At 41.0% G+C, this 121896-nt stretch overlaps 1 protein-coding gene across 5 annotated transcripts; it reads left to right on the forward strand.

Moving 5' to 3' along the window:
- The first annotated feature begins 64215 nt into the window (after nt 1-64215).
- On the forward strand, nt 64216-120763 carry MOCS2 (molybdenum cofactor synthesis 2). 5 transcript variants are annotated; one of them, XM_060400439.1, is made up of 6 exons: nt 64216-64480; nt 111148-111269; nt 115696-115823; nt 116416-116566; nt 117683-117806; nt 119610-120763. In XM_060400439.1, exons 3-6 carry the CDS (start codon nt 115703-115705, stop codon nt 119676-119678), a joined length of 465 nt encoding a protein of 154 aa, XP_060256422.1. In that variant the 5' UTR covers nt 64216-64480; nt 111148-111269; nt 115696-115702; the 3' UTR covers nt 119679-120763. The 5 variants fall into 5 exon arrangements, with proteins under 5 accessions (XP_060256422.1, XP_011952333.2, XP_004017048.2 ...); XM_012096943.4 differs by lacking the exon at nt 64216-64480 and adding an exon at nt 109863-110552; XM_004016999.5 differs by lacking the exon at nt 64216-64480 and adding an exon at nt 109863-109935.
- Nucleotides 120764-121896: the final 1133 nt, after the last annotated feature.

A 121896-nucleotide genomic window follows, 5' to 3' on the forward strand; every position in this document is an offset into this window, starting at 1 on the left:
ACGATAGAATGGGAAAACAAGAGAGCTCTTCAAGAAAATTAGAGATGCCTAGAGAACATTCCATACAAACAAGGAAACAAAAAAGGACAGAAATGGCATGAATCTAACAGAAGCAGAAGATATTAAGAAGAGGTGGCAAGAATACACAGAAGAACTATACAAAAAAGATCTTCATGACCCAGATAACCACAATGGTGTGATCACTCACATAGAGCCAGACATCCTGGAATGCAAAGTCAACTGGGCCTTAGAATGATTCACTACGAATAAAGCTAGTGGAGGTGATGGAATTCCAGTTGAGCTATTTCAAATCCTAAAAGATGATGCTGTTAAAAATGCTGCACTCAATATTCCAGTAAATTTGGAAAACTCAGCAGTGGCCACAGGACTGAAAAAGGTCAGTTTTCATTCCATTCTCAAAGAAAGGCAATGCCAAAGAATGTTTAAACTACCACACAATTGCACTTATCTCATATATTAGCTAGCAAAATAATGCTCAAAGTTCTCCAAACTAGGCTTCAACAGTACATGAACCAAGAACTTCCAGATGTTCAGGTTGGATTTAGAAAAGGCAGATAAACCAGAGATCAAATTCCAACATCCACTGGATCATAGAAAAAGCAAGAGAGTTCCAGAAAAACATCTACTTCTGCTTTATTGACTACTCTAAAGCCTTTGACTGTGTGGATCACAATAAACTGTGGAAAATTCTTCAAGAGATGGTAATACCAGACCACCTTACCTGCCTCCTGAGAAATCTGTATGCAGGTTAAGAACCAACAGTTATAACTGGACATGGTTCCAAATTTGGGAAGGAGTACATCAAGGCTGTATATTGTCACCCTGCTTATTTAACATATGAAGAGTACATCATGCAAAATGCTAGGCTGGATGAAGAACAAGCTGGAATCAAGATTGCTGGGAGAAATATCAATAACCTCAGATACACTGATGATACTTCCCTTACGGCAGAAAGTGAAGAGAACTAAAGAGCCTTTTGGTGAAAGAGGAGAGTGAAAAAAGTTGGGTTAAAACTCAACATTCGAAAAACTAAGATCATGGCTTCTGGTCCCATCACTTCTTGGCAAATAGGGAAACAATGGAAAGAGTGAGAGATTTTATTTTGGGGGGCTCCAGAATCACTGCAGATGGTGACTGCAGCCATGAAATTTAAAGATGCTTGTTCCTTGCAAGAAAAGCTATTACCAACCTAGACAGCATATTAAAAAGCAGAGACATTACTTTATTGAGAGAGGTGTGTCTAGTCAGTTTAGTTCAGTTCAGTTGCTGAGTCGTGTCTGACTCTTTGATACCCCATGGACTGCAGCAAGCCAGGTCTCCCGGTCCATCACCAGCTCTGGAGTTTTCTCAAACCCATGTCCATCGAGTCAGTGATGTCATCCAACCATCTCATCCTCTATTGTCTGCTTCTCCTGCTTTCAGTCTTTCCCAGCATTAGGGTCTTTTCCAGTGAGTCAGCTCTTTGCATCAGGTGGCCAAAGCATTGGAGTTTCAGCTTCAACATCAGTCCTTCCAATGAACACCCAGGACCGATCTCTTTTAGAATGGACTGGTTGGATCTCCTTGCTGTCCAAGGGACTCTCAAGAGTCTTCTCCAACACCACAGTTCAAAAGCATCAATTCTTTGGTGCTCAGCTTTCTTTATGGTCCAACTTTCACATCCATACATGACTACTGGAAAAACCATAGCCTTGACTAGATGGACCTTTGTTGGCAAAGTAATGTCTCTGCTTTTTAATATGCTGTCTAGGTTGGTCATAACGTTTCTTCCAAGGAGTAAGCATCTTTGCCCTGCTTTATTTTGTACTCCAAGGCCAAACTTAATATGTAAAATAACTTTAAAAAAATCCTTAGGAAATGTCAAGGTAAATAATTTTTTTCTTTCTGTGCTTCATTTGAAGTGATTTATACAAAATCTTCTTCTGTAGTAATCTTCATGACGTTTCAGAGACTGAGATACTTGTTTTGGTTTCAAAATAGTCTCACTATCTTTTCCTTTATAACCATGCTTGGTGTCTTCACAAATATCACAAATATCAAGACTTTTACATAGGCTTTCCCTTAATTTATTAAATAGTAAACAGATATTGATGAATAAAATCTTTACCTAACATTTTGAAGTATTAGTAAGATTTCTAAAACTCTATTTCAAACATACTTTGGACATTAGTCGGTTCATTATGCATGTAGTCATTCAAAATAGCACCTGAAACACACTTATAACTAAATTCAAGTCTGCCAAAATCACAGTATAAACTTGGAATATAAATTTAAGCCAGATAATCGAATTTTTGCACCTTCTTTGCAGCAGTTTTTGCTCTGAATCATTTTTTTCACTTTATTTCTTTAGATGTGGACTTTGCGTGTCTTTGTTTTTAGCCCAAATGCCTCTGATATTTAAGAAGAAATCATCTTCAGTAGGAAAAACTGTTCTGTTTCTCCAAAATTTACATTTTAGACAACTAGTTCCTTTGTATAGCTGTTACCACTGCATTCCAGACTACTGATAAGCTTTCATTAATCAGCCGTCTGTTCTTAGTTAAAATATTTCAGAATTTAAAAATAATAAATCAGTTTTGAGTGTACATTCCTCTTGGTGCTTGAAACTTCCCCAAATACTGACAAGGTAGACTTAATGACAGCTTTTTCTACTATAAACTTATTCATCTTACAGTGCATGTAGTTATGATAGTCATAAATGTGGCAAGACAGATACAATAAGAAGATAATGTTGATTAAATAGAGATAAAAAATCCCAATAAACACTTGTTTGCCATAGGACACTTGAAGGGGATTTTTACTTAATTATTTTACTTGGATCTGCTAGTGGACTGAATTGTAATGGAAGCAGGTACCTTAAAGAGCATGGGAAGGTTGTTAGGGATATAAGGGTTAGCTTATATGTTGCAGATGTGAGGTGCATAATGAAGCATTTCATATTATTGCACATTTTTAATTTGCTTTTTTCATAAAAACCTGAATGCTTTTTCTCTGTCCTCTGTGCATTAGAGTTGAGTAAAAAAATCCACTACTTAAAAAAAAATTTATTTTTAATTGGAGAATATTACCTTACAATATTATGATGGTTCCTGCCATACATCAACATGAATCAGCCATACATCAATATATGTATGTCCCCTCCGTCTTAAACCACCTCCCTCCTCATCCCTACTAGTTTGAGAGTGGAGAAATTGAATGACAAACAGAAATCACTTACTAAGTTTTCTTTTCATGTGTAAAAGGCAACACTTAAAAAAGTGTGACTTTTATTACATCTGCTAAGTTAGAGTAGTATTTTTCTACTTGAGGTCATGGTACCATATGTATGTCACTCCCTTTTTTCACATGCAGTGAAATTCCAGATAAGCTGAGGGAAATGAACTTCCTCCTCTCCATAACCAATGTTCATGGAGGGAAGAGGAAAGAAAAGATTGACTTAATCAGTGAGAAAAAGTTCATTTCCAGGGACACTAACATTGAGAGAGCAAGCTCAGGTAGTGCTGATGACTCAGTGTTGACAGGAAAGCCAACAAAGGCTTTTCTAAAGTGAATAATTTGGTAATGTCATGTTAGGTGGCAAAGCACTTAATTACCCTTAATAATTTATAATTCTAGTGGTCAGATTATATGTTGCAGATGTGAGATGCATAAAAACACATCTCATATTATTACACATTTTTAGTTTGCTCTTTTCATAAAAACCTGAATGCTTTTTAAAGTCATCTGTGTATTAGAGTGGAGTAAAAAAAAATCCACTACTTTTTTTTTAATTGGAGGATAATTCCTTTACTATATTGTGATGGTTTCTGCCATACATCAACCTGAATCAGCCATAGGTATACATATGTCCCCTCCCCCTTAAACCGCCTTCCCACCTCCCTTCCCATCCCTGCTTTTATAGCACTGTGTCTTCAGTTCCTGCCTTAGTCTGTTCAGGCTGCTACAACAAAAATACCATAAACTGTGTGGCTTAAAAAGAGCCATTTATTTTCCTTAATTCTGGAGGCTGGAAAGTCCAAGATGCCAGCAGATTCCTTGTTTGATGAGAGTCTGCTTCCTGGTTCACAGATGATCGTCTTCTTGCTGTGTCCTCACAAGGGAGCTCTCTGGGGTCTCTGCTATAAAAGCACTAATCCCATTCATAGGAGCTCCAATTTCAGGACCTAATCACCTACCATAGGTTCGTTCTACCTCCAAATGCCACTCTGGAGATTAATTCTCAACATGTGACTTTTGGGGGGTAGGGGACACACAAACATTTATTCTATATCAGCTTTCTATACATCCACTTTTTTTTCTCTTCACCAGAAAATATTTCAAGAAATAAATTGTGATTGTTATTTTTTGAAGTACTTTCTGCAGTTGCCCCCTCCCCTGCAGTTTGTGTTTGGAATTGTATCAGCTGCTGTGAAAAATGTAGTAGAATTAAAACATGTGTTTCCTATTGGGGCTGCCCATAGCCTATAAAGAGTCTGTGTGTAAATTTGAAAAAGATGCCCCTTTCCCTGGCAGTCACAGCCCCGAACCAGGGTCCAAGACTGGAGGGTAGAACACTGGCCAGACTTCAGCCCCTGCTCACGCCTCATCTGGCTGTCTGTGTGGGACAACCCAACCAGCAAGACACGGGGCCTTGTTCCTAGCTTCCCCTCTGGAGTCTTCACTGAAGCTGGGGAGAGTGGTAGATAGGCAGCAACTAGAACACCCCGTGGTATGTAACTAAATGTGGGATTATGTGGTTTGGACTGAGAGTGGAGACATGGAGAAAATGAAAACAGTGGAGAGGAAGAGTTTCTGCTCTGTGTAAGCATTTTGATTTCATTTCAAAACATGGAAGTTCATCTGGGTCTTGCTCAGCTTGGTGCAAATTTACCCTGACTAGCATTTGCGGAGAAGCAAAGGCCCCTCTCTAAAATGTATGAGCTCCCGAGGTTCATGTACTTTCCAAGGAAGAAAGAAGGGACGTTCCAAATGACTGATATTGGATTTTCCACCACATTTTGGCAGATGGAGGTTCAAGCTGGTTCTAATTAAATCTGAGAAAATCAAGAAATGTGCCAGGCATTATGATAAGTATTGAACACACATTTGAACTTACAGATGATCCGCAAAACACTCTCTTGAGGATACTGCTTTTCATGGCAGCTGCATTTTACAGATGAGAAAACTGAAGCTTAAAAGAGTTTAGTAACTTGTCACCAGCTGGTAAATGGCAGTGCCCTCATTCAAACTGGGCAGCACCCAAAGGTATCACTACGTGGCCACACTGCCTGGCTCTACCAGGGCTGATTCCACAAGCAGACAGGTTCAGCAGGCAACTTTATGAACTAGTAGTTCTGGCAGAAACTGAAGGACTTTTGTTAAAATATTGGTATTGTGACTAGAGGAAAAATAGGAATAGCACATGACCAATATCCATATTCCTTGAGGTCCACATAGACTAAACTGGGTATGGTGTATATGCTCAGTCATATGTCCAACTCTGCGAGCCCACGGGCTGCAGCCTGCCAGGCTTCTCTGTCCATGGAATTTCCCACGCAAGAATATTGCAGTGAGTTGCCATTTCCTTCTCCCAAACTGGGTGTAGTTATGACATATCATGTAAGGTAAGCCTATATACATATGACATGTGGAGCATGTCTTCTACATATGCTAATATTGACATACATAAAAACAGCTCAGGTGATTTTCAAAGCCCTTAAAGACTTCCTGGATCCTACTTGTTAATTGTCAATATTTAACTTACTATTTTGACTTTATTTATGCCTTTCCCCACATATATTTTCCATTCACATCTCCATTACTGAGCAAGAAGAAGGCATGGGTGTAGGCGTATGGGCAAGAATTAGGTATTAAGCCTGAAGGCTGGGGAATCTGCACAAGAGCCAGTGGGAGGTGATACTGAGCCAGGCTAAAGGATCTTGCTGGCCTGCATGGAGAGCTTGAGGGGGGCTCTGAGGCGTAAACCCCTGAAGTTCTAATACTGTCCAAGGCAGGAGGAGGGGGCTCTCTGTTGACAGATCCAGGTTCACATTCAAATTGGTTCTAATTAAATCTGAGAGAAGGAAAATGAAGGAAGGTGAAATTACCCCCATCCTAAATGTCATAGAAAAGGAGACAACAGAACTTATCTTCCAAGCTGAGACCTTTTAGAGGGTGAAAGGGGATTACTGTAGGTATGAGATATGTTAGTCCCCAGAAAACTGGAAAATAAGGCTTACATATCCCATATCTCTAGTTATTTTTCTTTGTATAGTATTTTAGAGCTTAGCAAGGTACCCATTTCTGTATTTAGGATATACTAAGCATCAACCACCATAGGCTCAATTGAATGATTTATTTTATTCTTCCTGAGATAGCCTTTTTTTTTAAGAGAAAATATTTCCATTTGAAGTTTATCAAGAATGCTATACTTCACTCATATGTACTTTAGTCTCTTTTATGAATTGGGTTACCCAAGACTTGGATCAGGAAGTCAAAGGTGAGAGGAAGAAATAATCAGGGAAGTCAAGTGGGATGTCCCCAGGTGAATTCCTTAAATGCATACTTGCCAGATTGGTCTTCAAAGCCTTAGATAATACATACTGTCAATCTTCCTTCTTATCTGCTCTCTCCACTCCTCTGCTCAACCACCCCTACCTCACATACCTTCATCTGCCTTCAGTTCAGTTGCTCAGTCATGTCCAACTCTTTGCGACCCCATGGACTGCAGCACGCCAGGCCTCCCTGTCCATTACCAACTCCCGGAGCTTGCTCAAACTCATGTCCATCGAGTCAGCAATGCCATCTTCTCCTCCTGCCTTCAATCTTTCCCAGCTGCTGCTGCTAAGTCGCTGTAGTCATGTCTGACTCTGTGTGACCCCATAGATGGCAGCCCACCAGGCTCCGCCATCCCTGGGATTCTCCAAGCAAGAAAACTGAAGTGGGTTGCCATTTCCTTCTCCAATGCATGGAAGTGAAAAGTGAAAGTGAAGTTGCTCAGTCGTGCCCGACTCTTAGCGACCCCGTGGACGGCAGCCCACCAGGCTCCTCCGTCCATGGCATTTTCCAGGCAAGAGTACTGGAGTGGGTTGCCATTGCCTTCTCCGTCTTTCCCAGCATCAGGGTCTTTTTCAGTGAGTCAGCTCTTCACATCAGGTGACCAAAGCATTGGAGTTTCAACTTCAGCATCAGTCTTTCCAATGAAAACCCAGGGCTGATCTCCTTTAGAATGGACTGGTTGGGTCTCCTTGCTGTCCAAGGGACTCTCAAGAGTCTTCTCCAACACCACACTTCAAAAGCATCAATTCTTTGGTGCTCAGCTTTCTTTATGGTCCAACTCACACATCCATACATGACTACTGGAAAAACCATATCTTTGACTAGACGGACCTTTGTTGGCAAAGTAATGTCTCTGCTTTTTAATCTGCTGTCTAAGTTGGTCATAGTGCTCCTTCTAAGGAGCAAGCGTCTTTTAATTTCATGGCTACAGTCACCGCCTGCAGTGATTTTGGAACACCAAAATAGCTTCTCACTGTTTCCCCATCTATTGGCCATTAAGTGATGGAACTGGATGCTGTGGTCTTAGATTTTTGAATGCTGAGTTTTAAGCCAACTTTTTCACTCTCCTCTTTCACTTTCATCAAGAGGCTCTTTAGTTCTTCTCTTTCTGCCATAAAGGTGGTGTCATCTGTGTATCTGAGGTTATTGATATTTCTCCCAAGAATCTTGATTCCAGTTTGTACTTCATCCAGCCTGGCATTTTGCATGATGTACTCTGCATCTAAGTTAAATAAGCTTTAACTTATTTAAAGTTCATGACATTGTACAGGAGGCAGTAATCAAGACCATCCCCAAGAAGAAGAAATGCAAAAAAGGCAAAATGGTTGTCTGAGGAGCACTCACAAATTCCTGCGAAAAGAGAAGCTAAAGGCAAATGAGAAAAGGAAAGATATACCCATCTGAATGCAGAGTTCCAAAGAATAGCAAGGAGAGATAAGAAAGCCTTCCTCAGTGATCAATGCAGAGAAATAGAGGAAAACAATAGAATGGGAAAGACAAGAGATCTCTTCAAAAAAATTAGAGATACCAAGGGAACATTTCATGCAAAGATGGGCTCAATAAAGGACAGACATTTTATGGACCTAACAGAAGCAGTAGATATTAAGAAGAGGTGGCAAGAATACACAGAAGAACTATACAAAAGATCTTCATGACCAAGATAATCACAATGGTATGATCACTCACCTAGAGCCAGACATCCTGGAATGTGAAGTCAAGTGGGCCTTAGAAAGCGTCACTATGAACAAAGCTAGCCGAAGTGATGGAATTCCAGCTGAGCTATTTCAAATCCTAAAAGATGATGCTGTGAAAGTGCTGCACTCAATATTCCAGTAAATTTGGGAAACTCAGCAGTGGCCACAGGACTGGAAAAGGTCAGTTTTCATTCCAATCACAAAGAAAGGCAATGCCAAAGAATATTCAAACTAATGCACAATTGCACTCACACCCTAGCTCGCAAAGTAATGCTCAAAATTCTCCAAGCTAGGCTTCAACAGTACATGAACCATGAACTTCCAGATGTTCAAGCTGGATTTAGAAAAGGCAGAGGAATAAGAGATCAAGTTGCCAACACCCACTGAACCATAGAAAAAGCAAGAGAGTTCCATAAAAACATCTATTTCTGCTTTATTGGCTACGCCAAAGCCTTTGACTGTGTAGATCACAACAAACTGTGGAAAATTCTTCAAGAAATGGGAATACCAAACCACCTGACCTGCCTCCTGAGAAATCTGTATGCAAGTCAATAAGCAACAGTTAGAACTGGGCATGGAACAATGGACTAGTTCCAAACGGGAAAGGAATACATCAAGGCTGTTTATTGTCATCTGCCTACTAGTCTCCAAAATGTCCTACTCACTGGTACCTTGGATCTTTGCTCAGACTCAGAACTCAAATGCACTTCACCCTAAAACCTTACCTGCTCCACTATCTCCCTAGCAGAACACTCTATTTTCTTTTAGTTTCACTTCCAATAATCAAATTCTGTTAATAGGGTTATTTTAAATCTCCTCAATACCATATATATCCCTATACTATTTATCATACCTTCTCTCTTATAGCATAACCATGTAATTCATCATCCAGTCCAGTATATTTCTGAAAGTGAAAGGATGTGCTATAGATAAGTAACAGGTGTTAACTAATATGTGACAAGTTTGAGAAAGTGAGATGTGTCATCAACAAACTGGAATTTTTGAGATGTGTGATTATTTTCTCTTGCTATTATGTGAGCTTCAGAAAGGCAAGTGTATTGGTCAAGATATGTTAGGTTGATGCTTCAGTAACTAAATATTCCAAAATTTCAGTGGCTTAATTAGAAAAAAGAGAAAGATTATGTATCACACTATCTGTCTAGCATGTGGACATCTGGACAGTTGCTCAGAATTCCACCTGATAATGGCTCTATCATTGTGGAACTGCACCATCTAGAGAAGCCTTCTTGGTTGTCAAGGAAGGGGAAGAAGACAGGGAAAGTAATGAGCTAGCTCTTCTATGCTTTGACCTCCCTTCTGCTGACAGGTCTTTGGCAGCACTGACCATCTTGTCTTGCCCACCCCCACAGAGGCTGATAAACGCAGCAGAGCAGATCAAATGTTTGGTGGACGCTGTTTTCTCTGTTAAAGGGAAGATTCTTGAGGCCTCTATTTTTGTATATTTATATCCCCAAGCATAGTGATGCATACATGGAAAACAGTCAATAATTATTTGTCATCTTAAATGTGTTGAGCTAAGTAGTTTGCCTTGCCCTGCTTTCCACTGTATACTATTTGCCTACTTTAAGAGGAAACTTGACTTTTGGAAAGCCAGGTTTATGTCTGAATAACCTACCCTCTCTATATCAGAAACAAATGCTTTAAAACTGAAAACAAAACTAAGGAAAGGGTGGGAGCTCATTCTCACCATGAGATACTGTCACTCATAAACATATGGAGGTGCCTCTCATTGCCAAAACATCTGTTTGCTGTTGTGTAGACATGGCCTCTCTGATGTGATCTACATTTAAAAGTATGTTATTACATATAGATCTATGACTGAAGATTACACGTGGAATCTTGTGAAATTTACTGATGGCTTTAACACTGGGAGCTGGAGTGTAAAATCCATTCAAGTAACCCTCAAGCTGAATCTTTGAGATTGCACGCAAAGAACTGGAGAAAGATGCACAATTTGTTCTTTGCACATGGGCAGAAGTATCTCATGTGGGGGGCAGGGCTTCTGGTGCACCACACTGTGAGAGGGCCTCATCTGTGCCCAGGCTGGATGGGATGGTCATGGAACTGTAAAGAATTGGGGAAGACATAATCTTTGATACTGTTGACAGCCCTTTATCCTTTGGTCTTTATTCTTTTTCTTTTCTTTTTCCTTCTGTGACCTTCCTTCTTCCTGTTTCTCCTCTCTATTTTCTCTCTTTTTTTCTTCCCTAGCTCCTCTTCCTCTAGCTGCACATTTAATATAGTTCCCAGAGTTTGATCCCTGGTTCGGGAAGATCCCCTGGAGTTGGAAATGGCAATCGACACCAGTATTCTTGCCTGCAGAATTCCATGGACAGAAGAACCTGGTGGGATACAGTCCATGAGGTCGTAAAGAGTCAGACACGACTGAGCACGCAGCAGCACAGAGGAAGTTTATCAGCTTGCATGGTTCTATGTGTCACCTTTCTGCAATAGACCCAGTCTATACGTGCAAACAATAAATGAAGAATTCCTGTTTCCCAGTGCTCAGTGTCTTGGAAATATCAGCCTAAGTTTCAGAAGGGGAAAGTCTCGCTCTGGTCCTAGCATTATCTTCCAGTGTAACCTTGGGGCAGATTATTTAATATCTCTGAATATTGATTTCCTTTCATGTAAAATGAAAATAAAATTTGTTCTGCTTACCCTTGCAGACCTGTAGCATGAGTAAAATGTGAAAATGGTGAGGATATTCTGTGTTTAATGTACAGAACTATTAAAAACATCACTCTAAATGTTACCGTGGAAAACAGATCTGAAGCTGTAGTCCCAACTACTCTCCTTACCATCAGTTCTGAAGTTTTAGCTACTTGCTGGACACTGACTGCCATGTGATTGTCTTCCAGGCACTTCAAATTCAACATTTTCAGAAGCAAGTGGTGTTTTCCCTTCCCATGGGGCTTCCCTTCCCCTGTCTTCTGGCTCCTGCATTTCCTCTATTAGTTCATGGCCATTTTTCTCAACTGGGAGCCTTGGGGTCATCTCAAACTCTGTGCTGAAACTTCATACTTGCCTCATCCAGTCAGATTATACATCTTGTTGAGTCTTCCTCTAAAATGTCTCTAGAATCTACCCCACCATTCCAGTTAGGCCGCTGCTTATCTTCTGCCCTGTTCAGATCCTGATCATTTTTCTTCTTCCAATATATGGACTTCCATACCAGTTATGGCTCATTATGGGAGAGGGTCAGTAAATGTTCCTGGGCCCTTCCCTTTGGCAGAGCCTGATACAACTTTGGGATATAACTTAGACCAGGTATTTCAGTCCTTTCTAATGTGACCATCTGCCTCAGCATCTTTACTTAGGATATATTTCAGCCAACCAAAGAAATTCCCTTAAGTAAAATACAGAGGCATCTGCAAGGCCCTTGACCTGGGATTTTGGTGCATAGTGAGGGAAGAAATGGGCTGTAGTGAACCAACTGTGAACCAACCAACTACAACCAAGGATGATAATTATGGGATAGCAACAAAGGTGCAAAACTATACCGGTATTCCTTGTTTCCAAATCACTAATATCTGTGAATTACAATGGGGGTTTTGGTTACTTAAGTTTAGACAACAGTTTCTGTATCCTATGTTTTAAGCCATGCATGTTTGTGCCCTGAAATGTGTTTTTTACAAGAGAAACCTTATGTTTACTTTGTGAGACAAGCAACAAATGAAGAGAAAACCAGCCTCAGAACTTTTTAGTGTGTTTATTCTTTCATCTGTATGTCTTGTGAAAGGCATTGTTTTTTACTTATTATATAAAAACTTGTGAATCAATTGAAAACAACGTCAGGTCTCACACATTCCAACAGAAGATTTATTCTCTCTTCTCCACATGTTTCAAATTAGTCCAATTTGTTCATCAGTGAAAAGTAGAGCAGTAGATTGAGTTCCTGGCAGAGGAAAATCCAGGAATATCAAAGGATTGAAAGAATAATACAATATTAGGATTCAGAGTTAGTAAATTTCTTTTCCTAGGCATTTCACTTGAGATTTTCCATAATGATATATAACAGTATTTCTGAAATGCTATTTTCCCCTTTCAGTTTAAGTGAGAGACTATAAAGGCACTAACCTTTCCAGTTTTATCTTACTGCTAATGTTGTGCTAAAGTATTTATCTGAGTTAAATTTGTCATCTTGAGATTGGTCTGTTTTCTGCCAGATCACAAAATTATAAAAATTAATTGTAGCTCTAAAACTTCTCAGATAATTTATTCATTACTTTCCTGGAAAAAGTCTTATCTCTTTACGAACAAGAAAGAGTTGAGAAAATTTATAAATAGAGAATACATTGTTCTGATACTGTATCAGTTGTTGTTCTAAGCCTTTTACATATGAACTCATTTAATAGTCACACTAACCCTATAAAGTAGATTATACCCACTTACCTATGAGGAAACTGAGGTAGTATAAAGAAATGGAAAAATGATGACTCTTCATCTTGTATCTCACCTTACTTGAACATGAAACTCCAAAGACTCTCACTGTCATTAATGTAAGCTTATTTATGCTTTTGTTTATTTAGGAGCTAATGTGACATAATTGATTCATTCTACAAATATTCCTAAGCACAGACACTTGCTCTACACTAGGCAGAGCTTGAGATCAAAGATAAAGGCATAGACTCTGTCATAGGAGAGGTTGTAGTCTAGCGAGGAGAGAGACAAGCCAAAAGACGAGAGTATGAGTGAGGCCAGAGTAAAAGAGCGTGTAAATGGAGCCCTCAAGCTTCAGGTGTGGGGGAGGGGGTCAGGACCATGACCTCTGACCTAGAGGTCATATATGAGAGGACATCTGTGTAGGGAGCACAACACAGTAGGGAGATGAGGAAAGGTGTCTCAGTTATGTGGCTGGCATACAGAATGTGAGAAAGAGCTTCAGCTTTGAAGTTCAACTGAACTTGACTTTTTCTACCCACTTATGTGTCAGGAGGGCTTCCCTGGCTCAGATGGTAAAGAATCTGCCTGTAATTTGGGAGACCCGGGTTTAATACCTGGGTTGGAAAGATCCCCTGGAGAAGCAAATGGAAACCCACTCCAGTATTCTTGCCTGGAGAATCCCATGGACAGAGGAGCCTGGTGGGGCCACAGCCCATGACGTTGCAAAGAGTCAGACGTGACTGAGCGACCAACACTCTCACCTTCTATGTATCAGGTGACTTCAGACACTTATTCTGACTCTCAGTTTGCTCATCAAGAAAATAGGATGATAGCTCCATGAAAAAGTCATGAGGATTAAATGCAATAACGTGTGTATTTGTGTCCTATGGCTGTTATCAAAAGTAACCACAAGTTTGGTGGCTTAGAACAACAGAAACTTACCTCGTATAGTTTGGGGGGCCAGCAGTCTAACATCACCACCAACTGGGCTGCATTCTGAGTGTCAGCAGAGCGGCCTTCCCTCTGGAGGGTCTGGAGGGAATCCACTCCTTTGTCTCTTCTGGCTCCTGGGGAGGCCAGTTTTCCTTGGCTTGGGGCTACCTCACTCCAGTTTCTACTCCCAGAGCCACATTTTCTCCTCATCTTTATCATGCCCCTTTACTGTCTATGGAGCCCAAAATTCCAAGGCACATTCTCCATGAATTCTCAGCTGGATTTAGAGAGGATTGAACCCCATTTGCCCACAGTAGTAGCCAGCTTGATGACAACTCTTGGACTGGCTTTTCTTCAATTCCAATTTTAACTTTCTCTGCCTCTCTCTTATGGAGACACTTAGGATTGCATTTCGGCTTCCCTGGTAGCTCAGCTGGTAAAAAATCCACCTGCAATGCAGGAGACCCCTGTTCAATTCCTGGGTCATGAAGATCACCTGGACAAAGGATAGGCTGCCAACTCCAATGTTCTTGGGCTTCTCTGGTGGCTTAGATAATAAAGAATCCACCTGCAATGAGGGAGACATGGGTTCAATCCCTGGTTTGGGAAGATCCCCTGGAGGAGGGCATGGAAACCGACTCCAGTATTCTTGCCTGGAGAATCCCCATGGACAGAGGAGTCTGGCGGGCTACTGTCCATGGGGTCATAAAGAGTCAGACATGACTGAGCGACTAAGCACAGCACAGCACAGGATTGCATTTAGGGCCAACCTGGATTAATCCAGGATAATCTTCCCATCTCAGAATCCTTAATCTAGTTCCATTGGCAGAGACTCCTTTTCCACAGAAGGTAATACAGGTTCCAGGGATTAGGATGTGATATCTTTAGGGAGCTATTATTCACCTTACTCCCAATACATAAAGGATATTGGCAAATCAGAGCTCCTCCATACATGCAAATTCCTACCCTCTTACAATTATGTGTCTCCTAGACTATGGACAGGCCTTAATCTCAATGGTCAGACTTTGCACCTGCTGGCCTTTTTATTTCTAAGCAAGGTTTTGTTAGCTTAGTCTAGACAAACCTGGTCACTATACAAGTAAAACAAAACAAAGATGAATAACTTTGTGTTAACATGGGAAATAATTTTGTTTATTTTATTAATGCAGGTTAAACCCTTAAGATTATTGTGTTGAGGACCCGATGGTACATTTCAGAGAGGGCTTCCCTTTCATGTTGCCTTTTGCCAGGTATGGCCATGGGTTTTGTATAAAAATTTAGTTATATGGTGACCTTTTTCCCTCTGAGCATTACTCATTCTCCTTCGCCCATCAATGTAGGGAAAGAATAATCACTGCAGAGGTCAAGTAGCACTTAGGAGCAATTTAAGAGTCATAGCCCTTGGCTATGAACTTTGGGATTGCTCAACTTTATAGACTCATCAGCACTTAACGTTCATTTTGACAAAGAGACAAATATTTTCATAACTCACTAATCCTAAGTCAAGAGGGAAAATCTTAAGGATTTAAGATAAAATATTCATTGCCCTGAAAAAGTAAAAATTTGAATCCACTTACAAAATTACTGTTAATGGACTAACAAGCAATTGGTTATCCGGAATGAATAATGACTCACAGGATATATAATGTCAAGGACATGAGCCATTCTATGTTCCAGTGGTTGGCAGACTTGATATTCTTTTCCTTTGGCTACTGGGCCTAACTTCCCACATTAGCGCCTTAATAGTCGTCTGTTTACTTGGAACGTTGCCATTCATCTGCTTATGTACTTGTCCCACTTTGATGGTCATCCTGCTCCTTTTGTCCTTTCACTCAGATTATATAGATAGATATATATTGGGTACTCTCATGTACTAGAGATGTTGAGTTTGCTTCTTAGCCTGATTTCCCCTGAAAGTAGAAACAGGCATAGACAGGAGGACAAGTGGTTTATTTGGACAGTTGATCTCAGGGAACAGGAATGGGGCATTGAGAATTTAAAGCAGAAACTGAGGGAAAGGCAGTTCAAGAGTTGTGATCAAGTTGGTTACTACTGTGGGCACCTGGGGCTCAGTCTTCTTTAAAATCAGCTGAGATGTAGAATGTGCGGTGGGATTTTTGGCTCAGGAGACAGTAAAGGGGAATATTTATCTGTTGGCTGCTCTTCCCTGTTGGTTGAGGAATGCTTACACTTCAAGATGGCTGAGTGGGTCCCTGCAGCAAGGATCCAGAGTGAGCATGCCTGAAGGGCCATGAGGCAGAAAGTGAGTTAGTCCATTTAGCTGAGACGGACGAGGTCCTGCCAGGTTATACTGGTCATAGCTGATGGCCGCACCAGTTCCTGGTCTAAAGGATAGACGTGAGAAGATGAAGCTGGGCCCAATACCCAAAACCTCCATGGAAAGCTGAGAGTGCAGAGTATAAACTATAATTTATGATGGATAGGATGTCATAGGCTGAAGGAATGATATGGCCAAAGGGGTGATAGAGATGGTAAGTATATTTGGGAGTTCACTGTAGAAGCCTTCAGGACTTCAGCATGTTCAGAAAAGTTTAACTGGAAAGGATGGGTTTCGATCCCGGTCTTGAAGTAAGGGTCATGTAGTGAACATCAATTGTGTTTGCCACTCTGCTTCCATCTGCCCTTTTCTGGTAATTCAGTAAAAATTTCTCTCAAAAATGACTTCTCTCCCCTCAACCCAGGTGCTTCAGCTTCCCCTTGCTCAGAGGTGGAGCAAGTGACCTGAGCCTATGCAACCTGGAGCAGGGTGCTTCCTGGCCACTGGGATTGGCTTGTGACTTTGGAAATGAGACTTTTGCTGAAATTACTGGGCAAGAGACTTGCTCTCATTTGCTGAATTGAAAGCAGAAATGATGCAAAGTGTAGACTTGTTAAAGTTATCCTGCTCCTTTAAGGTGTAGGCTGCCAGAGGAGGTGGAGTCGAGAAATGGAAACAGAGAACCCAAGACATAGAGATGATGATGTTTGAGCGCTGGCATCAAGCACTATTCAAAGCCAGAAGTTCCTCTGAAATTTTCAAGTCTATGAATTTCTCCTTAATATTTAAGCCAGATTTTCAGTTGCCTCCAACAACAAAAACAGCAACAGATCTTATAACTTAGGTAGTTTTTAGGCAATTTTGTCTTCTCTATAATTTATTCGATTTTTCTTACTTTACTTATAATGATGCCAGTATTTTCTTCCCTGACTTTTTCCACTGGAGAATGAATAAAGCAAGGAGAATGACTGTAACACAAAGAACCAAACCAGGGTAGGGGTAGTAAAGTGTGACTTGGAAGTTTGATGGTTTGAATTTGGTAGATAGGTCTGTGTGTGTGTCATACTTGTACCGTGTCTTGAAGCTTTATTATATAAGACCACGTTGCTCCATACGCATTGCCCTTACAAATCTGTTGTTGGCTTTATATGAAAACTGTATCAGTATCAGTATGAAAACTGGTTACAGTATGAACCAAAAGTTAAAACCAGACTGTCTCTGAAGGACCTACAGTTCCAAATAGGACACAAAGAAAGTGAAGATGAATTTGCAAAAAAGAAAATTTAGCCTGGATGCCAGGAAATCTTCTAGACAACGAGATGGTTATTACTTATTTATCATATTTACTGGACTTGCCTATCACTTAATAACTCATAGGCACAATTGTGTACCAAAAATCGAAAAGGTTGAATGTCCACGTCAGACGTTATAGCTCATAGTCTACAGTACACATCAAAGGTAAATTCAAGATTCAAACAAACTTTTGCATTTCCACGGTGGCATCAGGATGGCTGAGTGGGTCCTGGCAGCATTTCAAATAAAGCCAAGCAGAGCCAAAGTCCTCAAGAAGGAAATTGGCAATGACGATGCTGATTTAGGATGCTAAGTGGAAGGCAGCCTGGTCAGGCTCACCTTTGCTGTAATTTCAGATTTTTAACATGAACTGTAAATGCAGCTACTTTTGTATTCAGACATTATTTTTTCATGAGACTTGTCCAAACACTTTATGGGCCATAACCATTCTACATAATCCTGTCCTTTGGCCTCCGTAGCGGAGTTTGCTTCTAATATAAATGATTGAAAACCACATGAACTGCCACTTGTGCTGATCACATTTATAACCTTTGTCTTGCAGAAAACATATATTGCATGGTCAGGTCGTTATTTTTGCCCAGTCATATTTTAAGCAGGACTATACCATGCAAATATCTACAGTTCAGTTCAGTTCTGTTGCTCAGTCATGTCTGACTCTTTGCAACCCCATGAATCGCAGCACGCCAGGCTTCCCTGTCCATCACCAACTCCCAGAGTTCACACAGACTCATGTTCATTGAGTCAGTGATGCCATCCAGCCATCTCATCCTCTGTCGTCCCCTTCTCCTCCTGCCCCTAATCCATCCCAGCATCAAGGTCTTTTCCAATGAGTCAACTCTTCACATGAAGTGGCCAAAGAACTGGAGTTTCAGCTTTAGCATCATTCCTTCCAAAGAAATACCGGGGCTGATCTCCTTCAGAATGGACTGGTTGGATCTCCTTGCAGTCCAAGGGACTCTCAAGAGTCTTCTCCAACACCACAGTTCAAAAGCATCAATTCTTTGGTGCTCAGCTTTCTTCACAGTCCAACTCTCACAACCATACACAACCACAGGAAAAACCATAGCCTTGACTAGATGGACCCTTGTTGACAAAGTAATGTCTCTGCTTTTCAATATGCTATCTAGGTTGGTCATAACTTTCCTTCCAAGGAGTAAGTGTCTTTTAATTTCATGGCTGCAGTCACCATCTGCACTGATTTTGGAGCTCCCCAAAATAAAGTCTGACACTGTTTCCACTGTTTCCCCATCTATCCACCATAAAGTGATGGGACCAGATGCCATGATCTTCGTTTTCTGAATGTTGAGCTTTAAGCCAACTTTTTCACTCTCCTCTTTCACTTTCATCAAGAGGCTTTTTAGTTCCTCTTCACTTTCTGCCATAAGGGTGGTGTCATCTGCATATCTGAGGTTATTGATATTTCTCCCAGCAATCTTGATTCCAGCTTGTGCTTCTTCCAGTCCAGCATTTCTCATGATGTACTCTGCATAGAAGTTAAATAAGCAGGGTGACAATATACATACTCCTTTTCCTATTTGGAACCAGTCTGTTGTTCGATGTCCTGTTCTAACTGTTGCTTCCTGACCTGCATACAGATTTCTCAAGAGGCAGGTCAGGTGGTCTAGTATTCCCATCTCTTTCAGAATTTTCCATAGTTTCTTGTGATCCACACAGTCAAAGGCTTTGGCATAGTCAACAAAGCAGAAGTAGATGCTTTTCTGGAACTCTCTTGCTGTTTCCATGATCCAGTGGATGTTGGCAATTTGATCTCTGGTTCCTCTGCCTTTTCTAAAACCAGTTGAACATCTGGAAGTTCACGGTTCACGTATTCAGTTAAATTAGAAGATTGGGACTATTATCTTGGATCTACAGTCTTTGGTGTGAAAGTTTAAACTGTCCAAATTAATCTCTACCCATCTTTTCTTTATGCATCATATCTTTGCACATACTTAAAACTCAATTTCTTAAGTAGCTTAATGGTATGAAAGGTGACTCTTCTTTCAGTAGTCAAAATTGATATTGCGTTCAAAACTTGAATAACAGCATTGTTTTTTGTTGAAGTATATTTAAGCTACAATATTATATAAGTTACAGATGTACAATATGGTGATTCACAATTTTAAAGATCATGCTCCATTTATAGTCTTTATAAAATATTGGCTATATTCCCAGTACTGTACAATGTATCCTTGTGGTTTTTTAATACCTAATAGGTTGTGCCTCTTAATCTCATACCCTTATATTGCACCTCCCCCTTCCCTCTCCCCACTGGTAGCCACTAGTTTGTTCTCTGTATCTGTGAGTCTGTGTCTTTTCTGTTATATGCACTATTTTGTTGTATTTTTTAGATTTATTCCACATATAGGTGCTATCACACACTATTTGTCTTCTCTATTTATTTCATCTAGCATAATATAGTCTTAAGTCCATGCATGTTGTTTAAATAGTAACATTTCATTCTTTTTTACAGCTAGGTAGCATTCCATTGTATATACATATGTATATATGTATACACACACACACACACACACACACACACACATATATATATATATATATATATATATATATATACACCACATCTTTTTTATCATCTGTTGATGGACACTCAGGTTACTTCCATATCTTGACAGTTGTAAATAATGATGCTTTGAACACCGAGGTGAATGTGTTTTTTCAAATTAGTGTTTTTGTTTGGGTTTGTTTCAGCATACATTGCCAGGAGTGGAATTGCTGGGTCATATGGTAGTTTTCCCCTTCATGGATCACAGCCTTGTCATGGCAAAGGGGTTTGCATAACTCAGTGAAGCGATGAACCATGCTGTGTAGGGCCATCCAAGATGGATGGGTCATAGTGCAGAGTTCTGACAAAATGTGGTCCACTGGGGGAGGGAATGGCAAACCCCTCTAATATTCTTGCCTTGAGAACCCCATGAACAGTATGAAAAGGCAGAAAGATATGACACCAGAAGTTGAGCTCTCCCAGGTCAGAAGGTGTCTACCATGCTACTGGGGAAGAGTGGAGTGCGATTACTAATGGCTCCATAAGGAATGAAGTGGCTGGGCCAAAGTGGAAATGATGCTTAGTTGTGGATATGGCTGGTGGTAAAAGTAAAGTCTGATGCTGTAAAGAACAATATTGCATAGGAACCTGGAAAGTTAGGTCCATGAATCAAGGTAAATTGGAAGTGATCAAGCAGGAGATGGTAAGAGTAAACATTGACATCTTAGGAATCAGTGAACTAAAATGGGTGGGAATGGGAGAATGTAATTCAAATGACCAATATATCCACTACTATGGGCAAGAATCCCTTAGAAGAAATGGTGCAGTCCTCATAGTCAGTGAAAGAGTCCAAAACACAGTATTTGGGTGCAATCTCAAAAACAACAGAATGATCTTGGTTCATTTCCAAGGCAAACCATTCAACATCACAACAATCCAAGTCTATGCCCCAATTACTGATGGCCAAAGAAACTAAACGGACCAGTTCTATGAAGACCTACTGTGTTTATGAGCCATAACTTTTCCAACAAAGGTCCGTCTAGTCAAGGCTATGGTTTTTCCAGTGGTCATGTATGGATGTGAGAGTTGGACTGTGAAGAAAGCTGAGCACCGAAGAATTGATGCTTTTGAACTGTGGTGTTGGAGAAGACTCTTGGGAGTCCCTTGGACTGCAAGGAGATCCAACCAGTCCATTCTGAAGGAGATCAGCCCCGGGATTTCTTTGGAAGGAATGATGCTAAAGCTGAAACTCCAGTACTTTGGCCACCTCATGCGAAGAGTTGACTCATTGGAGAAGACTTTGATGCTGGGAGGGACTGGGGGCAGGAGAAAGGGACGACTGAGGATGAGATGGCTGGATGGCATCACTGACTCGATGGACGTGAGTCTGAGTGAACTCTGGGAGTTGGTGATGGACAGGGAAGCCTGGCGTGCTGCGATTCATGAGGTTGCAAAGAGTCGGACACGACTGAGCAACTGCACTGAACTGATGAAGACCTACAAGACCTTCTAGAAATAACACCAAAAAAGATGTCTTTTCATCATAGAGAACTGGAATGCAAAAGTAAAAAGTCAAGAGATACCCGGAATAGCAGGCAAGATTGGCCTTGGAGTACAAAAATGAAACAGGGCAAAGGCTAACAGAGGTTTGTCACGGGAGCACACTGGTCATAGCAAACATCCTCTTTCAACAACACAGAGATGACTTTACACATGGCCATCACCAAATGGTCAATACCAAAATCAGATTTATTGTATTATTTGCAGCCAAAGATAGAAAATCTCTATACAGTCAACAAAAACAAGACTGGGAGCTGACTGTGGCTCAGATCACGAGTTCCTTAATTGCAAAATTCAGGCTTAAATTGAAGAAAATAGAGAAGCACTAGGCCGTTCAGGTATGACTTAAATCAGATTCCTTATGATTATGAGGTAGAGGCGATGAATAGATTCAGAGGATTAGATCTGCTAGACATAGTGCCTGAAGAACTGCGGACAGAGATTCATAACACTGTACAGGAAGCAGGAACCAAAACCATCCTCAAGAAAAAGAAATGCAAGAAGGCAAAGTGGTTGTCTGAGGAGGCATTACAAATAGCTGAGAAAAAAAGAGAAGCAAAAACCAAGGGAGAAAGGGAAAGATTTACCAACTGAGTGCAGACTTCCAAATAATAGCAAGGAGAGATAAGAAGGCCTTTTTCAATGAACAATGCAAAGAAGTAAAGGAAAATAATAAAATGGGAAACTAGAGATTCCTTCAAGAAAATTGGAGATTTCAAGGGAACATTTCACACAGGAATGGGCATAAGGATAAAGGACAAAAACAGAAAGGACCTAACAGAGGCAGAAGAGATTGAGGAGAGAACTATACAAAAAAGGGCTTAATTACTGGGATAACTGCGATGGTATGATCACTCACCTAGAGCCAGATATCCTGGAGTGTGAAGTCAAGTGGCCATAGGAAGCATGGCTGTTGTTCAGTCGCCCAGTCATATCTGACTCTTTGCAACTCCATGGACTGCAGCATGACAGGCCTCCCTGTCCCTTCCAGTTCCAGTCTAGTCGCTCAGTCGTGTCCGACTCTTTGCAACCTCATGAATCGCAGCACGCCAGGCCTCCTTGTCCATCACCAACTCCCGGAGTTCACTCAGACTCACGTCCATCGAGTCCGTGATACCATCCAGTCATCTCATCCTCTGTCGTCCCCTTCTCCTCCTGCCCCCAATCCCTCCCAGCATCACGGTCTTTTCCAATGAGTCAACTCTTCACATGAGGTGGCCAAAGTATTGGAGTTTCAGCTTTAGCATCAGTCCTTCCAATGAACACCCAGGACTGATCCCCTTTAGAATGGACTAGCTGGATCTCCTTGCAGTCCAAGGGATTCTCAAGAGTCTTCTCCAACACCACAGTTCAAAAGCATCAATTCTTCAGTGCTCAGCCTTCTTCGCAGTCCAACTCTCATATCCATACATGACGACTGGAAAAACCATAGCCTTGACTAGACAGGCCTTTGTTGGAAAAGTAATGTCTCTGCTTTTCAATGTCCTATCTAGGTTGGTCATAACTTTCCTTCCAAGGAGTAAGTGTCTTTCAATTTCATGGCTGCAGTCACCATCTGCAGTGATTTTTGGGCCCCCCAAAATAAAAATCTGACACTGTTTCCACTGTTTCCCCATCTATCCACCATAAAGTGATGGGACCAGATGCCATGATCTTCGTTTTCTGAATGTTGAGCTTTAAGCCAACTTTTTCACTCTCCTTTTTTACTTTCATCAAGAGGCTTTTTAGTTTCTCTTCAATTTCTGCCATAAGGGTGGTGTCATCTGCATATCTGAGGTGATTGATATTTCTCCCAGCAATCTTGATTCCAGCTTGTGCTTCTTCCAGCCTAGCGTTTCTCATGATGTACTCTGCATAGAAGTTAAATAATCAGGGTGACAATATACAGCCTTGACGTACTCCTTTTCCTATTTGGAACCAGCCTGTTGTTCGATGTCCTGTCCTAACTGTTGCTTCCTGACCTGCATATAGGTTTCTCAAGAGGCAGGTCAGGTGGTCTGGTATTCCCATCTCTTTCAGAATTTTCCACAGTTTCTTGTGATCCACACAGTCAAAGGCTTGGCATAGTCAACAAAGCAGAAGTAGGTGTTTTTCTGGAAGTCTCTTGCTTTTTCGATGATCCAGTGGATGTTGGCAATTTGATCTCTGGTTCCTCTGCCTTTCCTAAAACCAGTTGAACATCAGGAAGTTCATGGTTCACGTATTGCTGAAGCCTGGCTTGGAGAATTTTGAACATTACTTTACTAGCATGTGAGATGCGTGCAATTGTGTGGTCCCTGTCCCTTACCATCTCCCAAAGTTTGCCCAATTTCATGAGCATGGTATGGGTGATACCATCCAGACATCTCATCCTCTGATGCCCTCTTCTCCTTCTGCCCTCAGTCTATCTTGGCATCAGGGTCTTTTTCATTAAGCTGGCTGTTCCCATCGGGTCACCAAAATACTGAAGCTTCAGTTTCAGCATCAGACTTTCCAATAAGTATTCAGGGTTGATTTCCTTTAAGATTGACTGGTTTGATCTCCTTGTATCCAAGGACTCTCTGGAGTCTTCTCCACACCGCAGTTCGAAGGCATCAATTCTTTGGCGCTCTGCCTTCTTTATGGTCCAGCTCTTACAACCATATATGACCACTGGGAAGACCATAGCCTTGAGTATATGGTAAGAAGCATTACTACAAACAAAGCTAGTGGAGATGATGGAATGCCAGCTGAGCTATTTCAAATCCTAGAAGGTGATGCTATTAAATTTTTGCACTTTACATGTCAGCAAATTTTGAAAACTCAGCAGTGGCCACAGGACTGGAAAAGGTCAGTTTTCATTGCAATCCCAAAGAAGGGCAGTGCCAAAGAATGTTCAAACTACTAGATAATTGCACTCATTTTGCATGCTAGTAAGATTATGCTCAAAATCCTTCAAGCTAGACTTCAGCAGTACGTGAGCAGAGAACTTCCAGATGTATGAACTGGGTTTAGAAAAGGAAGAGGAACCAGATAACAAATTGCTGACATTTGGTGGATCATAGAAAATGCAAGGGAATTCCAGAAAAACATCTGCTTCATTGTGTGTGTTTGTGCTCAGTCGGTCACTCATATCTAACTCTTTGAGACCCCATGGACTGTAGCCCACCAGGCTTCTCTGCCCATGGGATTATCGCAGCAAGAATTTTAGAGTGGGTTACCATTTCTTCCTCCAGGAGATCTTCCTGACCCAGAAATTGAACCCTCATCTCCTGCATCTCCTCCATTGGCAGGTGGATTCTTTACTAACTGAGCCACCTGGGAAGGGCTTCCTTGATGGCTTGGATGGTAAAGAATCTGCCTGCAATGCAGAAGACCTGGGTTTGATCCCTGGGTTGGGAAGAGTCCCTGGAGAAGGGAATGGCTACCCACTCCAGTATTCTGGCCTGCAGAATTCCATGGACAGAGGCCTGGTGGGCTACAGTCTTTGGGGTTGCAAAGAGTCAGACATGACTAAGCGACTTTCACTTTCTGCTTCATTGACTACACTAAAGCCTTTGACTGTGTAGATCACAACAAACTATAGGAAATCCTTTAATAGATGGGAATACCAGACCACCTTACCTGTCTTCTGAGAAACCTGTATCCAGGTCAAGAAGCAACAGTTAGAACCTTACATGGAACAACTCACTGGTTCTAAATTAGGAAAGGAGTATGACAAGGCTGTATATTGTCACACAGTTTATTTAACTTCTACACAGAGTACATCATGCAAAATGCCAGGCTGGATAGATGAATCACAAGCTGGAATCAAAATTGCTGGGAGCAATATCAACAACCTCAGATATGCATATGGTACCGCACTAAGGGCAGAAAGTGAAGAGAAACTAAAGAGCCTCTTTTAAAAAATTAATTTATTTTAATTGGAGGATAATTTCTTTACAGTATTGTGGTGGTTTTTGCCATATATCAACATGAATCACCCATGGGTGTACATATGTCTCCCCATCCTGAACCCCCCCCAGCTTCATTCCCACCCCATCCCTCTTGATGAAATTGAAAGACGAGAGTGAAAAGCTGGCTTAAAATTCAACATTCAAAAAACTAAGATCATGACATCCAGTCCCATTACTTCATGGCAAATAGAAGGGGGAAAAGTGGAAGCAGTGACACATTTTATTTTCTTGGGCTCCAGAGTCATTGTGGATAGGAACTGCAACCATGCTAGACAGCGTATTAGAAATCCAAGGTAACACTTTGCTGACAATGGTCTGTATAGCAAAGTTATGGTTTTTCCAGTAGTCAGTGTGGTTGTGAGAGTTGGGCAGTAAAGAAGGATGAGTGCTGAAAAACTGATGCTTTCAAATTGTGGTGCTGGAGAAGACTCTTGAGAGTCTCTTGGACAGCAGGGAGATCAAACCAGTCAATCCTAAAGGAAATGAACCCTGAATATTCATTGGAAGGACTGATGCTGAAGGACCAATATTTTGGCCACATGATGTGAAAAGCCAACTCATTGGAAAAGACCCTGATACTGGGAAAGATAGAAAGCAGAGGGAAAAGCGGCAACGGGATGAGATGGTTAGTTAGCATCACCGTTTTAATGGACATGAATCTGAACAAACTTTGGGAGATAGTGAACACAGGGAAGCCTTGTGTGCTGCATTTCATGGAGTTGCAAAAAGATGGATATGAATTAGTGACTGAACAATAGCAACAACAATGATAGTTTTCTTTTACTTTTGGGAAATCTCCATACTGTTTTCCACCATGGCTGAACCAGTTTATATTCCCAAGAGTGCAGGAGGGTTCCCTTTTCTCCACATCTTTGCTAACCTTTTTTATTTGTGATCTTTTTTTGATGATAGCCATTCTGACCAGTGGTTTTAATTTGCATTGTTTTGTATTCTCATTGTGATTTAAATTTGCATTTTCCTGATGATTAGCTACATTCAGCATCTTTTCATGTGCCTGTTGGCCATCTGCATGTCCTCTTTGGAAAAGTGTCTATTCGGGTCTTCTGTTCATTTTTTAATCAAGATTTTTTTGTTGTTGTTATTGTATGAACTGTTTATATATATTATATATTATTTGGATATATATATATTTATATATATTTGGATATTAACCCCAAGTGGTTACTAAAGCTGAAGCCCCAGCACTTTGGCCACCTCATGCAAAGAGTTGACTCATTGGAAAAGACTCTGATGCTGGGAGGGATTGGGGGCAGGAGAAGGGGACGACCCAGGATGAGATGGCTGGATGGCATCACGGACTCGATGGACGTGAGTCTGAGTGAACTCCGGGAGATGGTGATGGACAGGGAGGCCTGGTGTGCTGCAATTCATGGGGTCGCAAAGAGTCGGACACAACTGAGCGACTGAACTGAACTGAACCCCAAGTGGTGCTAGTGGTAAAGAACCTGCTTGCCAATGCAGGAAAGGTAAGAGACATGGGTTCAGTCCCTGGGTCAGGAAGATCCCCTGGAGGAAGGTGTGGTAACCCATTCCAGTATCCTTGTCTGGAGAATCCCCTGCACAGAGGAGCCTGATGGGCTACAGTCCATAGGGTCGCAAAGAGTCAGACACGACTGAAGTGACTTAGCATGTGGTCATATCATTAGCAAATATTTTGCTCCCATTTTATAGGTTGTCTTTTTGTTTTGTTTATGATTTTGTTTGCTATGCAAATGCTTTTAAGTTCAATTACGTTTCATTTGTTTGCTCATGCTTTTATTTCATTTGCTTTAGGAGACAGATCCAAAAAAACTGCTAGGATCTATGTCAAAGAGTGTTCTGTACATGTTTTCCTCTAGGAGATTTTGGTTTCTGGTCTTACATTTAGGTTAATCTGCTTTGAATTTATTTTTGTATATAGTGTGAGGGAATGTTCTAATTTTATTCTTTTACATGTAGCTGTCTAATTTTCCCAGCACCACTTATTGAAGAGACTGTATTTTTTTTTCTATTGTATATTCTTGCCTCCTTTGTCATAGATTGTTTGACCCCTTAGAGTTTGGGTTTATTTCTAGGTTCTCTAGTCCATTCCATTGATCTATATGTCTCTTGTACCACACAACATTTTGTTTCTGTTTTGTCTTAAAGTTAGATTTAGAAAGCTATTTTAGAGATAATATTGTCAATATTCAAATCTGATAGAATGTCATCTGATGCATCTCTAATTATTCCAATATGAAGCAAGAAATACCTAAAAATGATTTCCAAATCAGAGTAAAATTTCAGTTTTTAAAAAGGAATGCCATGCAATATTTGAGATAAAAGTAGAAGAAGGTCACAAAATCAAATAGCATACTTCCCTCTTAGAGAGCAAAGAATCATTGCCCTGAACTAATGAGGAGGTAACTTGGTTAAACAAAAATATTTGGGTTTATTTTGGCTTGATTTAGGGCCTCAAAAATACCATGTGCATGTTAACATGGGAATCATCTTGAACATGATTTGGGTATTTAAAATCACTCACTGAATGACTTTAATCCCTTCTGATGGGAGACTTCACTACATCTGAGACCAGTTTGATTTTGTTAAACTTCTAAGTCCCACGTTTGGCCACATTAGCCTGCGAGCATGATTAGAGTTAGAAAAGCGACTCTGTGGAAGATGTCACCTTCCTACTGAACCATATCTGCAGCTCCCCATGTGTCTCTGGATCACATCTGTTTACTGACAGTGGGCCAGCCAATGTCCTCATTCACTCACATGCAACATCAATGAGGGCTGCGTGCATGTTCTGACAGTACATGTTGACCCCAAACACAAGTTGTTCTACTGTTAGCCGTGAAGTTCATACAGAAGTCACCTGGATTCCATCTACTCACCTTTGTACATCATCAAGACAACATCCATCCAAGTTCTTACCCCTGAAGCTTTACCTTCATGACAGTAGGAAAAACAAATATTGCAGTACATTTGATTTTCAGATTTCAAGGAGGCCTGTTTTAAGCTGGCTGAAATAAGAAAGCTTATATTTCTAGCAAATTAAGGTACTTTGGCACAGAGTTAAAATTTACTGGTTAGAATTAAAAGTATTTCTTTCCTCAAAATATAGAAAGGTACATTTACTTTTTTCCCCGCCAATCCTTGACATCCACACATAGATTAAAAAAAAAAATTTTATAAAGAAGAGTTTTTAGAGTTAAAAAAAGCTAGTGTGAGATATTGCCTCACGTAATCTCAGCATGTTTTATAGAGAAAGGATATAGAAGTGTTTGAATAATAATAGATATAAAATCCTATTCTTATCATCAAATGAGTAGTTTGTTTAGTGTGTTTTTCTTTGTGAAAGCCAAAAATAAGATTAGGCCTTTTCCTTATAAGACTGGCACCAATTTTCTCTCCTTTGCTAACTTCTCCTAATTTTAAAAGTTAGCTTTTCAGGAATAATACCGAAGCATGACTAGATAACTAACTTTTTATACTTTATTTGCAGAGCAGCAATGGATACACAGTGGTTAATAGTGTATTACAGTCAGTGACCCAGTTTGAGCCAGATTTGTTCTTTTTTGCTTATCGGGAAGAGAGGTCTGCAAATCACCACAGACTCATGGGCAGCAAATAGAAGTAGGAGTCAAATGAGAGCTGTGACTAGAGGCACAGACACTGGTCACACACCAATCTTTGTAAACACATTTATTTCTGTGGGACATGGAATAGACAGAAGTATCTTTTTTCAACATAATATTTCCAAGTTAGAAATAATATGCTGCATAAGTAGTAAATATATTGAAGAGTAAATTCAGGAATTGAAGTTTGTTAGATGATTGACCAATTTTACTTTTTTGTTTATATATGTTGGTTTCTCAAAAATGTATGACTTTCTTAAGGGTTGGTACCATGTTGACTCACCATTTAGAGTGCAGATTACTAGTTAGGGGTTTACAGTCCATTCATATATTCAATATTTTTTTTATTTAGTACCTATTATGTGCCAGGCAAATATGTTAAGTGGTGGATATAGAGCACTGAATGAAGGGAATGAGGAAGAAGAAATGCCTACCCCAGGTGATTAGGTTGTACTCTGATTTATAAATTTAGAAGAAAAAGTCAGGCATTTCTAGCTCAATGTCTTCTTCCATCTGGGGTTGTCTATTGGCAGAGAGCATGTTCTATGGTCTGTCTTTTGTCATGAGATAATAGGGACTTTCACCTACAGGAGGAGGCCTGAAGTTGCCCACCACTGACTAGTGAGATTCCCAATTTCAGCAACAAAGTATTAACCTGCCCACTTGGTCTTCTGCTTAAGATTAGTTTTCCCCAAACATTCTCATCATTAATAAAGTTAGCACTGTACCTGCATGACTCATAGGTTTCTCTCCCACTCGATGGTAAATCAGTGGATAAGAGGAGGGTAATAATATTAAAACACCAATATAGGGGCTTCCCCAGTGGCACAGTGGTAAACAATCTGCCTGCCAAAGTAGGGGACACAGGTTCAATCCCTGGTCCAGGAAGATCCCACATGCCAAGAAACAACTAAGCCCATGTACCACAACTACTGAACCTGTGCTCCAGAGCCCAGGAGCTGTGACTACTGAACCCACATGCCCTGGTGCTCCCCAGCAAGAGCAGCCTCTGCAGTGAGAAGCCAGCATGCCGCAACTAGAGAAAAGACCACACACCAGTGAAGACCCAGCACAGCCAAAAACAGAAAAGAAATCAAATTTTAAAAAACCACCAAGATAAGCTGACCTCATTAACCAGCAGGAAGACCTATAGAAAATTACTTAACCTCTGAGTTTCTTTATCTATTAAGTAAGACTAGGAAGTGATTTCTAAATTCCCTGGTTGCTCAAATATTCTGTGACTCTATGCTTGTTTCTAGCAGAAACTTTTTAGAACTTTGATAGATTGAGACTATTTTTTATTATTGAGAGTTTAGAACGTTTCTAGCTTCAAAACTTCAACACCAAATTGCTTTTGGTTATGCGATGCAAGAGTTTAAGACCATGGTCAAATCTAGGAAAATACCTATCAAGTTTCTTTCACATACGAAGTATTACTACTGGTGCATCCTAACAGACACAGGAATTCTGATGTTTTGTTTTATATGATTTTAAAGTACGGTACATTTATCATTGTATTAATTGTATTACTAAATATGTTCCTAAAGGAAAGAACTTCCCTTCTGATAAAGCATCAGTGAGAACCAAACCTTTTCCTTCCACACTTCCATGTATAATGATTAGATGAATTTTCCACAGACTAGCTTCTAGGTTCTCTTGTATTGTCCAGATACTTCCAACTGCCATTAGAAATATGTGAAATTGACCTTCTTGTGAGTAGTACACAGTGAGTGACTATGAACTTCATAAATTTATACCACTAAATCCTAACTAAACATATCCCCCTATTGGGCTCACTTCAGCTAGATCTCAGCAATGCCCAGGACCCCTCCTGCTCCATGTAACACAAGGATCCATGTGACAGAAGGTTTAATGGACTGAATCATGTCTCCCCCAAATTCATATGCTGAAGCCCTAAATCCAACACGACTGCATTTGAAAAGAAGGCCTGTAAGGAAGTAGTTAAGGTTAAATAGGTCCTAATGGTAGGGCGCTAGTCCGATAGAACTAATGCCCTTATAAGAAGAGTAGAGAGAACAGTGATTCTTGTGTGCGTGCTGAAGAAAGACTTGCTCAGCAAGTTAGGAAGTGAGGACTCAGGAGAAACCAAACCTATCGACACCTTGAGTGTGTGGATTTCCAGCTTCCAGACTGTGAGAGAATAACTTTCTGCTATTTAAGCATTCAGTTAGTAGTATTTTACTGTAGCAGCCCTAGCAAATTAAGTAATACAGTGGGGAAAATAAGGTGACAAGAGTCAGGGGGTCTTATCTGATTTTGATTAAAATGTCTTAATGCTGCAACTTTTACAAAAATATATGAGTCGAGGTTTTGCTTTCACTTGGGATGTAAGAGGATGAAGGAGAACATTGATCTCAACCTAGCAACAGGTGAAATCTATATAATTGAAATACTCACAACTTCTCTGGAGCATATCAGAGAGTGAGATTGGAAGACAATCAGATGGACTGAATTCCGAAGAGTGATCAGGTCCTTTCATAAAATACAGACACAAGAACTATTTCACCTTTGATAGAGCACTGGAGGAAGAGTCAGGTACCATAAAAAAGGATAAGAAAATTCTGAATTCATGTTAGAGTCCAGACTAACATGACAGTATACTTAAGCACAGGGGTTCAGTTCAGTTCAGTTCAGTTGCTCAGTCATGTCTGACTCCCTGTGACCCCATGGACTGCAGCACACCAGGCTTCCCTGTCCACCACCAACTCCTGAATCTTGCTCAAACTCGTGTCCATCGAGTCAGTGGTGCTATCCAACCATCTCATCCTTTGTCGTCCCCTTCTCCTCCTGCCTTCAATCTTTCCCAGCATCAGGGTCATCAGCTCTTCACATCAGGTGGCCAAAGTACTGGAGTTTCAGCTTCAGCATCAGTCCTTCCAATGAACAAGCACAGGGGTTAGCAAACGTCAACTCATGAGCTAAATCCAACTTTCTGCCTTTTAAAATATATTGTATCATTGGGAAAAATTTAAGAAACAGTATATCATGACACATGGAAATTATATGACATTCAAATTGCAGTGTCTCTAAAGTTTTGGGGGATACAGCCATCATCATTGCTTATGTTTTGTCTGTATCCGCTTTTGCACTGCAGTGATGGAATTGAATAGTTGCAATAGGCATATGGCCTGCAGAGCCTAAAGTATTTACTATCTGGCCCTTTACAAAAAAGTTTTTGTCCCCTGGTTTAGAGCCTTGTGACACCTAGACACAGGGAAGTTGCCCTTACCTGGCAGCTGTCATGCCAGGTCTCTACCATGTTCCCACGAGAAAGGTTGAGGGCAGGAGAGGAGAGCTGAATTCCTTGGCAGTTGCTGTTCAGTCACTCAGTCATGTCCAACTCTTTGTGACCCCATGGACTGCAGCACACCAGACCTCCCTGTCCATCACCAACACCCAGAGGATACTCAGACTCATGTCCATTGAGTCGGTGATGCCATCCACCCATCTCATCCTCTGTCATCCCCTTCTCCTCCTGCCTTCACTCTTTCCCAGCATCAGGGTCTTTTCTAATAAGTCAGTTCTTTGCATCAGGTGGCCAAAGTGTTGGCACTTCAGCTTCAGCATCAGTCCTTCCAATGAATATTCAGGACTAACTTCCTCTAGGATACTTACAGTCCAAGGGATTCTCAGGAGTCTTCTCCAACACCTTGGCAGTACTCTGACATAAAGCTACTTCTTCTTCCCCAGAACTTTCTCTCATACAAAGCAAGAGCTGCATGCCACCGTAGGAGTGCAAGGAAATCCTTCTACACACATCTTTTCCTTTCCTAGGCCAGGAAAAGATCCAACATCTGAGGGGAAGGATAGGAGTAAAACCCACAGGACGGTATGGAGAGGCAGGAAATTCTTCTATATCCCTAATCTCCCTGCTGAGGAAGAGACAGAAGTGTGTGTACCTTGGAAGGAACTAAATCAAGAGCAAACCCAAACTCAGTTCAAGTACTGAGTAGACTGACTCAACTCTCTACACTAACAGCTTTCAGAAGAAGCAATGTTTCCTTTTCCAGGTAGAAATGCTATTGACCTCAGTTTCTATTGCTTCCCCGCCCCCACCCACCCCCCAAATAACCAACAGAGTACCAAAAAACAAAAACAAAAACAACTATCAGACATATAAGAAGAAGCAAGGAAAAGAAAACCTGACCTACTGTCAACAGAAAATCTCAATAGAACCAGATGAAGAGATGACTTACGTGTTAGAATTATCAAACAAAGGCTATAAAATAAATATAATTCACATGTCAAAGGTCTGGTGGAAAAGATAGACAAAATGCATGAACATATAGTATATTACAATAGACAGATGGAAACTGTTTTTAAAAGTTAAATGGAAATCCTAGGAATAGTTAGAATATTAGAGTTGAATAATTTCTTTGACAGGTTAAGTAGCAGGCCAGACACAGCTGAAAAAAATCAGGGGGAGATAGTCAATAGAAATTATACAAATTGAAATACAAAGAGGAAAAAAAAACAGGGAGGGTAGAACAGTGCCCACCAACAAATGTAACTGTTTTGTAACTGGAGGCTCAGAAGGAGAAAAGAGAGAGAGAATGGGGTAGAAGAAATATTAAATTAAAAGAGTTAATGGGAAGGACTTACATTATCAATAACATGAATATTAATAATGAAAGAGAAGTCACTGGTATAGGCCCCACAGACATTAAAAGGGCAATAAGGGACTATCTTTTACCTTCTCCATTTCTCCTACTTCGTGTACATAAATCTGACACCTTGATGAAAAGCGTAAATCCACTTAACGGCACAAATTCTCATAGCTCTTTCAACAAAAATATATATCTGAATAGAGCTGTAGCTATTAAATAAAGTTGATTCATATTTTTAAAACTCTTTCATTTTGTGGATTTTTTAAAGTTAAGGTTTCACCACATGAAACTGGAGAGGGGGGCATAATTCAGTCCGCATCAGGTATTGGGACGGGCACTCTGTACAGGTGGCCTCTAAAGATCAGAGGGTTGAGGCGGAGCCAACCATGAAGAATGAGGACAAGAGCCTCATGGGTGGGGAGAACTGTGGACATAGGACACCTTCAAGTATTGGAGTTTGGGGTTATCAAGAGAAAAAAGAAATCCAGCTATTTCCAGTCCAGTCAGAAGTGAGACTTTACAATCAAACCTCTCATCTTCAGATTTCTATTCAAAAGTCGCCACGCCAGCAATTGAAACTGGCAGTGGAACAAGGTCAGAAAGCATACAAAGAGAAGAGACTAATTATGGGCAGATGGGAATAGCAGCTTGATTTCCAACTCCAACCAACACTACTCACTGAAACCGGTTCACTTAAAAGCCACCTCGTGAAGGATGACTTCTTGGGGTGTCTCATTAAGACTTCAGTGACTAGAAGCCTGCTCCATTGATGGTGATTTTAAAGCATTGCCCAATTCTAGTGGGAAGGAAGATGCCTCAGAAAGTTCTAAAGGTCTCATTGGCTAATGTTTACAGAGATTCTTAATCTCAGTCTTTCTAAGTCAACTGAAAAATATTTGACATCACATGTCAGCAAAGACTTCTTATGGGCGCTGGTTGAAGTCTGCGGCTGTAGTTTTCCGCTGTTTACGGAGCAGCACTGCCCAGCAGATTATGGTTGAGACGTGCTCCAGGCAGGAACGGGGAATGTGAAACACAGAAATCCTTCCACATCTATTCAACCACACCCCATTTTTATTATCTCCACACAGGGAGGTGAACAGAGAGAACTACCAAAGACAACAATGAGCATGGTTTATGCTTGATTCACTGTTTGCTCCCTCTGACGGCGTAATTAGCAGCAGCAGCATCCCGGCGCTATGAACAAGCATCCATCTTGCCGAGTTCAGGCCGGGGAAATGTTCCTTTGAAGAGAAGCCTTTAAAGACTTGAAGTCTTAGCTTAATTCATTCAGACTCTTCATGTAACTTTGTGGTGTTACTTTTTAGTTATCCTCTAATGAAGAATTGTATTTTTTTGAAAAAAAATTAGCTGTCTTTACCGTGCATAAGATTCTGTTGTTAAAAAGAAATATACAGTATGGCACAAGGAACTATATTCAATATTTATAATAACCTATAATGGAAAATAACCTAAAATATGTGTGTTTATATGTATAAAACTATCACTTTGCTATACACCTGAAACTAACATAATATTGTAAATCAATTATAATAGAAAAATGAGAAATACACAAATATAATGCCAAGGGCTTCCTAGGTGACTCAGTGGTAAAGAATCCGCCTGCCAGCCAGGAGACCCAGGTTCTACCACTGGGTCTGGAAGATTCCCTGCAAAGGAAATGAGAACCCACTCCAGTGTTCTTGCTAGGGAAATCCATGGACAGAGGAGCCTGGTGGGCTACAGTCCGTGGGGTCACAAAAGAGTCAGATAGGACTTCAGTTCAGTTCAGTCGCTCAGTCATGTCCGACTCCTTGAGACCCCATGAATCGCAGCACGCCAGGCCTCCCTGTCCATCAACAACTCCTGGAGTTCACTCAGACTCACGTCCATCGAGTCAGTGATGCCATCCAGCCATCATTCTCTGTTGTCCCCTTTTCCTCCTGCCCCCAATCCCTCCCAGCATCAGAGTCTTTTCCAATGAGTCAACTCTTCGCATGAGGTGGCCAAAGTATTGGAGTTTCAGCTTTGGCATCATTCCTTCCAAAGAAATACCAGGGTTGATCTCCTTTAGAATGGACTGTTTGGATCTCCTTGCAGTCCAAGGGACTCTCAAGAGTCTTCTCCAACACCACAGTTCAAAAGCATCACTTCTTTGGTGCTCAGCTTTCTTCACAGTCTGACTCTCACATCCATACATGACCACTGGAAAAACCATAGCCTTGACTAGACGGACCTTTGTTGGCAAAGTAATGTCTCTGCTTTTCAATATGCTATTTAGGTTGCTCATAACTTTTCTTCCAAGGAGTAAGCATCTTTTAATTCCATGGCTGCAATCACCATCTGCAGTGATTTTGGAGCCCAAAAAAATAAAGTCTGACATTGTTTTCACTGTTTCCCCAACTAGTTCTCATGAAGTGATGGGACCAGATGGATAGGACTTAGTGACTAAACAACAACAACAAACAACAATAAAATACACACTATATGCTTTGCCATCAATGGGTAAATATATTCTTGTTTGATAGATTCTAGAAGTCATACTCCTTTGATATCCAGAAAACTGGTTGATTTAAGTAATGGCCAAGGAAAATTAAAATTTAGCTTTTTTATATTGCATTTTGTACTTACATAAATGATAAATAGAATAATTGCTTATCTAGTTTTCTATGGTTTAATTTGATCTTAAATGGGCAGAATTGGAAGAAACTTTTAAAAGTACTTCTGAAAATCTGATTGTAACTATTATAATCGAACAGAGTCTTACATTGTCCATCATGAGATATATTAAAATATCTACTTATACATGAACACAAACCTTTGAAATTTGAGTATGTATGCTATAATGTATACATTTATTTAAATCCAGCTTCTTTTTAATGAGCTATGATTTTTCTTTCTATTAAAATCACTCAAGCAGTTATTTAGTAAGATACATTACCTTAAAACTACTACTGTAGATTGATCAACTTTAAATGACAGTTACTTAGTTGACAAATCTAATTGCTGCAAAGATTGTCAACAAAACCTGTATATTCTTGCTTTTCTTGAAGGGCCAATTTGAGGATCTTTTTCTGTTTTTGGTTTGTACTAATAATCTTTTCTTCTTACAAATAATTCCAAGTTTACTTTATTACAGATGGTATTTGTCTATGGCCAAAAACAGTTTCCAAAATGCACCCCAGCTCAATAAACTAGTTTAAAAAGCATCTTTAATAAAAATAAACAGTCAAGAGAGAGATTAACAAGAATCAAAACTCCTCAAAGCATCATAAATGGCCCTTTTCACCTCACTAGTCCTGTTTTTTTTTAAATCTAAAATACACACATATAAGAAACAGAAAATTGCGTGACCATATACGTGATTTAATGGGACACAGTCACTTTAACAGCAGCCACGTGTACTGTTTTCAAAGCAGGATATTGTACATCTCTCTAAACTGTGCCAGATAAGAATAGTCACTGAATTTAGTAACATTTAGATGGTTTGGGCTGAAACCCTGGACAGTTGGTTGAATAGACAGGAATATTAAGTTTTCTGAACTTTTCTGACCTCTGAATTTAGATTTTTAACTTGGCAGGAAGTTATGTTTTTAATAAAACATCTGAATGCCTACTACTTGCCAGGCACGGAGGTATATATCCATAAACAGAAATATACTTGGTCTCAGCCATCATTAATTAAATAATTATAAACATCTGAAAGATAGTTCTATTCCCTATCATCTTTTATCAATTACATTGCCAATCAATGGCCTTTATAAAGAGATTGTTATTAGAATTTAAGAAAATGAAATGCAAGTTCCATCTCAAAAGTAACGTGTTAAAACCAGCAGTGTTAGGTTGTTCTGAACATGTACTGCCACCCAATGGAAGTGTGCCCCAATGGCACTGGTCTGTAGGTCTGGAGACCGTACATCCTTCTGGAGAAGTAACGGTGGTGGTTTAATTGCTCAGTCGTGTCTGGCTCTTGCGACCCTGTAGACTGTAGCCCACCAGGCTCCTCTGTTCGTGGGATTTCCCAGGCAAGAATACCAGAGTGGGTTACCATTTCCTTCTGCAGAAGTAACACTATTATGCAAACCATTCAGTATGGTAGATGTTTTGCCCAGAATGAACTGATTGTCCTAGGAGAGTGGCATGGGGCATGGAACTTTAACTAAAAATATTTTCCTCTTTATCCCAGCAAAAAAAAAAAAAAAATCCTTTTCCAAGATTTGATCTGAGGTTACCATAGTGAAATAGTGAACCTGTCTATAAATGTCTTGAGTGATATCAAGTAACAGTAGCCATTTCATAGAAACACTGCCAACATGCTGCAGGTTACATTTCATCATATGTACAAGTTGTATAGGGAAGGAATTAGGCTGGAAATAAACGATGGAATAGACCACAGTTTTTTATGGTTTGCAGGACTCAAAATCTCAGCCTTAATTTTGTTTTAATTTTTGTAGAATCAGCCTGATTCTTATGTATTAAGGGTAATTTGTTAGGGGTCCTGACAAACTCAGGAGGAATGGATTAGAATGTTCCTCAGTATCCCTTCCACCCTCATGATCACATTATTGATGTAATTGTTTAAGCCTCTAACAAAAAGTATTTAAAGGGAGGGAATTTGTAACTACCTCAAGAATTCTTAAAATCATTTATTATGTTAGGTATTTTTGAAAAGATAATAAATAGGCATATTCACATTTTTATTGATAAAGAAATTGAGATAGGCAGTATATTGTCCCTTGGCATGTTTTTAAATAAGAAGATATTTTGGTGTCAAAGACTTGGGTTATGAAGGGAATTTATCATTCTGAAGGAGCTAAGGTTATTTCTAGTACAGTAAAAATGTTGCTGTGAAGGCGCTTTATGCCCCAGAATGCTACTTCTCCTTTTCCCCTAGGGAGTTAACAAAAGGAAACTGATTGGGACCCCAGTGCATAGGAACTAGAGCTCCCTTTTTAAATTTAGTTGTTAAGAAGGTGTGAGCATCATAATATCCTGCTGGGCATGCTAAAAATTTTTCCAGGGCAGCAGTTGCCTTACTAAATTTATCATTTGACTACCTTAACACCCCAGTCTCCAAAGGGATTAATTACCTAACAATGTATCATGTGACTATTTATGTTATATTATGAAATGTGACAAGAGAGATTAAGTTGGTTTAATGAAGAATGTTATGGTAAATTTCTAGTATAGATTTTCTGACTAGGTGATTAAAGCCAGGCTTCATGGAGGCTTTGCAGAGTTTTTCTGCTTAATGAAGTGTCAGAAGTGATAAACATCATTTAGTCATTCAACAAACATCGATTGCATACTTATTATGTGCTCTGTTGTGGATACCTTGCTGTACATGTGGATATCAAGATAAGTAACAAGACAGAATCTTTGCCTAGTCAAGGAGGAATACTACTGTGGCTTGACCAGAATGTGCTGACTGATGGTCTAAGACAGAATTAGTTCAAAATGTGAATCCCAACTACTGAATGCAGGAGTGTTGGCACATTTACATTAACTGATCATCATGTTAATTAATACATGTTACTATAATTAGAAGCTACTCTGTTCCATTAAAAAATACCTATTAAATTTTTAACAGAAATTGTACCAAAGATAGTATCTTTTAGTCAGAAGAAAGTTTCTGTAATCGAACCAGATTACTTTGATAAAAAGTACTCTACTAAAAAAGTTACAAATGTTGTATGTATGTAAGATACATTGTGATACTCTACTGATAAGTTAAACACATGAGAATACAATTGCTCTGCTGGGACCTCATGAATAGATTTGTCTTAAAGGAAGTTGCTAGAGGGCTACAGGCCTTGTCAGGAGGCAGTGTCTTCTGTCTCACTTGTAATTCATTGGGACTGGGAATCACTAGAGAACTACATGTAAATTGCAACCCTCCTGTTGACTTGCACGAGTCACAAAAGGATCTGTCTTCCTCCCCATTTGTCTTAATCGTGACCAAATTCTCCAAGTACAGAAGCGACTTCCATCTTAATTCTGACAAGCTCCTCAGGGTACCAGTTAGCAAATTCACTCTTTAACTGATAGCTCTCAAATGACCTTAAAGTTGACAGCTTTCTAAAATTGCCCAACTGAGTCCCAGGGAATAACTTATGAACAGAAAGTTACTGGTTTTGATCTGTGTGTTGGCTTACTGTATACATTAGAAGGTGAGTGGACTAGTAAGTATCTTCATAGGCTATTCATGTTTGAATCTTGATTTTCGTGATTAGAGTTACTTTAATTGCCCAACTTTATTCCATTATATTTAACTTTATCATCCATCATTAATAACATCAACTGTTTGTAGAACCCTCTGTTATCCTTCTAGTTTTCTAACTCCTTTTAAGGGAGATATTTTGTTTTCTTTTGACAGAATTTATATCTGTTCTTCTCCCTTCCAGTGGGCTGAGGGAAACAAACTGTTCTGTGGGGGAGTTATGTTTAATGTGAAAAGATTTCTATTCTACGACCTCATCTGGACTTTCTAATTTAGACAGTATACAATAAAACTTGATTATTTTGGAAGATAAAAGCAATGTCTTTGGATTGATTTCATCAGTAATAGATTGGTGCTTTATGAATGGGCAAACCCCTCAACTAGTTAATTAAGGAATATAATAAGCAGTTCAGAAGCCATGTTGTACTTCATATAGGCCTTTGGTGACAAAATGAAAACGTTTTGAGTATTTGTGATTTCTCCAGAGCCACCCCCATCCTCCCACTTGCAGACATCACCTTGTCCTTTCTTTGAATTCTGAGGCGTTTTCTGTATCTTTAAGACCATGCAGTGTTTCTTGTTTGTCTGTTCCTTCCCATGGTCATTGCCCAATGACACCAGGTCCAGCCAACTTCTATCCACAAGGATCTGAGTTTGCCCACAGCTATGTCTCCTGATTGTCCCTGATTTCTGTTCTCAGTTCTGTGCTCTGTTCTCAGCTGCTGCTTGTCCCTGGAACTAGTCCCGGTCTTAGAAACTAGCCAGAAGAAGCTGACCTACAAGAGGAATAAAAGAGAGATTTTCTCGGCCCTCTCCAACTCTGTGAACCTGTGGGGCTGTGGTGGTAGCTGGTCGGTGGCTGTCAGTTTCCAGCAATGCCCTTCCATTCTCATTATGGGCATTAGTCCCTCGAACCTTCTCAACAACCCCAGAAAGTAGATAATCCCTTTATAGACAAGGAAACAGATTTCGGGAGGTTCAATCACAGGTCTTCACTGGCATAGCTAGTAACAATCAGAGCCAGGATTTGAACCTGACACTGGGGATCATGCTGTTAATTATTACAGGTCAGATACCATACCATGTAAACAGTGCCTATGCCATTTGGATTTACCAGCTAAAATAAGTGAAATGTAATACAGATGACCTAATCAGTTATGTTTTATTTGATATATTTGGACTTTAGAACCTCTTGAATTCATATACGAATTTATGGTAGCTAATAGTTTTGAGCAGATATGTGCTGGACCCCAGAGCTTTACATATATTTTCTCACTTAAATCTTACAATTACAATGTAGAAAGGCAGGCACTAATATCTTTTTAATAAACATTTTACTGAAGTAACACATATGGAAAAATGTACAGAATCTTAGATGTATAATTCAATAAACTTTTACAAATTGAAAGAACTGTGCAGGTCAAAAAAATGAACATTACTGCCATCCAAGGAGAACTCCTCATTCTCTCTCCCAGTCACTATCCCCTGACCCCGGTTGTAGACACTATTGTTCTTTGCACGTAAAATAATTGAAAACAGATGCACAGCATGCTTAAATAACTTGCTCCAAATCAGAGATCTGGGAAGAACTGAGGGTTGAAGTAGGTGTTTCTTCTTCATTGTACTTTATCCCTTCTGATAGAATTTTATGGTTCCATTGTAAGTGCTTGCTATGAGTAGGTATTAGGCAAAGAGTTGTTTACTCATAATGTATTGAGTCCTCAAATTATCCCAAAGGGTTAATACTATAGTCCACCTCTTACCACTGAAGAAATCAAGGATAAGAGAATTTCAGTGATGCCTTGATAGAAAGTAGTAGAACTAGGATGTGAGCCTAAACCCGATTTATTCAGAGTTGATGCTTATGGGAAATAATCTGAAAAATAAATAATGCCCCCCGAATAACATTTCTGAAGAGGAGGTTTCAAAAGAGCTCCTTCCATTTTCTTGCAGGTTTTTGTATCTCAGGTTCCACTTGAGGCCTCCACATCGCTTTTGTCCTTGAGCACCATCACATGTACCATATAAAACAACACTTATTGGACCGAATTCTGCCTCTTGGTCATAGTTATACAGTTGTAGCATTAGCGTGCTATTTTTACCTGCTAACTAACGGGTTATATTATCTATTTTTTGTATGCTTGCCTGGGAGATCCCATGGACAGAGGAGCCTGGTAGGCTACAGTCCATGGGGTCACAATTGTTGGACACCACTTAGCGACTAAACCACCACCACCACTGTTATCTGTCTGGGGCTTCCCTGGTGGCTCAGATGGTAAAGAACCTGGCTGCAGTGTGGGAGACCGGGGTTTGCTCACTGGGTCATTAATCCTTTGACTCTGAATTGCACATAGATTGACTACCATATGCAGAACATTAAGATGCCTGTCATTTGCCACCTATTCCATGTTCCCGGAGTCCAAAAACCTTTCTACTGTGAGTGGTTTGCAGTCACTTGAGGCTCTCAAATAGATCTGCCAACGCAGTACTCCTGGCTTTTCTGAAAGTGCTACCAGCTCATTCTGTGTTGCTATTAGAGTTGGCTCACATGGCCCTTGACCTGAGGTGTCCCTCTGTGTTCTTGTTGCAACCCTCTCAGCTACATACCCTGGTTCATATAATATTTGCAAATAGGTAATGTTTTTGAAAGTATCAGACCCTATTTGGGAGTGAATAGTACTGTGATTTTCGTTACTTGCTCTTTTTTTTTCTCCCTTCAGATCAGATTTTGGACAGTTTCTCTGTTTCATATTATAATTCCCAGTTGTATCGGCATTCATATTTCCAAGTTGAATCTCATTTCACGACTTTCTGCCATATTTCCAGCCTCTTTTTTTCCATGCTATGTTACATCGTCTATTATAACAATTTCAAACAACTGCCAACTTGACACATTTATCAAGCTAGCAGAGGATACACTGTAACCCCACCCTCTACCAAACAACTAATAAAGATATTAAATTAACCTGATTTCACTCCAGTACTATAGAGGCCTTACTGGACACCTTCCCTTTGTCTGGGGATGGCCATTTATCACTGTTTTTGGATATCATACTCTGGCTTATTTTCAGCCCATGAGACAGGGCTTCCATACAAATAAACCTACCTCAAGGGAGACTTTTGTCTTGTAATATATTAGCTGTGATATTAAAGATCAGTTCTATTAGGTCTACTGAATTCTTTCCTTTACACTAATTTTGGTAATTCATTCAAAAGAGGGATTAAGTGTGCCTGGCATTAGGCACACTGTATTTTGTTTAGAATTCCATTATTCCAGATGTTCAGAATAAGCAGCTGTGGGCATTTCAGAGGAGAAAATTAAAATATTTCCAGGTACCCCATTATGTGGATAAATGCTGGAAACAGTTGATCATACACACACACACACATATATGAGTCTCTATGTGTGTATTCACGGATGTGCCTGCATGAGAGATCACATGGTGGTGGGTGAAGCAGAACCACAAAAGGGAGAAAGCACTGAACAGCTCTCTCGTCTACTCCAGGCTCTGACACTGATTGAACCAGGTTAAGACAACTGACCTTATAAAGTCTCAGTTTCTTCATAAGTAAAATGTCTACATCAAAATTATTTCTACTATCCAATGTGGCATGTGAATGTATTTTTTTCTTTTTCCCTTTTAATATTTGATTTTTAAATCAGAACAAGCAACATTCCTTTAAGATACCTGAGCAAACTTGTATATTATATGACTCTTTTTTGAGCACTATGTCAGGGGATTCAGGCTTTCTTGGTACCTAAGCAGAAAATATTTGATTCTGGAACCAAACTTTAGGGAGGAAGTGGAGGATTTGCCAATACTGTTATTTGCAGAACAAGAGGGAGCTATATCACATACCCTGCACTGGAAAATTTACCCTTAAGTTTGTTCCTGAGTGTTTCTAACAATAAAATGGAAACTTCCTTGCCTCTGTAGAGCTTCTGCTTTAGAGATGCACAGAATTTTAGATCTGGGAAGATGTATGAAGGTCAACTATTCAGTCCCTCATTTTAGAAGACCTAACTGCCCTTAACTTTCTTCTGCATGCAAAATAGAGAGAGTCACAAGTTCATAGCAAAAGCATGGTCCTGACTTTAAATTACACTTGCAGCAGAAGCCAGGACCTGCCTGCCACAAATGAGTAAACAAGAGGCACAAAGAAATGTGTCAGACACCATCCATGCTTCTAGGGAGTGGGTAAGGAAGGCAAGGCCAACCAACCTGCTTCCAAAGCCAGAGGAGGAGACTTTGTCCCTGGATTTTCATCAGGTTTTAATTCACAATTTGAATGTAAGACAAGTGGTCATGAGCTTCCACCTTGGTTTACCTCTCAGAGCTTAGAGTGAAAGTACAGGTGAGGCAAACAGTGAGGGGACCTGTTGCACCCCCGCTTCCCCAAAGCATAAGAGAGTTGCAAAGTTGTTTATTCACAAAAGCAGTAAAACCAAAGAAAAGCCTGTACTTTAATCAAATGCATGTCATTTGAAAGCCAAGTTTCCTAGAGTAAATTACGTCCATTTCTATTACCAGTGAAATATCTCTATCCTTTAATTAAGTGATCTGCAACACATGAAGTAATGAGATGCTGCATGTTTCAAAAATTATACAAATACTTTGCAATCACTGGATTCTAAAAACAGTTTCATAAACTATCAAATGTGCAAACTGGAAAAAGAGAAATAATCTCTTATTTTCATAAAAAATGTGTAATTGCGTAGATGGGTGAGTAGAAGAATGCCCACCAAAACATAGAATATTTATCTCAAGGTTGTAAGATTTAGGATAATTTCCCTTTTCTCTTTAAACTTTTCATGTATGGCTTAAACAGTCTAAGTAAAAAATTCTTTTGTACTCTAAAACACCCAAACTTGCTATATTTACAAAAGTATAGAGCTAGCTTTTGGTTATCTCCAGAACACTTGAGCTTACTGTTTGTGGCATGTACTTCCATGTGTCATGTCGTCCATTCAGTCTCTTCTTAAACCTCCATTATCTGTTCCTCTTCAGCCTCACTCTGATGGAATGCTCTTTTGAATCTTACTAATAATGTGTCCTTTTAAAAGGCCTGATGCTGTTTTTCTTAACTTTTTCAGTTTTCTATAGTCCAGACACCAACTGGCTCTATATTCCTTGAATATCTCTTCCCATAATTTTCAATGATGCTGAAATTTTCTCTTCCTCCTTCATCCTATGTGTGCATTCCTTCTCCATGCTACCACTGAAATGAGCTGGGCTCCCCTTGCATCCCTTCTCCTCATTCACTTCTTTTGTACACCCAACCAGTTCCATGATTCTAACCACTCAGGATTCTACCACATAGAAAGTGAGAGCCTCTGGACGCCAGGCATTGTGCCAGGTGGTAAGGATCCAATCCCCAAGAAGACACGTTGTCTTTAAGGAACTTACAAAGAATGGACAATGTTAGGTTATTCAGCTTGCTGAACTGAAAGTTAGAATCACACTGAGAAATGCAAGGAAGGAAACCTATCCTAGCCTGGAAAGTGAGGTAAGACTTCGTTAAAGAAATGATCAGTCATTTCAGAAATAGAGCACAGTGCAGACAAAGGCACAAAGACATGAGAAGGCACAATAGACAGTGGGAGCTATAAGCAGCCTGTGTTGCTGAGCCTGCAAGACAGGGATGCCCACAGAAGGCGGATAACAGAGTGCCTCGTGTGATATGCTACTGCTATGGACTGCCTTGTGTCTCCCCCAAATTCATATATTGAAGCCTTAACCCATAATGTGACTGTATTTGGGGACAGGGTCTCATGGGAGTCTGAGCCAGCAGGGAAGCTCTTTACGGAAGTAATTAAGGTTAAATGAAATCATAAGGGCAGGTCCCTGATCCAATAGGATTAGTGCCCTTATAACAGGGCCACCAAAGGGAATTGCCCTCAGTCTCTTTCCACCATGTGAGGGCACAGTGAGAAGGCAGCCTTCTGTGAGCCAGGGAGCGTGTACTTGCAGAACTGCTGACACCCTGATCTTAGCCTTCTAGCCTCTAGAGCTGTGGTTAAGCCAACTAGTCTGGTATTTTGTTATGGCAGCCTGAGCTGACTAAGGCAGTGAGGGAGTCTGGACTTCATCCTGCAGAGCAGGGATTCTTCACAGGGAAGTACTGCTGCCAGGGGTATTTTGGAAATTTGAGAGGGAGGTTTTGTGTGTGTGTGTGTGTGTGTGACTGTCATAGCGATTGCCAGGTGCTATTGGCATTTACTGGGTGAAGGCCAAGGGTTCAGATGTTTTCCGCTTCGTGGAGCATTCTCATGCAGTGAAGAAATATCTGACACCTACCAGACATTTATGTAGGTGAAAAACATGTTTATCCTTTCTGGGTCCAGAACCAATCTTCACTTTACACAAAAATACCGAGTATTTCAATATAATTTAATATACATTGAACTTTTCCAGGAGTGTCACTATCTGTAAATAGAGGAAAAAGTATTTTTAAATGTTTTAACATTGTTCAGAATTTCATGAAATCGAGTTGCTACAATTAAAGTGACTCTTGGTGTTCATGTTTTGAACGTGTATGCCAGTATCAGTTGGTACGGATTATTGTCACATGTGGTGTTTCAACATATAGATGTAAACATCTGTCTACTTTATCATGCCTTTTAATATTTTGTGTCTGGGCATTGACTATTGAAATATAAGTACTTTATGTTTTTCCTTTATAATACAATTAGAAAGAATTCTAGTTTTCTGCATTGTTTTGTAGTAAATATGTACAGGAAGGTTCTACTTCTCTGTAGATTTTATTTTAGGATAATGAAAAGGATATTGTTATAAAAATAGGAGGATTAAGAACTGCTGCTATGGAAGACTGGGACCTTGTGGAGAATTTTAAGGCAATTATTATTATTATTATTTTGGATGTATCTTAATCTCTTCAGAGCCCTTAACTTTTTCCTCTTTTCCCAAGGGTTCAGAGGTGGGTAGGACATAAAAGTCCTTCTTCCTACCTCCCTCTCACTGGAGGGTACTGTTGCATGGAAAATCTGTCCAAGCTCCCTCTTTGAAAGTCACTGAATTAAGGCCTTGGGCTTGACTGTAGAGGCATAAAATGAATTTAAGGAGAGGAAACCACCCATTTCAATACTGTGTTAGCCAGCCTCATCAAAACCCTGCTCCCCACTACTGTCAGTCTCAAGAACTGTGGTAACCTGAAGAATCTCTGTCCCTTTCCCTGCTGCTGCTGCTGCTAAGTTGCTTCAGTCGTGTCCGACTCTGTGCGACCCCATAGACGGCAGCTCACCAGGCTCCCCTGTTCCTGGGATTCTCCAGGCAAGAACACTGGAGTGGGTTGCCATTTCCTTCTCCAATGCATGAAAGTGAAAAGTGAAAGTGAAATCGTTCAGGCATGTCTGACTCTTTGTGACCCCGTGGACTGCAGCCCACCACGCTCCTCTGTCCATGGGATTTTCCAGGCAAGAGTACTAGAGTGGGGTGCCATTGCCTTCTCCGTCCCTTTCCCTGAGGTTGTACTTGTTTCAGGATGAATGAAGTTCTGGGCTTATGGGAGCCAGGAGGGTATGTGGCCATGTTGGTTTTGTGTTTGGCAAGGATAACAAAATGATCAAGGTGTCTTTCCACCACACTAAGTCACACAGCAATAGCTCTGTGAGTTGGTTACCAATACTACCTGAGGGTTACCAGTACTCCCAGCCATACCCAACCCAGCTTCTTTGCCCAAACCTAGCTCTGTGACTGCTGCTCTAGCCTTCCATGGTAAAGCTCTGAAAACCCCATTTCTACAGGCTGGTGAACTTTGCCTTGATGTCACATATGAGACTGGCAGAAGGATCATAGGCCTCTCTTATCTGGACCAAGCAGAAGAAGATGCCTTGATGCTGGGGATTCTGGCCCACCACTCCCTCCCCTCTCATCAGTGCTGCGGCTGGAGCCACCTGTGTTGCAGACTAGCCCTTAGTTCCTTGAAGGAGGGGTTACAATTCCAGTGGATTCCCAGGAGATGGGGGTTTGCTCCAGGTTATGACAATGGATTCATTGGCCTGGGCTGAGCTTTGATTGCTAGACCAGGCTGATTCAGCATTTCAGATATACTTTGCTCATGGTTGGGTTAGTGACCCAGGAGACCACATCCATTAAGAGAGGTCTGAGGGAAATCCTGAGATGCTAGGACCATTGATTACGTGCTTCCTACACCATACTTCAGGCTTCACCTACCTGGCTAGAGGTCCATGACTTTACCTTCTTGTAAATGAGCTACCCCTTTTCTTCTTTTCAGACTTCAGCTAGCATGAGCTAGGTTCTCCCACAAAGCTCCATGCCACCTCTGTGCCATTGGTTGTGAAGAACCATGCCGCTTATGAGGAAGCATATTCCCCAGTGCTGGTCTCCTTGCCCTTATTTGCATCACAAATAAAACTGTGATTGACTTAGAGTTCATCTTCAAGGCAAGAAGATAGACAAACTCTTTTAGGATTCACAAGTGCATTGACACAGATTTAATAGAATTTTATTGGGCTCCCAACCACTTTGGAGAGAACCATAGTGTTCTGTGTGAAGACCAAGTTTGTGCAGCTCTGCTTCTGGAAATAGATGATGGCCTAAATATGTCTTTTAACTGGTGTCAATTTCCCTAATTCCTGAGCTCCTGGATTGGCTCTTGGGATGCCCTCCAGAGATGTTTCAACCTCATCTAATTTTGGAAAGGTGATAAATAGAAGGTCTTACAGACACGCCTTGTCTAGTGTGAGTATACCCTAACACTATGTGTGGAGGTTGTGGTGCCCTCCCCCACCCCCCAACAGGTTCCCTTTCAGGAAAGAAGGATCTGTTACCTTAACTGTTGGATGTGCTATCAAAAATACTCTAGGGCTGTTAGTCTCCTTCAGCTTTGCCTTGGCTGAAGAAATCACCATTGCTCGGTGCCATATTCCATTCCTAGCGTGGTCAGCATTCAGTGTGAAGCAATAAAGGCCTTGCCCTTTCTAACCAATGTAGTATGGCTAAGGGAGGATCCTATCTTCAGAGTAACCTAGCAGATCAGCTGAGGCTTCTGTTAAGACTGTATCGCAGATGAGCTTCTCTGTCTGACTCATCTTGCTCCTTTCCACAGGCCTTGATCCCAAGAGCACTACCTAATAACATCCCGTTTGTCATTCTTAGCCCCAGAGTCAGACATGAGTCGGTCGCTAAGAGTTGGACATGACTGAGTGACTTCCCTTTCACTTTTCACTTTCATGCATTGGAGAAGGAAATGACAACCCACTCCAGTTCTTCCCTGGAGAATCCCAGGGACAGGGGAGCCTGATGGGCTGCCATCTATGGGGTCACACAGAGTCAGACATGACTGATGCACTGAGGTGCTGGAGAAAGTCCCTGGGACAGCAAGGAGATCAAACCAGTCAATCCTAAAGGAAATCAAACCTGAATATTCATTGGAAGGACTGAGGCTGAAGCAGAAGTTCCAATACTTTGGCCATCTGATGCAATGTACTGATTCATTGGAAAAGACCCTGATGCTGGGAAAGATTGAAGGCAGGAGGAGAAGGGGGTGACAGAGGATGAGATAGTTGGATGGCATCACCAGTTTAGTGAACATGAGTTTGAGCAAGCTCTGAGAGATAGTGAAGGACAGGGAAGCCTGGCGTGCTGCGGTCCATGGGACTGCAAAGAATCAGACATGACTGAACAACTGAGAGACAACAACAACTTGAAAGGTTGTTGACGAGCCACGAAAGACACCGGGATTCTTGGCCTCCAGAGGAGAAGAATTCAATCCAGGGCCAGTGACGAGGCTTGATCCCTCAAAGCTTTTGTTTAATAAAGTTTTATTAAAGTATAAAAGAGATAGAGAAAACTTCTGATATAGACATCAGAAGGGGGCAGAAAGAATGCCCCCTGACAGTTTTTAGCTGGATATTATATAGCTACTCAGTTCAGTTCAGTCACTCAGTTGTGTCCAACTCTTTGCGACCCCATGGACTGCAGCATGCCAGGCCTCCCTGTCCATCACCAACACCCAGAGGATACTCAAACTCATGTCCATTGAGTTGGTGATGCCATTCAACCATCTCATTCTCTGTTGTCCCCTTCTCCTACTGCCTTCAATCTTTCCCAGCATCAGGGTCTTTTCAAATGAGTCACTTCTTTGCATCAGGTGGCCAAAGTACTGGAGTTTCAGCTTCAGTATTAGTCCTTCCAATGAACACCCAGGACTGATCTCCTTTAGGATGGACTGGTTGGATCTCCTTGCAGTCCAAGGGACTCTCAAGAGTCTTCTCCAACACCACAGTTCGAAAGCATCAATTCTTCAGCCCTCAGCTTTCTTCACAGTCCAACTCTCACATCCATACATGACCACTGGACTAACCATAGCCTTAACTAAATGGATCTTTGTTGGCAAAGTAATCTCTCTGCTATCTAGGTTGGTCATAACTTTCCTTCCAAGGAGTAAGTGTCTTTTAATTTCATGGCTTCAATCACCATCTGCAGTGATTTTGGAGCCCCCCAAAATAAAGTCTGCCACTGTTTCCACTGTTTCCCCATCTATTTGCCATGAAGTGATGGGACCAGATGTCATGATCTTTGTTTTCTGAATGTTGAGTTTTAAGCCAACTTTTTCACTCTTCTCTTTCACTTTCATCAAGAGGCTCCTTAGTTCTTCTTCACTTTCTGTCATAAGGGTGACGTCATCTGCATATCTGAGGTTATTGATATTTCTCCCGCCAATCTTGATTCCAGCTTGTGTTTCATCCAGCCCAGCGTTTCTCATGATGTCCTCTGCATAGAAGTTAAAGAAGCATAGTGACAATTACAGCCTTGATGTACTCCTTTTCTGATTTGGAACCAGTCTGTTCCAAATCCAATTCTAACTGTTCCTTCCTGACCTGCATATAGATTTCTCAAGAGGCAGGTCAGGTGGTCTGTATTCCCATCTCTTTCAGAATTTTCCAGAGTTTATTGTGGGACATACAGTGAAAGGATTTGGTATAGTCAATAAAGCAGAAATAAACTAGCTGTCTGCTATTTAGAGAAAAGAAATGTTTCAAAACTCAGACTGGCACCAGGCCCCTCAGCCGCAACCTGCATTTTGAGATAACATTGGCACAAGGTGAGTTGTCCTGGGCCATAAAATGATTGACACGAATCTTGGAGAAAGGCAGGTTTCAAAGCAAATACAATCTCATGAACATATCTTAAGAGAACATTTGCATGAGTAAAACATATTGGTTTGTCAAGTTGGTTCTGAGTCTTAAGCTAACCGCTTGAAGACAGAGTCTAAGGTAAATACATAGTTCATTAGCATAGCTTAAGACACATTTCCATAAGAAAAATGCATTGGTTAGCTCAAGGTTCTGCACTCAATATGCAAATTTGGAAAACTCAGCAGTGGCCATAGGACTGGAAAAAGTCAGTTTTCATTCCAATCCCAAAGAAAGGCAATGCCAAAGAATGCTCAGACTACTGCACAATTGAACTCATCTCCCACACTAGCAAAGTAATGCTCAAAATTCTCCAAGCCAGGCTTCAACAGTACATGAACTGTGAACTTCCACATATTCAAGCTGGATTTAGAAAAGGCAGAGGAACTGGAGATCAAATTGCTAAATCTGTTGGATCATCAAAAAAGCAAGAGAGTTCCAGAAAAACATCTACTTCTGCTTTCTTGACTATGCCAAAACCTTCGACTGTGTGGATCACAACAAACTGTGTAAAATTCTGAAAGAGATGGGAATACCAGACTACCTGACCTGCCTCCTGAGAAATCTGTATGCAGGTCAAGAAGCAACAGTTAGAACTGGACATGGAACAACATACTTGTTCCAAATTGGGAAAGGAGTACGTCAAGGCTGTATATTTTCACCCTATTGTCACCTGCTTATTTAACTTAAATGCAGAGTACATCATGAGAAACGCTGGGCTGGAAGAAGCACAAGCTGGAATCAAGATTGCCAGAAGAAATATCAATAACCTCAGATATGTAGATGACACCACCCTTATGGCAGAAAGTGAAGAAGAACTAAGGAGCTTCTTGATGAAAGTGAAAGAGAAGAGTGAAAAAGTCGGCTTAAAGCTCAACGTTCAGAAAACAAGGATCACGGCCTCCTGTCCCATTACTTCATGGAAAATAGATGGGAAAACAGTGACAGACTTTATTTTAGGGGTCTCCAAAATCACCACAGATGGTGACTGCAGCCATGAAATTAAAAGACGCTTACTCCTTGGAAGAAAAGTTATGACTAATCTTGACAGCTTATTTAAAAGCAGAGACATTATTTTGCCAACAAAGGTTCATCTAGGCAAAGCTGTGGTTTTTCCAGTAGTCATGTATGGATGTAAGAGTTAGACTATAAAGAAAGCTGAGCACCAAAGAATTGATGCTTTTGAACTATGGTGTTGGAGAAGACTCTTGAGAGTCCCTTGGACTGCAAGGAGATCCAACCAGTCCTTCCTAAAGGAAATCAACCCTGAATATTCTTTGGAAGGACAGGTGCTTAGCTGAAACTCTAAATATCTTGGCCACCTGATGCAAAGAAGTGACTCATTTGAAAAGACCCTGATGCTGGGAAAGATTGAAGATGTGATGAGAAGAGGACAACACAGGATGAGATGGTTGGATGGCATCACCAACTCAATGGACGTGAGTTTGAGTATACTCTGGGTTTTGCTTATGGACAGGGAAGCCTGGTGTGCTGCAACATGGGGTCGCAAAAAGTTGGACACGACTGAGTGACTGAACTGAACCCAGCTCAAGGTTTGTGAAAAGCTAAATTCAGGTGGAACCAGGTGTGGTCATAGCAACACAGCAATTTAGAAGAAACCTCATTTTAAGTTTGTATAGAGAAGGGGGGAAAAAATCTAACACTTGTAGTTTGTTTCCTCCTGCAGATTAAGAGAGACAGAAAAAAATGTCTGACACTTGCAGCCCATTTCCTTTGTTTGGAGACCCCTGGCCTTCCTCCCTGTAACCCTTCCAAACCCATATTGGTTCCTGGGCTTCTTGGATAAGAGCAGTCATAGTAGGAAAAGCTCACTGGAGCCTCTGAAACTACCTTGACTTAAGCCAAGAGAGTAAATAAAAAATAATATATCTGGGGGTTATAACAGAAACCAATGCCACCCTTAAAAATATAAATACTATTATATTTAAAGTAGATAGCCAACAGGGACCTACTGTATATCACAGGGAGCTCTGCTTAATAATCTGTAATAACCTAAATGGGGAAAGAATTTGAAAAAGAAACATACATGTGCATAACTGAATCACTTTGCTGTACACCCAGAACTAACACAACAATGTTAATCAACTGCTCTCCAATATGAAATAAAAATTTTTTAGCAGGGTGCAGGAGTAGTGGTCCCCATCATATCTCTGTTTAATTCAGGGGTCTTGCTCCTGCAATAATCAGACCGATCCTGGAGGGCAAGAGAAGAGTACAGTGAAAGCTACCAAATAAGTAGCCCCAGTGAAGCTACTGTGCTGGGTGTATTATCTTTGCTGGAGCAGATCAACACAAATCCAGGAACATGATAATTTGCCATTGATCTTGTGAACACATTATTTTTTCATCCTTATCAGAAAAGAAGTTCAGAATCATTTTGTGTTTATTTGGAAAAAACAACAATATACATCTTCAGTCTTGCCTCAGGGCTACATCAACTCTCCTGGTCTTCATCATGATATAATCTAAAGAGACCTGGGCTTACTAGACATACTGTGTGTGGTGACTCAAGGAGGAAAGAGTGGATAAAACCGAGGAGGGTCTTGGAATGCAGGAATGGAAAAACCAGATCCTTATCATCCTTCCCTCCCCCATGTTGTAACTATTAATGGAACAGTATAACCTGTGTCCCCTCCTACACCATAGGGAAAGGTATTTGCCCTACTTTCCCCTCACCCGCGATACGTGTCTCATCCAATCAGCAAATGACCCACACGACCCCGATCCCGCTCCTTGTACCCTGGGTATAAAAGTGGACTAAGGACCCCTGTTCAGTGTCAGTCCTCCCTTGAGCTGGGCTGCTGCTCTAACAGTGTCTCCCATTCTAATAAACTTTGTTTCTCTTTCATTCTGTCTCATGTCTGGAAATTCTTTTCCAACCCATGCCCAGATCACAACATTTTTGGCAGCCCATAAGGAGATTTTGGGGTCTCTTCCCCCACCTCCTTGCTTCTCCTTTTTCATAGGGACCCTCTGCAAAAAGGCAAGTGCTGTGGAAACAACTGAAGAACTCCAGCCAGGGTTACCCTCTAGTGTATTCCAAAGGTCCCACTGCTCACTGCACCCCAGTAGCTGCCACCCAAATGGGTGAGGATCTCCCCTTTTGACTTCTTTCCAACTGAGGACCAGGCCAACCAATATTGTTTGGGCATGGGTCGGGCACTCAAAAACGATTAGGTCTCCTGCCACATGAAGACTCCCATTCGAGGATGAGGGGGACATGGAACAGATCACGCCACAAGGGCATCTGCCCCTAGCAAGACAACTTCCGTGCACCGTGTCAGTGGTTGAAGCAAAACAGAGACCGTTGTCCCTTGGCCACTGCTTCCCCAACAGGATTGTAAGGTGGATTCCTCAGTCTTCTTCCCCGTCACTTTCATTTCCCTTTTGGTCCAGATTGATTTACAGGAGCCTAGGTGTTGCCTAGGAGAAATATCAGTAACCTCAGATATGCAGATGACACCACCCTTATGGCAGAAAGTGAAGAGGAACTAAAAGCCTCTTGATGAAAGTGAAAGCGGAGAGTGAAAAAGTTGGCTTAAAGCTCAACATTCAGAAAACGAAGATCATGGCGTCTGGTCCCATCACTTCATGGGAAATAGATGGGGAAACAGTGGAAACAGTATCAGACTTTATTTTTCCGGGCTCCAAAATCACTGCAGATGGTGATTGCAGCCATGAAATTAAAAGACACTTACTCCTTGGAAGGAAAGTTATGACCAACCTAGATAGCATATTCAAAAGCAGAGACATTACTTTGCCAACAAAGGTCCGTCTAGTCAAGGCTATGGTTTTTCCAGTGGTCGTGTATGGATGTGAGAGTTGGACTGCAAAGAAAGCTGAGGGCCGAAGAATTGATGCTATTGAACTGTGGTGTTGGAGAAGACTCTTGACAGTCCCTTGGACTGCAAGGAGATCCAACCAGTCCATCCTAAAGCAGATCAGTCCTGGGTGTTCATTGGAAGAACTGATGCTAAAGCTGAAACTTCAATACTTTGGCTACCTCATTCAAAGAGTTGACTCACTAGAAAAGATCCTGATGCTGGGAGGGATTGGGGGCAGGAAGAGAAGGGGACAACAGAGGATAAGATGGTTGGATGATATCACCAACTCGATGGACATGAGTTTGAGTGAATTCTGGGAGTTGGTGATGGACAGGGAGGCCTGGTGTGCTGCAATTCATGGGGTTGCAAAGAGTTGGACACGACTGAGCGACTGAACTGAACTGAACTGATGTGGTGCTTCTGAGCCATCCCAAGAGTGCCTTCCATGTTTCAGAGAATTTTCAAATGGTGAGTCACCTAGTTGCGCTCAGGAATCTCTGTCTTTCTCTGCCCGAGTCACATGGTGCCTTAGCTACATGGTTCTCAGATGTCACCTCTCACTGTTGGATGCAGCTGTTGGGATGGCCGGCCATTTTTGTGCCATTAGTTGCATGGAGACATCACTGAGACAAAAAGGGATGCCTTTTTGCCAGTCTATGATCAGTACCCCCATTCTACAGCATATAGGCTTAGGATGGATTCTGGTACATCGCGGGAGCCTCTCTCAGAAGCATTCCTTGGCTACATTCTCAGAAACTGGAAAATTTTGACCCTGCACAAGGCCTGGCCCCAAAACAAACGGGGGGGACCCAAAAAAGCATGGCCTCTGAATGGCACCCTAGCTTTTGCCCCAAAGCAGGGAAAGGACTCAGAATTTCCTTACGTTCAGTCCTTCATGGCCCTCAGTCAGAATTTGGATTTCAGGGACTCACGCTGCATGTGTCTTTCTGTTGCCTCCCTATCTCCTGTTCCCCTCTGTTTCTCTCTATCAAATTTCCCAGACAACCCCTACTTGACCTTTCATATCCACCTGACCTCTAGGAAAGAATTCTGAGGTTCCCTTTGGTCCAGATCTTTCTCCTCTTTTCAAAAGCCTGAAGGATCAAAAACTCTCCTAACATTCTAAAGAATTCCCTTCTAACTACTCCTGTTTCTCAAGGTGGAAAAGAACCAAGTTTCCCCTACTCCTGCAAATTCCCTTAACCCTTCAGATTCTTCTGATGGGACAAAGACCTCACTTCCCACCAGAGGGACAATCCAAGATTTTTATCAACTGATCTGCCCCTGATGTCAGAGTCAATTTGAGCACTATATGGTCTATATTTTAGCTATAAAACTAGGACTACAGAAAGGAAAGGTGACTTTTTGACACAGAATGGCCATGATATTTTTTAGACTCCAGAGAAAATTGGTTAAAACAAATTTGTTTCTTGGAAACTGCAAAACCGGTTCTTTATGCAGTTAGAAACAACTAGCAGTGTTCTTGCCTGGAGAATTCCAGGGAAGGGCGAGCCTGGTGGGCTGCCGTCTATGGGGTCGCACAGAGTCAAACATGACTGAAGTGACTTAGTAGTAGTAGTAGCTTATTAAAAAGCCTGCCTAGGGAAAAGCTTGAAGTTAACCCTTTCCATGTCCTTGAAATACACAGCCCACCTTTGCCTGAGACCTCAGCCTTGGGCAAATTAGAACTTAAAAAGGGAGCGGGGGAGGGAGGCTGAATCAAAGAGACATTTTAAATCTCAAGTGGAAAACTATGCAATCTCTGTCTGTCTGCCTGTCTGGATTTGTGTATGTCTCAGTGTCTGTCTTTGGGTTTGTTTTTTTTTTATATATATAATATCCCTGAAGTTGTAAATGAGTTCTAATTTAATTGGCCTAAAGAACAGTAAGTGCTTACAAGTCAGATAATCCTAAATACAAAAGAAATTAATCTAAATGAATTTCAGATTCATTTAGAACTGGGAAATATTCAATATTAAATATCTAGTATTACTGTTTGTTTGCTAATCTAATATAGACATGTCTAAAAGTCATAAACATTAAGCATAATATTTTCATTGTGCATAGGTTTATTATAAGTTAAATATTGTTATATTGTTATATCTGTTACAACTTTGTCAGCAAGGAAAGTAACTCTAATGAAGAAACTTTTAAAAAACAAAAATATAAATGAAACGAGCTTTTAGATAAACTGTGAAGAATAATTATACTTTAGAAGTGTCTGTCTAAAACAGTCTGTCTTGATTTTGGTAACCTGAATTTCTCAGTTTAGTTCAGTTGCTTAGTCGTATCCGACTCTTTGCAGCCCCATGGACTGCAGCACGCCAGGCCTCCCTGTCCATCACCAACACCCAGAGTTTACTTAAATTCATGTCCATTGAGTCGGTGATGCCATCCAACCATTTCATCCTCTGTTGTCCCCTTCTCCTACTGCCTTCAATCTTTCCCAGCATCAGGGTCTTTTCAAATGAGTCAGTTCTTTGCATCAGGTGGCCAAAGTACTGGAGTTTCAACTTCAGTATCTGTCTCTGCTTTTTAATAAGCTGTTAAGATTGGTCATAACTTTTCTTCCAAGGAGTAAGTGTCTTTTAATTTCATGGCTGCAATCACCATCTGCAGTGATTTTGGAGCCCCCTAAAATAACATCTGTCACTGTTTCCACTGTTTCTCCATCTATTTGCCATGAAGTGATGGGACCAGATGCCATGATCTTAGTTTATTGAATATTGGGTTTTAAGCCAACTTCATTAAGCCATTAGTTTTAAGGCATTATCTTCATTACTTCCACCATTCTTTGGCCTCAGATCAAATAACAGGGAAGGAACACAGCCCCACCCTTCAATAGAAAATTGGATTAAATATTTACTCTGCATGGCCCCACCCATCAGAACAAGAGCCAGTTTCCCCCTCAGTTATTCTGTCCCATCAGGAAGCTTCCATAAGCCTCTTGTCCTTCTCCATCAGAGGGCAGACAGAATGAAAACCACAACCACAGAAAACTAACCAATCTGATCACATGGACCACAGCCTTATCTAACTCAATGAATTAACTATGAGCCATGCCGTGTAGGGCCACCCAAGATGAACAGGTCATGGTGGAGAGTTCTGACAAAATGTGGTCCACTGGAGGAGGGAATGGCAAACCACTTCAGTATTCTTGCCTTGAGAACCCCATGAACAGTATGAAAAGGCAAAAAGATAGGACACTGAAAGATGAAATCCCCATATTGGTAGGTGCCCAATGTGCTACTGGAGATCAATGGAGAACTAACTCCAGAAAGAATGAAGATACAGAGCCAAAGCAAAAACCAACACCCAGTTGTGAATGTGACTGGTTATGGAAGTAAAGTCCGATGCTGTAAAGAGCAATATTGCATAGGAACCTGGAATGTTAAGTCCATGAATCAAGGCAAATTGGAAATGATCAAACAGGAGATGGCAAGAGTAAACATCGACATTTTAGGAATCAGCGAACCTGAATTTCTAGGGTTGTGCTGAACTAAGTGACGGAAGTTTATTGAATAGCTAGGTCATTTCCAAATAAAATAAGATTTGGGAACATTCATTACTGAACACTAGCCTCCTCTTACAGAGAAACTAGAGATATTGGACTGTTAATGAATAATGTTTGATGCCATTCTGAGATGTTATCTAGAAAATTTTTTTTTAGAAATTGTCACTGGTATTTATGTTCACCAATCTATAGAATGCTAATATAAAGGTCAGTTCTTGGTTGCTTTAGGAAAGTAGGATGTGTGTTTTCAGTAAAGAAGGTGTGAGGAATGAAATTACATTTTCTGAAGGGAAAAGGAAGTAGGTATGACTTACAGGTGGCTGTTTCAGGATGGGAGAGCAAAGTAATGGGGACAGAAAGTGATAAGAAGGTTTTATGGAAAGTGGACCCCAAGGGAAGAGTTTGGTGCATAAATATGTAGGGGGAATGTGTAATTTTCTCAGTTCCGTCTCACCGCAGCAAAAATTTGAAGCGATGGACAAATCAGTGTTATAGCTCAGTTTTATTGGCAAGTAGAGGAAAATAGGCGTGAGAGTGGGCCAACCCAAAAGACACGAAGAAAGAAGCCCCCGGCTCAATTTTGGCATCTCTTTTTATATGTCTTTTCTCCTCCCCCTGAACCTGCCCCACGTAATTGGGCTAGCCAGGAGGGCTGTTTGTTTTACCTGAGGTCCTTACTCTGGTCTTGGGACCTTCCTTTGTTCTATTTTTTCAGGCTTTTCCCTTCTTTGTCTTTTAGCCATCGCCATTTCGGACTCCTTTTTTCTATTCTAACTTTGTAACATTCCCCCCTCAAGAGATGGAAGGCCCAATTCTTTGGGAATAGGGGCTTCAAGGTCTCTCTGGCTACTTCCTGCAGAACTGGGATAGCAAGAGGCATTGAGCCTCCCCCTCTTGCTAGTAGTCTCAAGCCTCAGAGTCCTTACAGTGGTGTCCATCTAAGGGTGAGTGATATTTTCCGTGGTCGGCTGTAATTTTACATATCCTTGTTAAACTGGCAGTGGGTGTTGTAGCCTGTTGACCTGGGCAGAGATAAAATGGGTTAGACAATTGATAATACATGGAGCAATTGTAAGCAGCATCAATATGGTGATAACAAGGATTAGCAAGGGCATTAGTCAACTCCAAATTCCCCATCACCAGGAGAAGGATCCCCCAAAGAGATTGTAGCCACACTGAGAACTCTCCAGCTCGTTCTTTGAGGTCCTGTAGGATCTAGAATGTTTTTCTTGAGGACTGTGAGACTTTTTTAAACTTAGCTGGATGTATTTACCCAGAAACAACACATCTCATTCAAGATGGCTCAAGTCCCTCCTTGTTCAGGCATCAGGAGATCTATCTCCTATCTCTTTTGGAGTACAACCCCTGCCAAGCTGTGTTGGCTCTTTCGAGCTGTCCTGAGAAATCTTATCTTCAGAAACTTAATTTTGGGGGTGTTCATTAGAATGACACTCATTTGTGGTTCTGAATAGGTATCTGAGATCTCCTAGGGTCTCACAGGTGGATTGAGTGTCCTCTTCTGTTTTCTTCCATGATTTGATTCATAAGTAGTGAATCCAGGAGTCATGTTCTGGAAACTTGACTGCTGTTGGGGTAGAAAGTATTACAGGGTAGGGGCCTTTCCATGTCGGCTGCATTTGAGCCTTTGGGGACCCATCTTTCCAGACTTTAATTAGGACTTTTGTCCCTGGAACAGATAGTGGTGGCTCTTTAGAATCTTTTGGGTCCTGGTTGACACCAGACAAGATTATATCCTGCTGGAATTGTCCAATGGCCTTGGTATAAAACTGGAGGGACTGGATCAAGAAAGAGGTCATTGACATAAACAAAAGGTCTGCCATATAGCATCTCGTAAGGACTAAGACCAACCTGTTCCTTAGGGGCAATATGGGTATGGAGGAGAGCTATTGGTAAAGCTTCCTTCCATCCCAGGGAGGCCTCCTGAGTAATCTTTTTTATCACTGATTTTAAGAATTGGTTGGCTCTTTCTATTTTTCCTGAAGACTGAGGCCTCCGGGCACAGTGGAGATAATAAGTAATGCCCAATGCTTTAGAGACCCCCTTGGGTGACCTTAGCAGTAAATGATGTCCCATTGTGACTTTGCAAAGACCTGGGCAGACCAAATCTTGTAATAATTTCATGGAGCAGTTTTTTTACCACCTCCTCAGCTTTCTCAGTCCAGGTGGGAAAGCCTTCAATCCATCCTGTGAAATGTATCTATCATGACTAAAACGTATTTATACCCTTGAGAAACTGGCATCTGGGTGAAGTCCAGCTGCCAGTCCTCTCCTGCATAGGTCCCACGTCATTGGATGGGCTGGGCCAGTTGGGGTCTTCGAGCTCCTTGGGGGTTGTTTAATTGGCAAGTGGGACAAGAGGAGACCACTTACCTTATGGTCGTTTGAAGGCCTGTTCCTCTGAAGGACCTTTTTAGTAATCTTTGGAGGGCCTTCTTCTAAATGAGTGGTGGCATGTAAGGAGTTAACCAACTTCTACTGAAGGTCCCAAGGCAAAAAAAGAAGTCCTTCCTTTTGGAACCACCCCTTATGATCTTCTTGAAAGCCCTCACTCTTAGATTTAAGAGTCTCACCTTCAGTATATGAAGGAATTTCTGGCAAATTAGTCTGTGGAACTAAGGTGGCAATGCCTATTAGGTCATGCTTCTGTAATGCTGCTCTCTTAGCTGCCTGATGGGCTACTTGGTTCCCTGGTGTCACTTCCGTCCTCCCTTTTTGGTGTCCTTTGCAATGGGAGACTGAAACCTCAGTGGGCAGATGGACTGCCTCCAAGAGTCAAAGAATCTGATCACCATATTTGACTGGGGACCCTCGGGTGGTCAAGTGGCCTCTTTCCTTCCAAATAGCAGCATGTGCATGGTAGCACCAGAAAGGCATTCTTGGAGTCAGTGTAAATGGCTACTCTTTTTCCTTTTCACAGCTCTAAAGCTCGAGTCAGGGCTATGAGCTCAACTAATTGGTCTGAAGTGGCAAAGGTTTAGCCTCTATGGTCTCAAAATTGGAGACTACTGCATATCCAGCTCTTCTTTTTCCATCCAAAACAAAGCTGTTTCCATCAGTGTAACAGATTTCCTCAGGATTGGTTAGAGGATCTTCTGACAATCCCTCTTGAGGTGTTGTCCAATGGTCCAAAGTTTCTAGGCAAGAGTGAAAGGGAAGAGAGGCCTCAGGAGTACTCAAAAGGGTAGCAGGGTTAAGAACTTCACAAGGGGATATATTCAAGCCTGGATTTTCCATCAGTACTACTTGATACCTGAGGATTCTTTGATCAGACATCCATAAATGGCCTCTCCCATTCAGGAGTTGTTTCATTTGGTGTCTGGTAAAAATAATTTAGCCCCGAAAGAGTTTTAAAGCATCTTCTATTAAGACTGCAATAGCTGCAATATTTTGAAGGCAAGGAAAGATCTCTTCTCAATAAGGGAATAGGATACTCAGGGGCCACCTGAGTATCTGGTGGGAAAATATTTGCCCATCCCAGCAACAAAGAAGTGTTCAGGTGAATCTTTTGTAATTGTTTTTCCTGTATCACCCAAAATGGTACAAGTTTGGGAGGAGTAGGCTCTGGAGTAGGAGGTCAGGACAGAGTAGGTAGCCCCTATGTCTACCAAGAATTTCTCGGACCTACCTGCCACATCCAGTTGCACCCTTGGCTCCAGCCCCATGTTGGTTATCTGTGACAGGTGGGCTGGCGGGAGCAGGCTGCTTCAGTCCTGTTGAACCATCATGAGGGAAGGCTTGGCACTTGACCTTGAGGCTCTTGGGTCCCCAGGGCAGAGTGCCACCCAATGTCCAAATTGATGGCATTTGTAGCAAGCCATTTTAGGAGACTTGTCAAGGTTTGGATGCTCTGGCCGATTGTCCTGGCTGTCGACAGATTAGGCATTTGCCTCATGCCTTGTCCTTCAAGGACTCGGGGTTTGCCATAGGGCTTTCCTGGAGGGTGGCCAGAATCTAGGCATGCCTTATCTCTTTCTTTTTATCCCTTTCCTGGGCCTTGGCCTCCCACTCCTGTTCTCTGTTATAGAAGGTATTGGTGGCTGTCTGGACCATCTCATCTAAAGAGGCAGCAGGGTCCTGCTGCTATAGCTGCCTGTCCCTCATAAGAGTCTATGTCCAGATTGGTAAACTTTTGGGGGGCCTCTTTTAGCCTTTTCAGAAAGGCAGTGGTTCTCATTGGACTCCTGAGTTATTGATGAGACCAGGCACAGTCCCACAGCTAATAGGCTTCCTTCTATTTCCACGGATGGACTTCCTTAGGGGTGACTCTTTCTGAAGCTTATCCTACCCAGTTTTGTTGCAACCTGAGAGCCAGGCTCCCCGGGTCAGGGTGCAGATCCCTAGGCAGGCTGAGGCATGACAGCCTCCTGGAGATCGAATCCCCGACCGGATCAAGGCAGGTTGGCCTCCTGAGAACTGGATCCCTGGGCAGGTTGAGGCATGTCGACCTCCTGGTACCCCTGGATTGGTAGATCCCCAAGAAGGTTGAGGCGTGACAACCTTTCAAGGACCTGATCCCTAGGCAGGTCAAGGCAGGTGGACCTCCTAGGACCCCCAGACTGGAGTTGGGTGTCTCCAACGTCTCCAGCATGACCAGTGCTGGGTAAGATTAAGGGGTTGTAATCTTAACTCATTGCCAGTTTGTCCACCGGGGATGGGAATAGATACCATGAATGAAAGTAATCCAAGTCTGTGCCCTGAGACTGGGAACCTGGTGAAATAGCCATAAGTTTTATCCTCATTGCTCTGAGGAAATGTAAGTCACTGAATTTTTTCCCCTAGTCCCAAGAACAGTTTAGGGTGTTTCAAATGGTAAACATTTCATTATCATAGACCCACTCTAGGTAATAACAAAAGTAATGACAAAGGAGTGGGTTATCTGGTCCTATTAGGGGCATTAAGAATATTTTAATAATAAGTGGGGTGGAGCAGTGTTGCCTACAAGGGGGCAGGGTCCTGATTGTAGGGGTTAGTAAGTGGCTTAAGAACAAATTGATAAGAGGCAACAGACCAGCTGTTCTCTAAAAGCAGGATGGAGATTTGATCCAGGGGTATGTTTGTAACTTTAAGAGAAGGGTAGTAAGGGTTTGGGCACAAATGGCCTACAGGGCTAACTCCCAAAGTGGCAAACATTGTCCCTGGAAGCCCAGTTGCCCTTGAAGGGAGGCCACCAACAGACGAACTTCTAGCAAGCATTGTGTACTGTCACCCACCCTAGTGTGTCCCTGAGAGGTGCTACTGTCACACATGTTGTGGGAAACATGGAACATGAAGGCCTGAATCTCTACAGGGATGGATATTATACAGTATTTCCCTCCCAGGGGCCAGCTGTTTTCTAGTTGTCCTGCCAGAAGATTGTAGAGGCAACATTGCGGGCCTGGATGGGGCTCAGGAGAAGAGCATAACACAGGAGTGAAGGAGGCAGGGCAGAACTTACTAAAAGTATGACATAGCCCAAGGTATAACATAAACTGATTAAAATCAAATGGGTCCAAGATGACAAGTCATATTCAACTAAACCTTGATCCTCAATCTGTAAGCTAAATGACACACCCAGAGGTGCCAGGACAGTTCCAAGTCACTGTCAAAAGACCTAGGAGTGAGTGGTTCCCCAATTGTTGGAACGATCCTCCCACTCATTAGCATATGAAATCACCCAGCTCTTGAAAACTAGCCACACCACATTCCATGGCTGCTGCACTCTCCTCTGTGATGGCCCACACCCTGTGGAGTGTGCTTCTGTCGGAATCCGAACAAATCCACCTCTTACCTATCACTGCGTCTCTCACTGGATTTTTGTAATGAGACATCAGAGCCTGAGCTTCATTAGGTCCCGAAGCCAGTCACCATGGGTTTTGGCTGGGCTCAAGTCCCAGGAGAGAGGAGCTAAAGGACGGGAGGAAAAAACAGTGGGAAAAATGTGCCCTTCATAACCTGCTGGAAGATCTGCTAAACACCTGACCTATGCTCACAGTTTTCATTGGCCTGATCCTTGGCACAAAGAAGATTAAGGACTGAAGAACCCCCATCTGCTTGGGCAACAGCTACTAGGGCACCGCAGATAGTGGAGCCTTCAGGATACCATGGTGCACCCGCTGCTGCTTGCCTGCTCGCAGGTGGTTCAAGGAAACAAGAAACAAGAGCTTGTAAAGGAATTAAGATTTCATTAGCCATATGTCCTTCCAGCCATAGGAGCGAGGACTTTCTACCTTAACTGGAGGTCTTCTGGAGTCTGAGACAGCTGCGTGAGCTTTCTGCCAAGTTTGTTTTTGCTGTCCTGGTTTCCAGCACGGTAGGCTTCTTGTCACTTCCACTCCGCTGGGGTTTCCTCGCATTCAGCTTCCACCTCGGGAGCTTTCACGGAGTTGGGCTTATGCTGTGCTTGGTCTCTGCCTTGTGGGGGCAGAGCCAAGGTTGTTTCGGCCAGGTTAAATCCGAGTCATGGCACCATATATGTCAGGGGATGTGTAATTTCCTTGGTTCTGTCTTGCTGCAGCAAAATTTTGAAGGAAAGGACAAATCGGTGTTATAGCTCAGTTTTATTGGCAAGCAAAGGAAAATACATCCTCAAGGCATGAGGGCAGGCTGACCGAAAAGATGCAAAGAGAAGAGAAGCCCCCAGCTTAATTTTGGCTCCTCTTTTTATATGTTTTTTTTTTTTTTTTTCCTCCTCCCCTTGAGCCTGCCCTATGTAAATTGGGCTAGCTAGGAGGGTTGTTTGTTTTACCCGAGATCCTCACTCCAGTCCTGGGATTTTCCTTTGTTCTATGTTCACAGGCTTTTCTCTTCTTTGTCTTTTAGCCACTGCCATTTTGGACTCCTTTTTCCCATTCTAATTTCCTAACAAATACAAGTTTTCTTGAGATGTTGAACTGCCTTTGATAATGGATTTTAAGTTCCTTTACCTCTGAAGTGATCTGATCTGTGTTTACCTTTGAAATCTCCTTTGTTACTTTGGCTAAGTGAATATATAGTTTCACAGTGATCTATATGATTCTATCTGACTGTTATAAACCCTTTGGATATTTATCGACAAAACTTCCTAAATAACTTGACTTCTAGCTGACTTTGGGGTGCTTCAGAGGACCCCTGTGTTATCCCAAAGAGCTATTACACTACCTGGGTTCATTGAACATGTTAAATTACAAAATCTTCTCAGGTTATACTGTATGGTGGATGTTACTAATATAGATATCCTAAAATTATGTGGAATTCATATGTTTCTGATATGCCCTGATAAAATGTGGTCATTTATAAGTCTAGTTACCATATCAAAATGTTGCATATCACAGCAATGACCATGCTACTTTGTCAATTGCAATTTAATCAGATTTTAAACGTGCCTTATACGGTTTCACTCTGATGCCTTTGCAAGAATACTGCTGCTTCAAGATTTATGGAAAAGACTTTTCTAAGATTAACCAATAAACAAATTTTGCTTGTTTGTTATCTGGTAAACTGGTAACAGACTGTAATTTAGTCTACTCTCTATATTAAGAGAACAAAGTTTTCTTAGAATGCAGCTTTTGATAACTGATTATGAATTTCTTTGCCTTTAAGTGATTTATATTTGTTTTTAAAATCTTTTGTTACTTTGGTAAAGAAGCATTATTTTAGATTATGGTACACGTAGACAAGCTCATTCTGCTTCTACAAAAATAAGCCCTCACATTTAGACTTTAGCTATCCTGGTGTCCTTTAAACCATGGCAACAGTCTACTCCTAAATCGGGGAGTTAAAAATGGGTGAACAGTAGCTGTAAATCAAAGAGGTAGGGCTATGGGAAATCCAAGATGGCCGCTTGGCTTTTCCTGCTCCTTGAAAAACCTCATTTTTATTTGATGGATTAAAGATTTCCTTGGCTACAGGGTTAATGCCCTCATAATGAAAAAAATCATGTTTCACTGAATATCATTTGTTACTTGTTAAACTAAGCTTTTAGTTTTGTTAATTAAGATCTCGTGTTTATTAAGACTCACTTCTGAGATAGTTCCTTGTTGTTATATTGCTAAGAGGTTTAGTTAAGTTATTAAAAAGGATACTCTAAGTTTGTTTATAAAGCTTATCTCAGTAACCAATCTTTGGATAAAGGTCAGATGCTCCATGATGTACAACCAGGAGATTAACACATGGCTACAATCATTTAACTTAGATGACCTGGGGTATACTGGGCTATGAATGTTCTTGACTTCTAATTCTTACTTACGATCTTACTAATAACTTCTAGCTATATTATTTTCTATATTGCCTGTTTCAGAAGATTGTTTCTTACATTACCAAATGTGTGACTGAGCCTGTGATAAAATGCTGATATGCAGTTCCATATGAGATCAATGATTGTAATAATGTAACGAAGATCATGGCATCCAGTCCCATCACTTCATAGGAAATAGATGGGGAAACAGTGGAAACAGTGTAAGACTTTATTTTTGGGGGGCTCCAAAATCACTGCAGATGGTGATTACAGCCATGAAATTAAAAGATGCTTACTCCTTGGAAGAAAAGTTATGACCAACCTAGATAGCATATTCAAAAGCAGAGACATTACTTTGTCAACAAAGGTCCATCTAGTCAAGGCTATGGTTTTCCAGTAGTCATGTATGGATGTGAGAGTCGGACTGTGAAGAAGGCTGAGCGCCGAAGAACTGATGCTTTTGAACTGTGGTGTTGGAGAAGACTCTTGAGAGTCCCTTGGACTGCAAGGAGATCCAACCAATCCATTCTGAAGGAGATCAGCCCTGGGATTTCTTTGGAAGGAATGATGCTAAAGCTGAAACTCCAGTACTTTGGCCACCTCATGCGAAGAGTTGACTCATTGGAAAAGACTCTGATGCTGGGAGGGATTGGGGGCAGGAGGAGAAGGGGACGACAGAGGATGAGATGGCTAGATGGCATCACAGACTTGATGGACGTGAGTCTGAGTGAACTCCAGGAGTTGGTGATGGACAGGGAGGCCTGGCGTGCTGTGATTCACGGAGTTGCAAAGAGTCGGACACGACTGAGTGACTGAACTGAACTGAACTGAACTCTAGATATGGGAAGAAGCAACAAGAGGGAATATTTTTCTGGACCAAGAGACTAGTAAGAGAGGTATGGTCCAGAGACTTTGCTACTTGCAAGATCTGGTCTAGTAACAGCACACTGAGTGACCTGTCAATGCAATCTTCATTAGACCTGGGAAGGAGCCTCTTCAGCACCATGGGACACAACTGCCATGAAATGCCCACAAAGCATGGTCTAATATGTGGCTCTGCAGGGACCCTGCTGACTGGAATCTGGCACTTACTTGCCAGCTATCTCTACAAAGATTACATCATGACCACTGCAAGCTGCTGACCTTCAACACCCTTGAAAGGAGTTCACAGTGGAGATCAGAAATAAGACACTCTGTGCTCTGGGAAAAACCCAGAAGAACTGGCCTTCAGAGAGTCAGATGTTTTCAGCTAAAGATTTTTATGAGCCCAAATTCTTGCATCTTCTCATACTTAGAGAAACACTAACGTCATGAATCAATGTCTATTCCTGGTTCTCCTGGCTAGCTCCTCAGAAGCTTTTCTACTTCCATTAATCTTTGGGCCATGTATCTTTAAATTTTAAGTTTGTTTATTCAAGAATACAACAAATCTCCAAGTGATGGTTTGACAACAATATTCCCTGGCCAACACCCAGACAATGCTGAAACAAGCCACCATATCATTCCATGGACTCTCATCTCCTGCTGTAAATGCACCCTGACAGAGACCAGGCAAAGGGAACCCAGAGCCCCATGATGCCCCTGTACAGCCTGAAGAAGCCAGAGTGATCATCACCCCTTTTCCTTTGAGACGGGGTTCCCAAATGCCTAGGAAGGGAGATATGTAGATAGTTAGACATAAGCAAGGTATCAAAAAGGGCCAAAGAACTGGCCCTAAAATTAAAGAGAGGGAAGAATGTGGTGACCCAAGGACAAAAGAGCAGATTAAAACCAAGGAGGGTCTTGGAATGCAGGAATGGAAAAACCAGACCCTTATCATCCTTCCTTTCCCCTTGTTGTAACTATTAATGGAACAGTATAAACTGTGTCCCCCTCCTACCCCACAGGGAGAAGGTATTTGCCCCACTCGAAATGGCAGTCCACTCCAGCACTCTTGCCTGGAAAATCCCATGGATGGAGGAGCTTGATAGGCTACAGTCCATGGGGTCGCAAAGAGTCGGACACAACTGAGTGACTTCATTTCACTTCCCTCACCCAGGATACATGCCTCATCCAATCAGCAAATGACCTGCAAGACCCCGATCCCATTCCTTGTACCCTGGGTATAAAAGTGGACTAAGGACCCCTGTTCAGTGTCGGCTCTCCCTTGAGCTGGCCCGCTGGTCTAACAGTGTCTCCCATTCTAATAAACTTTATTTCCCTCTCATTCTGTCTCATGTCTGGAAATTCTTTTCCAACCCACGCTTGGACCACAACACTGTGGAACATCACTTCAAGGGCATCATACTAGTCAGACCATATGAGTACATAGTGGAAATACATTGATGGCTTTGGTAACATACGTGTACTCCAGTGGGGAGGAGTTAAGTTTCGAAGCTTAACAAGAATTTAGGGGCCCACCACCCTTTTAGGTGGCTAGTGGTCTGGGGTGTGCTGGAACATCTCTTTCAAAGTGAAAGCCATTATTGATTATTGCACCTCCCAGTCAGTAGCAATTCCATGCCTATTAGTATTGCTCCAACTAACATAGTGGGTAACACAAAGACTGCCAGCTTTGAGAGAGGTCCAGAATAGGAAAAGACTCTGCATCCATTCCAGGTTGCAGGGTAAGGAGACTTACTGCTCTAACCATATAATCTGCAAGACACTGTGTCATTGGACATATGCCTGGTGGGATAAGACACCGTTTCGAGTTTATGACAAGCTTCAGTGGGGGATTCATAATGCAGATCTCTTCAGTTCTGAGGCAAAGCCATGCCATCTGCAGTATAAAATTATATGCCTATTAAAAAATAACAAGCTGTGCTGTAGAGCCCTGATACTAGAGCACATGACCATGAGACATCAAATACCCATGTCGCCAGAACTACTTTCCTGAGTATTATCAAGACTACCAAACCTGAAAGTCAAGTGAGGACAATATTAACCTGTCTTAAGATGGAAGTGTGGTGCCTCTAAGATAAAGCCCAAGTGGGACCAATACAGGAAACGCCAGCTCTGTGAGCAGGTAGCCCAGACTCCCGTGTCTTCTACCACTGTTGTACTTGTGCCTTCCTTGGTTTGCACTTATGGGAGAATTCCTTAGGACCAGGAAGCAAAGGAGAATAAAGGCCCAAACTTGGTTCATGGATAAATCAGGTTAGGAATGTGGTATAAGCCAAAAATTTGAAGGTGGCTGCACTATAGCCTCGCTCAGACATGGCTTTGAAGGTCAAATATGAAGGGAAATTTTCATAATGGACAGAACTTTAGGCAGCAGGCCTGGTCATCCACCTTTTGTAGATGGAGAAGCAACCTGAGGTTAGATTATACACAGTATACATGCGCTTACTGGCAGTGCCAAAAGATTTGGTTCAGTCTGTAGGAAACTGGAAATGAGAGAGTTTCAAGCTAGAGACAAGTGGACCTATGGGAATGGACATAAAGGGGGAATATCTTTGTATTTCATATTACTGTCCCCCAGAGAGCATCTCTCACTGAAGAGACACTAAACTATTAGCTAATCAAAAGGACTTGGCAGCAGACATCAGCTAGGCTCTGTCATTGGCCACTCCAGTATTGTCGTAGTTGACATGTGAATCAAATAGCCATGTTGGTGAGGATGAAGGCTATTCATGGGCCCAATAACATGAGCTCTCAAGGCTGACCTAACCCCTGCTGGAAACAAAAGCTAATGCTGAATCCCCAGTGGCTTGTTAGATGTATGGATCTGGAACCTAGAAAAGAAGGGTGTGTTCATGGTACACTTTCAGTACTTATGGGATAGGATTAGTATGTTATGGGGAGAGAAGTAAGGGGAGAGAAGATGGTACAACCTAGGGAGTAACAGCAGTTAAAGGGCAGGCAAAAGGAGATAAATTTTAGATACAGGCTGAGAAGGAGAAGTTAGATAGAAATTGACAGCCAAGAGAGGAGAGCTTTATAAGGAAAAATATATAGATGAATTAGGTAAAATTGGGGTTAGAAAATATCCACCAGTTTTAGCAACAAAGAGGACACTAAAAATTTTGGCTAGAGCAATTTCAAAGCAAACTAGGGCAGAGGGAAGTTGAGATGTGATTGGGAGCTGAAGAAAGGAATTCAGTAGTGTTTGTTGAATTTTAAATCATGATACTAGTATGGGGGAAAGAACAGAAAAGGTGGTACATAAAGAGGAAAGTAGTAAAGGTTTAAAGAATCTGCTATGGAAAAATAAGGAAGGTAACCAACTCTGTGCACATGTAAAGATCACCAAGTAGTGCCAAAGCCAAGCCAAAGTTGAAGTCCACAAATCTACACTGGCATCAATCAATACGGGTTAGATATATTTTCCACTAGGGGTGATTGGCTTCCGGGGCTGGACGTATGGAATGCACGTAATTAAACTGGCCTAAGGATTGATATGAAGGTAAAGGTTTTCACTGTGATTGTAGTTGGAAAAAAAAATGGGACCAAAATGTTTAGGGTTCTGGCAAGTAAGATTATAGTGTGACTCACTGGGGCTGTGAGTCTTCTCTGGTGACTTAGATAGTAAAGAATCTGCTGACAATGTAGGAGACCTGGGTTCAATCCCTGGGTTGGAAATATCTCCTGTAGGAAATGGCAACCCACTCTAGTATTCTTGCCTGGGAAATTTCATGAACAGAAGCCTGGCAGGTTACAGTCAATGGGGTCACAGAGTCAGACATGACTGAGTGACTAACTTACTGTGGTGGGAAGGACAGGAAACCATGAGGAGGGGAGGGTCTCAGAAGAAGAGGGAGGGCCCAGTATTTAAGACCAAGAGTTTTGAAAGACAGCGAGTGAAAGAGATGGAGAGGTGAGAGGTTATGGGTCAATACTGATGTACCAGAATTTATACTTTGGTCATTCACTTCCAGCGGGTAATGTCTACCTAAAGCATCAGTATAGAGTGAAGAGCCTTTTATGGATCACCAGCCCCAGTAAGTCAGTGATCAAAGTGCAACAAATTCAAAAACTATTGAAGTGAGGAAGGCAGTAGAAGTTGAATAGTTGTTCAGTATAGATGCTGACTGGCTTCCCAGGTGGCTCAGTGAATAAAGAACCTGACTGCAATGCAGGAGATGTGGGTTCAGTCCCTGGGTTGGGAAGATCCCTTGAAGGAGGGCATGGCAACCCACTCCAGTATTCTTGCCTGGAGAATCCCCATGAACTGGTGGGCTACAGTCCATGGGATAGCAAAGAGTTGGACACAACTGAAGTGACTGAACATGACATAGATGCTGACAATACCCAATAATTCAGCTTTGAGCTTTCCAGCAGCTAAGGTACAATGGAGGATCCATCAGGTTATTTAGCTCTTATCTTATTTTTTAAAGTATCATATTGGTCTGAAGATATGCTGAATTCTAGAAAGAATGTATTGGGTGGATAACTTTCACTATGACTTAGATGAAGCTCATGAAATTTGTTCTGCGGGAAGCTCTTGGACTGCAAGGAGACCCATCCAGTCCATCCTAAAGGAGATCAGTCCTGGGTGTTCATTGGAAGGACTCATGTTGAAGCTGAAACTCCAATACTTTGGCCACCTGATGCGAAGAGCTGACTCATTTGAAAAGACCCTGATGCTGGGAAAGATTGAGGGCAGGAGGAGAAGGGGATGACAGAGGATGAGATGATTGGATGGCATCACTGACTCAATGGACACGGGTTTGGGTGGACCCCGGGAGTTGGTGATGGACAGGGAGGCCTGGCATGCTGTGGTTCATGGGGTCATAAAGAGTCATACATGACTGAGCAACTGAACTGAACTGAACTTGAGTTCTGTAACAGGCTTCTAACTATTCAAAGTGTAAAATGGTCATTTTTCTATAAATCCCCAAAAGACAACAGTACAGGTGTGCAGATGAAATGTCAGTCATGTGCTTCAGATGTCACCAAGAGCCTCTGTACTGTTTGAACCCTCCAAATTCCATGATCTGCGGGAATTCAAAGCCTTCCCAGAAGTGTCTGCTAATGCACAGGTGGTTTCTGTTTCCTAAACCTCCCTTAACTCTTCACTTTTTCACTCACCACCTTTGTCCTCCACCAAAAGGATCCCCAAATTAAATTCAGTCCTTTCTGCAGATTTTGCTATTTAGATGACCACAGAGAAATTACTCAAATTAATCGTTCTTACTTAGGACTCAAAATTTATAACTTAAGTCTTATAATGGATGGAAAACCAATAGATAGCACATACAGTCTTTATCCATTCAGCTGCTGATGGACACTACTTCTTGACATAATCACAGAAAATTTTTTTGGATCTGTTTCCTGAAGCAAGGGAAATAAAAGCAAAAATAAACAAATGGGACCTAATTAAACTTAAAAACTTTTCTTGCTGTCATATCTTGGCAATTGCAAATAAAGCTATGAACATTAGGATCCATATGTTTTTTCAAATTAGTGGGGTTTTTTTCAGATGTATACCCAAGAGTGGAATTGCTGGGTCATACAGTAGTTCTATTTTTAGTTTTTTTGAGAAAACTCTATACTGTTTCCACTGTGCTGCACCAATTTACATTCCCACCAACAGTGTAGGAGGGTTCTCTTTTTTTCCATATCCTTGCTACATTTATTTTTGTGTTCTTTTTTGATTATAACCATACTGACCAGTGTAAGGTGATATCTCATTGTGGTTTTAATTTATATTTTCCTGATGATAAGCGATGTTGAGCATCTTTTCCTATACCTCTTGACCATCTGCATGTCCTCTTTGGAAAAATGTCTATTCAAATCTTCAGCCCATTTTTAAATCAGGTTGCTTGTTTTTTTGATATTGAGTCATATGAGCTATTTATATCTTTTGGATGTTAACCCCAAACATCATTTGCAAGTCATATTATTGGCAAATATTTTCTCCCATTCAGTGGGTTGTCTTTTCATTTTGTAATGGTTTCCTTTACTGTGCATAATTTTTTAAGTTTAATTAAGTCCTAGTTAGACCTAGTTTAATTAGGTTTAATTTGTTTGTTTTTGCTTTTGTTTCTCTTGCTTTAGGAAACAGATCCAAAAATATTTTTCTATGATTATGTCAAAAAGTGTTCTGCCTATGTTTTCCTCTAGGAGTTTTGTGGTTTGTGGTCTTACAAGTTTAACAGTTTTTTTTATTCACTTGCTAATGCAAATGGGAACTTCCTTCTCTGTAAGAGTTTTGTGCTAATCGATTGAAAACACACACACACAACACACATATATATCCTTTTGTCGCTAAGAGGACAGTTTACCAACCTGTCTCTTTGATGGTCCTCCTGTCTAGCCTAAGGAAACAGGAGAGGGGAAAACTGAGGATGCTGTGTGTGGGCATGACAAAAAATTCCTACAGGGGCACAAGAACTTCACTATAGAAGTCATTAAAGCTGTTATCCTTAGAGGAATTGGCAAGCGGCAGATGAGTTGTCACAACTTGATTCTTTCATTTCTGTAACAGGAATGATCTTGGCACAGTTTACATGCAGCAAACTGTGCTTAGAAAATGGTGGTGTTTTCTCCTATGTATCAGAATAGATAACCATATGAAAGATGGTGTGATGAAGAAAAATGTTATACCTGTTACCCAGTGCATGTTACTTTAAACTCTTTCCCTAAATCATATTCCCCCCAAACTAACCAGTAGTACTTTTATTACCTTACACAGATGAGTATTATTTGGCAAATTATGAAACAGTTTGTTTCACTTTTTTAAAAGTTAATAACACAGCATCTGATTCTTTTTAATAAAAATTTTCTTCCCTTGAATGCTTTCATTATTTTTGTCTTTAGATTATAACCAGTTGTTCTTTCCACTGAATAACCCAACTTTCCTAGTTTCTGGTTCCATGTAACTGGAGCCCAGTAGGCTTAATTACATTTGAAGATGACTTAAGTAGATGAACTTTGCCTTAGCTTGAAGATGTAAGCTTAACTGTGCCTTTCTATGCATTAGCTGCCTAATCAATCAATCAGTGGGCTACATGTTGTGCTGCAGAAGAATTCGGCTGTGTGTTCACGTGAAAAATAATGGAACTGGGTCCAAAAGAATACCCAGTGGATTCTCAAATCGTTAGTTTTTGGATTAGGTCTTTACTTTGGCAACATGTGTACAAATAAACAAGCATGACTGAAATTAATTTATTGCATTCAAGAGACATCTGTAATTCTGCAGTTGCTCTGTGAGAAAGAATTAAACAATTTCATCTTTGACCACTTCCCTTCATATTCCAGCTAAACAAACCTCTCCTTCAGATCCTCTCTTCAGCTGATAGGAAAACAAAGGGCCTCATAAATAAGCCTTTGTGTTTATAAATATTAATACATATCAAAACACAGGATGACATTAAAGTGTCATGAAAAGCCAGTTTAGAGACAAATTATAGACTAATGCTTCTTGCTTCAAGTGGATCTTGGGCATATGTGCCAAAGTTTTGTAGCACATGCTATGTGAGAAAACAGGAAATTAGCTCGTCTCTTTCCAGTTTTGAAATGCAAGGGCTGGGGTACAAATCACCTTTCAATATCTTATGGATCTTGGGGAGTTATATTCAACAGGACTTCATTTCAATTGAATATGACTAAAGGAAGCCAAAATATACTGTCTGTGAAGCTGTCATAGTGTAATGTGTCTTCTTAGGCATACGCTCGACAAAGCTGCAGGGCTAGCAGACGGATGCGTTGGCCTCTAATGACCCAGGAACAGTAACCAAAGGCCAAGGGGATCAGAAATAAATCAGAATAAATGACAATCCTGCTCCAATTGTTGATCAACATAATGTTCAAGGGTATTTACTGTGGACTCAGAAAGAGGAGTCTTGAGATTTCTGCCAAGGTCAGAACATGTTTTCATCCCAAGTGATTAACTGGGAAAATGTTCATGAGTACCAGTAAGTGTTATTGAAAGAGCCATAGGAAGAAAGGAAAAGGCGAGAAGGGAGAAGATAAATACAGGTGGCAGGATAAAAACAGGGGTGTGGGGCCTTTTAATGATAATAATAATAGTAATAATAATAATGGAAGGAGACAATCAGAAAAATTAAAAAGCAACCCATGAAATAGGAGAAAATATTTTCAAACCATATATCTGATAAGGGATTAATATTCAGCATATATAAGGCATTCATACAACTCAATAGCACCCCCCCCCACCAAACAAATAAACAAAACCAACCAAAACATCCACATAACCTTATTTAAAACTGGACCAAGTATCTGAATAGATATGTTTCCAAAGAAAACATTCAAATGGCCAACAGATATATGTAAAGATGCTCAACATCAGTAATCATCAGAAAAATACAAATCAAAACCACAGTGAGACATCACCTCATACTTATTAGGATGGCTAATATCAAAAAAATCAAAAGATAACAAGTATCAGTGAGGATGTGGTGATAAAGGAATCTTTACACACTGTTGGTGGGAAAATAAATTGATACAGCCATTATGGAAAACAGTATGGAGGCTTCTCAAAAAATTAAAAATAGATGTACCATATGATCTAACAATCCTACTTCTGGGTATATATTTAGAGGAAGTTAAGTTAGTATTTCCAAGAGTTATCTGTACTTCTATACTGCATTATTTACAATAACAAAGATATGGAAAGAAGCTAAGTGTCCATCTACAGATGAATAGATAGAGAAAACGTGATAAACATATATATATATGTGTGTGTGAGTATCTCAGAGTAAAAAAAACCTCCATTTATGTATATTCTGACCTGGGAACAGTAACCAAAGACCAAGGAGATCAGAAATAAATTAGAATAAATGACAAAACCTGCTCCAATAATTGACCAACAATATATATAATTTATATATATGATTTATAATGATACAATTTATTTATTTATATATGACAGATACATGCACTTCTTTTCTACACAGGAATCTTTTTGACACTTGGTATTGTTTTGAGAGATTTATGGAAGTAAATTGAATGGAATAAGTTATATTTGCTTATGTGCTCAGTTGCTTCAGTCTTGTCTGACTCTTTGTGGTTACATTTATTGAATACCTAATATATACTCCCTTTTACAGCAATGTCATAAGGGGTTTTATCTGGATTTTACTAATAAGGGCCCTGGAGGAGGAAATGGCAACCCACTCCAGTATTCTTACCTGGAAAATTCCATGGACAGAGAAGCCTGATGGGCTGCAGTCCACGGGATTGCAAAGAGTCAGACATGAACTGAGTGAGCACACATGCACATAGATAGGAAGTTAAACCTCTGGAAAGTTAATATATCAAGAGATTTGCTCAAGTCATACATAGAACAGGAGGAGAGGTGGGCTTGAACTTGGGTCTGGCTTCAAGGCCTAACCACCTTACACTACCCACTCCAGAGAACCAACTCCCTTGAACTCACTGCATTGGTATTTAATTTTTCAAGATTTATCTTTTTAAAAGTAAGATTTATTATATGAAAATGTCACCTTCTTAATGTGCTTTTTATTCCATAGGATATTATTTCCTAAATTCATTTAGGACTTGGAGGACAGCAAAATGATGTAGAAGACAGACATAGAGTTAGAAAACAAAGGGCGTGATGTCTGTTTAGTGTTGTTTGGATGATCTCATGGTATGTTTTTATGCTTTTATTTTACTTTAAATTATATTTAACTTACAGAGCTAAAGATATGAAATTAAATTGACTTACAGAGTTAGAAATAATTTATAACTCATCCTGTTCTAGAATGTATTCAGGTGCCATGAATCATAGTTAGCTAAATGTTTCTATACTCCTTCATCTGTCCAAACTAGATTGTCCAACTCTTGGGGCCAGAGACAGTTCCAGCCATCTCTGTTTCTCCAGCAGCACCCAGTAGTTCAATTTCAAAAAATTATTTATTTACTTATGGTTGTGCTGGGTCTTGGTTGCTGTACCTGGGCTTTCTCTAATTGTGGCAAGCAGGGGCAGCTCTTCAGTGCAGTGCCCATGTTTCTCACTGTGGTGATTTCTCTTGTTGGATTTCACCCTAGAGCACAGGCTTTAGGGTGCACAGGCTTCAGGAGTTGCAGCTCGTGGGCTCCAGAGGACAGGCTCAATAGCGGCACACGGGCTTAGTTGCTCAGACGAAGATTCCAGCATGTGGAATCTTCCTGGACCAGGGATTGAACCATTTTCTCTGCATCGGCAAGTGAATTCTTACCCACTGTTCTATCGGGGAAGCTCCCCAGTAGTTCTTGACGTGGTAAGTCACCAACATTTGTTGAACTCATTCCTGCTGACATGACCTGACAGATGGAGTGTACAAAGAAGGACTTCTGTAGGAAAGAATTCTACTGATTGTTTACCAAGTGAAATAGGATATTTTAGCATCAAGGCTGGGCTTCCCTGATGGCTCAGTGATAAAGAATCCACCTGCAGTGCAGCAGACACAAGCTTAGTCCCTGGATTGGGACAATCCCTTGGAGGAGGAAATTGCAACCCACTCCAGTATTCTTGCCTGAAAAATCCCATGGACTGAGGAGCCTGGCAGGCTACAGTCCAAAGGGTTGCAGAGTCAGACGATTGAGCGACTGTGCACGGGCTCAAGAATTGAGGTTAGATGGATGATTCAAGTTCAGAAATCAATACTCTTTATGGGTTAGCAGATGACCTTTTTGAGTCTTTTAATATCAATAACATGTTGAATTAAAAACATATCTATGTTTAAAACCTATCACATTGTAAATACTTTCAGGGCCAGCAACTGTCATCATTACACTCTTACATTGTAATAGGCGTTATTATTTCTTCCCCGTTTTGGACTTCCCTGATAGCTCAGTTGGTAAAGAGTCTGCCTGCAATACAGGAAACCCTGTTTGATTCCTGGCTTGGGAAGATCCCCTAGAGAAGGGATAGGCTACCCACTCCAGTATTCTTGGGCTTCCCTTGTGGCTTAACTGGTAAAGAATCCACCCGAGGTGCTGGAGACCTGGGTTCGATCCCTGGGTTGGGAAGGTCCCCTGGAGAAAGGAACAGCTACCCACTCCAGTATTCTGGCCCGGAAAATTCCAAAGACTATACAGTCCATGGGGTCACAAAGGGTCAGACATGACTGAGGAAATTTCACTTTCACTTTTATAAGGGGACAAAAGAGGCAAGTGTCCTGAAAGCACATGGGCTGTTTTTTGCCCTAGGTTTTGCTTTTATCTGTCTACAAGTTTGTGAGTGTTAATGACTGCCTTCTGCCTGTTTTACTTTTTATTTGTAGGCAGATTTATTTGTATTTTCAGAAAATAAAAAGGGCACTTTAAAGTCTTTGGTCTTACCTTATTCTTGTATTATTTTTTTTTTTTGCTTTCAATATGAATGCTATATTAAAGTGGAAATTAAAATACAATGTTACATTATATATATTTAAAGTTATATTATCTGTGACAGTACATGGCACATAATAAATAACTCTGGATTAAGATACCGATCATCATAACTATCCTCTAGTTATGCAGAAGCCCTAGTTCTGCAACTCACTGTTAACTTTGGACAAGTTATATCATGCCTCCAAGTTTCAGTTTTGGCATCTGAAAAATAGAGAATAGAGCAAACAATATATAAGAACCACTGAAGTTTTTAGCATCCTCTGATCAACTGCAGAGAATGGGTTAGTATCATTATCTCTGATTTTCTACTAGGAGAGTCAAATTATATGTATTTTATGAGATAGATGAGTTTAAAATCCATTTTTATCTTTTCTGCTTTTCAGAGAAAAGGCCAAATTTAGGGAAAATTATATTAGGATTTTTTTGTAGTATCATAAATATTCTTTCTTCTTCATCCGTTTAGGGTAGGCCTAAGGCCAGAAGCATGGATTCTTTCTGGCATATCATATCACTAGCGAGGTAAAGGCTTTCAGAAATAGCACTACTTTCACTGATATTCAAGCTATCCTGACTATAAAAAAAAAAATTTTAAGCCTGCTAAAACTGCCCAATAAGGTTAAGAAACACCTGGCATGAACCTGACTTTAGATGAAATCATAAACTAATCCAAACATAAGTTAACTTGGAATGAAATTAAACCCCGTCATAGTGAACTCCTAATGTCTGTGAAAGTGCTTGCTGTTTTTCAGAAGGGTGTTGGGTGGGGAGGCCACCTAGCTACAAATTACACTGTAAGAGTTTGTGGGTCTGTAAATCATTTCTAAAGGATTGTTGGTGATATTCTTCTGTTATACAGAAAAAATTTCCAGCAAGAGAATTACCAGGGTTGATATCTGATATCAAGCAACATGAAAAGGAAAAATGGAAACTTTTTATAAATGCCAATAAAAAAAATCACTATTTCCCCCTTCTTTTGAAAATGGATAATTTAAATGTGATTTCTTTGATTTTTTTTTTTTTTTTTTTTGTCCCTGGGAAGCATTTTTCTGACTCTGGTCTTATGTGATCAACGATGTAATATGCTCCAAAGATGGAAATGAATTGTAGAAGTCAGACAGGAATTTATTTTAAAAGCTTAGACTACCCAGAGGATCAGAAAATATACCTTGGGTTTCTAGGGATTCTGGAAAAAGAACTTGGATTATGCTGCTAGCAGTAGGTAAGTAACATTCTGCACACACAACTACAATATGCTGACATCTTTACTGAGTTATAGAAAAATCTCCCTTAGTGCCTAGAATAACTGTTTGCCCTAGCACACTTATTGTTGCTGTCTACAATTAGCAATAAAATCATTGCTAATCACTGGTAGATGATTCTAATCAAATGTGCAAAATATGTTTTGAATCCATTTGAGTATCATATTGGACTCAATATGTCCTGAGTTGCTCCCTTCCATGCAAAATGTATGGGCTTCCCAGGTGGCTCAGTGGTAAAGAGTCTACCTCCCAATGCAGAATACACAAGTTCAATCCCTGGGTCAGGAAAATCCCCTGGAGAAGGAAATACAACCCACTCCAGTGTTCTTGGCTGGGAAATCCCATGGACAGAAGAGCCTGATAGGCCTTAGTCCAAAGAATCCCAAAGAGTTGGACACAATTGAGTGACTGAGTATGCATGTACAAAAAAATACCTAAGCTTGGAATTAATGTTTGAGTATATGGTTACAGATTAATATTTAGATTTTAAAAGAGAAATATATAAATAATTTAAATAAAAACATCTCATGAGTTGCTGAATGAATGGTTGTTTATATCTTATTTTTAAAAGATATGTTGGAAATCAGTACTATTTTCAAAATTATTTTGTGTAATGTGTTCTACTGCTGCTGCTAAGTTGCTTCTAGTTTATAAGTAAAGTTTGTAATACATATTGGCTGCAGCTAAAATAATACAGCATTTAATCACTTCAGACAAACAGTGCATTGAAATGAAGCATTTTGGAAACTATGGAAAAAAAAGAAAGATGTGTTGTAGTCTTATAATTTGCTCCAGTATTGTGTGCTGCTATCAAAAGAGAACAGCAAATATTTGGAGATGCCCTTGCCTTCTCTGGACAGCTTGACTTTTGGAAATTTTTATTCTCAAAAGTTATGTACAATTTGTTGCATGCTAAGGTAAAGGCCTTTGCAGTCTCTCAAAAACAAAGACTACTTTCTAAACTGGCCATAGAGAAATTTGCAACTACTCAAGTCTGAAGGGTGGTTTGAATTAATGTGCCATTGATTAGTAGGCTCCCATACCCTGAATTCTGCAGGCAGCCCATTCTGACCTTGACTCAAAGAGCAGAAGGGTGATTTGCATTTACATTAGAATTTGCATGCCCTTGGATCAGTTGAGTGTGCAAAACATCACACATGATAGAGTTAATAGAGAAAGATGGATGGATAGGTAGGTAGAGACACTCCTAAAGGGACAGAGGTCACCATAATTATTTTTGTGATGTTGATTAAATTCACCATAAGGAGAAATAATTATTTTAAAGAACACCTTCTCTAGCCAATCTGTAGTTTCTGGTATTTAGTGGAAATAATAGGTGCCTGGGACTTTCCTGTGCCTTCACTAGTATCAGATGTTAGGAGACTTTTGCACCTCAATGAATTTGGCAGCAGTTTTGCATCAGGAATTTTGCTTGTCTCCACAGAAAACTGCCCAGGTGTGGTTGGTACCTGTAATACTGTCATAAAATTGGACTTGAGTTTCAAGTGTTGGTTTGATCTCAGGCATGGCTTCTCCCGTTTGTACTGATCTTATTGTGGCTACAGGAGAATCATGATTGAAGGTTATGTTGCATGCATCTGCTTTGTGTAAATGCTCTGTTTCACTTGGAAAAAGTTCATCTGTTCAAGAGACCACATTTTTTGATGATTGTAGATGGACAAATGATGCTCTGGAACTTTAAGAGAGAATAAGGAAGTGTTTAGTTTTTCAGGGATAATTGAAAAACATCCCTCTCCTTTACATCAGATGTGGTTATCTTAGAGGCCCACTTTGTTTGCTTTCTTCTTACTTAGAGCCAACATACACATCACTCTGATTTCCTGGAGTTTCTTCACTCCTCCTTCTGCCAAATTACATCCCAGTCTGCTTTCAAAACTATGTGGAAAACACATATCCTTCGGGGAGCTTTCTGCACTAACCTCACTGAGCTCCAGTCATTCTCACAATATTCCTTTTGGGCTTTAATTTTATATTTTAAGACTCAGACATTCATTCACTGAATCATCTAACATGTGCACCAACTATTTACTAGGCCTTGTTTAGATGTTGGAGATACATTTGTGAAAAAAATGTCTTTCCTCTAGGTGTTATATTTCAGTAAAGAGGGTGTGATGGTTAATTTTGTTCCCTTGGGTAGGTCATGGCATCAAGATATTTGGTCAATACCAGTCCAGACATTGCTATGAAGGTATTTTTAAGATGAGATGAGATGAACAGACTTTGAGTAAAGTAGATTATCCTCCATAATTTGGGTGGCCCCATCCAATAGCTGAGGCCTTAAGAGAGAGTAAGGGAGGAAGAAGGCATTTTTGTCTCCAGGCTGCCTTTGAATTTGAGTTGGAACATCAATTATTCACTGGATCTCTAGTTGGCCAACCTACCTTGCAGAATTCAAACTTGCCAGCTCCTACAATTCCATAAACCAATTTCCTAAAGTAAATCTTTTCTATTTCTCTGCATATGGGTGTGTGCAAAGTCACTTCAGCCGTTTCTGACTCTTTGCAACCCTATGGACTGTAGCCCACCAGACTCCTCTGTCCATGGGATTTCTCAGGCAAAAATACTGGAGTGGATTGCCATGCCCTCCTCTAGGGGATCTTCCTAACCCAGGGATTGAACTCTGGTAAGTTATGTTTCCTGCATTGGCAGACAGGTTCTTTACCGCTAGTGCTACCTGGTAAACTATATATACATATATATATTTATATATGGTTGTGTACTTTAGTTGCTGAGTTGTGGACAACTCTTTTGTGACATCATGGACTGTCACCCTCCAGGCTTCTCTTTCCATGGGATTTCCCAAGCAAGAATACTGGTGAAGGTTGTCATTGCCTTCTCCGTGTGTGTGTGTGTGTGTGTGTGTGTGTGTGTGTGTGTGTACATACATAGTGGTAAGTATTACCACCTGTCATGTAGGGGACTGGGGTTTGATTCCCTGATGGGGAGGCAACATCCCCTTTTGGGCTTTCCTAGTGGCTCAGATGGTAGAGAATCTGCCTGCAGTGCAGGAGACCTGGGTTTGATCCTTGGGTTGGGAAGATCTCCTGGAGAAGGGAATGGCTACCCACTCCAGTATTTTTGCCTAGAGAATGCCATGGACAGAAGAGCTTGGCAGGCTATAGTCTGTGGGGTTGCAAAGAGTCAAACATGACTGAGTGACTAACACTTTCACTTCACTTTCATATATATATGTGTATGTATGTGTATGTAAATATATGCATATATAATTTATATAGTGAACTACCGCACAATTGCACTCATCTCACATGCTAGTAAAGTAATGCTCAAAATTCTCCAGGCCAGGCTTCAGCAGTACTTAAACCATGAACTTCCAGATATTCAAGCTGGTTTCGGAAGACAGAGGAACCAGAGATCAAATTGCCAACATCCGCTGGATCATGGAAAAAGCAAGAGAGTTCCAGAGAAACATCTATTTCTGCTTTATTGACTATGCCAAAGCCTTTGACTGTGTGGATCACAATAAAGTGTGGAAAGTTCTGAAAGAGATGGCAATACCAGACCACCTGACCTGCCTCTTGAGAAATCTGTATGCAGGTCAGGAAACAACAGTGAGAACTGGACATGGAACAACAGACTCGTTCCAAATAGGAAGAGGAGTACATCAAGGCTGTATATTGTCACCCTGCTTATTTAACTTATATTCAGAGCACATCATGAGAAATGCTGGGCTAGATGAAGCACAAGCTGGAATCAAGATTCCCAGGAGACAGAAATATCAATAACCTCAGATATGCAGATGACACCACCCTTATGGCAGAAAGTGAAGAGGAACTAAAAAGCCTTTTGATGAAATTGAAAGAGGAGAGAGAAAGAGTTGGCTTAAAGCTCAACTTTCAGAAAATGAAGATCATGGCATCCGGTCCCATCACTTCATGGGAAATAGATGGGGAAACAGTGGAAACAGTATCAGACTTTATTTTTCTGGGCTCCAAAATCACTGCAGATGATGACTGCAGCCATGAAATTAAAAGACACTTATTCCTTGGAAGGAAAGTTATGACCAACCTAGACAGCATATTAAAAAGCAGAGACATTACTTTGTCAACAAAGTCCGTCTAGTCAAGGTTATGGTTTTTCCAGTAGTCATGTATGGATGTGAGAGTTGGACTATAAAGAAAGCTGAGAACCAAAGAATTGATGCTTTTGAACTATGGTGTTGGAGAAGACTCTTGAGGGTCCCTTGGACAGCAAGGGGGTCCAACCAGTCCATCCTAAAGGAGATCAGTCCTGGGTGTTCATTGGAAGGACAGATATTGAAGCTGAAACTCCGATACTTTGGCCACCTGATGCAAAGAGCTGACTCATTTGAAAAGACCCTGATGCTGGGAAAGATTGAGGGCAGGAGGAGAAGGGGATGACAGAGGATGAGATGGTTGGATGGCATCACCGACTCAATGGACATGGGTTTGGGTGGATTCCGGGAGTTGGTAATGGACAGGGAGGCCTGGCGTGCTGTGGTTCATGGGTCACAAAGAGTCGGACACAACTGAGCAACTGAACTGAAAAACTGAACTGAATTTATATAGTATATTAGAAAATAATCAGTGTGAAAGAAAAAGTGGGGAATGTAGAGCAGGATAAGGCATACTGGGAATGTTGGGGATGGGAATAGGCTGTTTTATTAAATAGAGGACACCTCATTGAGAAGGTGAGATTTGAGAGACTATCAGAAGATAGTGGGAAGGTTAGCCAAGGGACTCCTGGAGAAAGAGCATTTCAGGCAGAGCAACCAACTGGAGTAAAGATCCTAGTGCAGGCGTGTATCTGGTGTGTTCACGGAATAGCCAGGAAGCTGGTGTGACTGGAATGGAGAGCCTAAAGTGTTGAGTACCAGGGGATGTGAGCATGTAACAGGATGCCAGATGAAGTAGAGCTTTACAGGCTCATTGTAGGGTGTTGAACCAAAGTGGGATCTGATTCTACTTTATGATTTTTTAAAAAATTATTTCTGGGAATTTCTCTGGTGGCCCAGTGGTTAAGAATCCACCTTCCAATGCAAGGGATGCAGGTTTGATCCCTGTTTGGTAATTAAGATCCCACACGCTGTGGGGCAACTAAGCCTGTGTGCCACAACTAGAGAAACCAAGCACAGCAACAAAGAGCCTGCACGCTACAATGAACACCTAGTGCAACAAATCTTTTAAAAAAGGTATTTCTGTCTGATCTACCAAGAAGAGTTCAAGATCTCTTGAGGCCTAGGCTCTGAACTGGCACGCCATCACTTGGGGCATATTATGTTAGTTGAAGCAAGTCATGGAGTTTTCACAGATTGAAGGATTGGGAGCAACCGATTATACATCTTGATAGGAAAAGCAACAAAGTCACGTTACAAAGGAGTATGATATAGTGAGGGAAATAATTGCTGCCATTTTGTCAGACAAGCTGCAGTAGAGGCTGTTTTGGATGTCCAGGTGAGAGACAGTTGTTGCTTGGACCAAGGGAGTAGAGTGGAGGTGGTGTGAACTGGTCAGAGCCCATATTTACTTTCAGTGTTGGGGCTGAAACATGATTTCCTGATGAACAGGTATAGGGCGAAGAAGAAAGGAGAAGAGTCAAGGGTCAGTCTGAGGTTTTTGGCCTGAATGACTGGAATGATGGAAGTGCTATACACAGAAATAGGGACGATTGTGTGTGGAGATGTTTTCTTGAAAGCAAGAATTTAATTTTAGTCATTTCAAATTTCTGTTAAACTTCAAAGTTGAAATGTGAAATAAGCAGTTTTATATCAAGACTAATGTTTGACAGCTCACACCACCACAACAAGAACAACAACAACAAAACTCAATCAAAAAATGGGCTGAAGACCTAAATAGACTTTTCTCCAAAGAAGACTTACAGATGGCCAAGAAGGACATGAAAAGATGCTCAGCATCGCTAATTGCTAGAGAAATGCAAATCAGAACTGCAATGAGGTACCACCTCATACCAATCAGAATGGCCATCATCAAAAAACCTACAAACAATAAATGCTGGAGAGGCTGTGGAGAAAAGGGAATCCTCCTACACTGTTGGTAGGAATGTAAACTGGTATAGCCGTTATGCAGAACAATATGGAGCTTCCTTAAAAAACTAAAAATGAACCTACCATCTGACCCTGCAATCCCACTCATGGGATTAGCTCAGTTCAGTTCAGTCGCTCAGTCGTGTCTGACTCTTTGCGACCCCATGAATCGAAGCACGCCAGGCCTCCCTGTCCATCACCAACTCCCGGAGTTCACTCAGATTCATGTCCATCGAGTCAGTGATGCCATCCAGCCATCTCATCCTCTGTCGTCCCCTTCTCCTCCTGCCCCCAATCCCTCCCAGCATCAGAGTCTTTTCCAATGAGTCAACTCTTCTCATGAGGTGGCCAAAGTACTGGAGTTTCAGCTTCAGCATCATTCCTTCCAAAGAAATCCCAGGGCTAATCTCCTTCAGAATGGACTGGTTGGATCTCGTTGCAGTCCAAGGGACTCTCAAGAGTCTTCTCCAACACCACAGTTCAAAAGCATCAATTCTTCGGATTAGAGAAGACTCTAATTTGAAAAGACACACGCACCCCAACGTTGAGAGCAGCACTATTTACTGTAGGCAAGACACGGAAGCAACCCGTATGTCTGTTAACTGATGAATGGATAAAGAAGATGTGATGTACACACACAAACACACATATATATATATGTATATTTCTCAGATAAATAAAAGAATCAAATAATGCTATTTGCAACAAGAGGGATGTACCTAGAGATTATCACACTAATTGAAGTAAGTCAGACAAAGACAAATATCATAGATCACTTATATTTGGAATCTAAAATATGATAGAAATGAACTTATTTACAAAGCAGAAACAGACTCACAGACATAGAAAACAAATGGTTACCAAAGGAGAAAAAGGGGAAGGGATAAATTACAAGTTTTGGATTAGCATATACAAACTACTATAAATGCAAAATATATAAATAAGAAGGTCCTAATGTACAGCATAGGGAACTATATTCAATATTTATAGAAAATTATAATGAAAAAGCATATATACATATGTATAACTGAGTCACTTTGCTGTACATCAGAAACTAACAGAACATTGTAAATTAACTATACTTCAACTTAAAAAAATTTTTTGAAGACTAACATCTGAGAGAGAGGTTTGGGCTGGAGTCCTCAGCAAATAGCTGATATTTACAAACATGGGACTGAATAGTATTTCTTTAGGAACGACTAAAGATGAAAGAATCAAATATTGAGCCTCAGACCTAATACCCTAATACAAATACTAATACTATAGTGTATCAGAAGTTCAGGAAAAAGAATAAGAACCAATAATGGAGGCAGAGAAGGAATAGCCAGTGATACAGAGAAAAAAGAGATCAAAAGAGTGCAGTGTCTTGGATGCCAAGAAAAGGCAGCGATTTGAGTAGGGAAGGACTGCACCAGATGCTGCTGACGGGTCACCTGAGGTCATTGCCAGCCAGCTGACTTGAGGATCCTAAAACAAACAAAAAAAGGCTTTGGGATTCTCTTGTTAATTTTTCTATCAAGAAATGCTTCCACCTTGGCTGTCTAGGGAGTGACAGTGGTAGTAATGGTAGTCAGGTAGTGGGGCTTGCAGCAGTGGCGACAGCAACAGGACCAGCAGCAGGGAGTGGTCGTGGTGGTGGCGTAATGGCAGTAGCTGCAGTGGTGGTGTTAGGGCTGGGAATGGAATGGCAGTAGCAGCGCTGACGGCGGCGGGTTTCCTGGAGTAGTGTCGGGGCAGCGCTGCGGTGGTGGGTTTGCTGGAGTAGTGTCGGGGCAGCGCTGCGGCGGTGGGTTTGCTGGAGTAGTGTCGGGGCAGCGCTGCGGTGGTGGGACAGCGCTGCGGCGGTGGGTTTCCTGGAGTAGTGTCGGGGCAGCACTGCGGTGGTGGGGCAGTGCTGCGGTGGTGGGTTTGCTGGAGTAGTGTCGGGGCAGCGCTGCGGTGGTGGGACAGGGCTGGCTGCGGTGGTGGAGTGGTAGTGCCCTGGCAGTCGCAGGACCAGAATGTCAGTGGCAGTGGTGGCGGCAGTCGAGTAGTTGAGCAGCCCTGTCTAGCAGCGCAGCATGCTCCAGGCTCTGTTTCTCAGGCTCCGTGGAGATAATCTCCCTGCGTCCTCACAGTAATCCTTTTGTTTATGGATGAGGAAGCTGCGTCGCGGGAAAGTGAACTAACTTCCCCACAGTCACAAGGCCATAATGTTACCAGTGGTGGTGCGCTAAGTTGTGCCCGACTCTTGTGACCCCGTGGATTGCAGCCCACCAGGCTCCTCTGTCCGTGGGATTTCTCCAGGCAAGAATACTGGAGTGGGGCTGGGGGGTGCCATTTCCTCCTCCAGGGGATCTTCCTGACCCAGAGATGGAACTCGAGTCTCCTGCATTGCAGGTAGGTTCTTTACAGCTGAGCCAGTGGGGAGGCCATGTTATGGGTCCGGAACTCAAACCCGGCCCTTCTGATTCCGTGGCCTTTCTGTTAACCACTCTGCTATACCAACACTCAGGGAGCAGGAACAAGGGCCGTCATAGTGCTGTGGTTCAACAGATTACACTTCAGGCCTCAGATTACATCATCCTTTATTATGAAAGCTAGGCGCCTGATTCTGTAACCATTTTTCTAGCATATCTTGTTCTTATTTATTTACTGAATTATTTCCATTTCAATCTAAAACCAATTTGAAGCAGCTCATACAACTTATACAGCATAAACAAATAAAGAATAAATGATGTAGTGTGGTAGACATCTTGCTTCCGTCAGCCATTCTAATACCTGGCATACTTGTGGTGGGAAAATTATAACATTTATTGCTTCAAAATTTGCTCGCCAACCAGATTCAGAAGGTAATATGCAAATTTTGACAAACTCTTCATAATTGTTCATGTTTTTAAAACATGAATGGTAAATTTCCTTTGACATTTAAGTATAAATAGCATGTTGAATTTTTTGCACTGTACATAAACAAAATATTATCTGAATTATAAACACATTATAATTGTGGCTAGCACAGCAAAAGAATACAGTTTATTCTAACTCAAATTTAACCTTAGAGTCATTTTTGTTTATTTCATTTTTCTCTAAAATAATACAAACAGGCTTCCTATTTTTTCTAATAATATAGAATGCTTCAACACAATACAAAAATATACCTTTGGCCACAAATTATTTTAGTTGTGGTGGCCATTTAAATTCATCGTTGAAGTGATAAATTGGAGAAGGTTGTGAGAAGTTCAAGTGGAGATGCAGGCAGGCAGGTAAGCATCTGTAACTTAGGCCCAGTGGTGCCCACTTACAGCACGAAGTGTGGTTGCAAAGCCAGTCAAAGACAGGAGACACAAACGAACACAAATCCACTCCCATCATCAAGCTACTCCAATTGGGAATGAATATACATGTGTGCGTGTGTGTGTGTGTGTACACGCACACTTAGTCGCTTCAGTCCTGTCTGACTCTTTGTGACTCTATGGACTGTAGCCAGCCAGGCTCCTCTGTTCATGGAATTCTCCAGGCAAGAGTACTGGAGTGGGTTGCCATTCCATTCTCCAGGAGATCTTCCTGACCCAGGGATCAAACCCACGTCTCTTGTGTCTCCTGCATTGGCAGGCGGATTCTTTACCACTTCACCACCTGGGAAACCCATGTATGTATATATACGTGTACAAAAAGACCTCAAATTAAACATGTTTAAAATAGGACATGCTCTGAATTTTTCTATTTGCCTTTAGTCTCTCAGCTCTCTATCCATTCTTCATACCACCACCAGAACAATTATATTAAAGTTTGCGTGTTGTTTTTCTTCTGAAAGTCTTCTGAAAATAATTGCCAATAAGATCCATGGACTCCATGCTTGCTTGGGCAGGTTGACTTGCTAAAACAACAGCCATTTATTCTTTGCCACCCAACTACAAAAGCTGGAAAGCACATGCTTCTTGTCTCAGCCTCTCTTTCACTTGCAAGTGGCCACAGACTCAGGTGTAAACAATGAGATATAAGACCACTGGAGATTCTTGGGAAGATTGATTTTCTGATAAAAAGGACATATGTGGTTGTTGCTGTTCTCTCTTCCTGTCTCCTGTGTTGAATATGATCATAATGACTGTAGATTAGGCATCCATTTTGTCACCACATGGAGACAGATACAAGGATAAAAAGTCCCTAAAGATGGCAGAGTAGTAGAAAGACTTTGGTCCTTGAGGCCTCTGTTGAACTGGTGACACAACCCTGAGAATGCCTACTTTTGGATGTATTGTTAAGAAAACAATACATTGTCTTTATGTTTTAATCAGGTTTTCTGTTTCTTGCATATTCCTAATTCAGCTTTGCATTCAAACACCTACGCTATCTGATTTGAAGTTGTCCTTCCATACATATCTGTGTTTTCTTGGCTACCTGATCACTATGTTTCAGAAAAATCTTTATTATTTCCACATCTAGAACCTGCCCTGGCCTTTCCTGCATCAGTGATTTGGCTCCTGCTATTTCTTCTGTGTGGAATTCCTTTTTAATTTTTTTTGTATTCTTCTGCCAACACCGCCCTCCTTTTGTTGTCTCTAGTCTTGCTGTATAGTCTTGGATGTCCAGCTTACATGTCACATCCTTCATGAAGATTTTTCTGCTCTTACTGGAAGTGATAGCTTCCTTCTTGAATTCCCGTGAAACCTGGCTTCATGCAACCAAGATCACACCAAGTCCCAGAATACAATCATTTAAGTTCTAAATTGTAATCCTTGACTAAAATCTGACTCATGTGTCAATATTTCTTCTTGGGGAGGGATTGAACCTAGGTGTTTATCTATTTTTCTAAATGAGTAGATGAAAGAAGAAAGCAAGTGAATTCTAGCTTTCAGAAGTGTCAAGTAGCTTGGGAGCAGCAGAAACTGAGAAGGGATCGAATAGGGAGGATTCCATAAATAGTGTCAAAGCGTATTCACTCACTGTGAAGAGGTTATGAAAACCTCCATCAATTTCAGGACAGCCTAATGAAATTTGTGTTGATCTCAAGGAATGAAGCAATTCTTGTGTCTCAGGGCACATTTTGACTGTTGGGTAGTACTTTTTTACATTGCTTTTGTTCCATGTAATGAGAATTGGGTACATGATTCTATACATTCTAGTAGGAACTCTGGGCCCATAAAATATTCTAATATAAATTATATTCTTTGAGGTTTTATTCACATGTTTTCTTCTTATTATAACCTAATATGCTTCTTAGAAAAACACATTTCATTGTTTTTGAGTCATTTCCCCATCTTGAGTTTATTAAACTTGAATTAAAAAATTATTCTAAAAACAAAGATCTGTTTTCTACACTGGAACTTGAAAAACTTTTGAAACTAAATAAAGTTAAAATTCAGAACATTAAGCAAATATAAATCTTAAAAATGGTAAGGTCTTGACCAAATCAAATATAGACATTTATTGCTGCAACATAGGAGTCATTTCTGTCCCTTGGTCTTTTCTAGCTGAGGCCATTTGACTAATGTGATGTTGAATACCTAATATTAGGTAATGAATTAAGTTACTCATCCTGTGCCTAGTCCCTTCCCACCCACTTGTAGAAGCAAAGGGTGGATGAGGATAAACAAATCCATGAGGGGAAATAAATAAACTTACACATATGTACAGATAGACATATCTATGGCCTTAGAAAAAGAGAGAAAGAAGGTGGGGGGAAAGCTTTGGGAGAATATATTTCAAATATTTTCCTCTCTCTCTCCCTCATGTTTTATAAATATGTGTTACAGAGGAAGACATGCTTAGCAAATAAGGAAAGCCCACTATCAATCCCTAAAGACCGCTGTCACAACTAAGTCTTGATGACAGCCAGCATTCTGAAGAAATATATTTAAATCGTAGACTTTTCTTTAAAAGTTAGGAAATCCAGAAAAGTCACAGGTCTTGATTACCGATTCTGGCACAAGCTCGGTAACAGTTTTTAGACATAATGTCCTCTCAGTTGTAAACCCACATATGGGTCTTTTGCTGGCCAAGTTCAGAGCCAATTTCTTCATACAAGCCTGGAACTTTATCTGCTCCTTTCAGATCTTTCAACAGTTTACAAGGAGTCAGCCTTCCTTCTTTCCAGAAAGCAACCACCCATTCTTTCAACTTCATGTCACTAACATTACTCATCACAGTGGAGGAAAAGACACGGGTAATCTTTTTTTTTTTTTTAATATTGGAAACAGTCCAAAAGTTCCAAATTTCTTTCAAAATTATTTGAAAGTAATGTCCTCATCTGTGACTGTCAGTCTTTTCAGATGTTATTGGAAGTGTCTTTACTTTGTTCATTCACTCATTCACTTGCTCATTCCACAAATTTTTGTCAAGCACCCACTATGTGCCAGGCACTGGTCTTGACTCCGAGGGTACATCAGTGGACAAAATCCTAATGGAGTTTGCATTCTAGTGGAAAGAGATGATTATAAACAAATAAATGAAAAACAATATGCCAGGTAGTGATAAATGATACAAGAAAGATAAGGAGATTTATGGGGGGAAAGAGAATGCTAGGTGGGAGGGCCGCTTTGCATTGGGTGGCCAATGAAGGCTGCTCTGATCACTAAGCAGGAAGTGAAGGTGTGTACTGTGCAGACATCCGGGAAAAGAGCCCTTTAGACAGAGGATACAGGCAGTGCAAATGTCCTCAGTGTGTTGATGTGTTCAGGGAATGTCTTCAGCCTGTGTGACTGAAGCAAAATGGGCAAAGGTGTGTGGGGTTGGGGGAAATAACATTAGACAAGAGACATTAGATAATAGAGAGCTGAGGCCAGATCAAGGCCTTGTTGTCCATTTTAAGGCTTCTGGCATTTACTCCAAGCAAATGGGAAACAATGGAAGATTTTTTCAAAGAGTGATATGAACAGATTTGTCTTAAAAAGATCACTTTGGCTTACAATGTTGAGAACAGACGGCAGGGATCAAGTTCCTAAGCAGGGAGACCAGTTACTAGGCTATTACAGTAATTTAATGCTAGATGAGTTCTTGTCTTCAGTTCAGTTTAGTTGCTCAGCCATGTCCGCCTCTTTGCGACCCCATGAACTGCAGCACACCAGGCCTCCCTGTCCATCACCAACTACAGGAACTTACCCAAACTCATGTTCATTGAGGCGGTGATGCCATCCAACCATCTCATCCTCTATCGTCCCCTTCTCCTCCTGCCCTCAATCTTTCCCAGCATCAGGGTCTTTTCAAATGAGTCAGCTCTTCGAATGAGGTGGTCAAAGTATTGGAATTTCAGCTTCAACATCAGTCCTTCCAATGAATACCCAGGACTGATCTCCTTTAGGATGGACTGGTTGGATCTCCTTGTAGTCCAAGGGACTCTCAACGTGTTGACTCTCAAGAGTCTTTGCCAACACCACAGTCAAATGCATCAATTCTTCGGCGCTCAGCTTTCTTCACAGTCCAACTCTCACGTCCACAGACGACTATTGGAAAAACCTTAGCCTTGACTAGATGGACCTTTGTTGGCAAAGTAATGTCTCCGCTTTTTAATATGCTATCTAGGTTGGTCATAACTTTCCTTCCAAGGAGTAAGTATCTTTTAATTTCATGGCTGCAATCACCATCTGCAGTGATTTTGGAGCCCAAAAAAATGAAGTCTGACACTATTTCCCCATCTATCCGCCATGAAGTGATGGGACCAGATGCCATGATCTTCGTTTTCTGAATGTTGAGCTTTAAGCCAACTGTTTCACTCTCCTCTTTCACTTTCATCAAGAGGCTTTTTAGTTCCTCTTCACTTTCTGCCATAAGGGTGGTGTCATCTGCATATCTGAGGTTATTGATATTTCTCCCAGCAATCTTGACTCCAGCCTGTGCTTCCTCCAGCCCAGTGTTTCTCATGATGTACTCTGCATGTAAGTTAAATAAGCAGGGTGACAATATACAGCCTTGACGTACTTCTTTTCCTATTTGGAACCAGTCTGCTGTTCCATGTCCAGTTCTAACAGTTGCTTCCTGACCTGCATATACAAGAGGCAGGTCAGGTGGTCTGGTATTCCCATCTCTTTCAGAATTTTCCACAGTTTATTGTGATCCACACAGTCAAAGGCTTTGGCATAGTCAATAAAGCAGAAATAGATGTTTTTCTGGAATTGTCTTGCTTTTTCAATGAACCGGAGGATGTTGGCAATTTGATCTCTGGTTCCTCTGCCTTTCCTAAAACCAGCTTGAACATCTGGAAGTTCACAGTTCATGTATTCCTGAAGCCTGGCTTGGAGAATTTTGAGCATTACTTTACTAGCGTGTGAGATGAGTGCAATTGTGCGGTAATTTGAACATTCTTGGATATTTCCTTTCTTTGAAAGTGGAATGAAAACTGACCTTTTCCAGTCCTGCGGCCACTGCTGAATTTTCCAAATTCTTGTCTTTAGTTCAGTTCAGTCGCTCAGTCGTGTCCGACTCTTTGCGACCCCATGAATTGCTGCACACCAGGCCTCCCTATCCATCACCAACTCCCAGAGTTCACTCAGACTCACGTCCATTGAGTCTGTGATGCCATCCAGCCATCTCATCCTCTGTCGTCCCCTTCTCCTCCTGCCCCCAATCCCTCCCAGCATCAGAGTCTTTTCCAATGAGTCAACTCTTCTCATGAGGTGGCCAAAGTACTGGAGTTTCAGCTTCAGCATCATTCCTTCCAAAGAAATCCCAGGGCTGATCTCCTTCAGAATGGACTGGTTGGATCTCGTTGCAGTCCAAGGGACTCTCAAGAATCTTCTCCAACACCACAGTTCAAAAGCATCAGTTCTTCAGTGCTCAGCCTTCTTCACAGTCCAACTCTCACATCTGTACATGACCACTGGAAAAACCATAGCCTTGACTAGACGGACCTTTGTTGGCAAAGTAATGTCTCTGCTTTTGAATATGTTATCTAGGTTGGTCATAACTTTCCTTCCAAGGATAGAAATTTATAAATCCAGCCTTGTCTAGATTGGATGGTTAACCAAGATGCTCATCTCATGGCCAACTTCTAGGCCTAGCATTTTCTCAGAACAGTGTGTCACCTGCTGTTATCTCATTGCTGTACATGAACCAATGACTGTGTCCCTAATTCTCCTACACCCCACTCAGCTTCTGTGACACTATTCTGGGGGGAAGAAGACATTTGGCCTTTTGGCTCTCATGGAGTCTTCCCCTGGATTTCAAGCATTTTTGCAGGAACTTTGCGTTTGTATTTTTCTCGTCTTTTTTTTTTATGGGTAATAAAAAAAATTTAATTGAGTGTGGTTAATTTACAATGTGGCATTAGTTTCAGGTGTACAGCAAAGTGAATCAGTTATGTGTGTGCTCAGTCACTTAGTCTTGTCCAATTTTTTGTGACTCCATGAGGGGTTCCCCAGGCAAGAATACTGGAGTGGGTTGCCATGTCCTGCTCTAGGGGATCTTCCTGACCCAAGGATCGAACCCACGTCAGCTGCATCTCCTGCAATGGCAGGTATATTCTTTACCACTGAGCCATCTCGGAAGCCCAATTGGTAAAATATATACATATATCCATTCTTTTTTTGATTGTTTTCTTATACAAGTCATTGCAGAGTATTGAGGAGAGGTTCCTGTGCCATACGGCAGGTTCTCGTTCTCTGTCTGGTTTATTTATAGTCGTGCATGTATGTCAATCCCAGTCTCTCAATTTATCCCTCTCCCCTTTGTCCCTGGTAACCATAAGTTTGTTTCCCACCTCTGTGACTCTATTTCTGTTTTATAAATAAGTTCTTTTATAACATCCAAGATGTCTCTGATACCTCTATGTCTGAGGAATTCTCTGCCATCCCTTGGTCCATTTTTTAAAAATCTTCTTGGTCTTATCTACAGCCCATTCAGTTTTGTGTTATCGAAGCAGGTCCTAGCTTTAGTTGGATCTCAGTTCTCCTCACCTGTTCTGAGTGGTGCTAGAGACTAACCTGTAGCCGATTTGCAGTGTGTGACATTATCCTAGGGGCACTAGTGCCTCATTCTTAGCATTAGCAGGATTTATTCCCCTTCCTCTACCCCTCAGACCTCCTACAAAATTCCTGTTTCCAGTCTGAGAGATGCCTCTGCTCTAATTCTAGAGCAATAATGATTGACAGGTCCTGAGCCTTCATTCCATTTTCAATCCCGACCACCTTCTCACATTACCTATGGCAGAAGTTGCTGGCAACCCACCAGCCATGTCAGCTCAGAGATATGTTTCATTTGGCCCCTACAGTGCTGTTTAAATTTTTTTGAATAATTGCCAGTACTTAAAAATTATGAGATTTATATAATAACCTGAATTTTTCATTTCTCTTGCAAAATTGTTAGTCTTGGCCAAACCAGGTACACACGCTCACATGGCGATAGCACACTGCTGTTCAGCAGCAGCCACGTGGTGGGATGAGGCATGCGCACTGCGGTGCTTGCTCCCAGCCCCTTTCACTGCCACATCTCCTGCTTGCTGGTTCCTCTAGATATCTGAGTGCAGACGTTGGTCCCTACCCTCATCCCCCCATATCTCACTGGCCTTTAAAATTAGCCCAGAAGTCCCCATTGCCAATGCAAACATTTTAAGGGTGAGAGTTATCTATATAAGAGCAGCAACAACACCTCCCAACACACAGAAAATAAGAGACGTGACTTTCACAGAGGAAAGAGCAACTGATGTCTTATGGCTTCTCAAAATGAGAGTCTAAATAGATTTTGGTTGGTTATCCAGTTTAATGCAACCAAGGTAACCACTGAACATGCACCTTGACCTTCTGCTTACCCTAACCTTCTGCACCCCAAAGCTGTTCTAGCAAAGTCTTCTGAAATAGGATTTATAGAAAGACCAACAGCGCAGTGCAACTTTGGACAGAAATATTGGTGCCACATTTCTCATGGCTACTTCTGACCTAGTGCCAAAGTTTCTCTTGCCTCCTGGTACGTTTTCAGATGTCTGTATGGTGACAGAAGAATTCTCCAATCTCTCGTTAGAGTTTCTAAGCAGCCTCTGTGGGGTAGAAATTTATAAAGAGTTTACTTCTTCCAGTCACCGCCTTCCACTGTGCCTCATTCATTCTCCATTTCTTGTCACTTAATACCATCTGGGATCGAGCCCATAAATTTCCAGTCATTTGAGTCATTAAAACTCATTTATTTTAAAGCATCAATCTCAATTTTGATTTAATCCCATCCTTCCTTTGTGATCTTTCTTGTGTGGTCCATGTATGAATCTTTCAGAGGGCCTTGTAGGACCTATCCATTCCACCGTTCCCTGGTCAGGAAAGTCAGCTCTCAGGCCAATTCCTCCACCTCCCATTGGCTGGTGCCCCCACCCAAAACTTCTCATTACTGGACCCCTGTTGCCAGGAGGTCACCACCATGGGCTGAGCAAGATGCCTCAAACCTGGCTACTTTCTGTGGCACCCAATTGACCCACAGTCAACTCACTCATCTTTGCCACCAAACAGTGGAAGAGGAGACTGCCCCTCATCTCCCTTCTGCTGTCTGTCTTCAGGTCCCCCACCCAGATGGTCACAGGGACGGATGAGCCAGTTCAATGCGTAGGCAGATATCTCACCAGGGCATCCATCCAAGTGCAACCCCAGGCTGAGCCATTCTCCTGCAGTCTCACTCTCACTTGTCTTGGTGACCTGAATGCCTTCCTATTCTCCCTGGGGAAGGGGGAGAATCATCTTTCATTTACACCCGACAGTTTCCCCGAGAACAAGGAACCCATCGACTCTCATCCTTTCCTCTCCCCAGGCCTCTGCCCTCCAGACTGGAGGATGGGAGACAGTCACTTGTGGGTGGGTCAGTTCTACAGACTCTTTGTAAGCCCCGAGCGAGTTGTCTGGTCCACTGCTGGCTGCTGTTGTCAGAATACAGGCACTTCGTGATTTCACAAGTGCTGTTCTCTGTTGTTGGTGCCAAGCTTGGGAAAATCTGCTCAGTATCTGCGGCACTGTTGTATTTGCGCTAATTGCATCAGCTTGAGCACATCCAGTTGTGAGGGGCAGAAAGTGAAGTGAAGTCGCTCAGTTGTATCCTACTCTTTGCGACCCGTGGACTGTAGCCCACCAAGATCCTCCGTCCATGGGATTCTCCAGGCAAGAGTACTGGAGTGGGTTGCCATTTTCTTCTCCAGGGGATCTTCCCGACCCAGGGATCGAACCCAGGTCTCCCACATTGCAGGCAGACGCTTTAACCTTTGCACCACCAGGGAAGCCCCAAGGGGGGCAGAAAACTTGACCCCAAATAGATCTGCCAGCAAGGAAGTATATTGTGTCACTTAACTTCAAAAAGAGATACACTGTGTCACTTAACTTCAGATTGTACTGATTCCTGGCTCAAATGGTGTTCTTGGATCCCCAACTTCCTCGTGTTTTCTCTGGGTGAGAAGTAAGGTGGGGGAGTCTTGGGGCTCTTATGGAAACTCACTCAAGGATTACCTCATCAGACACCAGCAGAGGAGAGTCCACTTTCCCAGCTGCTCAAACAAAAGTCCCGGAATGTGACTTAGGTCATGTGCCCATTCCTGACCCAGTCAGAGTGTTTGGAGGTGGCTGATGCCACTTTCAGAGCCAGGTGAAGACTGGAAATGACTTTCCTCCATCTCTCACTTCCCATGACATCCTTCAAAGGAGGTCAGAGAGTTCCCACATCTACCCTTGCTCAAACAACCTGAGGGTGGATACACTTCAGAACCTGAGGCTGAAGTATGAGTCTGGCAATATAATGAAGTTATTGCCAGGTTTCAGTGGGGCGTGAAGACTAATGGTTCAAAGTTTAGGACCTTGGAATAGTACAGAACTGGATCCAAGTTCTGGCTCTGTCAGAGCAGAGGAATGTGACCAGGTACACCTAAATTCTCTGAGACGTAGTTTTCCCAGCTATAAAATGGGAATGTTAATACCCAAGTCATTGGGTTGTTAAGAGGATAAAATAAATTGTGCCTATTTCAATTATTATGACTTCCCTGGTGGTTCAGACAGTAAAACGTCTGTCTACAGTGCAGGAGACCCGGGTTTGATCCCTGGGTTGGGAAGATCCCCTGGAGAAGGAAATGGCAATCCACTCCAGCACTATTGCCTGGAAAATCCCATGGACAGAGGAGCCTGGTAGGCTACAATCCATGGGGTCAAAAAGAGTCGGACATGACTGAGTGACAGGGCTAATGCCTGACACAATTAGGTGTTTAATAAACACTGTTTTTATTGCTAAGAACTTCCTTCTTTGTGCATAGACACCAATACTATGGAAAAACATACTAAAGTAAGAAGGTTCTCCTTGCATTTCCTAGAAGAGACTAACTTGACACTGTTTTCCCAGGGAGTAAGCAGATTTTCCTGCCAATTCTCCTGTTATTCTTTGCATGGAGCAAGTGGAAGACTCAGGGTGAAAGATGGAGGATGGAAGAAATCTAAGTGTATGAAATGTTGTAAGCATCAGGGTGTGTGTGTATGTGAACTAGGAAGCTCATGCTAGGAGTAACCACCAGAGATTCATGAATCATTTTCAAAGAGCAACATCAGGTGCTTTGGAGAATCTGCCAAATTTTGAGTAACTTATGAATTTAGCAACAGCCTCAGGCATTGCTGAGGCCTTCTACCCTTAGATTTGTCTATAAAACAGGGAAAATGGAAACATTTTTGTTTTGTCATCTAAAGCAAAGCAATCTTGCCCAAATTTCATATTTTAAGGAAATTGTAAACATATGAATAGAATCAATTCATTTCTAAAATGCATTTTGTATTTATTTTTTAAATTAAATAATACTGGAATTAAATGTGAGAGAATATTTTTTATATCAAGTAGGAACTGCAGCTTTTTGAAAAGTAAAAATCTCACGTTTTGAGAGAGACAGTAACAGTCGAGGTGATTTTCCCAAGTAGAATATGTGGATTATGTTGAAATACACATGTTGTGACTGTGTAAATGTAAAATGTTAACAGCAGCCTATTTTGCATTCCAAAACAGCTCCTATTTATTCTGAAAATAAGGTAGCAACTGGTGCCCTCTTGTGGAAATGATTATTTTAGCTATTTAGTTGGAAAGGAAAATCTACACAGTATTAAAACATACCAATCATAGATATGTTTTTTGCCAGACACTTTTGATGACTTTGATTACAGGATTTTGTTTAAACATGAAGTCCCGGAGGAGATTTTAATATGTAGCACAGTGATGGTTCTCACAGATTTATTTACATTATGGCTTTTTTTCTTAAACAGATTTTGATCTGTTATCTGATTTGGCTCTAACTTAAAAACTAATCAGGCTTCATTTAGGTACATTTATACATTGTACCTAATACAATGTACATTTAGGTACATTATATTTCACACCTGAACCAAACAGGTGTGTTTAAATACAAATAAAAATACTTTTTACAAACTTTAAACTCTGTGCAGCATCTCCCCTCCCCAAACTTCTCTTGATGGCCCTCCTCCAGGGATAGGTTTTGACCCAGCTCCTGAACCAGCTTCAATCAAGTGGAAAGTCGTCCACCAATTTTAACCACCATGACCACCTCCATCTCTTTAGCAGCTGGCTGTCCCTGCTGTATGTTAGAATATAAAGAACAGTCACACTAGTCCAAGACTGAAAGTGATTCTCAGGCTCGAATTCTCTGGCATTCAAGGTATTCAAGGAGTGGGTGGCCAACTGCTTGGTAGGCCTACAGCAGAGTGCATTCAAGGTCAGTTATTTGGACTCAGTGATCTTCATCATCCCTTCCAACTCTGAGATTCTAAAGCTCCTCTATGTAATCCAGTCCTGCTGAATGAACTAATCTTCAGCCCCATGATAGCTGTGCAAATTTGAACCCACTCAGTGCAGGGCTGTATGTCCCTCTGGAATTACTCCATCAAGTACACTCTCAGAACCTTCACAGGGCCATTTAAAGTGCATGTTAATGAGGACGCTGGAGCGTAATAGACATACGACGCCCTTTGACCATTATTTTTGAACAGTTATAAATAATCGTGGAATATACAAATTACCTTTAGCAGAAAATTGTTAAGCATAATTACAAGTGGATGCCAATTCACATCAGAAATGGTAGAAGGCCTAGGGTCACATATGCAAGGGAGACATGAAGCATCCCGGGGGTGGGGGGGAGTAATGTGTGGGTTTGGGTGGCACAAAGGAGCCAGATTCAAACCCTGATTCTGTTATTTGCTAATGAATGACCCCAGGTAAATGTCTGAGCTTCTTTCATCTGTAAGATGAGAAGGATTGTACTTACCTCAGAGGGTTGCAGTAAGAATTCAATGGTATAAGAAAATATGCACAGAGCATGGTATGTACAAGGCTCTAAAAATGCTAGGTATTCTCACTTAAGGGACAGAAACCACACAAAAGCGGAGTCACGGCCAGAAAGGGTCCCTGATGTTTAAGACTTCACAAGCATTGAGAAAGAAAAGTGTTTCCTGTATATAATCACACAGTGTTCATTGATTATCCCTGATAAGCTTACCTTATGAATCAGGAAACTATCTCCATCTTCCCCTAATATTTTATCTTTGATTGTTGATCAGGGTAGATTTTAATCTCTCAGCATTTACATTCACACAGTAAGCACTCTTAACTGATTCAATTATATATCAATAAGAGCAGAGTGCTGGAATTTGTACAACTCCCTTGGCTTTTCATAAGGATATTTCTGAACTTGACAGCAAAAACTTACAGTAAACAACAGCTTCAGGTACCCATAGTGAAGGATCTGTGGAGAATCTTGATAGATCAGACCTGATTATTCCATAATTCAAACTACTGGATTAGTCAGGCCTACAAACTGGGTGGTCACAGTTTATATATACAAAAAAATAATTTACGAAGTCTTAGTAGATTCAGAAGATACATAATTTAAGACAGAATTCTTTTGGAAAATGATATCCATAATTATTAGCTAAAGTGACGCCATCATGTGGCAAAAGCAAAAATAGCATGCACTTAGAGCTAATTCGGAGAGTAGCAATTTTGGACTGATTTTAATGAATTGCTTTTGATAATTGGATTAATTGATTGTCATTAATTAATTTTAATTATTGTTATTTCAAGGATTTTACAAAATGAAACTTTATTACTGTTTCTTAGTGGGATGACTTCAAATGCATGTAATTCAAATGTGCATAAAATGTGAATAAAAGTGCATAAGATATGTAAAATAATTAAATGGACTCCCAAAGCTAAGTGAAATGTGAGGAAGTCTGGATAATTGTTAACTAAGCATTAGATTGCTTTACTCTTTTTTAGAACTATACTAAATAATTTGATTCCCTGAGTAAAACTAAATATATAGACCTGCTAAGAGAACTGACCAGCATTAAAAATATAAAAGCAAGGTTTTGTGGTCAATATGGCAGGCTGAGTGCATGCAAATGTTAAAAAAAAAAGTGAGAAAGATACAGTACAGGAGGCTTAGATTAGGCTTCAGAAACCTAGAGCTGGAGAAAAAGCACAATGGTATATGGGAATGAGAACACAGAGCAAAATAAGAGTTTTAAATTAAAATACATGCTTAGAAAGACTTTCCTAATGGTTCAGTGGTAAAGAATCTGCACACAGTGCTGGAGACGTAGGAGATGTGGGTTTGATCTGTGGGTCAGGAGCAGGAAATGGCAACCCACCACAGTATTCTTGCCTAAGAAATTCCACAGACAGAGGAGCCTGATGGGCTCCATGGGGTTGCAGGGTCTGACGCTATTCAGTGACGGAGCACTGAGCACACACTTGAAAAGCTGAGCCCTGAACTCCTAGCCACCAGCCTTTGCATGCACAGAACTTGGGGCAGCTAGCCTCTCATGCCCCGTGAAACAAACTAGACTGTACCTCTCTGGCTTCCTTGCCAAATACTATGGAAAAAGCTTCTTCTTCTGGTTAAGATAGAGTAACATGGGCTGGATTTATCCTTCTAATTGAAACAGCTGAAAAACAGAGAAAAACATAGAAAACATATGAAATCTTAAGACTCTGAGAAGAACTGAAAGGCAGACAGAGGTAAAAAAAAATAAATACGTTAGGGAAAGAGGAACAAAGGTAAAGTACCATAAGAGAAAATAAAAACAAAATGCTGTAGAGAAATATCTTTAAAACATCTAAAGAAAAAAATCTACCAACCTAGAATTAGGTTAGTGTTCTATATGTTAATGAGATCAACTTGATTAACTGTTGTATCCAAATCTTCTATATGCCTGCTAAATTTTTTCTTCCTATATGTCTGTTTCAACATGTGTCAAAATCCTCAACTATGATTGTGAATTTATCTACCTTTGTTTTAGTTCTGTAAATATTTGCTTTATGTATTTTGAAGCAATGTTATATGATATATACTAATTTAGAATTGCACCTTCCTCTTAAATTGACCCTTTTATTATCACATAATATCCTTCAACTCTTATACTTCTTGCCTTATAATATTTTTTGTTCTCAAACTAATGATTGTCAGTGGGGAAGAATGGGGGAAGAGATAGTTAGGGAGCTTGGGATCAACATGTATACTCTGCTATATTTACAATGGATAACCTAAAAGGTACTACTGAATAGTACAGGGAACTCTCTGGCCAAGGTTATATGGCAGCTTGGATGGGAGGGAAGTATGGGGGAGAATGGATACATGTATATGTATGGCTGAGACTGCTGTCCATCTAAAACTATCGCAACATTGTTAATCAGCTCTACTCCAATATAACATAAAAGTTTATATATATATATATTTCTATGTGAATATAGTCACACCAGGTGTTTTTCAGTTGGTGTTTGCACACTGTATCTCTTTCCATTTTTGTTCTGCTTGTTCTCTTCTTGAGTACTAGTTCCGTGTGCCAGGGTTTGGAAAATACCCTCAAACAGAAACCTGGAACGACAGTGAGGCTCATTCACCACACTTGCTTTCCTTCCTTTAAGGCCAGTTTCAGACAGCTGTTTAATGTGGCTGAATTCTCTTTCACTCCACTGTTTTTTCCTTACTAGATAAGTGATACTGCAAGCGTCAGCAAATATGGCCTGAGGGACAAAGTGGCCCATCTCCAATCTTTATAACTCATTTTTATTGAAACAAAGCTCCACTCATTCACTTCATATTGTCACCGGCTGCTTTCATGGCGCAACAACAGAGTTGAGCAGCTGTGATGGAGATCGGATGTTGGGATGTCTAAATATTTACTGTCTGGCTCTTTACAGAAAATGTTTGTTGACCTCTGAGGTACAGAGAAGGAAAAATTATGTGTAGCCTGAGGGCATGGGGCAGGGTGACAATTGGGGTTAGAAGAGATTTTTCTCAGCTAGGCCTGCCTGCAGCCTCATTGGCTAAGTCAGGCTTTGTTCTCTCTTCTGGCCCTTTATTAAAGGTCTTTAGCCAGGTTTACTTCCTAATGCAGGGCTGTCCTCTTTACATCCAGGGATAAACTTGAGCTTCGGATCATTCTCAACCTCTAGTTGGATCTGGGCTTCTGGAATCTTTGTTCCTTTTAATGAAAGACAGCCCTGCTTGTGCTCTTGCCCTGTATTCGGGTGTCAGTCAGTTCTACTCCCAGATTGCTGACAAGTGGGTGGAAAGTAATTTGGCTCTCTTCTTGAGCACCTTTAAGATGACAAGGACTTTGCCTGGCCAGTCCACCAAGGACTCTGGACTCAGCCTCTTCTTGCATCTGCAGCTGCCTCAGATTTCTTTCTTATTTCTGTAGCCTGTGGGTTTTCCAGTTCTACAGATTGCTGACTCACCAACTCCACTTGCTTATGTTTTTCAGGGTTTTGTTTATTTCAGCTCTTCCTCTTAATGATTCCAGAAAGCTATTAGGAGAAGCTTTCCTAGCGCCCACACTGTGTTCCTGTACATAGCTTTGCTTTCCATTGGTTAACAATGTCCCTTGTATGGGACATTTTTCTCTCTCTCTCTTTTAACCAATTTGTTGTGTATATTTTAGATTTCACAGTAGTGAAATTTTGAGGTCTGGCTTTATTCTGCTATCTGAAACTGGGAGATTCCATATTGGTTTTAGAATATGGTCAGTAAAGTACATATAATAAAAAAGCTCTTTTGTATCTAATTTCTTCCCACTTGTAAGATGAAGGATTTGTAATTAGAATTTTAACCACAAGGGGGGAGTGTTTCTTTCAATTTTCATTTCCTTAAAGGAAAAAAAAAAAACTTTTATGCCGGGTTTTATGTTTGTGACCAATGAATAAAATCACACAAGTAGAGTATGATGTTTTTGTAAATAATGCTATTTGAATACAAAGCTGAATCAACAACTTTTTTGTATATTTACAAGGTGCAAGGCTCCCTGCTAGGCTGTTTATTAGTAAATGCTACAATGTGTCTTTACAAGCCAGTTGTACAGAAAAAAGCTTGGAATTCTGGGTGACTTGTTAAAAAGAGTAATTCTAGATGAGTTTATGATGAGCTAATAATTTAAGGAATAACTATGCCAAAATCACTGCAGATGGTGGCTGCAGCCATGAAATTAAAAGACGCTTACTCCTTGGAAGGAAAGTTATGACCAACCTAGATAGCATATTGAAAAGCAGAGACATTACTTTGCCAACAAAGGTCCGTCTAGTCAAGGCTATGGTTTTTCCAGTGGTCATGTACGGATGTGAGAGTTGGACTGTGAAGAAAGCTGAGCACCGAAGAATTGATGCTTTTGAACTGCGGTGTTGGAGAAGACTCTTGAGAGTCCCTTGGACTGCAAGGAGATCCAACCAGTCCATTCTGAAGGAGATCAGCCCTGGGATTTCTTTGGAAGGAATGATGCTAAAGCTGAAACTCCAATACTTCGGCCACCTCATGAGAAGAGTTGACTCATTGGAAAAGACTCTGATGCTGGGAGGGATTGGGGGCAGGAGGAGAAGGGGAACGACAGAGGATGAGATGGCTGGATGGCATCACGGACTCTATGGACGTGAGTCTGAGTGAACTCCGGGAGTTGGTGATGGATAGGGAGGCCTGGCGTGCTGTGATTCATGGGGTCACAAAGAGTTGGACACAACTGAGCGACTGAACTGAACTGATGACATCATCTATTTTTTACTGAGAAATTTACATACCACCAAAAATATCTTGGGGATTCCCTGGTGGCTCAGATGATAAAGAATCTACCTGCAATGCAGGAGACCCCAGGTTCAATCCCTGGGTTGGGAAGATCTCCTGGAGAAGGGAATGTCAATCCACTCCAGGATTCTTGCCAGGAGAATCCCCATGGACAGAGGAGTCTGGCAGTCTATAGTCCCTTAGGTCGCAAAGAGTCAGACATGACTGAGAGAATAACACTTCCACTTCCAAAAATATCTTAAAGATATCAGTTAAATGACTAATGACTACAGATCTCCCACCATACTTGACTTCCTCAGAGATATTTTCACTTTCTACAAATTATGTTACACTTAATAAAAAGGTATATGTGGACTGAGATTTTAAAATCTATTTCCTCCATTTTTTAACATAGTATATAGGCTTCAACTTGCATAAAGCCACTAACGCTAAATAGCATTTCATGGAGAGTTCCTGACAATGGGTCAAAACGTATGACACGATGTTTGGGACTAGATACTGTTTAATAGCTCAAAATGACAGCAGAAAATATTAGGGCAAAATAAGGAATTTATTAGCTTGCATAAATGAAATATCCAAGGATCAGGCTTTGTCAGCTTTCTCTTCAGAACTGTTTGTGCTCCGGCTGCTCAAAATGACTCCAAGCTGACGCAGGGTCAAATCTGAAAATGTGTGTGCATGTGTGTGTGTGTCTGTCTGTCTTCCGAATGAAAGTGGAATAAAATCCTAGCTGGCTTCCAGGACCTCCCAGGATCTTTCATGTTCAGATTCCCTTTAATCTCTTCAAAATCATCCCACCAGGCTCTCCCCCTTTTATTTCAGGCATGCTAGCTTCTCTTCTGTTCTTCAAATGTGCAGAGTCCTCTCCTACCCGGAAACCACTTTCCATTGTCCAGAAACTGTTTTCCTGGCACTGCACAGGCTGGCTCCTCTCCTCCTTCAGGTCTCAGCTCAGCTCAGTGTTCATTCCCTTCTGACCCTAAGGAACGGGCACTCTACTCCTCCCCTACAAGCCACTCATCAAACTGTCCTTATTTGTTTTCTTACATATAGCCTATGTTCCTAATGAGAAAGTAAGCTCCATGATGCAAGGCCCTTATTCTTATAGCTCACAGATGTATGCCCAGAGCCTAAATAACAATTAGAGCACAAAATAACAAAGAGCACTCAATAAATTTATTACTGTTAAAGATGAAGCAACACAGAAATTTACAAGAGGAAGCCAAAGTATTTTTTATATTGTCCACAATTCTACTACCCAGATATGGTAACTGTTATCTGGTGAATATTATTCCATCCCTTTTCTTTGAGCATTAAAGATGTATATATCATATATATATATATATATATATATATATATATATATATATCTCAGTTCAGTTTAGTCAATCAGTTGTCCGACTCTTTGCCAGGCCTCCCTGTCCATTACCAACTCCCGGAGTTCACTCAGACTCACATCCATCGAGTCAGTGATGCCATCCAGCCATCTCATCTTCTGTGGTACTATATATCAATTTTCTTTTTAGATTTTATTTTCACTTGCACTTTATTTACAACAAAATAACTGAAGTGAAACTAAAGGAATTAAAAATCATCAGAATATTTACTTATAAGACACGCTGCTGCTACTGCTAAGTCACTTCAGTCATGTCCGACTCTGTGCAAGCCCATAGACAGTCACCCCTAATATATCCTTCTAAACTTAACAAGATTGTGAGAGTTATTAAGTGGCTTGAATCAATGTTTTGTTGACTACATGTTCCAATTTGGGGGCAGTTTCTATTTTTTAACAAAATATTCTGATGTCACTTACATTTAATTCCATAATCCCACAGTTTTTTTTGGTTTATATTTAAATGAGTTAAAATCTCACGTCCAGTTTTTTTTTTTTTTTAACCATTAACTTCCTTAACACTGAGTTTTAAAGTTTGATTACTCTCTTGATTGACTGGATTTCTGCCCAAGGAGATTTTTAAAGAAGAGCTGTTGGTATCTGAGCTATTGTGCTTTTTGAGCTCTTGTGAGTTTAGGAGTGTCAATTTGCATTTTATCAACATCAGCTTGACTGTATGTAATGTTTTGGGTCATACTTTGCTCTCAGGCTTTTTTTAGATGTTGCACACCACCATCCTCTGGCATCAGATGTTTCAGACAGTTCTAAGGCCATTGTCATCACTACCTTATTTTTCTACCTGGATGTGAATATAATTCTTTATACTTGATGTTTAGCAACTTTGCCAGAATATACCCTGCTGCTGTTGCTGTTTAGTTGCTCAGTCATGTTTGACTTTTTTGCAGTCCCATGGACTGTAGCCCGCCAGGCTTCTCTGTCCATGGGATTTTCCAGGCAAAAGTACTGGAGTGGGTTGCCATTTCCTTCTCCAGGGAATTTTCCTGGCCCACGGATGGTACCTGGGCTTCCTTTGTAGCTAAGTGGGTAAAGAATCTGCCTGCAATGCAGGAGACCCGGGTTCAATCACTGGGTTGGTAAGATCTTCCGGAGAAGGAAATGGCAACCCACTCCAGTATTCATGCCTGGAGAATCCCATGAACAGAGAAGCCTGGCAGGCTACAGTCCATGGGCTCACAAGAGTTGGACACGACTTAGTGCCTAAACTACCACCAAGGATGGTACCTACGTCTCCTGCGTCTCCTGAGCATTGGCAGACCTATTCTTTATCATTGTGCCACTGGGAACACTCCACCTTAGTGTTAGTCCTTGTCAATTTCTCTGGCCGTGGGCTACTACTTGATAAATCCAATCTCATTTCCCACTACTTCCGTGCAGGGGCCACACCTACTTTGCCGACATTTTGCCCTTCTCATGATGCTCATTATGACCTCATTATGCTGCTTTATATCCCTCTGGCTTGGCAAAGGCTAGTAAAATTTCCTCATCCCTACTCCCACCCTGCCCTTTGCTGCTGATCCTTCCAGCAGATTTAGCTCAAGCATCTCTCTCCTCCAAGAGGACTTCCTAGACCACACTCCTCAGGTGGCCAGCCTCTATCCCCCTCCACTCCCAAGAAATGTAACACGTAACCCTAGTATAATCTATTCGGTGCACTGAGCTTCCATCACTGGTTCATGACCGTTTCACATCCAGGACTGTGAGCTCCAAGGGGAGGGCCGCCTCGTTTATACTCACGTAACTACATAACTACCCAATTTAAAAGAATTCTTGGTGGTAAAAAGTTGGAGATAGTAGAGGAGTTATGTGGGCAAATCACTAAGTAGCTAGTAAACTACCTAGAAAAAGTATAAATGTATACAGGTCAAATGCCTTAAGCCGCTAATAAACAGTAATCACAAATCGGAAGGCGCTGCTGCTAAGTCGCATCAGTCCTGTCTGACTATGTGCAGCCCACTAGGCTTCTCCATCCCTGGGATTCTCCAGGCAAGAACACTGGAGTGGGTTGCCATTTCCTTCTCCAATGCATGAAAGTGAAAAGCGAAAGTGAAGTCACTCAGTCGTGTCCGACTCTTTGCGACCCCATGGACTGTAGCCTACCAGGCTCCTTTGTCCATGGGATTTTCCAGGCAAGAGTACTGGAGTGGGGTGCCATTGCTTCAGCGGAAGGCGGGCTAGGTAAAAACTGTGAAAGAGAAGCCTGCAGGTGAGCGAGCGGAAAAGCAGTTTCCGTAACGGAGGAGGCAGGTGTCCAGGAGAGTCCCCGGGTCGGCTCTCCTGTACCTCGGCCCCTCGTCTGAGGATAAAGGCACGCGTGGTCAGCCTTTTAACCGTTGAATGACAGCCACAGCTCTCCCCCACCAACGCGACACACCCGCGAGCGAACACCAAACTCCAGGGCCCCGCGGCGCAAACAAAGCGAGGAAAACAGCGGGGCGGAGCCAGCTCTGCGCATGCTCCGTAGGGGCGGAAGGGGCCGGCAGGTTGGGCCGGCAGGTTGCGCCTGCGCGCTGCGCAACTTGGTGCCTCCGCTTCCGCGGCCGGAATACCCGGCGAGATTTCCCTGGCGGGATGGTCCCCCGGTGCCAGGTAAGGGTGGGGAGTCCTCCCGAATGTGTCCGCCCTTTCCTCCACAGAAGCGGCCCTGGTCAGTCAGACCCTGGAGACTGCCACCGCGGTGGTGGCCCCTCCCGGTTTCGGAGGCTTTGCTATTGGCCTCCCCAAAGAAAGTCAAGTCGATTTCTGCGAATTCTAGTTATGCGGGTGACGGCCCAGAAGACCAGCTGCTTCCAAAACGCTTCTCAGATTATTCTTTCCAAGAAGATAAGTTTTCAATTTAAAAAGAAATGCTCTTAACTAAGAATTCTTAGGTGAAAGTGCTGCATCTGTGCATTGGCCAACGGTTGATTATTTGCAGACCTCTGCTTGTTTCGTGGTTTCCCTAGTGACTCAGCGGTAAAAATAAAAAAAAAAAAAAAATCCACCTGCAGTGCAGGAGCCTCAGGAGATGGGGGTTCGATCCCTGGGTCGGAAAGATCCCCTGGAGAAGGGCACGGCAACTCACTCCAGTATTCTTGTCTGGAGAAGTCCATGGACACAGGAGCCTGGTGGGCTGCAGCCCATAGGTCACAGAGTCGGATATAATTGAAGTGACTTAGCACTCAAGCACGCTTGTTTCGTAGAGAATGATTTGCTCCGAGTGCCAGGTGGGTTATTTTACTTGGTCGGATCCCTTGGATACCAGGCTGTCTTAGATAGGTTTATCCTGGGGAATACCAGTTTATCCTGTGTTTCAGACCCACCTGCTTTTGTAACTATCAGGGTTTGTATGTTTCGTAACATAATCCCGGACAGCTGGGTTCAGTGTAATGTAGACTGGAATCGAAGGTCATGGCAACCGTGAAAGACGTGTCTTTCACTTATTTGGTCATTTATTTGTGTAATTCATCGCTTGACTCAGACATTTGTTCACTGCCTAAGTGCTTATAAAAGGTGCTATAACTTTATGTAAATTAAAGGCCAACTTCATGGTTTCTAAGAAGAAAGTTGTTAGAAGTTTAGTCGTGCCACGTGTACATTTATAAAACTAAAAAGCATCTGAAAGTCTGAATTGTACTTAGAAAGCCTACATTTTTTTCAGAATTGTGGATAATACTGAAATTTTTATGGGCACTTTAACTTTCTCTAACTTATCAAAAGTGTCTTTGATTAAAGTAATGCATTTGAAAAACAAAACCCCGCGTTGAGAGTCAGAAAAGGGCTATGACTTGTTACTGTTAAATACATTTTCATTCTTTTCAGGTGGAAGTGTTGTATTTTGCAAAAAGCGCTGAAATAGCAGGAATTCGCTCTGAGACCATTTCTGTGCCGCAAGAAATAAAAGCATTGCAGCTGTGGAATGAGATAGAAGCACGCCATCCAGGGTACTTAAAAATTTGTAGAATGTATATGATAAGCACTTTTTAATATTTAAAAATGCATGAGTAAATGATAGAAGTAAGAAGTTAATGTTGATTTCCATGTTTAATGTCAAAAGTATATTAGCTGTATTTTTTCTGAAAACTTATAGTATTTAAAAATAAACAGTTCCTTAAGAAAGGTTTGATATTTTACTTAAAAAACACAGTGAGCTGAGATACTCCCAAAGAGACATGACTATATTAGCTTTTATAATTTACATAATACTGAAAATTTAGATTTTGTGTTTTTATAGCATTAAATGAAATCGTTACAAATTCTGTTAAAATGTGTGCTTTAAATTTTTATGTCCCACCCCTTCTTTAGAGAACTCAAGATAGAAATTTTTAAGATTGAAAGAAAAATGAAAGATAAGAAATGTTAGCTGCTGCTGAATTTGCATTTTTGCGATATTTATTTTTTTTCTGGTTCTTGAAAATTGTCTAATTTTACTGCTCTTGTTCCTACCTCAGATGAGTCTTCTTTGGAACCAAGTATAAAACTGGCTTACCTGAATGTGTTCCAGGAATATTAAGTGTCACTTAATCCTTGTAGATGTTTAACTCTGAAGCTTTAGTGCTGTGTAGCAGACAGTCCACAATGTATGCTCCGAAAGAAAACTATTCCTTCATGATTTCATATCTTTTTAAGTTCTTAAAGTGCCCTGATAATCACTGGAAGTGGTTGGGCTTCTGTCCTACTTTACCTTTAACCCTGTATCAATACCTGGCTGAGAGGCACTTCCTATTTTGGAACCTTACAGGGTATACTTAGCATACTTGTTCCCTTAGATGGAAGGCTCCTGGGGAGGGCATGCACTGATAAATGTTTCTTTTTTTCTTTTTTTAACTTGGTCTGAATGTTGTCTCCAGTTTAGTGTGGTTTTTGTTTGTTTGTTTGTTTCTTTATTGCCTGAGACACCCAACATCCAGTAAAGAGTTGTTAGCAATTTACTCCATTCAGTGGATACATACTTTCTCTGCAAAATATGAGTAAGTTTAATTAGTCATTTTGTAGAGGATGCTTCATAAAATAGTATTTATGTAATTTTAATTGCAGCTGAGGAGATTTAGGATCTAACAGCATTGATAGGTCTAATTAGACTTTTTGCCCTTCAGATTGGCTGATGTCAGAAATCAGGTGATATTTGCTGTTCGTCAAGAATATGTCGAGCTTGGAGATCAGCTCCTCCTGCTTCAGTCAGGAGACGAAATTGCTGTTATCCCTCCCATTAGTGGAGGGTAGCACTTTTGAGGCACCTGGGTATGTGAGCGAGTTTTTTTCTTAACCAGTGTTGTGGCGCAGGATCATACAGATAATAACCTGTATATTGTTTACTTTATACTCTTTGTAAGACTGCCTGCACCAGCTCTTTATTGGTGCAGGTGGACTTACAAATGCCTGTCATCTTTGAATGTCATTTTGATATGTTCACTCTGTTGATTTAACATGGTTCAGTTGAGCTTTTATTTTGTGTTGGACACAGTGCCAGACACTGGTGTTTTAATATTCCTATTTTGCAGAAGGGAAAACCGAAATTCAAAAAAGATAAAAAAACTTGTCATGATCACATAGCTAATAAGTGGGAGAGCCAACATTTGAAGTCAGATTATTGGACTTTCTGGGTACTTTTCCACAAATAATGCTTATTAATACTGGATAATAGCTTTCCTCAGTACAGAGAAATGTAGAAAAATTGCATAGCTGGAAAGTAAGAATATTTCTCTTCCTAAGGAAAAAAAAAGCTTGCCATTTTCCAGGTAGAAAAAGACAGTTTTATTGTTATAATTGTATTGCAAATGTCTCTAGGATCCATGTCATCTTTCCACTACATAAAAATGTAGTCCATGTCTGAGTATGATAATGTGTAAGAACCTTGCTTAGTATAATGTGGAGAGGCAAACAGAATGAGGCTTAATTGTCAACTGAGAAATAAATAATGTAGAAATTAATAGTCATCCCTAATTGTAAGTTAGGAATGAAAGAAAACTTTCTTAATTTGATAGTGGTTTTATTTCAAAGTCAAGAGTAAGTATCATCCTAGACGGCAAAACTTTGGTTGCATTAAAGAAAAGAACAAGCCATGGATGCCTGTTTCTTTTGCTCATTTTTTCTCTCCACTCTCCTGGAGGACAGTCCCCCAAAAAGTGAGGAATAAATATTGTAAAGCAAATCACCTGGCAAGATCTTCTATTTAGAAAAAATACAATTCTTTGTTAGATTTGGAATTCATTTAGAAAACAATTGCTTGCCATTTAAATGTGTGTGTGTGTGAGATCATTAGAGCTGTCCTTTGAGAAGACTAGGAAGATCAGAAAACAATTGTCTGCCATTGAAGCTGTGTGTGTGTGTTTGGAATTCATTCAGAAAACAATTGGCTGCCATTGAAGTGTGTGTGTGTGTGTGTGATGATTAGAGCTGTCCTTTGAGAAGACTGGGAAGATCAGAAAACAATTGTCTGCCATTGAAGGTGTGTGTATGTGTGTTTGGAATTCATTCAGAAAACAGTTGCCTGCCATTGGAGTATGTGTGTGTGATGATTAGAGCTGTCCTTTGAGAAGAGGAGGAAGATCAGAAAACAATTGCCTGCCACTGAAGAGTGTGTGTGTGTGTGTGTGTGAGTGAGAGAGAGAGAGAGAGTGAGATCATTAGAGCTGTCCTTTGAGAAGACGAGGAAGATCAGAAAACAATTCATTCAGAAAACAATTGCCTGCCATTGAAGTGTGTGTGTGTGTGTGTGTGTGTGTGATGATTAGAGCTGTCCTTTGAGAAGACTAGGAAGATCAGAAACCAATTGTTTGCCATTGAAGGTGTGTGTGTGGAATTCATTCAGCGATGTGTGTGTGTGTGTGTGTGATGATTAGAGCTGTCCTTTGAGAAGACGAGGAAGATCAGAAAACAATTGCCTGCCACTGAAGAGTGTGTGTGTGTGTGTGTGTGTGTGAGAGAGAGTGATGATCAGAGCTGCCCTTTGAGAAGACTAGGAAGATCAGAAACCAGTTGTCTGCCATTGAAGGTGTGTGTGTGGAATTCATTCAGGGGTGTGTGTGTGTGTGTGTGTGTGTGTGTGTGTGTGTGTGTGTGTGTGTGTGTGTGATGATTAGAGCTGTCCTTTGAGAAGACTAGGAAGATCAGAAAACAGTTGCCTGCCATTGAAGTGTGTGTGTGTGTGTGTGTGTGTGTGTGTGTGATGATTAGAGCTGTCCTTTGAGAAGACTAGGAAGATACTCAGCAGCAGTGTGTATTATTGGAGTGTGTTTGGCAAGATTTCTAACATGCAGTTTTAGAATCTGTTCTTATAGAATCAAGTTATGGGACTCAGTGTGGTCTGAAGTTCATAGATGTTTGGGTTACCTATATCAGATTGCAAGAAAAAGTGGAAAAAACTCAGGTGGCACATGCAGGAGGTTGAAACATCCTGAAATCTGGTACCATCAGAATAATCCAGTAGTTTGTTTTTTTTCTCTTCAGTAGTGTGATCATCAGTATCCTCATAAATAACCATTCCCCAGCCCCCATGCTTTGTCTCAGAACCCTGTTTCTATAAGTTATCGCTGTTTGTAATTCCTATTTATTGCTTTGTTCCTGCTCCAACATAAGTGCCCTGAGTGCGGGAGCTACGTCTTTTGTCCCCTGGCCTATATCCAATCTAGGACACTTAGTGAGTATGTAATAGATCCTTGATGGATGAAATGAAATATATGCAAAGGACCTGTAGCATCTGATGAATAGGCCTTCAGTTCATTCCCTTGTTTCCTCAGTTATTTAACTGGGTTGTGCCTGATTGTGAAATGAACCCAGTTCCTGTGGAGTCTCCATCATTTCTGCTTGCTCTCCTGTTTGGACAAAGAAAAAGCCAGTACTGAGTGTACTGCTTGGTAACATAGTGGTTTAGAGGTGATGTGCCTGTGGATGAAGGAGGTAAGAGCAGCAGTTCTAGAATGGGGACTATTTCGGCCTATGAGATAGATTACATTTTAAGTGATGTTAACGGTAAACTTCTTATAACATGCTTGATTCATTAGGGGTATTTGTAAATGACTGAGTTATGCTAAAATTTTACATTTATTTTTATCATCATATTTCAAATCATGCCTCCTAACATATCTATGAGTCACAAAGAGTTGGACATGACTGAGTGACTGAACTGAACATATCTAATGTAGAAAAAAATATAAATTGAAATACAGCCGATAAATTGGGTGTTTTGACTCTAGTATCTATATTAAGGTTTGCTATGCATACTAAGTTGCTTCAGTCGTGTCTGACTGTGTGACCCTATGGACAGCAGCCCACCAGGCTTCTCTGTCCATGGGATTCTCTAGGCAAGAATACTGGAGTGGGTTGCCATTTCCTTCTCCATATTAAGCTTTAGTAATATCTTATTTCTAGAAAAGATATGAATGAAGTTGAAGAGAAATCTAAAGATATAATAAAATTCACATCTGAGAAACTTTCAGTAGATGAAGTCTCACAGCTGGTGATTTCTCCACTCTGTGGCGCAATATCCCTATTTGTAGGTGAGTTTTAATTTTCATAGCGTCTGTTGACTGTACAAGACGGTTGAAGTTAGCAAGTGTTTCTCCTGTTCAAGTGTTAATAGTCAGAGGATTTTAAGATCCTGAGCAGTAGACCGAGATTACCCATGGTGGTGACCAGAAATTTTTAGTTCTTATTTTGCTTTAATCATCTTTAAATTAATCTATGTTTAAAGACCAAAAAAAGTAGAATAAAAGTCATTATTAATAGAGAATTTTGTGTTTTCCAGATATTGAGGGGAAAAAATGGTGATGATAATAACTTAATGATAATCCTGGGAGCATGATGTTTTCCATTTTAAGTGTCAAATCTTAGTTCTTAGAAAGGGAATATATACTGGTTTGTATTTTGAATGTTTTCAGTAAACCTGGCTAATCAGTGTCATTTTATTTCCTCATCTTTGTGATAATTATCTTTTGATTTTCTAGTCAAGTCTTCATGTTTAGAAAATTTCAAAGTAATTTTTATACAAACTGGTATGCTATTAAAAAATAATCCTCCCCCCTTCTTTTTATTAGTGTGGCTATTTCAACTATAAGGAGAAGCCTTATTTTGTAATTTTTTTTTTTTCAGGGACTACAAGGAATAATTTCGAAGGGAAAAAAGTCATTAGCTTAGAGTATGAAGCATATCTACCAATGGCAGAAAATGAGATAAGAAAAATTTGTAGTGACATTAGACAGAAGTGGCCAGTCAAACACATAGCAGTGTTTCATCGACTTGGGTATGATTTCCTTTATCAGTGTAAAAGTTTAAGGGTAGTTGTTCTCCACCTTTGTACTAATTCTGATTCTGAGATCTTTCACTGGCATCCTGTGTTACCCTGAGAGGGAGGTTCATGTATCATTCTGGCAGACTGTGCCTTTAAGGGCTGCTTGTTATATTGTAACATTTGGAGAGAAGCAGTAGTAGATGCTGTAACAAAGTCCAAATGTGCAAGACTCTTAGGCCCTATGCCCAGCAGCCTGTGCTGATGGGTGCTAAAGGCCAGGAGACCCTTAAAAGAACTGTTTTGTAGTTGGGACCTTGTTTATATGACAGTCTGAGACTTTTTGATGTAAAAGCCTCTTGAGGTCATGAACTTAGTTTATCTTTTTGTATCTCTAAGGAGAGTGTAATTCCAGGCTTTGTAAAGAACCCAGCAGGGGGACTAAATCTATCATCTACTATATTTTTAAATAATGTTACCAATTCTGTTATATACTCTTTATTGCTATTCAGTATTTTAAATTCTATGTTATATTCATCATGATTGCTTTGTATTTCTAGACATTACCTGACTTTGTGCCTTGTTTGAATCAGATACTTGTTGAGTCAGTGAGGTCCCTTTCTTCTTGGTCCCCATCAAATAAATCTAGTGGATACATGCTAACAAGTTGGTCACAGCTTTGGCTTCTGCTAAATGCAACTGAGATGAATTACTGTTTTCTAACTAAATGGGATGTTTAGGCAAAATAGAACTGGATATTTAGTTCTGTGTGCTGTGCCAAGTGGCTTCAGCTGTTTCTGACTCTTTGCGACCCCATGGACTGTAGCCCACCAGGCTCCTCTGTCCATGGAGATTCTCCAGGCAAGAATACTGGAGTGGGTTGCCATTTCCTGTTCCAGGGGATCTTCCCAACCCAGGAACTGAACCCCCCCCTCTCCTGTTTCTCCTACTTTGGCAGGCAGTTTCTTTACCACTGAGCCTTTACCATTCTTTACCGCTGAAGCTCAGATATTTAGTTGTAGGAACTAAATGTTTGCTGGATTTCAGTGGAATTTTTTTTCCCACACGTGTTGATTCTTTAACATGCAGCTTCAGAGGAGATGATGAATTTTTGTCTTCATTTTGTTAAAGCTTGGTTCCAGTGACAGAAGCAAGCGTTATCATTGCTGTGTCCTCAGCCCACAGGGCTGCATCCCTTGAAGCTGTGAGCTATGCCATTGATGCTTTAAAAGCCAGGGTGCCCATATGGAAAAAGGTAAGTTAGAAAAATACCTACCTTTCTCTCTGGACATGATTTTTTCTTAGGAATTTTTAAAGGACAAAGAAAAAGAGTACGTAGAGTATATACTCATGGGCCTTCCCTGACTTTATAGAATTTTGTTTTCTTTTATCTATGAAATAGGGTGTTTATGTAATAATCTTCTTTCCAAGCATGGAAAATACACGCCTCAGATAATGCATGACTGGGAGAAGACCTCAGCAAGTGGTAACAGTTAGAATTCCTAGTCTGGAATGTTCCAGTGGCTCATATATGCAGTAGTATCCCTTGGAATTGAATTCCCTTGAGTTAGAGGGTCTTTCCTTCGGAGAGCAGGAATCATGTATGGCTATTTAGGCAATGGCTAAAACAGAGATTTCTCAAGGCAAAAGAACCTTCTCCTAGAATGCCTTCATTTAAGGGGAAAATAAAGAATATTGCCTCTGTGGAGAAAATGCAGAGTGGATTAAAAAAACCTAAGTTTGAAAGTCTAGCTTGTGTTCGGTCCATACATCAAACCCATCAATAAAAGCAAACAATTCCCTTCTTAGAGCATCCTGAAGAGATGAAAAGGCCAAGCTCCCTGATTTCTCCCCTGGTATAGTTACCTCCTTAGACACATGTAATTACACTTGAGAGCGTCAAATTGCCCATGGCTTGTGGCTGAAAGCAAAGCTGAGGAATGTACTGCCCAGTAGAGCAGGGCTCAGAGTGAAGGGCCAGAGGGCGAGTCCTTCCTGGGAGCCTCCTGCTTCAGCCAGTGCTGAGATGAGTTAATTGGACCCTGAGCCAGCGCTTATGAAATTTAGTGACCCATATTTTCTGAATAAACACTGAAACCCATTGTTATAAGGGGATACTTAAGAACTAGAAGATAGCGTGTGTGAAAGGAATCTGTCTTAGTGAGGCTCAGGTATCTGGTTGCTTGGCTGTCAGCAAGGCCCCTGGAGCGAGCAAGGTAGAGAGAGCAGGCCAGAATGAGTTGTGAGCCTGGCTGAAAGAGCTTTCTTTACCTGAGAGGAAAGAGTAGCGAAGTAGATGAGAGAGCAGGAGATGGGATGTTGAGGACGGGCTGGACTTCCTGTTTGCGTCTCTGTCTGTAGGTGAGAGGGTGTCCGTAAAATGGGAAAACCTAAACTTTGTGGCCAGTCCAATAGAAGCTGATGAGAGAGAGAGAAAAGAGAAAGTGATATATTCTTATTCCCCTTCTGTCCCCAAATTGTCTAAATTCCAGTCTGGTTCTGGTTCCAGCCTGTGCTTTGAGATTGTCTGTGACGTAGGCAAGAGGGCGGGTGAGCAGGGCAGGCACTTAGAGAGCAGCTAGCCCCAGCATGTAGCTCAGACCTGTTTAGGAACCTCTGTGGTGGTCTCTTTAGTTTCAGAGCTAATGGAAACATCCCTTCTGCCTTTAGAAAAGCATGTTTGGAAATGTGGAAGTAGTAGATATGTCGAATAGAACAAGATGTTTAAAGACCTTCCATCTTCCCCACATAACTTTGCCCAGGCTATTGCCCATCGTGGTCCCGAGTGGATTTAGCAGTGTATTCCTCTCGATGTTGGCACCTTGCCTTGTTAAGGCTTCTTGTCTGTTGTTTCTCCTACTGGACTGAATGTTTGAGTGTAGGAAGCATGTTTGTTAATTTTTTTTTGGTTCTCAATGCCTTATGCAAATGTCCGTTGGATTGTTAAAAGAAGAGCACATTTAAATAGTTGTGATATTCATATGCCTGATTTATTCCAGTATATTTGCATTTATTAAAATGCTCTCTTTTGAATTCTCATTATGGTTCTGTTTTTTAGGAAATCTATGAAGAATCATCATCATCTTGGAAAAGAAACAAAGAATGCTTTTGGGCAACCAGTGTTTAAACTGCTTAGGTTTTTAGATCCCCTAAAATTTAAACTTGGTAAATTCTTATCTTTGATCATATGTCCATTCTTCTTCTCTAGAAGATTAATGAAGCTGATCTCTTATGTTACACTGGTGGAACAAAAGAGAGGAGAAAATAAAGCAAAATAAATGAGTGTTTAGGACAAGGGCTTATATGGGAACTAGAGACAGAGGAAAGAAAGGCTTTAGGGAGAAAAATGGAAGAATTTGAATGTGAGGAATGATGCCTGTGGTGGACAAACAGTTCTATGACTGAGTTCCAGTTGTAATTTGACTCACACTGAGGGGTCGCACCTCATCAGTGACTCTCAGGCTGCCCCCTCTGTGCCCCCTCCTGCCCCTGGCACCCTGTCCCCACCCCCCTGCCCCTATGCCCAGCGATATTGTTGTCAGGGATGCATTTTGAGAATGTTGGCAGAATTGAAAGTTATAAAAAGTCCTTATCAAATACTCTTGATATATTTTTAGAATTTATATATTTTAAAAATAAGCTAAGTACGGTTTAAAAAGTTTAAAGCGATATTTTCTTGTTTTTAAAACCTCAGTGATGATGCGTGCATGCTCAGTCGCTTCATTTATGTCCAACTCTTTGAGACCCTATCAGCTGTAGCCCACCAGGCTTCTCTGTCCATGGGATTTCCCAGACAAGTATACTTGAGTGGGTTGCCATTTCCTTCTCCAGGGACTCTTCCCTTCCCAGAGATTGAACCCACATCTCCTACATTGGGAGGCGGGTTCTTTACCGCTAAGCCACTGGGGTAGCCTGATGATACCTAAGATATTTCATAATATGAGGATTTCTTCTATTTCAGAATCTAGTATAATCTTATCATAATGCTTATTATATTTTGTTATTAGTATTGTATCAGTATATAAATGAGCTTAAAATTATCAAGACAAACTAGCAAGGGTGGTTTGCATTTTAATGTTAGTTATAAGATTGTACTCACAACCAATTAAGGAAAATTATATGATTATTTAGTAAAGCATTTTCAGATATCTTTTTAGCTTAAGCAGCATTGTTGTTAGTGAAGTCATTAATAAAGTTATGTTTTCTGCAAAATCTTATACTAAATAATGGTCCAGTTTTTGTTTGGTCAACCCATATACTACCTTGATAGATCTTAGTATATAATTTCTATATATAGTTCTTTTTTTTTTTTATAAACTGAAGTGTGATTTGCAATATTTGGTTAGTTTTAGGTGTACAGCATAATGATTTGGGGTTATTTTGCAGATTATATTCCACTATAAGTTATTGCAAGATTTTGGCATAATTTCCTATGCTGCACAGTAAATCTTTGTTGCTTATCTGTTTTATGTGTAGTAGTTTGTATCTGTTAAGTCCACTTTCCTCATTTGTCCTTCCCCCTCATCCTCTCCCTCTTGGTATCCATAAGTTTGTTTTCTGGATGTTTTTGTTTATATTTGGATTCATTTGTACTATTTTTTTTAGATTCCACACATAAGTGATATCATACAGCATTTATCTTTCTGTGACTTTTTTCACTAAGCATAACACTGCATTCATGTTGTAGCGAAGGATGGTTTTTGTGTGATAACACTCCAGTGTGCGTGTCTCATCTTCTTAAGTCATCTGTTGAGTTGCTTTTGTGTCTTGGCCCTCGTAAGTAGCACTGCTACGAACACTGGGGTGCATGTACCTTTTCAGATTAAGAGTTTTCATGTTTTCCAGATATATACCCAGAAGTGGCATTACTTGATCATATCATGGTTTTAGTTTTAGTTTTTTAAGGAACCTCCAAACTGTTTTCCATAGTGGTTTCACCAGTTCACATTACCACCACCAATGTGTGAGGATTCCTTTTTCTCCACATTCTCTTCAGTATTTATCTGTAGACTGATTGATTGATAACCCTTTTGACCAGTGTAAGGTGATACCTCATTGTGGTTTCGATTTGCTTTTCTCTAATGATTAGTGGTGTTGAGCATCTTTTCATGGGCCTTTTTCCTATCTGTATGTCTTCTTTGGGAAAATGTCTGTATGGGTCTTTTGTCCGTTTTTTGATTGGGTGGTTTGTTTTTTTTTTTTGGATATTGTATGTGTGCTTAGTCACTCAGTCCTGTCTGACTCCCTGTGACCCCATGGACTGTAGCCCGCCAGGCTCCTCTGTCCATGGGATTCTCCAGATAAGAATACTGGAGAGGGTTGCTGGTCCGTTCTCCAGGGAATCT

This window comes from Ovis aries, chromosome 16 (genome assembly GCF_016772045.2).
Source record: "Ovis aries strain OAR_USU_Benz2616 breed Rambouillet chromosome 16, ARS-UI_Ramb_v3.0, whole genome shotgun sequence".
Classification (NCBI taxonomy): Eukaryota; Metazoa; Chordata; class Mammalia; order Artiodactyla; family Bovidae; genus Ovis; species Ovis aries.

What these genes read in the sequence shown, in the direction of transcription:
- MOCS2 (XM_012096943.4), top strand. Translation starts at nt 110,532, where the DNA reads ATGATTTGCTCCGAGTGCCAG. An exon ending in TGATTTGCTCCGAGTGCCAG is followed by an intron (nt 110,553 to 111,147) that starts GTGGGTTATTTT and finishes CATTCTTTTCAG; the next exon opens with GTGGAAGTGTTGTATTTTGC. An exon ending in CGCAATATCCCTATTTGTAG is followed by an intron (nt 115,824 to 116,415) that starts GTGAGTTTTAAT and finishes TTTTTTTTTCAG; the next exon opens with GGACTACAAGGAATAATTTC.